Here is a 144,179-nt window from a genome sequence, read left to right as displayed (position 1 = left end):
TGGTGCCCGGGGGAGGCATCCAGGGTGGGCAGGATGAAGGAAAGCCAGAACGCTGGCAGGACTGGGCAGAACACATGAGGAGGAAAACCAGGGTCTAGACTTGGGACAAAATGCAGGAGAAGTATTTTGGGACAATGGGGGAAAAAAAATGGGTTAGAGAAGTTTTTGGCAACTGTTCTTCTGCCTCAGCTGTCTGAAAGATACAATAATCCCGCCACAACCATGATTCAGTCCAGCAGAAAGATTAGAGGGGAGGAGATTCTTGGCATGGGAGGTGATGGTGCAGGCAAACTTGGGGGAAACTTCAGTGATATTTATATGCTCCCCAGTTTGGGGACGGATGTGGGCGGAGGGCAAATGCTCTCCTCTGAGATTTCGCAGGCTGGAGCAATGAATTCACCAAGCAGAGTAGTGGGAGATAAGACTGGAAAAGTAATTTGGAGGCACGTTAAAGAGGCTTAAGGAATTGGTTCTTCATTCAGTGCTTTGAAATATGTTCAGTCTAAAGACATTTGAATACAGGAGATTTTAATGTGATCACTTCCTAATTTCTGGGTCCTGTAAACTTGGATATTTATTTCATATTTTCGTAAGCGAGTCACTCTGGTATTCACATATCGGTATATTATCTACAGACACTACCGTATGTGGTTTCTCTTCTGTTGATGGCAAGTGCTTCCCTGTCAGCTCAAAAGGAATTTTCTTCTAATAAATCTTGTTCATATGAGTAAGCATGCCAAGATAGATTAATCTGGCCATGAGTTATTAAGTCATGAATTATTAAGGAGGTTCTCTAAAGAGGTTCCAACCATTTCCACTAAGATTTTGGCCCGTCTGGCTCCGAAATGACTGAAGTGATTTCATGGAACATTTTTCCTGATATTCTAACCAGAGTTTTCTTTACTTCATACCTCCTTTTTTTGCCAGTAGGGTTCCCTTTTAACTTTGGTATTTTTTGATTTATCCATGTTAATGCCTTAGGTCTGTGATCTTTTTAAATGAAAATTTTTCTTTTGATTGCAAAGGAATTTCAGATGTTTGAAAACCTGAAATTTGTATCACAAAGTTAATATGTAGCTTTTGAAAAACCAGGCCTTTAGTGATGTCCATTATAATATAACTGTATCAGCACCGTTCTAACTTTTCATCATTGTTAACAACTCATCAATATATTATTTTTAAAAGAGTACAGAACCATTTTATTTCATGAAAAACTTCTGAGAAATTTTTAGATAAATTAAAATTTTAAGTCATCAACTAAAATATTAAATAGAAGAATTTGATATTTCAAAGAATCTATATGTGTATAAAGTTATATACATACATATACATGGATTACACATATAGTGGTGCATAATGCAGACATTGTAATGTGATTGTAACTATATTCAATATAATTGATCCATCATTTAAGATTAAAGTCTTTAAACTCTGATACACTGTTGGTAGGAATGTCAACTGACATAGCCACAATGGAAAATACACAATGGAAAGCCACAATGGAAACAGTATGGCTGTTTCTCAAAAAACTAAAAATAGAACTATCATATGACCCACCAGTTCCATTTCTGGAAAAGAAGTATCAAAAAAACACACTAAATACACTAATTCAAAAAGATACATGCACCCCAGTATTCACAACAGCATTACTTACAATTGCAAGATATGGGAGCAACTTGCATGTTCATCAACAGCTGAATGGATAAGGAAGATGTGGGGTGTGTGTGTGTATATATGGAATATTACTCCACCATAAAGAAGGTGTGAAATGATGCCATTTGCAGCAGCAGGGAGGGACTTGGAGGGTAGTAAGCTAAGTAAAGGCAGTCAGACAAAGAAAGTACTAAATGATACCACTTACATGTAGACGCTAAAAAAATATAACAAACTAATGAATATAGCAAAAAAAGAAGCAGACTCAGAGATATAGAAAACAAACTAGTGATTATCATTAGGGAGAAGGATGAGGGAAGGGGAGAGGGGAAGTAGGGGATTAAGAGGTACAAGCTATTATGTACAAAGTAAGCTACATAGTTTTATATGTAGGATATATTATATAATACAGGGGATGTAGTCTATATTTTATAATAACTATGAATGGAATATAATCTTTAATGATTATTAAACACTGTATTATACATGTATAATTCACATCATACATAAAAATATACTTCAATTTAAAATGAATAAAAATTTTTAGATAAAGTCCCTTGCTGCTAAGTCACTTCAGTCGTGTCCGACTCTGTGCGACCCCATAGATGGCAGCCCGCCAGGCTCCCCCGTCCCTGGGATTCTCCAGGCAAGAACACCAGAGTAGGTTGCCATTTCCTTCTCCAGTGCATGAAAGTGAAGTCGCTTAGTTGTGTCCGACCCTCAGCGACTCCATGGACTGAGCCTACCAGGTTCCTCCGTCCATGGGATTTTCCAGGCAAGAGTACTGGAGTGGGGTGCCATTGCCTTCTCCTAAAGTCCCTTAAACTTTCCTATTTTAAAATAGTATACAATATAAACTTCTGCTTTACTAACTATGCTAAAGCCTTTGACTGTGTGGATCACAACAAATTGTGGAAAAATTCTCAAAGAGATAGGAATACCAGATCAACTTACCTGCCTCCTGAGACACCTGTGTACAGGATCAAGAAGCTGCAGTTAGAACCAGACATGGAACAACTGACTGGTTCCAAATTGGGAAAGGAGTACAACAAGCCTGTGTATTGTCACCCTGCTTATTTAACTGCTATGCAGAGTACATCATGTGAAATGCTGGGCTGGATGAATCACAAGCTGGAGTCAAGATTGCCAGGAGAAATATCAACAACCTCAAATATGCTGATGATACCACTCTAACAGTAGAAAGTGAAGAGGAACTAAAGAGTCCTTTGTGAGGGTGAAAGAGGAGACTAGAAAAGCTGGCTTAAAACTCAACATTCAAAAAACAAAGATCATGGCATCCCATCCCATCATTTCATGGCAAATAGGTGGGGAAAAAGTAGAAGCAGTTAACAGATTTTATTTATTCTCTTGGGCTCCAAAATCACTGCTGATGGTGACTACAGCCATGAAATTGAAAGATACTTGCTCCCTGGAAGGAGAGCTGTGACAAATCTGCTGCTGCTAAGTCAGTTCAGTCGTGTCCGACTCTGTGCGACCCCATAGACGGCAGCCCACCAGGCTCCCCTGTCCCTGGGATTCTCCAGGCAAGAACACTGGAGTGGGTTGCCATTTCCTTCTCCAATGCATGAAAGTGAAAAGTGAAACTGAAGTCGCTCAGTTGTCTCTGACTCTTCACGACCCCATGGACTGCAGCCCTGGACCAGGCTCCTCCGTCCATGGGAGTTTCCAGGCAAGAGTACTGGAGTGGGGTGCCATTGTCTTCTGACAGCATATTAAAAAGCAAAGACATCACTTTGCTGACAAAGGTCCGTCTAGTCAAAGCTATGGTTTTTCCAGTGGTCATGTATGGATGTGAGAGCTGGACCATGAAGAAGGCTTGAGTGCTGAAGAATTGATGCTTTTGAACTGTTGTGTTGGAGAAGACTCTTGAGAGTCCTTTGGACTGCAGGGAGATCAAACCAATCCTAAAGGAAATCAACCCAAAGTATTCATTGGAAGGACTGATGCTGAAGCTGCAAGACTTTGGCCACCTGATGTGAAGAGCCAACTCACTGGAAAAGACCCTGGTGTTAGGAAAGATTGAAAGCAAAAGGAAAAGAGAGCAGCAGAGGATGAGGTGGATAGATAGTCATGACTCAGCCAGTGACTCAGTGGACATAAATTTGAGCAAACTCCAAGAGATAGTGAAGGACAGGGAAGCCTGTTGTATTGCAGTCCACAGGGTCACAAAGAGATGGACACGACTTAGTGACTACACTATGTATTATAAAGATGTCTTTAAAAATCATTAATGATTTCTTAAGCAGGATGTGACAGTTGTTCAGTCATGTTTGACTCTTTGTGACCCCATGGACTATACAGTCCCTGGAATTCTTCAGGCCAGAATACTGAAGTGGGTAGCTGTTCCCTTCTCCAGGGAGTGTTCCCAATTCATTGATCGACCTGGGGTCTCTTGCATTGCAGGAGCTACCAAGGAAGCCCCTTAAAAAAGATACAGGAGTACCAATCATAAAGGGAAAATATGATATGTTGTTCTACATTAAAATTATGAACATTTGTTTATCAAAAAATACCATCGAAAGAATGAAAGTCAGAAAAGACATTTGTAATACATAGATTCCACAGAGGACTCATATCCAAAATATATTACTAGTAAAAAATAAAAGTGCTGTAAATGAACAGAGAAAAACCCAATAAAAGAATGAGCAAAGAAAAAAAAACATTAAATTTTCTAGTAGTCCAGTTGAAAAAGGAAAAGGGGATAAAAGAGCAAAAGACTTGAACAGCCTGTTTACAACCTTAAAAAAGAAAAACTGTCAATGAATATTTGAAAAGAAGTTCAGTCTCATTAGTCCTTTGTTGTTCAATCACTCAGTCATGTCCAACTCTTTGTGATCCCAAAGACTGCAGCACACCAGGCTTCCCTGTCCATCACCATCTCCCAGAGCTTGCTCAAACTTACATCCATTGAGTCAGTGATGCCACCCAACCATCTAATCTTCTGTTGTCCCCTTCTCCTCCTGCCTTCAATCTTTCCCAGCATCAGGGTCTTTTCTAATGAGTTGGCTCTTCACATCAGGTGGCCAAAGTATTGGAGCTTCAGCTTCAACATCAGTCCTTCTGATGAATATTTAGGACTGATTTCTTTTAGGATTGACTGGTTTCATCTCCTTTAGTTTGATCTCCATTAGTCCTTGGTGAAACGTGAATTAAGAACCACAGTGAGATACCATTATTATCCACTCCAGCAGAGTGGCTAAAATTAGAAAGACTGACACTAATAAGTGTAACAAGTATGTGGAGGAACAAGCCGTAATGCACCCTGGTGATCCCACTTGTGAAAGGGAATGCATGCCTGTAACCCAGCCACACTCGTTCTAGATAGATCCAACAGATACAGCATGCACATAATGTCCAACAGTACATTCTAGATCAGGGTCACCAGACTACCACCCACCACTGTATTAGTATGGCCCACAGATAGAAATGCTTTCTGCGTTTTCAGTGCATCTAAAAAAAGTGAAAGAAAGTGTGCTGGGACCATCTGTGACTCATAAACCCTAAAACATTTACTGTCTGGCCTTTACAGAAAAATGTTTTCTGACCCTTATTCTAGGTCTGAAACTGGAAACAAATCAAATGTCCATTAGCAATAGAATGGATAGATAAATCATGGTTTGTTTATATGATGAAATAGTGTGCAAAAATGGGGTGAACAATCTATTGGCATGCAACAACACGATGGAATTTCACACATACTGAGAATAAGGAGCCAGATTCAAAACGAACATGTTGTATGTGTTCATTTGTATCAAGTAAGCAAAAATAATCTGTGATGTTGGACCTTCCCAGGTGGCTCAGTGATGAAGAATCCACCTGCCAAGCAGGAGCTCGAAGGTTTGTTCCCTAGGTCAGAAAGACCCCCTGGAGAAGGAAATGGCAACTCACTCCAGTATTCTTGCCTGGGAAATTAGATAGAGGAGCCTGGTGGGCTATAGTTCATGGGGTAGCCAAGAGTCGGACATTACTTAGCAGCTAAACAACAACAATCTATGATGTTTGAAGTGAGCAGTGTTTAGTGGCACAAAAGGAGATTTGGAGACCTGGTGATAGTCTATGTCTTAGTCTGGATGTTGGTTATTGACAGGTTTGTTTTGTGAAATTTCATGGAATGGTATATACACTTAATGATTTGTGCACTTTTCTGTAAGTTATACTTTAACTAAAAGTTTGTTTAAATGTCCATTGCTATACATGAAAAAAAGCGTCTACCCCAAGCGTCTACTACCAATCACAAAGTGATATTCCTCCATCACTAAAAGGCCATCCACTGATAGCATTCTCACCATTGTTTATTGCCTTATCAACCACAGCTACATCTTAGTTGGATTAAATATATACAAACTGACCATATATCCAAACTGGTCATTTCAAAAACTAGCACTTTCTTCAGGGTCTGGCATTATGGCCTCAACACTCACCAAGCTCATGCAGAACTTGACAAGAGAACATGATGAGCCAGATGCTTTGAAAGTATTGGCCACCAGGCCATCTGAGCCACCATGAACGTGGGTGTAAATGCAACAAGCTTATACCTATGCATGCTCATAAGATTCTCTTCATTCTATATCTCGTCATGTTTTCCCTGTTTTTTCAAGGTGGTGTACACCGTCTAGAGTCTGTTGAAGAATATAATGAACTGATGGTGCGACATGGTGACCCCCGGGCCAGGATGTTAGAGGTCTCCCGAGATGGCCGGAAGCATTCCCTTCCCCAGCTCCTGGACTCGACGGGCACATCACAGGTAGTACAGCACTGTGGAGCCCCTGACTTTCTTATCCAGTCACAGCTACTTGGCTAGGGGCAGAAGAGCATGTTTTAAACCCTGTGTCTCCAGGTTTTCTGTAATTCTCTCAGAGGCCAGCAGGAGCTTCATGGTCTAAAGACCTGTTTGTGTATGAGGGCCAGAAGTATTTAGGACAAGAGATATAGTATAGTCAGTAAGGTCTATCTAGGGAGGCTAGAGAGAAGTCAGCTTAATATTTGGAAATAGAAGAGAAGGGGGGGAAAAAATCCCTTGTTGGATCTCAAAATCTCAATTCTCTTCCACTGTGTGTTTTGGAGCCGAGAGCCACTTCTGTTGCCAGGAGACAATGGCGCCTCACGGTCTGTGGTGAGCCACCGTCTCTTGTTCAGTGGGTGTGTCGGCAGAGCCTGGTGGGTAGGTGGGTGTGGACACGTGGCGGGGGGTGGCTGTGGTGTGTGCCTGGATCCTACCTCTCATACAGTAACGGCTCCAACAGCCAAGGTCAGAAGAGACTGCAGAGGGGGCTGAGGGGGGTGGGGATGTTCATATTCCATCCCCACCAGAGTGTGGGACTCTGCAACCCTGCACAGGGGCCCCCCTCAACTTCGTCATCCTCAACCCAGCCAACACCTTGTAGACATCTCATAACCAAGTCAGTAGCAGGCTCAGTCTCTGGGAACTTGTGGAGTGTTCTTCCAGTCCTGGCACCATCAGCCAGAGCACAGAGGAGTCACTGGCATCCAGTCCCCGGGCCTCAGTGAAGCAGAGATGGGAGGAGGGAGTGACAGCTGTGATACCCTTAAGTGCATGGAGACTCAGGTATTAGAGTTCTAGAAGACCTAGCTCAGGTCATCTGGGTTGGGCTCTTGCTTTGAGTGTCTCACATTTTTACGGATAGGGTAGCTAAATCCCAGAGAGGTTGAGTAGTTCCAAGCGATACACCAGAATCACTGTGCAGGGAGTTTGGCCTGACCTGAATACAGTTAGAAAGTGCCCATGTTTCAGAGGCCACTGCTGATTAGGCTGTCTTGTGCTGAATCTACCAAGGGCAACTGGAGTTGGGGCAATGAGAAAAAGCAGAGCAGAAAACTTGCATGTGAAGTCGCTCAGTCGTGTCCGACTCTTTGCGACCCCGTGGACTGTAGCCCACCAGGCTCCTCCGTCCATGGGATTCTCCAGGCAAGAATACTGGAGTGGGTTGCCAGAGGCCTGGTTAAAACCCATGTCTGGAGACAGGTGTGTGTCCCGGGCAGCATGATCCAGTTGGATCAACGGGGAGATAAGAAGCCGTCGGAGAGCCACGCTGACAGACTGTTTTGGTTAGTGCGGAAAATGAGAGCAGGTCTACCATTGTCCTGGCCAAGGATGTCCAGCATTAAGGTGTAGATTTCTTAACTGACTCAGGAGGAAACCTGACTGTACTTATAGCCGGGAACTATCTATTTCCAAACTCCAGGAGATGGGGAGGGACAGGGAAGCCTGGTGTGCTGCAGCCCACTGGGTCGTGAAGAGTTGAACACGACCTGGCAACTGAACAACAACAAAGAACAGACTTCTAGGAACCAAGAAACACAATCTAATGCAAGATTTTAAAGAAGAAGCTCTTTTTCCCTCTTCAAGTTGTTCTTTCTCTTCTGTCCTCTTTTTTCTGCCTTTTTCTTTTTCTCCCAGGATTTGCCTTTCTTTCTTTCCTTCCTGCCTTCCACTTTTGTTGATTAGTTTTTAAGGTTTGTTGTTGTTGTTTAGTCTTTAAGTTACATCCTACTCTTTTATGATCTCACAGACTGTAGCCCACCTGGTTCCTCTGTCCATGGGATTTCCCAGGCAAGAATATTGAAGCATTCCCTGCTCCAGGGGATCTTCTGACCTAGGGATCAAACCCACATCTCCTGCATGGGCAGTGGATTCTTTACTGCTGAGCCATAGGGAAGCCCCTTCCTCTCTCCTCCTCTCTTTCTCTTTCTCTCTGCTACCATCCCTCCACTAAAAAGTATTGTCTAGATTAGAGCTATCCAATAAAGCTTTCTGCAGTGATGGAAGTGTTTTATGTCTATACTACCCAATATGGTAGCCACATGTGCCTTTTAAGCACATGAAAAGTGGCTGGAGAGACTGAGGAATACGTTTTTAATTTTCCTATATCTTAATTTAAATATAGATGGCCACAGGTGGCTCATGGCTGCCAAATGGGATGACAGAAGTCTAAAAGTGCAGTGAGACCCCTAAAACTCTTCAGGAGAAGAGTGAAGCCTGCTGGCCTCTGATCCCTGAAGGGCAGATGGAATAAGGCCCTGCTGGAGGTTGTTGATCAGAGAAAGAGTTCCCTTGTGAGTCTGCACATGAACCTCTATGCGAGGGCTACGCCTGGCTATTTCCATAATTGTTGTAGTTCAGTTGCTCGGTCGTGTCCAACTTTTTGTGACCCCACAGACTGCATCACTCCAGGCTTCCCTGTCCATCACCAACTCCCAGAGTTTGCTCAGACTCATGTCCATCAAGTCAGCAATGCTATCCACCCATGTCATCCTCTGTTGTCCCCTTCTCCTCCTGCCCTCAGTCTTTCCCAGCAACAGGGTCTTTACAATGAGTCGCCTCTTCACATCAGGTGCCCAGAGTATATCCATAATAGTTTCAGTAAAAGGGTGGTAACCTTGCCAAGCCAATATCATTTTTTTTAATGAATCAGAGGCTGGGAGGCCAACATAGCTGACAGATATTATGTAAAACTGCAAGATATAGTTGTTCTAAGCTGCCAGGAATACGAAAATATCATTAGCAGATCTCGTTTCTACCTTTGAATGTAGAATATGCTGATTAAGGATAAAAACTATTTTCTAGTGTCTTTTTTCTCATATTAAACATGAAATGATTTTGTTGTTTATGCTAGAATATCTATGTCATTTAAGAAATGTATTATTCTAAAAAGAATACCAAGGAGCTAGATTGTCACAGTGCTTTAGCAATAGATTCATTTACTCTCTTGTTTTTGTTATGAATGATCCACACTGCTTACACACGTGGACTTGGTGGGTGATGGAAAGGGAAACGAGATCAAGATTTTGAGCTGCTGCGTGCCAGAAAGGGAAAGTGTGGCTTGTGGAAAAGTATTTCATTTTCCAAATGTGAGGGATCAGAGCTGAAGCTGCTGCAGTCTCTCAGAGGGATTTTTTTATACGGAATAACAGTTGTCTGGGTTTGCGGTCTGGGTTTTATAAGAAACAAAAGCTTGCTGAGTTCTGAGTGAGTGAATTGAGCTTGAAATGATGAGCTACTTGCTAACCATGATTGTGAACTTGGAGTGGGGCAGGGGTGACTTCCAGCGGAGTACCTGACCGGAGGACGCTCATTCTCCATCTCCAAGGCCACTCGGTTTCCAGTCCCTAACTCCACTCCAGGGAGCAAACAGTAGGATGTGTGGAGTAGGCTTGAGGAAGGTGCAGCCTAGGCTGCTTATGTGGGGAAAAGAAGACGTGGCAGTCCATCACAGTTGGGGCTGTTGCTCCAATGCGCTTTATAATTAGCTTTATTTAACCCACTGGGCCAGGTATGGACCACAGGCCAATGGCCATCTAACGTAAAAGACAACTGAGGTTTCCCGAATCTGAGTATGTTTTTATACCAGGGACCACAGCAGGATAAGTGAGATGATCTCTGACCTCATGTGCTGACTTTTAGGAATACCACATTGTGAAGAAGTCCACCCGCTCACTAAGCACAACTCAGGTGGAATCTCCCTGGAGACTCATTCGGCCGTCAGTCATCTCCATCATTGGGCTGTACAAAGAAAAGGGCAAGGTGAGCTCCTTCGTGTGCATTGTTTTGCTCTCCAGGTAAATGCTAGTATATATTTTGTAAATGATTCCTTTTTAGTGTTGTTTTTACATAAAATAAGGGTAAAGGTATAAAGAAGAATCAAGTGAGTGGCCTTTGGGTAGATTTGAGTGGATACCCTGGCATCCTTTCCCATGGCCTGCAGGCAACATCATTAAACCCATTTGCCCTTTTGATTTCAGGAGTCATCACCCGGCAGCTAGGGCACCATCAAGGGGTGGGGTAAATGCCCCAGCTTGTACCACTACGGAAAGAAAATCAGACCCTGCCGCTTCAAGGAATACCCCCTTGTTATCCTTTTGAATGAATTTCATGGCATTTCCATTATCATAAGAGGAATAATGACAAGTAATTTGTTACACAAATATCAAAATAGCCATTTTGATATGCATTTGATATTATACAAAAGTAAAAGAATAAAACAGATATGGCACCTGCACAGCTATGAACTATTAATTGATCTATGTGAAATTGACATCTTTAGAGATCAAAAGATTGTCAAATGTCAGCAATTTCATATGTTTACCTGAAACTTTTCACCCTTTAATAAAATGCATGGCTGGCATAATGCAAGTGGGTCTGAGGAGGGTCATGGTGAGGGGAGCATATAAATTTGCAGCTACTAACTCAGCTCTATGGGCTTCCCTCATGGCTCAGATGGTAGAGAATCCAACTGCAATGCAGGAGACCCAGGTTTGATCCTTGAGTCAGAAAGACCCTCTGAAGGGCATGGCAACCCACTCCAGTATTCTTGCCTGGAGAATTCCATGGACAGAATTCCGGGCTACAGTCCATGGGGTTGCAAAGAGTCAGACACAACTGAGGGACTAACGCTTTCACTTTAGCTCAACTCTGAGTTAAATACTACATTGAGGGGTGCCCTCAGTGAAGAAGTGCGCTGACAACCTGGACCCCCATATTCTCTACATCCAGGGCCTTGGCTTTAGCATTGCTGGAGGTCGAGACTGCATTCGAGGACAGATGGGGATTTTTGTCAAGACCATTTTCCCAAATGGATCGGCTGCAGAGGATGGAAGACTTAAAGAAGGTAGGAGGGAACCTTCTGGTGGTCCTCGGTGAGCTCTGATCCTAGGAGAGTCTGCCCCCTGGCAAGATGTGAAGCAAATGCCTGAGTGGCTGTGGCTCTGGGCTTGGTAGTTGGATAGACTTGGGCTGAATCCAGTACTTACTCAGGACCTTGGACAATTCGAATAACCTGAGCTTCACTTTCTTCTGTTGTAAACTTGGGATATGAATACCTACCTTGAAGAACTCTTGTGAGGATTACATGAGACATTATGTGAGAAGTGGCTTGATATCTTTGTTTGGATTTTTAAATGTCTGTCTTATCCCCTTGATCTTTGAAATTGCCTTGAAAATTCCTGAGTGTTTACAGTGCATTCTTGCTTGGGGCTGGAGTACATAAACATCTTCCACCAACCCCATAGCACCTACCATTTTTGACACACCTAAATATGCTAGACAAACACTTTTTGCTCCTAGGTTTATTGAGATATAATTGATAACTGTGTGCGTTGAAGGTGTACAACATGATAATTTTATATACTTATGTATTGCAAAATGATTGCCAAACAATGTTAATGAATACCTCCATCACCTCACATATTGACCTAGTGTGTGAGCATGTGCTGAAAACATTTAACATCTTCTTAACTATTTTCAAGTATATAACACAGTCTCGTTAACTATAGGCACCATGCTGTTATACCATAGATCCCCAGAACTTGTTGGTGAATCCTGATATTTTATACCTCCATCACCTCACGTATTGACCTAGTATGTGTGTATGTGATGAGAACATTTAGCATCTTTCTTAGCAATTTTCAAGTATATAACCCAGTCTCATTAACTATATGCACCAATCTGTACCTTAGATCCCCAGAACTTGTTTGTGAATCCTGATTTTTACTCCTTCTTATTAATATACTTCCTGCATGGAATGATTGAATCATACTATTACTAGTTACCTTCAAAAATGCTGTGACCGTTCAGTTTAGTTGGTCCAATTATATTGTGTTTAACCAGCTTATTTCTTTTAAACTGATAAGAATAAATTGGAATCTCCTTTTTTGTAGGCAGAGCGATCCCAGAAGTCTGTGTCCTAATGATAAGCCATGACCAGGCTTCATATTTTAATGGCAGAATATTTCTTTCTTTCTCAGAGGAAGGGTTAACTCCCAGGTGGTGTTTGTGTCTCGTTTCCCAACAATGTACAATTCTAGCGGAGCATTTTTAGAATGGATATGCCATGTGCTCACTTGATTGAAATTCATCCTGCAGTGCTAGTAGAATGGGGCACAATGGCAGGAAAAAAATCGATAGGAGAGGTTAATAGCACTTGCTTCTCCTAAATACTGTATTTTTGTATGTATTCACTTACAATAAATAGAGGTCATCAGAATGGATTTTCAACCTGTTGAATTGATCTGTCTTTTAAGTAATCTTTAAAGATTTTCAAGAGTATGAGCGATCATCTTAATGTTTCTACCTTTTTCCCAGGCGAAAACAAACCAAAAGCCTCACCTAGTTGAGTCTTGGTTATGCCAGGTGATTTTTAAACAGCTTATCTCACTTGTTTTGTAACATCTATAATTGCATTTACAGAAAAGGCACATAACACATGGGTTCAGTACTGCTTGCCTTTTTAAACCTGTGTACGGGGTTCCTTTAATGGAATACCCCATGCGCTCCTGGGATCGGCTGTCTGTGAGAGGAGAAAAGTCGTGTTCATAGGCTGCTTTGCACTTTGTTATAAGGGAGGTCTGCTCCTGCACCATACTGCTGTGCAAGGTTCAGCTCGTGCACCTTTGTGGTGTTTCTGATGAACTGTTACTCCAAAAAATAGACCATGACACAGGAGTCCAAAGCCAGAAACCAGCTTTAAGTCAAGAGAATGTCCAAGCTCTATTAGGTTCCCAGCAGACACTATCAACAACTTGAAAAATGACCTGACTGTGCCTTCTTGGAGTTGAAGATGAGCTCAGGATAGTTTGAGAGAGAAAGAGAACGAGAGCAAGAGAGAGAGAAAGAAATTTGATATTAGTTTACAACAATCTCTTAGATAGAAGTGTATAATAACTTGCCAGCTTACTGACTGAGAACCTTGAACAGCATTAAAACCAAGCATCTCGACTGTGGGGCTGCATGTAGATGTGAGGCTGCCATTCCTGAAGAATATCTCATGTGTTTCCTTGTCTCAATCATTGAAGCCACTTTTCACACACCATGTCTTTCTGAAAATATAGGCTTGGCTTCGCACATGTTACGGGTGTTTGTGCTTCACCACCAGTGGGTTTAAGTTGTAAACCAAAGACTGTAAGAAAAGGGTAGGAATTCAGTCTTTGTAGTTTGATTTCTAAATGTAGAACATGTGTTATCAGACTTGGTAGTGGCAGGAGAGTAAGATCTTGATGCTTCCCACAGTTGTTTTAAATAAAGGTGAAAATAAAGAATTACTGCAGGACAACATGCAGTGCCATTTATTGACCCATTTTTTGTGACAGTCCTTGGAGCTAAGCTAATGAGAGTAGATTGGAACAATAAAATTCACCTTAAAGAGCTGTAAATCAGGGACTTTATGGTATTTTATTTAATACTGACCAAGCAGTTAGATCGGAGAAGGTGATGGCACCCTACTCCAGTACTCTTGCCTGGAAAATCCCATGGATGGAGGAGCCTGGTGGGCTGCAGTCCATGGGGTCGCGAAGAGTCAGACACGACTGAGCGACTTCACTTTCACTTTTCATTTTCATGCATTGGAGAAGGAAATGGCAACCCACTCCAGTGTTCTTGCCTGGAGAATCCCAGGGATGGGGGAGCCTGGTGGGCTGCCGTCTGTGGGGTCGCACAGAGTCAGACACGACTGAAGTGACTTAGCAGTAGCAGCAGCAGCAGCAAGCAGTTAGATTCCAGTAAACTAAAGCTTGATGTTAATGTAATTCTCAAATTTGGTCACTAGGGGATGAAATCCTAGATGTAAATGGAATACCAATCAAGGGCTTGACATTTCAAGAAGCCATTCATACCTTTAAGGTAAGGACATTCTTATGGACCTCCTTTATCATAATCTTTGTTTTTCTTTATTTCATTCTGGTTTGGGTTTGGTGATTTTTTTTTTCCCATCATTTGATAAAAGGACAACCTGAATGTTTTAGCCCTTCTTCCTGTTTTCTCAGCAAATCCGGAGTGGATTGTTTGTCTTAACGGTACGCACCAAGTTACTGAGCCCAAGTCTCACACCCTGCTCCACACCCACACACATGAGCAGATCAAGCTCCCCAAACTTCAGTGCCAGCGGGGGAACCTCAGCGGTGGGCAGTGATGAAGGCAGTTCGTCCCTGGGTCGGAAGGCCCCCGGACCCAAGGACAGAATCGTCATGGAAGTAACCCTCAACAAAGGTGATACCAGCTTGTCCTCATTTCGTTGCATTCTCTCAAATCATAATTTGTAATCTGTTCTTAGGTTCATTTTTTTTTTATATGTCTTTTTCCATGAATTGCTTCTTTGGAACATTCTGCTACCGACAACATATGGCATTCTCTAAATGGGCAGCAGGATCAAAAGGAGAGATCTTAGTCACTTTACTAAAGTGAAGGAAAGTTCCCCGTAGCACAGTTTTTTAAAGCTCTCTCTGGATGAATCACTGTGTGTCAGAGACTCATGTTAAAAACATCACTGACTAGCTGAAATCTAAGGCTAAGATAACATTTTTCAAGAAGAAACAATATAGCTAAGAATATAGCTAACACCAGTAACTAAAAATCCTGGGTAACACCAAATCCTACTTTTAATCTTTGCCTCCAGTGGTAGAAATATGATGAACAACTGAACAACCTAGAAATCAATGGAAGGCAAAAGAAAGCCTGAAGTTGTATATCCAGAATAGAAAATGTTATTGGGACTCTGCCTATTTCCAAAAACAGATTCAAGGAGATCCTTCAGACTAAGAAGAGAATGGAGCATCAAATAATTCACAGTCCATAGTTAGCCCCTGGTTCTGCTATAGACTCATTTCATTAAAAGAACGTGGCTCACATTGACAAAGAAAAGTAAAATTTATATCCTAAGTCTTGTCTAAAAATAAGTGGTTATTGGTCAAAGTATGCATTAATGCAGTTTCAAATTATTGATACTCCTTTTCTTTCTTTCTTTTGATTTTGTTTTCTTTCGATGGTGCCTCCCACAGAGCCCAGAGTTGGCTTAGGCATCGGTGCCTGCTGCTTGGCCTTAGAAAACAGCCCTCCAGGCATCTACATTCACAGCCTTGCCCCAGGATCAGTGGCCAAGATGGAGAGCAATCTGAGGTTGGTTGTAAACCTGAGAGTTTTAGAGTTCTGGTGGGTTTGTGAATATATGAATACATATATAAGATACCTGCCCTGTTACATTCCCTTGTGAAATTCTAAATGTTTATATTATTTTGCGGTCATGTAGCCAGAATTACAATCAAAAGCATCTCCAAAGATGAAAAGATAAATGAAATTTGGTTCAAGAATTCCAGATCTTGGCTTTCCCCACCAGTTCTGTTCTGTTTGGACTCAGAAGTTCAGTTTCAGAAGCTTGACACAATACAAGTCTATGTAGATACCTAGAATTATCCAAATATTTTCTTTCACTTTCATATACATTTATATAGAATTCGTATAAGCTGCTGGGAACTACTCACAATGGTTCAGAATCACTGGATACAAGAGAGTCCTAAGATCATGCCCTTGAACAGGAGGCCTTTATTATTAAGTACAATCTCCTAAACCTTTCCTGTTGTTCCATTCCTTTTTGAGACGTGATGTCTAGATGCTTACTGTCTGAAATCACTGCGTGTCTGATTTCTCAGTTCAGCTAGTTGAGTTGTAGCTTGGGTATTCTGTTTATACAAGAGAGGTTTTGGTGTCCTATTATATAGTAATTGCAGTGGGTCTGTGCCCACCTAAACTTCACAAGAATGTACACGTATTTTATGAAGCACTCTGTGCAAACAGTATCATCTTTCTCCCCTCTAAGTTTTTAAGTCCTTGAGCAGTTGAGGAATTATCAAAATGGCATTCCTTGAGGTTGCCATTTTGAGGCCCTGTTAATAGATTATATTATGTTTTTAGTTAATCATCAGAGTGAATTTCCATATCAAAAAAAATTGAGCAAATCATCCAAAGTACATTAAAGAAAATATACTTTTAGAACCCAAGGAAAAAAATCCTTTAATGACATCCCAAGATGATGTTTCTTTCTTGAATGGTTCCATATGTCTGGAGCCTGCCAAATGACCATTCTTCAAACCCCACATAAAGACTCTTTGTTTTCTCATACTGAGTTCTCTCTCTATAATTTCAAGTCAAAATGGGCATCTTGTCCCCAATTTCTCATTTGTTCAAATCTGAAACATTTTTACAAATTATTGGGTAACCTTTGAGCTTCAGATATTTCCTTCTTAAATTATATTACAATAATCATTTCAATATGGTAGGGAAAAAGAAACTGGTGGTGGTCGAGGGACTATCACTTGATGAGCAAAAGGTAGGCAAACCTGAGTTCAGCAGTGTGTGACATCTGGGTGACCTCTCTGAGCCCGTGGCCTTATCTACATAACAGGAATAATAATACCTAGTCAAAGCATTGTTGCATAAATTTCTTTTTATAGTCCTTGGCCTACAATACATGTTGGAGTAATAGTAACCTTCATTGTTGTCTTTATTATCAATTTACTTATTATCAACTTTACTACTTCTGAAAATGCAGGTAGATACCCATAATGGTCTTTGTCAGTTTAAAACCTAATGTGTTTATGAGGGTTTTGCTTTTTTATCCGTATGCAAAGATGCAAGGATATCATTTGCTTCTTAAAAGTATTCAGAAAAGATTTCGTATTATATAAACCACTCCCAGAAGGAAGTCTTGTGAAAAACTAACTGTTACCGCAGAGAGTTGATCATGTTGTCCTCCCTAGCCGCGGAGATCAAATCCTGGAAGTGAACTCTGTCAACGTCCGCCATGCTGCTTTAAGCAAAGTCCACTCCATCTTGAGCAAATGCCCCCCAGGACCCGTTCGCCTGGTCATCGGCCGGCACCCTAATCCAAAGGTGAAGTATCTCACACTGTCCTAAGTATGGGAAGACAGCTGTTTGTCCAGTAGCAATGGCACACGTGTTCCTATGACCATGCAGACGCTTTGATAAGACCATTCACCCAGCTGGGGACGGGAATCAGCCTGTGGCCACCCAGTGACCAAGGTAACTGATAACACTTGGGAAATGAATTATTGATCTGAACTTCATCTTCACACTCAGAACATTTTATTAGAAAATGTTGATGGTATTATTGGTGAATTTAAAGTTAGTGGAAGGTGGGAGTGCTAAGTATGGAAGGTAGAGTTCTGAGTAACCCCTGCTGGCTGTTCGATCTCTGGTGAGATACTTAGCCTTTTCAGGTTTCTGCATCCAGAAAATCAAAGTATTGAAGTTGATGCTCTGTCTAGGCCATCCTTGACCTGAGCCAAATACTTGTGTGATTAATGCTTAAGAGCCCACTAATTTTCTTCCAGCATCAGTATCACACTGTTCCGCCACACTAACTTGCAGATAATCATAGCCCGTGTATTGGGGACCTCTGCTGTTTACTTTGGAGAAGGTAATGGCAACCCACTCCAGTATCCTTGCCTGGGAAATCTCAAGGACAGAGGAGCCTGGTGGGCTTCAGTCTGTGGAGTTGCAGAGTTGGACATGACTAAAGTGATGTAGCATGCATGCATGCTGTTTACTTGGTTGTATCTCTTCTACTTAGACGACTGCTTTTAATTTTTTAAGCTAACCACAGGACACTTTAGCAAGTTCAACTCAACCCATTTTGAAAGCTGTTTTTAGTTGTTTTTGAGTACTCCAGGTAAAATTCTTAAAATCAGCTTGTCTCCAACATGGTAATCTTTTTTTCTCACCCCTATAAAGTCTGACCTTTCAACAACTCAGAATGCCCATTTAGACCATCAACTCTTCCCATGCCTGACATGTAGCTACTGTCCACTTTGTATTATTTGTAGAGTTATTTGCTTACGTCCTGAATGGTCCCAGGCTGCTATACTGGATGGACTCTTATGCTAGTTTACAAGTAAGAAGTTTGTACCAGGAGACCTGGCAGGTTCTCCCATGTGGCGCTTCTGAGATTTCTTCAGTGCGGTAACTTTAGGGGGTCATTTTCACTGTCTCAGCAGTGTTCACTGGTTATTCGTCCAGTTGCATGCTGCGCATACTGAGTCACTTGAGCCATGTCTGACCCTTTGCAACCCCATGGATTGTAGCCCACCAGGCTCCTCTGTCCATGAGATTCTCCAGGCAAGAACGTTAGAGTGGGTTGCTGTGCACTCCTTCAGGGGACCTTCCCAACCCAAGGATCAAACCCATGTCTCTTTGATCTCTTGCTTTGGCGGCAGGTCCTTTACCACTAGCGCCACCTGGGAAGCCCTGACTGTCCGGTTTCCCCTATACAAATAACCACTGCAAAGGTGTGACTCTCTGCCTTGATTTGGGACAGAGCTGTCAGTCAAGCTCCTTGGACCTTGATTGCTGATTCAAACTCAACCCCGCTACTTCCCCCATCCCCACTCCCCGGTTGTTTTCTCTTGTCTTCAAGCATTTTTTTTTTTTTAAGTCTTACTGAAGTAGTTACAATATTGCTTCTGTTTTTTCCACCCAGAGGCATGTGGAATCTTAGCACCCCGACCAGGGATCCAACCTACACACACACCCCTTCCCCAACACCAGAAGGTGAGGTCCCAACCACTGGACCACCCAGGAAACTCCTACAAGCATTCTTAAAATTATCTTACATAAAAGCTACTTGAATAAATATCATTTATAGAAAATCAAGTCCCGCTTCCACCTTTTCCTATTTTTTTCTCCGTTTCTCCCTTCTGTTCTGTAGTCCTGCCTTTGCCTGGGAATCTGCTCTACTGTGTCCCCCTGCCGTCCCCTGAGCTCTCTCTGGGACACTTTTAACCCTGCTTTGACTCACAGTCTCAACTCCTCCCTCCAGGGTTCTCCCTTGGATTCCACCACCCTCGTGGCCACACTGCTCTCACCTTAGGAAGCAGTCCAGCAAGCCGTGGCTGCTGACCCAGCCCATCCCTCAGCAACATTAGAGAAAATTAAGTTCTCCATGGTTTGCAGTCTGTTGGCTTCAAGGCATCTCTGACTTCAAAATCCATTCCAACCTCACACAAGTCATGATTTGTTGGTCAGCCTAATCTTACCCCAAAGCATCTGCCTAATTTGCCAATACAATCAAACATCGAAATGGCATTCCAGCGCAAAGCAAAACAGTCCTGGTCTACTGGTGGTCTATGATTCCGTGGAATATATGGGTTGACTCATGTTTCTAGCCGTGGTAAAATGGTCGTCAGGATGGTGCTGGAGATAGAGAAGAAACCAAATTTCAGTATTTGTTTGACTGGATTTCATGTTTCCTCCTAGGTAAACATCGTGTTCTTAGTTGTAACATCATACTATATTTTCCTTTTGGTCAAGATTCCATTTTACATTTAATGTATTTTTGCACCACTTATCCCAACATCTCATGCCAATGGTACATTTTGATACTAAATGTATGTGCTTCTTAGTTTTCATGCTGTTCCAAGAGAAATACCACGAGGATTTTCTTCTCTTCTGTTTCTCATAATGACTGAAGCAGTGGCCGCCCAATTGGAATATTCAAACCCTCCAGGTTTAGACAAGCTAAGATTTGGACCTGCCCGTGTGGCAGATTCTAGCTGACGTTAAGTAGGAGAAAGTAATAGAGGTCCATTATTAATTGATACTGGGGCTTTCAGCATGATTTAGAGTTATCCAGGAAATCTTTCACTTGTTTTAAACCCCAACCATTTTTCTCCCACTCAAAAATAATTGCAAATATTCAAAGTCTAAGGTCAAGAAAAGTCTGCAGCCATTTTTAATGGCTCATTTATACAGAATTACTTTTTGGTTTATGAAGATATGTGTGGGAGCATGCATGTTTGTCTACATGCGAGTGTGTACAAGTTTTATTTCCTGTGAAGACGATTAGAAATTATTACACAAAGTCCCTGACGTGATGATGGTTTATGTGTTAGGTTAAAGTACAATGCTGAATCCTGTATAGAAATGTTCATTTACTTAAGGCAGATTGCTGTGCTTATCCAAATATTATTTATTATAAATGTTATTTTAATACACAGAATTACTGTCCTACATTTAAAATATTCTTACCTTTTAAAAAAAACTATATAAGTCCTGTAGTTGCTTTTTAAATATCTCATAGTTTATCACGTATCAGGCTTTTTAAAAACCTTCCCATGAAGGACTTCCCTGGCGGTCCATTGGTTAAGACTCCGTGCTTGCACTGCAGAAGGTATAGGTTCAGTCCCTGGTTGGGGAACTAAGATCCCGCATGCCATGTGGCACAGTCAAAAAAAAAAAAATTAAGAAAAAAAATAAAAATCTTCCATGAATAATGACAGTTATGGATAACAACTGTTGGTGGAGTGGGAGGGGGGCATGGAGGAATCCATGAGTTTACCATGCCACCAAAAAATATGGAAGGAAAAGAGAATTATAAATTCACTATTTTTGAAAACTTCATTATAATAACTGATTCAGCAAGACTATGAATGATGCTAAAACCATTGAGTGGAAATATATTGGGAAGCAGGATAAAACAGTCTCAAACTGTCTCCTGCCAGATTACTCATTAATGGCAACAACACAACAAATCCTGTGGAGAAATCTGGCGAAACCCTAAACAAGTGGTCAGTTATCATCAGTTACGAAATACCCTGATCCTGTGATATACCGCAAAAGAAACAGTTTTTATAATTCTGTAGTTTTTCTGCCCCCAAAGGTATCACCTAAATCTAAGCATGAAGGAACTATTGGACAGCTTGTAACTGATGGTTTGGATTGGCTTAGTGTCTTTCAGATTATCAATATCATGAAAGACAAAGGCTCAGAATTATTTTGGATTATAAATAGACATATAAAGGAGAATAAATAGACATGAGTACAGGATTTTGAATTCTAGGTTGCCTGATACACACCCCTCCCCCAAAAAAACCTTTTCTCTAAAGCGTGACTGGGCAGAGAAGTTGGTGACGGGCCGCTAAGGCCCATCGCAGATAAGGAGCTTGCTCCGGAATATAAATCGGTCACATCACTGTGCACACTATTTACTTCATTTGACATTTAAACCTCTCGAGATGTTGATGAAAGCAGCTGAGTACTGATTTGCATTCTCAGGGAAAACCCTTATCTCATCCCAGGCTGGCATCAAACTTTCTGTGAGTTATTTCCAGCCTCAAGACATACTTTGAGAAGCATTTCTGAAGAATAGTCCTAGGGATGTGAAATTCGACCATCATTTTTATCAATGTTAAATTTGCTGAACTTGATAATAGTACCAAGATTATTTAAGAGAATGTCCTTGTTTTCAGGAGATACTTACTAAATTATTTACAGGTGAAGGGTCATGATGTCTGGAACTAACTCCCAAATGGTTTAGTAAAAAGTTGTGTGTGTGTGAGAAGATAAAGTACAAGTGTGAATGTGGAATGTTGAAAAAAAAAAAAAAGTGAGTATAGTTGAAGAGTATACTATCCTGGTGCTATTCTTGCAAATTTTATGTAAGTTTGAAATTGTTTAAGCTTAGGAAAAAAAAGAATGAGAAGTGAGTGTTCTAGAGAGAGGCACAAGTCAGCCATGTTGTTGGTAACTAGCAATGAATGCTTTGCTTCATGAGCTCGGGTATCAGCTGAAGGTCTGGTTTTGAATCCAGTGTTTGGAGCAGTCCATTAACCCAGCTGTTAATGAATATAATAACTACGCATATGCCCTGGTTTATTGCTTCAGAGGGTGGTCATAGTCTTTGGTCTTGCAATTTTCCTCTTTATCTGAGCTCCAGCCTCTGACTCTGGTCCTAGCTACTTTTATTGGGGAAAAATAAATAAATAAAACCGTCTAATTTGTGCTTTCTGCTGACAATCAGGTTTCCGAGCAGGAAATGGATGAAGTGATAGCACGCAGCACTTATCAGGAGAGCAAAGAGGCCAGTTCCTCTCCTGGCTTAGGTACTGTAACTGCACATCTTCATTCAACATTCAGAAGAGTCTCTCATTACGTTCCCCCCGGGGGCACTCCCCTGCGCAGTATGATTGGAGTCTTGGTAATTACCGGGTTTGGCAGAAGTAGCTGTCAAAGAGATTCCATGCTTTCCCATAGCGGCTGCTTTTGATTTCTACAGTTATTTAACGTGCTGTATTAAAGTTCCAGCCATGCACGCTTTTTCTACTGCTTTAAGATAATTTGCAAAAATGAGTTAGCATTTCAGGTGTTTATGTACAATTCATGTTAAGTAGAACATGAATTCTACTTCATTCCAAGTAGAAATGAAACGCTACTAAATTACCAGTTGTTTTGGTAGGCACCAGGTACAATCCAGCCAAAAACCTGGAGTTTCTTTATATGAATTAAAAGTTTCAACTGAAAGGTAACAGGCTGCAAAAATCATGATTTTCCTCCTTCTTAAGTGGAAAGTTCAGTCATAGGAGGATTGCCCTAGTAAGAATTTCGCATGAATTTAAAACATGAAACTTTGCACCAAGTTGGAAAAGTAATGTTTCCTGTAGAGTGGGAACCTCAAGGGACTCTGCTGATGTATCTGAACTCGAGATATTACTGATATTAAGATTGATGTCAGGAGGAAACTGAGACATGAGTTATTGGTTGTCAAAGGAAAAGGAAGGCATACGGTTTTTTGGCAACCAAGAAGCACCCTAATTATTTGCATCCATAATTAATATATTGAAAGTGGGCACAGCCATAATGGACTCTTTATTCAACTCACTCATTCTCCTGAACTGCCTGAAGGCTGTCCTCTCATAATCCCAATATATTCACTTAGTCATTTATAAAAGATTTTACTAAGCTATGATCCTTAAACTCAAAATCTTTTTGCTCATGGAATATAATTTAAAATCTCCATGCTGAGTCTTTTTGTCCTTCAACTAAAAACTAAGATAGATATTCAGCCCTCTCCCTCTTTCTTTCATGAGTTTTTTGAGTGCTGTTCTTTTCTTCATTCATCCTTCAATCCATTTATCAAATGTCACTGAACACTTCCTAGATCCTAGTTGCTAAGCCCTGCAGGGCCCGATCAGTGATAGGTAAATAGTCGAAGAAGAAGAGAACAGGCATCCACTTGTAATTAAATTATATTATGCATATGGAAATTGGTATGTGGGCAGTATAAAATACTTCTGAAATGCAGAGGAAGTTACTTCCAACTATTAATAGGATCACCATGGAGTCAGTAGCATATGAGGGCTTGAAGCTTGAGAAGAATCTTGGGAGGTGGGACGGGTACCCAATAGACTGCATGCACGTCCACTCCCACACATGTGGTCCCTCCGTGCCTATTGAGCAGAGAGAGTTTTGTTTAATATGTCTGGCTCCTCCTTTTCCTGTTAAGAAGGTGAGCCTATTTGTAAGGATTTGAGCTTCATTGTTTTACAGTATGGTAAACTTTTCCCCAACAGGTACCCCCTTGAAGAGTCCTTCTTTTGCAAAAAAGGTGAGTCAAGAAAAGGCACTTTGTTGACTTGCTGTACTGGTTCAGTTCAGTTCAGTCACTCAGTTGTGTCCAACTCTTTGCAGCCCCATAGACTGCAGCATGCCAGGCTTCCCTGTCTATCACCAACTCCTGGAGCCTACTCAAACTCATGTCCATTGAGTCAGTGATGCCATCCAACCATCTCATCCTCTGTCATCCCCTTCTCCTTCAATCTTTCCCAGCATCAGGGTCTTTTCAAATGAGTCAGTTCTTCGCATCAGGTGGCCAGAGTATTGGAGTTTAAGCTTCAGCATCAGTCCTTCCAATGAACACCCAGGACTGATCTCCTTTAGGATGGACTGGTTGGATCTCCTTGCTGTCCAAAGGACTCTCAAGAGTCTTCTCCAACACTACAATTCAAAAGCCAATTCTTTGGCACTCAGTTTTCTTTATAGTCCAGCTCTCACATCTGTACATGACTACTGGAAAAACCAGAGCTTTGACTAGACAGACCTTTGTTCTGGAGCCCATAAATCAAACCATAGCATCCAACCTGTACTTCTGCCCATGAGTCATCTTGGCCATTTTACACAGCAAACAGCAAAAATGTCCATTTGAGAACAAATGTATAAATGGCAGTTTCTTTTATTAAATATTCATCCAGGAAAAGAACAAAACAACAAAATAAAAGAACTGAGCTACAGTTTGAAAAATAACTGCCCCCCCCTTTTTTAAAATAAAGGGGTCTGGGCCAGGTTGGGGAGGGCATCTGCAACTTTAAGGAATCTTTCTTAGCTGGCTGTTTCGAAAACCCAGTGGATTAGAGAACAAGAGTCAAACTCGCCTGTTTTGTTGTTTCATCAGTAGGCTGAACCAGTGGCTTGGAATTCCATTCCTCCTCCTATCTCCTCCCCCAGTCTTCTTCCTGGGATAGCTGATGCATTGCTGCTGTGGTTTTTCTGATCGCAGCCAAAAACGTATTTCTTAAAAACATTGTCTGGCAGCAGTTGCCTTTTAATTCATTCATTGTTTAATTTAGTGATCCTAAAGTAAATGGAGGTGGGCGTTTACTATCACAGCTGTTTTGAGTGACCGCAGATGAGAACAAAGTGCTTTCGGGAAGATGGGACACAATTACTATTTAAAATAATCCACGCTGGCGCATCTTCCTCATCTAGCACTGCCTTCTTCAACAGGACTCCCTGATTTCTGAATCTGAACTCTCCCAGTACTTTGCTCACGATGCCCCAGGCCCACTGTCTGACTTCATGGTGGCCGGCTCTGAAGACGAGGACCCTCCAGGGAGCGGTGGCAGCAGCAGCTCCGCGGAGCCCCCCGGCACATCCCGTAAGCCCTGACTCTTCTGACTCCATGATGCGTTGGTTTACACATCACGGTGCTGGGGTACGGAAAGAGAACTGGAGCCCACACCCATGGTTGAGTAGGAGCCACCTTTCTACCCTGACTAAAGGCAGAGTTTGATCTTGGGAAGTGCAGTGCACTCGTGGTGACCGGCCTCCCCACTCCTGCAGTCAACAGGCTGGGTGCACGGTCTGTACCCCAAGTGTGGAAAGCTAAACTGCCCCCACCTTGGGATGCTATTTACACGGTGTAGTCTTGGAATTTGTGGCATCGAGTTGTGGCTGATAACCTGATGGCCTTATATTTCAGGGGAATCCTAACCAAATTCTTCACTAGACCCTAAACCTAATTCTTTTTAGAAGGCAGTGAGTGAATGATTTAGAATGTATGAGACAGATGTTATCATATGGGTTTTACTTTTTTTTAAAAAAAGACCTCATTGATTATTTTCTCAGTATAATCTGAAATAATGACCTGATGTGAACTGCATTGACTCCTCACTCCTACCAGTGTGGTTTCCTTTTGCTCATTTCTAATGTCTGAATAAGAAAATCCCCTGTCTCAGACGAGGCAGACAAGAACCTGTCTAGCTCGTTTGGAGCAGCCCACGTGCTTCCTCCAGGCTCTGATAGAAACGCTCTAAGGCGGAAGCACGTGTAATTTTTCACTATGTTTAACGAGATGCGAAGAGTTTGCAGAGCTCCCACGCCTTCCTTCCCTTCCCAGGTTGCAGTTTATAAATGATATGTAGTCTCAGGCTTCAGCTCACCACGCTCTCGGAGCTCACGCGCCCATTAATCAAGCCCACCTCTCTCCTGCCTGTGAAGGAAGGACCTCAGGTGATAAGAAGGCCCAGGTGTGCGGGACTCGTTGATCCCAGGGCATCTTTCCCTGGGGAGTATTTGAACCCAATAACGTGTTAGATATCATGGATGTTGACAAGTTACACACTTCTGTCTCTAGGCAACACACATGTGTAAGTTGAACAATGCAGAGGTTAAGTTTAAAAAAAAAAATGAAAAAACAGTAGGCAGAGGAGAGAAGAAAGTTGGCTCTCACTGTAACCAGATCCCAAGAAACTGTTGTTTATGCCTAGTGACCAGTGGCCGGAAGGTGTACCTGACATCTGTGAACGTGGAAATGCTCGGGGGGGTTAGATTAAAAGACCACACCAGATCGAAAGCTGTTTCACTTGACTTTTCTTCTTCCAACTCCAACAGCTCACAAGGAGCCAGGAAAAGCCAGGGCCAACAGCCTTGTGTCTCTCGGAAGCCAACGGGCCTCTGGGCTCTTCCACAAGCAGGTGACAATTGCCAGGCAAGCCAGTCTTCCTGGGAGCCCAGAGGTCCTCCGGAACCCCCTCCTCCGCCAGAGGAGGGTGGGCTGCTCTGATGACGACGCCAGCGATGAGGAAGAGTTTGATGGCGAAGGCGACTGTATTTCCCTCCCAGGGACCCTCTCAGGTCCCAGCAGGCCGCTGACAGAGGACGACTCTACACGTGTTTCAACAGCCTCTTCCAAGGTCACAGGTATCAACCGAGAGGAACACCCCAAGAAAACACTGGTCAGCAAGGCCTCCTCGGTGCCTCTCCTCGGCAGCTCGCTGGACTTCCAGGAGAGCCTCCCAGGAGGTGTGCGGGACCCCCTTTCCCATGCACCCAGCCTGCTGGTCCCATCAGAGGCCCCCAAGGGTAGCCCTGGCTGCTCAGGGAGGAAGGAACTGTCAGGATCGAGGAGCTCGCCCAAACTGGAGTGCAGAGCTGGGACAGGCACCCAGGGTCCAGCAAGCACAGACAGCTCCAGTTCCCTCCAGCAGAATGACAGCCTGGGGTCCAGGCACAAGCCCGTGACCAGGGTCAGCCCACACCGCAAGAGGCCTGAGGCTGAGGCCAGGCCTAGCAGCACAGAGGCAGCACAGCTGACCGATGGAGCCAGTGACCCATGCGGTGCTGACTTGAAAGTCCAGGATAGTTCCAACCAAGTGACTGTGACTGGTTATCGGCCAGGAGGAGCTGTGGAGAAGGTAACTGATTTCTTAGTTACTTGGGATCCAGTGAGTCTTGTATGAATGAGTGTGGAGCATGCTATAAAGCAGGGGTCCCCAACCTCCAGGATCCAATGCCTGATGTGCCTGATGATCTGATGTAATAATAACAGCAATAAAGTACACAATAAATGTCATCCTTTTGAATCATCCTGAAACCACACCCACCCCCCATACCAGTCTGTAGAAAACTTATCTTCCACAAAACTGGTCCCCGGTGCCAAAAAAGTTGGGGACCACTGCTCTAAAGCATAAGGAAATCTGCCTGAAATAAAGGATAATGATTGGAGAATCATCTTTCAATAGAGTCATTCATTTCAACACACTAACTGCTTGGGAGCCTAGTAATATATCACCAGATTGGTGGGGGAAGGTGCCTCAGTGTTGAGTCATGAGATCATGCGACCGAAAGATATAATCCCTCTCTTCCCATACACGGGGCCTCTGGTTGATGATGGAAAGGCAGTGCCAGGCAGATGCAGGAAACCCCTGGGTCTGGGACCAGCTTCTCCACTGACTAGTTGGTGGTCACTTGGGCAGTAACTCGCCAAGTTACTGATCTTTCTGAACAACAGTTGTCTGGACTGTAAAATAGGGATGTTGCCATCTTCCCTGATCATCTCACAGTCAGGGTGACCATCAAATACAGGTTAACAGTGCTTATGTCTGGCGGTCAAGGTTCTGCTTGATCCTTATTTTTTCAGACTTCCCACAGTGATGATGTATAGCTACTCCTACCCTTGTTGTATCACATGAAGTAATGGGCATGCATTCACTGAGAAATGTATAACGTACCACAGTAAATGCAAGTTAATATTGTTGATGTTTCTACTTATTTACCAGTATGTTAGAATGGACCAGAATATCAAATTGCACATTTTTAAAAAAAATTTAATATACCTCCACTTAAGCAAGGAGAGGGTAAGAGAAACAAACATTATTTAGTCTCTTCAGCATAAATACTTTCACTCAGAGCGGAGAATCTGAGATGCCTTATAAGGCTGTCCAGGCATGCCTCTGAGATAATGCAGGTTCGGTTCCAGAGCACTGCAATCAAGCGGATGTCGCAATAACGTCAGTCAAGTGTTTGGCTTCCCAGTGCATATAAAAGTTACGTTTACACGATACTGGAGTCTATTAATTGTGCAATAGCATTATGTCTCTAAAAACAATGTACATACCTTAATTAAAAAATGTTTTATTAGTAAAAATTGTTAACTATCTGAGCCTTCAGTTGAAATATAAATCTTTTTGCAACAGTAACATCAAAGATCACAGATCACCATAACAAATGTAACAGTGAAAAAATGTAAGATATTGTGAGAAATACCAAAATATGAGAGGCACAAAATATGACGGAAGTGAACAAATGCTGTTGGAAAAATGGCACCAACATACCCGTTCAGTGCAGGGTTGTCACAGACCGTCAACCTGTAAAACATGCAGTATCTGTGAAGCGCAATTTTTATGCCTGTATTTATTAAGATGTGTTTTCAAGTGATTTGTAAAACATATAATACATGTGAAGAGAAGCAGAACATACAAAGTCATAAAAACTAATCTCAGCAGAAGGGTTTGTTTCTAACCTTATAGAAAAAGTAGAAACATACACCTTTTTTTTTCCTTCTAAAAATTATTATTACCTCCAACTAGTAAATGTATTTTAAAATGTCATGTTCAGCTAATGGGTAAACCTCTTCCTTTTAAGGGTATTACAAATTTTGAATAACTCAGTTCAGTTCAGTCACTCAGTAGTGTCCGACTCTTCGTGACCCCATGAATTGCAGCACGCCAGGCCTCCCTGTCCATCACCAACTCCTGGAGTTCACTCAGACTCGCATCCATCGAGTCGGTGATACCATCCAGCCATCTCATCCTCTGTCGTCCCCTTCTCCTCCTGCCCTCAGTCCCTCCCAGCATCAGAGTCTTTTCCAATGAGTCAGCTCTTCACATCAGGTGGCGAAAGTATTGGAGTTTCAGCCTTAGCATCAGTCCTTCCAATGAACACCCAGGACTGGTCTCCTTTAGGATGGACTGGTTGGACCTCCTTGCAGTCCAAGGGACTCTCAAGAGTCTTCTCCAACACCACAGTTCAAAAGCATCAATTCTTCAACACTCTCTCACATCCATACATGACCACTGGAAAAACCATAGCCTTGACTAGACGGACCTTTGTTGGCAAGGTAATGTCTCTGCTTTTGAATATGCTATCTTGGTTGGTCATAACTTTTCTTCCAAGGAGTAAGCGTCTTTTAATTTCATGGCTGCAATCACCATCTGCAGTCATTTTGGAGCCCAAAAAAATAAAGTCTGACACTGTGACACTGTTTCCACTGTTTCCCCATCTATTTCCCATGGAGTGATGGGACCGGATGCCATGATCTTCGTTTTCTGAATGTTGAGCTTTAAGCCAACTTTTTCACTCTCCTCTTTCACTTTCATCAAGAGGCTTTTGAGTTCCTCTTCACTTTCTGCCATAAGGGTGGTGTCATCTGCATATCTGAGGTTATTGATATTTCTCCCAGCAATCTTGATTCCAGCTTGTGCTTCTTCCAACCCAGCATTTCTCATGATGTACTCTGCATATAAGTTAAATAAGTATATAAAGCCAAATATGGATTTTACTCAAATATCTTTTTTATAATAATTTATATCTATTAAAATAAAATGTCTTATAATTGTGAATTAGTATTCTCAGTAAGAACTTTGAGCACCTTTTAAAATTTTTGTAAGGAAGTTCAGTTTTCCTTGTAAAATTTCTGGTTCCCAAATTTTATTTATACTATGTGGGAAAGAAAATTGAATGCATTGCCCATAATTTATATACCCTTTAAATTGGAAACTTTAAAAAATGAGACTTTTTATTTAGGAAAATAGATTGTCTTTTAATTTTTTATTAGTACTTTTTAAAATTGAGATGAAATTCACTTCACATAAAGTTAGTATAGCTTTCCTATACTAACGTGTCCAGTGACGGACATCGACAGGCTCCTGGTGGAAGTCTGGCATGCTGCAGTCCATGGGGTCGCAAAAAGTTGGACATGACTTAGCGACTGAACAACAAAGCGTTTTAAAGTGTACAGTCGAGTGGCACTTGCTGTATTCGCAGTGCTGGACAGTCACTACCTCTATTGAGTTTCAGATTCTTCTACTGTTTTCATATCACACTTATGCCTTATTAGTAAATTCACTGAGTTGAACACTGTTGAGTTCGCTCAGCAGATAACTGACATTTTACTAAATGATTTTTTTGTTGTTGATAATCTGTTTCACCTCTTTCCTCTGCTGCCACCTTTCGGCCACTTTATGACTCCTTCACTCAGGGTAAATAAATCTGATTTAACGTTTTAGCAAGGCTATTTTAGAGAAAACTTTCATAGTAGGTATTAGAAGAAAGGAAGTAATTGACGCTTGGCTAAAGTACACTTTTAAAATGTTAAATGCTAACTTTATTTATGCAGAGTCATCCTCTCCATGACTGCCAAAATGAGCTGGTTTTGTTCTGGAACATCACAATGCATAGTGTAACAATAATGCCTTACCTCTATATAGCCTTTTGTATGCTGCATGCTGTTTTTTTTGTTGTTTTTTTTTTAAGATTTGTTCATTTATTTCATTTTTTGGCTATGGTGGGTCTTTTGCTGCACCTGGCTTTCTCTGGTTGCAGTGTGCAGGCTTCTCATTGTGGTGTCTCCTCCTCTTGAGGAGCGTGGGCTCCAGGGCAGGCAGGCTCAATAGCTGCAGCGTGTGGGCTCAGTAGTTAGTGCTCATGGGCTCTGGAGCGCAGGCTCAGTAGTCGTGGCGCGTGGGCTCAGTTGCTGTGTGGCCTGTGGGATCTTCCCGGACCAGGGGTCATACCCATGTCTTCTGTGTTGGCAAGTGGATTCTTAACCACTGAGCCACCAGGCAAGCCCCGCAACACTCGTTATTTCTGTTATTTCAGTCTTCTTGATTGAAGCCATCCTGAGGGGGTTGAGATGCTCTCTCATTGTGGTTTTCATTTGCCTTTTCCTAATCACCCCTGGAGAGAAGGCAATGGCACCCCACTCGAGTACTCTTGCCTGGAAAATCCCATGGATGGAGGAGCCTGGAAGGCTGTAGTCCATGGGGTTGCGAAGAGTCAGACAGGACTGAGCGACTTCACTTTCACTTTTCACTTTCATGCATTGGAGAAGGAAATGGCACCCCACTCCAGTGTTCTTGCCTGGAGAATCCCATGGACGGAGGAGCCTGGTGGGCTGCAGTCCATGGGGTCACGAAGAGTCAGACACAGCTGAGCGACTAACAGCACCACTACTACTAATCACCCACATCTTAAATTTAAAGCTTAGGAAGAGTGACAAGGCCATGAAATTTCTAGTTGGACCTTAAACCCAGAATCTGGGTCTTGTGGCTTCTGGTCCAGGGCTCCTTGAATTTTCCCAAACCAGCTCTCCTCTGTATGTGATGTATTAGGATGCAGAAAACCCTGAAAGCCTTTAACAGTGACTCACAGTTGTCCTTGTGCCAGGAATCTCTGGACAAGCTGTCCGTCGGGGATGGACGAGTCCCCACTGACTGTGGACCAGGTAGTGCCCTGCCCCACCCGGCTGCCAGCCACCCTACAGAGAACCCACCTGAAGCAACATCCAAGCAGGGGCAGCAACCCGGGACAGGTAAGATTATTCTATCACTTACTAAGCTTTAGGATGGGAGAGTAGAAGTTAACTAATAAAAATGTTATATGGGAAAATTTTGAGGGAGAGAGATCTTCATAGGCTAGTGATAAAAGCTACCTGCATTTAACAACTTCACTAGATCACTGGGGCTGAGTTCATGAGTTTCTGTCTTCAGCTAGTCTCCAGCCTTTGCTCATTTTGTGACATGTACCTTAGTGAATGAGGAACAATATGAAACAAGAATATCCTGCCCTTCAGAAACTCAACACTCTGTTTATGTGAAGCCAAATGTACTGAAAAATGGCAGGAAAAACCTCCACTGAGAAGTAAAGAATTAATAATTCTTATGTATTGCATCTATAGAATAGCTGAGGAGCCTGGAGAGGTCAGCAAAATGCTCCCAGGCCTGTTTGACTGGTGCTGGCCCCAGTAGGCCATCCTCAGCACTAACCCTAACCCTAAGTCAGGTTATCAGCACACCTGTAACCTACCCTGGTTAGGAAGCTGCACCAGGCCCTCCACATTCTTCTACACCCATGACATCTGTTGTAAAGGCTGCTGGGCCTTCTCCCCCATAAGGCACCATAATTGAGCTAGTATGCTCTCCATCGTTGGGCGTTTGGGGGCTTTCCAAGTGAAGGAATATTTTGAAAGGTGACATCACAGACTGCTTCCATGTAATTTAATCTCCATCAGTAAAACCTTTTTGCATTACACACTTTGCACAAAAGCCAAATCGCTAACAAAATTTTAGGGTTTGCTCAGCGAATGAATCAATCTGAAAAACAGGCACACATCCCTTCCTTTTGTCGTTGTTGCTTTTCCCTGTAGCTGGCACCAGCATCTGTGTGTGCTTAGTCACTCAGTTGTGTCCAGCTCTGCGAACCCATGGACCGTAGCCCGCCAGGCTCTTCTCCATGGGATTTCCCAAGCGAAAATACTGGAGTGGGTTGCCATTCCCTTCTCCAGGGGATCTTCCTGACCTAGGAATCAAACTTGGGTCTCCTGTATTGCAGACAGATTCTTTATCATCTGAGCCACTGGAGAAGCCTCCTAGTTGGCACCAGCAGAAATGGGAAAGTCATACTGAAGGGAGTTCAAAAGATTCAGCAGATTACGGTTGCTGGAGGGAAGGACAGGGAGAAGAGATAGTTAAGGAGTATGGGATGGACAGGTACACACTGACCACTATATTTAAAATGGATAAGCAACACAGTCCTACTGTATAGCACAGGGAACTCTGCCCAATGTTATGTGGCAACCTGGATGGGAGGGGAATTTGGGGGAGAATGGATCCATGTATGTGTATGGCTGAGTCCCTTTGCTGTCCACCTGAAACCATTACAACATTGTTAATTGGCTGTACTCCAATTCAAAATAAAAAGTTTAAAAAAAGAAAATTGAGCAGAGGAAAGGAGGCTGTGGATGTGAATCTGTGGTGCCCCTGGCCTTCCACGGGACCTGGGGAGGTTGTATCGGGTCTCCGTGGGTATCCTGATGAACCGGTCTTGTTGTCGAGTGGTCTCTGCAGAGGCCATGTTGTCAGAGTTTAGGTAACTGCGTGAGCTGTGGAGTCCACATCCTGGGGGGGACCCCTGGCCATGAACTCTCTGACCCTGCATATGCTGCTTACCACTCTGGGCCTCACTTCCCCACCATTCCAGTGCAGACGGTCACAGTGTTAAGAAGGAAATGAAGTGCACAAGAAGCTCTTAGCACAGCGCCAAGTGCTGCTGCTAAGTCACTTCAGTCATGTCCGACTCTGTGCGACCCCAGAGTCGGCAGCCCACCAGGCTCCCCTGTCCCTGGGATTCTCCAGGCAAGAACACTGGAGTGGGTTGCCATTTCCTTTTCCAATGCATGAAAGTGAAAAGTCAAAGTGAAGTCGCTCAGTCGTGTCTGACTCTTCGAGACCCCAGGGACTGAAGCCTACCAGGCTCCTCCGTCCATGGGATTCTCCAGGCAAGAGTACTGGAGTGTGGTGCCATTGCCTTCTCCGGCGCCAAGTGCTACTAGTTCTTAATTACTGATCTAGGAACTTCAGGGGGAAAGGCGTATGCAGTTAAGGTGACTTGCGTGGGCAATGCAGAGTGCCTATAACCTCTCTCAAGGCAAAAACTTTCATTGTGACTGAGGTTTTTGCTCCACCCTCACTCAGACCCAGGGTTCATAAGGAAATGCAAATTTAATGTTCTTTTTTCTGCCTATTCCCCCACCTATTGTAAGATGCCATGTGCCAGAAGTGGACAGACTAACCCACGCGTGTGCAGGCTTTTTGAGGAGCCGCCTCCAGGACAGAGTGGCTCTCCAGACCCAGCACATGGAGGGACTTCACTTCCAGGCAGGCAGCATCTGTCCCTGTGCCTCAGAGAGTTCACACTCTCTCTGGCTTCTCTGCTTTGATTCCCTTTTCTTCCTTGCCTTTCTCCTCTTCCTTTGCTTCTGTTCCAGATGTGCCCCCAGAATCCCACTCAAGTCCAACAGCCCTCTGTCTCCGATTCCTGGAATAATCTAACCTCCTCAATCTCCCACACCCCTGACCCTGGTCAGGACATGCCGGAGGACAGGGCAGGCTTCCATATGTCTGGAGCATTCCATGTGTCTGCCTGAATCAGCCTCCTCTCCTGCACTGAGCAGTCAGTCCCTCAAGTTCCCTGCTGGGACTCTTTCACTTTACTCTGTGACTCCTAATCCAAGGCACAAGGCTAAACCCCCATGTAATCTGCGGGGGACTGAGTTGACTGCAGAATCAACCCAAGCTAAGGAATCAAATAGAACAGCCCGCTGACTCCTGTGGCTTTTGCCATCAGAGGGTGGATGGTGTACAGAAACCCAAGTGCACGATTTCTGGTGTCCCCTTGTCCTTATAAATAACTAGAAAGGGCAGAGGCAGAGGTCCTCCTGCCGTCCATGCTGAGTTATTTTAGAGCCTCTAAAGCACGGTGGTATTTATTCGATGTGAGCACTCTATAATTTTAGAGACAAAAACAGGCCTACATTTAAGCTGTGGGATGTCTTTCTAAAACAGACCAAAAAATTGAGACTGTTTACAGTTTTCTCTTGTTTTCATTGAAGTTTTCTGTTTTCTTACCTTTCACCCTGTGTCTCCCCCACCACTCCAACTTTTTTTTTTTATTCTCCACCCAGGACCAGATGGCTCCCCAGACCCTCTCCCTTCCCCAGGGCAGAAGGGGGCAGCTCACCCTGACCCCAGCCAGACCTCAGTGGACACAGGGCCAGCGAGGCAACCTGAGGACCCTGGAGGGCCAGAGTCTCCCAGGATCCCCAAGTCTGAGGACAGCACATCCCCAGGGACAATGGCAACGGCTCGTCCTGACCTCCATGAGATTAGAGCAGCTCCCAACGCCAGCTTGCCCTGCGCCGCCTGGAAGGCAACGACCCCCAGGGGAGCAGGACCCACGGCTGAGGGGGCACCTCTGACTGGTGCTGGGCTGCCACGAGACCTCACGTCCGGGGAGGAGAGCCAAGAGGGGGTTCCGGGTCACCATGCCAAGGCTCTGCAAACCTCAGTGGTCCTTGTCCCTGGAAACTTCCGGGGGTCGGCTCTGCCCCAGGGAACAGACTCGGGGTCTGCCAGTCCCCTGCAGGCTGGCCCGGCCCTGCCATTGCCGAGTGACAAGGCCCAGGAGGCATGTGGGGGTCCCTTGGGGCCTGGCTGCCTCGGAGGGAACGGGCGCTGCCCAGTGACGGACATCGACAGGCTCCTGGTGGAACCAGGTGCCTCTGGAGCAAGACTTCCCTCCCTCGGGAAAGGGGACCAGCTGAGCAGAGAGCAGGCTGCCCAGGGGCCACAGCCAGCCTCAGGGAGTCCGAGCCCTGCCCCAAGGAGGCCCGGGGCGGCTGGTCCAGCCCCTCCCCCTCAGTGGGCCGGCCAGCCTTCGGTTTTGGATTCCATCAATCCTGACAGACATTTTACTGTGAACAAAAGCTTTCTGAGCAACTACTCTAGGAATCTCAGCAGTCTCCACGAAGACAGCACCTCACTGTCGGGCCTGGGCGACAGCACCGAACCATCCGTGTCCCTCTCATCCATGTACGGGGATGTGGAGGACTCGTCCTCAGACCCCGAGTCGCTCACTGAAGCCCCGCGAGCTCCCACCCGGGACAGCTGGTCCCCTCCTCGTCCTCGTCCTCCTGAGCCTTCTCACAAGGGAGACACGACGGAGTCCGAGGAGGAGCAAGTGGAAATCTGTTCCACGGATGGCTCCCCCGATCGACCCTTAGCCACTGCCCTTGCTCCTGCCCGGGTGGCTGCCTGCCCTGCCCTCTCCACAGCCTTGCCACCAAAGGACGGAGCCCTGAGCCAGGTGGGGGCAGAAGCGAGCCACACAGCCCGCTTCGTGCCAGGCACCTCCACCCCTCCGCAGCCACCTCCTCCTCTGTCAGGCGTGAGTTCTCAGGAGGCAGAGCCACCTGAGGATGCAAGGGTCTCCCAAGACCACAGGTCCCCGAGTGAAGAGGACTCTGGGGAGGCCACCCAGCCTCCTCCAGGTACCAGGCCTGTCCCCAGCTCCCCACGCATCCTCGGTTCTCCTAGCATGGTGAATGGTTTGGAGTGTGACCGTTTGGATGACAAGACGCCAGCTGAGAAACAAGAAACAGATGTTCATACTGCTGAAAACCAAGCCTCCTTCAGGGCGTGTGTCCCCAAGAACGGAGACTCAGCTCTGGGAAACCTGCATATCTCCAGAGGTCAAGGCCCAGAGGACTTGCTGCCAAAGCCAAAAGCCATCTCCCGGCGGCCCCTCATGGCCTGGTTTAAAGAGATAAATAAGAACAACCATGGGACACATCCACAGAGCAAAACTGAAACGGAACAGTCCACGCTGCTGGCCGGAAGCCCCGACCCCAAGGCCCAGGTGCCGAGCTTCAGCCACAAGAAGGGGGTGCCTGTGCCAGATAGCCCCCCTCCTCGGCTGGACCTTGAGAATAAAGACTTGCCTGGGAAGAATTCTGTGGAAACCCTTTTGAGTAACTGTCAGAAACCCAAAGCTGGTCCTAAGCTGAAGAGACTGAGCATCAGAAGCAAAGGCAAAGTCAGCTCCGAGGCCCCGGCTGTTCACGCGGGGAAGTCAGGCAGCTCAGAGCACAAGAAAGCCCTCGTCTCGCCCCAGGCCTCCCACAAAATGCTTTCCAAGGTGGCGTCGCACCGGTGCCACACAGCCGGCCACGAGGAACCAGACACGACTGCCACAGCTGCCCCCCCGCCTCCCCAGAGTGTGGAGGGCAAGGTGCCCCCTGGGACCCCGGGCTCCCTGAAGCCCTCGGCATCTGACTCGAGCATCAGGATGTTTGTTTCGCCCGTGACCACCCCCAAGACCCTTCCTGAGCAAGGTGGGTGCGGTAGGCTCCACCCGGCGGTGCCTGCAGAACCCAACCGAGGCTGCCTGGCTGCCCCCAGCCCTCCCAAGTGTGGTCCAGAGAGCAGGGCTCCCCTGGCATCCCCGGGGCCAGCAAGTCCCACGGCACCGAGGGGTGGCACGTCCATGGTGGCCAGCAAGCGGGAGGTCCCGACTCCCGGGCAGGGTGAGCAGTTCCCGTCCAGCCAAACAGACTCCACAGCAGAAGCAGCCCTGCCCGGGGTGACTGGTGACAAAAGAAGCAAAATAATTGCTGGTGGGCCTCCCGAAAGAACCAAGCAGCTGAAAATCATTGAGATCCCTTCTGAAAGGATGCCAAAGAGCACATGTGGTGACATGCCGGCTGAAGGGGACACGCAGGGTGGGCTCTTGTCCCAGAGCAGCCATCAGGAGGAGAGTGAGGTTGGGCTCTGTCACCAGCCAGCGGAGTCCTCCCCAAACCACCCGTCCTCACTCCCAACCCGGGTCTCCCAGGTGGAGCTAGAAGTGCAGCAGCGATCCATCAGCCTGGCAAGACTCTCCTCCTCTTCCTCCCCGCAGCTGCTGGCTAGAAAGGCCGATCCCAGCCACATGGCCGATGCCCTGGGGGTGCCCAGGAACAGCCCACCAGTGGGCCCAGTGCTGGACGATCATCCCTACTTCACGCCAAGGCCAGCGACCAGGACCTACTCCATGCCGGCCCAGTTCTCCAGTCTTTTTGGCCGGGAGGGCCATGCCCCACAGAGCCCAGGGCGCGCCCCTCGGGATGCCCAGATCCCTGGCACCAGCGGGGGCCTCCTCGAGGCCAAGGCGTCCAGAGGCGCCATTCTCAGCCTGGCTAACGGGCAGGGTATATACAGCGTAAAGCCCCTGCTGGAGACTTCGGGGAACCTTCCAACAACAGACGAAGCAGATGTCCTGTCCACCCAGGAAACCAGCTGCCAGCTCACAGACAGAGTCACAGTCACCAGGAGACATCACTACTCCCCACAGAACTGGCCCCATGAATCCACCTCCTTTTTCTCTGTGAAGCAGAGGATCAAGTCTTTCGAGAACCTAGCCCACTCTGACCGGCCCGCAGCCAAGGCCGGGGCCTCCTCCTCCTTGTCAGTGAGCTCCAAGCCTCCCATTGGGAGACGGTCGTCCGGCAGCGTGGTTTCTGGGACCCTTGGCCACTTCAGTGACCCAACGGCGAGGTCACTGAGACGCAGCCTGAGTTCCTGCAGCGAAAGCCAAGGTGAAGCCGCCACCATCGTCCCCCCGATGACCAAGTCCCCGTCCAGCATGACACTGACTGTCTCCCGGCAGACCCCAGCAGATGCCCGTAGCAAGGGCACTGACTCAGACCCCAGGAGACCACCTGGTCCTTCGGGCATCCCTGCCCCAACCGCAACCCCCGCCTCTCCCGCCAAGAGGAACAAGTCCTCGGTGCGTCACACGCAGGCCTCACCTCTGTCCCGCTCGAAGCTCCAGGAGCTGAGAGCCCTGAGCATGCCTGACTTGGACAAGCTCTGCAGCGAGGACTTCTCAGCGGGGCCACCCGCTGTGCTCTTCAAAACCGAGCTGGAAATCGTCCCCCGGAGGTCACTTGGCTCCCCTGCTGGGGGCCTCACTGGGTCCACTGCCCTTTCATGCCCCAGGGATGGGGCAGAAAGGGCCTATCCCAAAGCCACTGACCCCAGAGCATCCAGTTTAACCCATGATGTGGGTGAGACCACCCAGGATCTGCCTTCCGGAAGAAGTTGGTCAGTTAAGTAAGTGTCCACTCTTCCCCTTGTATGTAATTTTTTTTTTAATGGATTAGTTCTACACTTTTGGAAAAGTTGCAAAAATAGTGCAAACTTCCCATCTACCTCTCACCTAGCTGCTCAAGTTAACATTTTACATAACCACGGTCCGTTTGTCAGAAGTTAACATTGAAACAACACACAATTAGCTCAATGACAGCCTTTATTCAGATTACACTGAATAAATCCCACTAACATCCTTTTTCTATTCCAGCCAATTTTTTTTTAATACTGGAAAAATAAAGTGCCTGCAGGAAAAAGTGTTTCCCAAAATGTTGCTCTAAAGAGAGGCTTTTGTAGGACAGGGCACTTTGCAAAAACACAGAGTGAGAGAGAGAGAGAGAGATGGTAGGATAAGGAAACGGGACCATCGGGGGAGGATTAGAACCTTTGAAAGTGACTGAAGTCAAATAGGAAACTTCTAGTATGTTTAAATATATTTCACTGGAGCCTACAGAATATTTAATATGTCTGAAAGTTTCTGTTCAAGGTCAGCATTGGTCCCCTAACATCTTGGAGGGATCCTAGAATCCATAGGAATTCCCACTGCTCTTGGCAGTGAATGAAATTCCTGTTGAGCATTTGAGCTTCTTCAGTTTCAAATGGAGTTCTGACCAAAAGAGAGCATGAAAATCAGAAAATACCTGCGATGCGGGAGAAAGGAGATCATTCTTAATGCATCCCAGCACAGTGGCGAGGTTTTTTCCTTGAACATTCTTCCAATATGTTTGTGTTCTTTAGTCTGCAGCAGCTCCTGGTCTCAGCAGGGGATCAGCAAAGACTGCAGTCCGTTCTGTTGTCAGTGGGGTCCAGGTCTACGGTCCTCTCTCTCATTCAGGAAGCGAAAGCACAATCAGAGGTGAGTGAAAGAGAGAAAATGGGGAGGTGCATCCCTGTGTGCGCAGGACTGAGTCCCTTTGCTGTTCACCTGAAACCACAACATTACTAATCGACGATCCCTCAGTACAAAATAAAAAGTTTATAGAGTCTGGGGGTAAAAAAAAAAAACACTACAGAAAACACAGGAAGATGGGACTGCTGCCACCTCGGTGCTCAGGCGTGTGCCACAGGCTTTAGAGGACCCGGGAGAGCCCTTCTCCCAAGTCCCGTGTGGCAAGTTCAGCAGCTCAGTCTGATCTGTCTCGATAGCTTGCAGCTTGTTTCAGAAGCTCACTTGTGTTGAATTTTTCAGTGCCAGATTGGTGTTTTAATCCCCCAGGAGGGACTGGTTACCATCTTCCCCACCCACCCCCACACCTGGAGTTTGTCTGCAGCAAGCACTTCCAACAGGACTAGGCACGTTAGAACGGGGGCGGGGTGGGGCGGGGATGGCCATGAGTACCTCTGTCCACCTAAGTGGACATAACTGCCTGTCAAGGGAGCCACCTGCTGGGGAAATGAGAGTTAACAGCTGTGTAGCCCTACCCTGGGGCTTCCCTGGTGGCTCAGATGGTAAAGAATTTGTCTGCAGTGTGGGAAACCTGGGTTTGATCCCTGGGTCTGGAAGATCCTCTGGAGAAGGGAATGGCAACCTACTCCAGTACTCTTGCCCAGGGAATTCCATGGACACAGAAGCCTGGTGGGCTACAGTCCATAGCGTCACAAAGAGTTGGACCCAACTTAGTGACTAACACAGTCCCACCCTGGCCCCAAACAAGACCTTCAAAGAAAAGGATTAGTCGTTACAAGTCAAGTCCGTCAATAAATTGGATGTGACAGTAAACAATAACAAAAGAAACCATGGGTTCATATTTAGAATACTTCTCTGAAGCATGTTAGTTTCTCAGAAGAATTCAGTAAGATTTGAACCCAAATAAATGAATATTTTTTATCCAGAGGAAAAGCAAATATGAACAATTTTTCTTGAGTGGTAATATACCTGGTCACTGATACCACCTGAGAGCACCATTCCAGAAATTCTAACATTACCCAAAAGGGTACCCAGATGTGACATTGGCATCTAACATGGAATGAACCAGAATGGAGAGGAGATGGGGAGGAATAGAGATCAGTCCCTTTCAGCTTCTACTCCCTTTGGCTTCTCTGTCCCTGGTTTGGTCTGTGCGGTTAGGAAACATCTTGACACACAGGGCATTTTTTACTTTCAGGAAGAGGGACTGTTCCATCTGCTCCCTTCTTTCGTCGACTTGTTACAAATGATGAAAGCCTTACTCTTGGATTTTGCATCAAGGTGGCTTAGTGGGTTCATACTTTGCCAGGCTTTTTGCTCCAGACATGTTAGATACGAGGGGAAAACCAAAAAGCCTCAACCAAGCTCACACACTTGAGAGGCACATTGTCAGGGACCACAAACACAGCAGAGACTCTGGTGTGGACAGCGTGCTGAACGCCACCCTGGGGTCATCTCCCGGCCTCCCTCACCTCCTCACCCTGGTTCCATATTCACCACCAGCAGCTGTTGAAGATTATTCCAACTTTGATCAGAATGCAGCTTTCTTTTGCCTTTTTTCTTATTGTCTTCAGTTAACTTTGGAGAGGAGGTTTGAGTAGAAACGTGCTTTCTCTGCCATCTTCAGAAGTTTACTACCTTGCTTTTTTCCCAGTATGATCCGCAGGTGTTGTGCGCTGTGAGAGAATTGAGTCAGGAAACAGCTCTGGTCTTGACACTTCAACACGTGCAGATCTTGGAGAGCTCTTGAGGACCATCTAGCTTTGCTGATGCTGTGCTAACCTTTTTGGAGAGGCAACACTTAGCCTAGCAGTCAGTCTCTAGCACACTTGTACCCACAAACACAACTAGAGCAAGAAAAAATTAGAATAAATTAAAATTTTGGTGATATATCCCAGAATGCAGAAGAGTCTCATTCTTAAATCTTTGCTCCAATAAGGTATTTAAATATCTGAGCAGTATTTCTAGTTCACCATCCCATTTCCCAGAAGCAGCACAGAGATCATTTCCCAGACCACATGTTCCTGTTTTTGTGAGAAACCCTGATCATCACTCCTCTCCACTGACCAGCATCTGAGTGTATATACGCTTGAAACTTGCCCATGAAGTAGACACCCCAGCCCCCTAAAGTTCTGCTGGATATTCTAGTGTCAGCTTAGGTTTGAATGAACCTCTTTAGAGTGGTGTAAAAATGCTTGGGATTACTCTTTAGAACTCATACTAAACCCTGTTTTTTTAAACATTTGTTTCTTTGCCCAGCAAAACAAAGAGGTGGTCTTCTCTTTCAACATTTTCACTTTCTCTGTTGCAGCCAGCCTGGTTAGATTCTTTTTCTGTTGCTGAGCTTGAGAACACCTTGAATTGATGGATTATAAATCAATTACTTCAAGGGAAACCTAGCAACGCAGCTCTTTAAAATGCTGCTGAATCATATCTAGCATGTGGGCAAAGGAAGTCGAAGGAAGTCAAAATTCAGAATAATTAGCCCAGATAATTTTAAAATCTTTATTGCAAGGTACCTTTCAATTGATGCTTAAAACACAGGAATGTCTTCTGCTATTTAACCCGAGGACTCAGTTACTAAGAATGTTCTAGTCCCAGTGAGTTGACAGTTTTATATGTACTTCCCATTTTTTTCAAAATACTTTGTGTTTTTTAACTGCCAGTTCATTCATTCTACCTAAAATCCAATGAGCTGAATATGGTGGGGTTGAGGGGGTGTAAAACTTATGGCTTCAATGTGCTCTTATCCTGTCTTGGCACCTATATTCTGCTACTGACAACATGGGCTTTGCTCAATTGTAGACTGAGAAAACTGGAAAGAAATCCTTGCATGATTGAATTATGTGCTATGATCAGATTTGGGAACACACCATCTGGTGTTGAGAATGGCTTCTAAGTGTCCTGTGTCCCTGCGCCCATCCTGGTTCATATGACCTTCCCAGTGGTCCTAGAGCTATAAGATGGCCCCTTGAAACTCTGCATAAGCACCACCCAGGAGGAATGCAGGGTATTTGAGACGGGCCCTCCACTCCCAATACCGTGTGGAAACATCTAACCACCAGGGTTAGCAGCGACAAGCTCCGCAGTACTGTGGGGAGGATGTGTTCAAAACTTCCTTACTCCAGCACAGGAAATATATTGGTTTCTGTTTCTTTTCACCAGAACAAAGAAGATATTTGCTTCATAGTCTTGAATAAAAAGGAAGGCTCAGGTCTGGGATTCAGTGTGGCAGGAGGGACAGATGTGCAGCCAAAAGCAATTGTGGTAAGTGACAGTGTCGAGATGCTGTCGGGTCAGCCCTGCAGCAGCCTGAGAACTTAATCAGCACAGAATTCATGGCAGTCGGTTCAAAGAATGGTGACGGGACACTGCCCCCCCCCACCCCCCTTCAAAACAAAGTGGGGAAAGTGGTACGTAATGTTCTCGTTGACAAACACAGGCACTTTTAACAGCGAGTGACCTAAGATGCTGCTGCATATAAACAGTTGTCTACATCCTCATATTCACCTAAACCTTTTATTGGTTTAAGATGGACCTTAGAACTAATGGACCAAAACTAGCATTTGCTTTTAAATCTGTTTTCTCAAGACTAAAATTTTACATCACTCAAGAAGCCTCTGAAACCATTAGGGAGGTCAGCTTCCTTGGGTGAGACCCAGTCCTGTTCATCTTTTTTCTTATTGCCCCATGGAGCACCAGTATTCTTGCCTTGAGAATCCCATGGACAGAGGAGCCAGTCCATGGGGTTGCAAAGAGTTGGACATGACTAAAGTGATTGGGCACGCACATGGAGCACCAAGGCCCATTTTAGATGCTACTGCTAAGTCGCTTCAGTCGTGTCCGACTCTGTGCGATCCCATAGACGGCAGCCCACCAGGCTCCGCCGTCCATGGGATTCTCCAGGCAAGAACACTGGAGTGGGTCGCCATTTCCTTCTCCAGTGCATGAAAGTGAAAAGTGAAAGTGAAGTCGCTCAGTTGTGCCCGACTCTTAGTGACCCCATGGACATGGACTGCAGCCTACCAGGCTCCTTCATCCATGGGATTTTCCAGGCAAGAGTACTGGAGTGGGTTGCCATTGCCTTCTCCGATTTTAGACACTAGCAAGAATGAAACTGTACTGAGGTGCTGCTGCTGCTCTTATTAATCCTGTTTCTCACATGGAGTGTTTTTGGTAAACCGAGTGTTGGTATCGCATGGAAAACTTGCCATCAGAAACTTATTTTACTACAGCTTGGTGCTTTTGCTTTTTCTGGACATCATAAGTGAATTTGGCTCTGTCCTCCCCTTGTCGCAGGTCCACAGGGTGTTTTCTCAGGGGGCGGCTTCTCAGGTAGGGACTGTGAGCCGAGGGGATTTCCTGCTGTCCCTCAACGGTGCCTCACTGGCTGGCTTAGCCCACGGGGATGTGCTGAAGGCTCTGCACCAGGCACAGCTGCACAAAGAGGTCCTCCTGGTCATCAAGAAAGGGAGTGATCAGCCCAGGCCCTCCAGCCGGCAGGAGCCTCCCACAGCCAACGGGAAGGGCTTGGTGTCCAGAAAGACCAGCCCCCTGGAGCCTGGAACAGGTAAGAAACAAGTTCAGCAACTGCGGTGACCTGAGCTATTTGTGATGGTTTTGGCGAGAATGGCATTGATTCCTCTGAACAAGTAAGAAACTCTTCCTGTCCAGATGCCTCCACAGTGTCTGGCGCGTTCGTAGTGTTCCCTCTGCTCCACTGTCTTGCTCTTATTCTAGAAAACTGAAGCCCTTCCCAGTACAAGCAAATACCTTACTTAGCAGATCTTGTCATGCTTAACCTTTGCCCTTGCACTGTCTCAGCTGTTTGGTGTACTTTTTCTCTTTCTGGCCACATGGCTTGTGAGATCTTAGTTCTCTGACCAGGGATTGAACCCTGGCTCTGGCAGTGAAAGCGCTCACTTAACTACTGGACCACCAGGGAATTCCTTATTTGGTGTATTTTCAGTGGAATCCTGGAAACTTAAGCTGTCAAAGGGAAACCACCGGGCACTCAGTCCTAACAGCTTTCAGAGTTTGTAAGACTCAGGAACTCAGATATAGAAGGCTGTCCTGAAATTTGTAATCATTAAGTATTCCTATAGCAGCTTCAGGGCATCTGGCCTTGAACCAGCTTTAACAGAGTTACCCAACTACACGCACATTCAGGGCATAAATTTATTTCTTTGTATTCCTATTCTTCAAGATCCCCCTACCCAGGGCTCTACCAGATCTGATATGCTTTACCCATGATAAGGTGATTATGCCTTATCAAGCACTGACTGCAGCCCACTTGGACTTAATGTTAGAGGTGCCAAGGAAGCTTTTAAAAATCCTGATGCCCAGGAAATCCCCAGGTCAATTAAGTCAAACTCTGACAGTAAGGGTGGGGTGAGGGATGGGGGCTCAGTATCTTTTCAAGGTTCCCAGGTGATTCCAGTATGGGCTCGTTTTCCTGTTTAACTGAAAGCAAAATGACCTATTGAAAAATGGTGCCCCTCCAACTGTGAGGAATTTTCTTTCAGACCATGTGAAGTGGCCTTTAAACCACAGGAATGGCCGTTATATTCAAAGGTGGTGATGCTACTGGTCTCAACCCCAAGTGGACAGTTTAATCTGTCTGTGGTCCTTCCCCTGCCTCCCAAGCTATTAAGTGCCCTTTCCACTCAACTCAAGACATCCTTCACTGATACAGTACAGAAGGGAAATAAAAGGCAAATTTACAATCTGTATTCAGACCCCCAAGATAGAGTTCAGCCAGGCCTCTCCAAACTAGCACACAAAGTAGGCACAGGCTTGTTGCTATGGAGCAGGCATCACCACGGAAACCCTCTCCCCATAGCGGAGCCAGGAGATGGCAATGAAGACAGCTAATGTGTGACAAAGACAACCAGAAGCAGGGGTACCCCTCACAGAAGGAGGACGGAAGCGCCATGTCTCACTTGAGGCCTGGCATTTGGGTATCACAGGTTGTCAGAACCAGACTGTGATGTTCAGCCGCCAAGGCTGGCAGGAAGTCAAATCTGATTCCCGAAGCGTGACTTCAGTCTACCCTGAGATGTGCACTGACTGTAGGGATTTCTGCCTGGGCAGCAGTGCCTTGTCTGTGCTTACAAAAGGTGCTTAGGCGAGCAGAGGGGTGGGGTCGGCAGGAACACAGCTCCAGGTGTGGGGAGACCAACCTTAACATTGGTGGACAGGACTTGAGAGTGCTCGGGGAACACGCTGGGGGGCCCTGGGCAGGCAGGGCCTCAGATCACTGTCATCAGCTTTGCAGACACATGCTTTCGCTGCAGGGAGAAGCACGGCTGTGCACGAGGTTCTGTGTGTTGAAGTGCTGAAGACCTCGGCCGGGCTGGGCCTGAGTCTGGATGGAGGGAAGTCATCCATGTCTGGAGATGGGCCCCTGCTCGTTAAAAGAGTGTACAAAGGTAATCTCCCAGAAACCCCAGTCCTCGGCCCAGTGCCTATTTTCTCTATGTGCATGTCAGTGCTTTCCATCTGGAAATCAAATTTGTTTTAAAAATTTTACCATGTTTTTAATGCTGACATCCAGGGTTTACTGCATCAGCTCTGTCGCGAGCATTTCACACGTGTTGCTCATCCACATGATAGTTATATAGCATGGGTACTGTTCTCATCCCTGTTTTACAAAAGAAGAAACTGAGCCACCAGGGAGTTACACAGACGCCTAAGGTCACACCGATATAAGTCGCCAAACCCAGCTTGAACCCAGGCTGTCTGCTCCAGTGTCTGTGCCTCCAGCCTCAAGGCTGTATCCCTGACTCCATGTTCCTGTCTCCGTGTTCTTACTTACCATTAGCTGTATGGACGTGAATACAGCAAGCTAAGTGATGCCATCAGGATTGCCGGTCAGGGGTACTTAACATTCGTCAAGGTCATATTCATTTAAAATTGCAAATGCTGGATTTCAAGAAGGTAATATGTGAGCCAGTAGATATCACTGAAATAGCTGGGAGACAGGAGGTCTCTTCATGAACTCAGTGTATTTTATGATCTTGGACAGTTCTCAAAATTCTCTCTCTAGGTCCCAGAGCTGAGCAGTTATATTAATAATATAATTATACTAATGATTTGTTTATATATACCCACATATGCTATTTATATGAAATATTTTATATTACAATACTGATTTCATATATATAATATATATTTATATTGATATTGTTAATATACTTATTCAGCTCAGTAATCTGAAGAGATTCTTGGGACTGCCCATGATCACAAAATGAATTATTCAAGTCATGAAGAAATTTCATCTTTACCAGTGATTCTAACAATATCTACTGCTCCCATCTTACTTTCTTGAAGTCTGAAGTGAAGTTGCTCAGTCTTGTTCTACTCTTTGCTACCCCATGGACTGTAACCTATCAATCAGGCTCCTCTGTCCATGGGGATTTTCCAGGCAGTAGCACTGGAGTGGATTGCCATTTCCTTCTCCAGCAGATCTTCCCGACCCAGGGATCGAACCCAGGTCACCCGCACTGTAGACAGACGCTTTTACCATCTGAGCCACCAGGGAAGTCCAACTGTAAACAGTGGTGGCTGGAAACAGGCTGTTTGCTCACGGTCCCTGGGGCAAGCAGAGGACAGGCACAGACCAGGAGCCGAGCCTCTGCCGTGTGGTGTCTAGATGCTCGGCACCAGGAAAAGGGGCAACACTGCACCTGTTAACTTGGCAGCAGTGGGTCGCAGAGAGCCAAGTTCAGGAAAACGTGAGTTTGACTCTCAAGAGCGCTCCTAAGCAAGAGCTGTAGACAAAAGGATACAGAGTACATGAGGAAATCATCAACAGACACGATGAACAGCAAAGTCCATCAAAAAACTGAAGCAGAAAAATATTATCCATGAAGACAGGAGGGTATTCAAAAGAAGCAGGCAGATACATTAAAACACCCACAAAAACCCATTAGCAGAAACAAAGTCTGAAAGTATTTAAGTATTCAAAGAAAGTATTTAAATTAATGAACAGAATTAAAAATATACTAAATCCTTAAGGAGAGAATTTATAAAAATCAAGGAAGAAACCTTAAAAACTGCAGCACAATGGAATAAAGAGATAAAAATTATAAAAGGGTACTGAGCGATAAGGGAGAATGAGGAATGCCAGATAAAGCAAAAGAAATATTCAGAGAAGTCATGACTGTTGAAAAACAATAGGAGTATTCAGGCATAAGAAAACCTAAAAAAGCACACAGCAAATTTGCAGCAACCAGACAGGCAGCACCAATGAAGAGGAAGACGATGAAATAATGAACGGACTGAGCCTAAAACAGCAAGATGGGGATGTTTAGGACACGCACAGTGAAGGGTAACTGTGATCAGTCACAGGACATGAAGCTTCTGCCGGCCAAGGAGCTCACCCCTCAATAAGGTGTTTTTGGCCTGTGAGCCGAAAGACCAGGGGCCAGATAAAGCAGCACCTAGGTGGAGACCGGGAGGCCAAGCCCAGGAATTTCACAGCATCTGCAGCACCAGAGTGGAAAAGCAGCCCCGGGAAAGAAGAGTGCCCCTGAGATCTCCTCGCAGAGCAAAGACCATGTCCCGGTATCTTCTTGGCCTCTGTCTAGCATCAGGCTAGAAATCCATGAACACTGTGTAAGTGGACAGAGAGAAAGGGAAAGATGCACCTGTTCCACAGACAAGTCTTGCCAGTGCTCTTGTGTACAAGCCTGCAGATTTATTCCTGGGAAAAGGCAGTCAAGGATTTCTGAATATTATATTGCTCCCTCCTCTTGAATCTTTCTGGAGACCGGTAAAGCTAGTTTCTTTATTCAGGCTTAGCACTCTACCCAAAGATTTTTTCTTACCTTTATTTTACTTAAAAATTGAATGGATACAGATTTTCTGTTTATCTTGGTTTCCTGTGCCTTTCAGTCCAGACACTAAAAGCAATACAGCAATATTCAATTTCTTACATCAATCTAATACAAAAAAATTCTTTGAGTAATAAATGAATTAATTATATTTCCCAAAAGCTCTCTTGAAGGTCAGGATTTTATTGATGAAAAAAATCAGTAAATAATTACTTGTAACCTCTTGTGTGAAGCAGCAGCCATCAAGGTAGAACATCATCACTATTACTGTCTGGGCTGCTTTACAAAAAAATTTTTTTGCTATATTTGGGCTGCTTTGAAAATGTTTCTCTTTTCATCATTTTACCAAGAATATCAGTAACACAATAAGACAGGATTAGAGGCATGAAGACTGGAAATACAGGAATGTAGTTTGTCATTATTGGCAAATTATATGTTCTTCCTTCCTCACTGGAAAAAAGCTAAGAGAATCAAATGTCAAACCAATATAAACAGTTCACCAAGATTGCAGAATTCACAATCAACATACAAAAAAGGCAACAGAATTTCCTGTATATCAACAATAACCACTGTTTTAAAATCCTAATAGAGAGGATTACATAAATATCATACAAAAACACACCATAAAAGTGTATAATTTATATTATACATATATATATTATACATATATATAAAATGTTTAACTTCTAAATGGCAAAAAGTTTCATAAAAATCTAAGCACCTAGAAGATATTTGCAATGTATTTACATCAACAAAAGGCTAATTCCAGAATATATAACTATAATTCAATGAGAAATACAAAAGGAAAATCTGGGTAAATGAAATGAACAGAAAATAGACAAAAGTTAAAATCTAAATGGTCAACAAATAAGAGGGAAGGATACTCAAACTAATATTAGTTATTGGGTGAAAATTATAACTACTAGGAATCATCTTTTTAAAATCAGGTTGGCCATAAATAAGAAATCTCATAATACGATGTGTTGGCAAGATGTAGGGAAAGGAGAACACTCATACTTTCTTGCAAAAGTATATATAATGGTACCTCTCTCTGGGGAAGAATTTGGCAGTGCTTGCTAAATTGGAAGCTATGAAACAGTTTAAATTTCTATCTGTAGCAAAATGATGAGTAAAATACATTACATCCATTAAAAAGGAAAACTATGCAGCGATTCAAGAAGCAAGTAGGATCTACATCCGTTAACGGGGACCAGCTCAAAAGCCGCGCTGAACGAGAGAAACAGCTAGATGTGCGTTCAGTACTGTAAGCCACCGACGCGCAGGAACAACTGAAAGGAACCTCGAAGTGTGCTCCACAAAAACTACCCGAGACGTTTTTGGGAAAAAAAGCATAAAACCCAAGACAACAGTGGTTTAAACAAGAAGGTTTACTTCTCTCTCGTGTGTAAGAAGTCCAGAAGCTGGCAAAACCTCTGGTGTGCACAGCACTGAGTGGTTCAAGGACTTCATCTGCATGGTCTCATGAGATCCGTGTAAAAACCTAGTGAGGGAACAAGATAGGTTAACACCATTTTGCAGATGAGAAAAATGAAATTTTAAGAAACCTTAACCTGCTTGAAGTCACAGACTTGAGACCAAACCAGTGTGACTGCCTACAGCCCCTAACTCACAGACTCCTGTTTTGATTGGTTGGAATCCCCATATCCTTAGACTCAGATGAACACCCAGAACCTGCCTGGGGCCTTTAGTTAATATTCCTAGAACAGGAAATATGCTGACACTGTGTTAATTGGGTCTGTTAGACATCAGTGCTTTAAGACTTCCAAAAATGTGTATCTTGAGAAAGCAATGATTAGGACTAACCCAGTCTCCTTGTTCTTTGTAAGCCTGGCATTGGTGAGGACTCATCTCTTTTCTGATAACAGTATCTGTCTGTCATTAACAACATAAAGTGTTTTGTTCTCGAGTGGGTTGCATTTGAACTTCCTTTCTTCCAGCTATATTTTTATTATTTTGTCAGTCTTTATAATAATCAACTATCTCAGATAATAACGATGATTGACAAAAAGATCTGCTCAGTATTTTGAGATCCAATTAAACATTTGAGAAAATTCTTTTCAAACTTAGGTATTTTTGTCTTTCAATGTCCTTTCTTCTGTGCATTTCTTCTTTAATATGATTGTTTCAAATGTTAATGTGCAAGAGTATATAGAAGGGGATGCAAGCCCTATCTTTTCCAAAGTTCATCAACTTGCCATAACATACACAGAGCTTCACGGAGAAATATGTTAAGCTTTGTTAAGTAAAATGTATCTCTGTGGGTCACTGATGAGTATATAATTCTCATTAATCCTCAGCATGTTGGATATATCAGCCAATATCTACTAACAAGTAAAAGCTGAACTTGTTTTTTATTGGTCTTTTGGATTTTTGATGGGTTGATTATTGATCTGGAGATCTTTAGCCCAGCTGAAGAGTAACCCCCATTCTATTTGTTGACTAAATACAATGAAAATATCTTCCCCTAGTCAGTTGATTATGTTTAGGGGAAGAGGGGTTACAGATTTGAATTTATGTGGTCACATTTCTTTTTCTGAGTATATGCTTTGTGTGTCTTAAGAAAAATTTCCTTCTCCTAAGATTAAAGGCAGCACATGGTTTAGAGATTTTTCTCGCTTAAGTTTTTAGTTTACTTGGAGATTATTCTAGATATTATGAAAGTTCCCAGCTATCATTCTGTATTTATTCTCACAGGTGGTGCAGCTGAGCAAGCAGGAACAATAGAAGCTGGAGATGAAATTCTTGCCATTAACGGGAAATCTCTAGTGGGGCTGATGCATTTCGATGCCTGGAATATCATGAAGGCTGTCCCAGAGGGACCTGTGCAGTTAGTAATTAGAAAGCACAGGAATTCTTCATGCAGCAAGCACTGGTAGTGACACTAACAGTGCTTGTTACTTTTTTTTTTAAACCTGGAATCTCCTTCTCTCAATTTCTTTCTTCGGCAAATCAGAATGACTTCTCTAAACAGTGAGTTCCTGAAACAACAGAGAAGCACTGGTGCGGGCAAGACTACCAAACTCCCCAGCGCTTTTGCTCACGCATGAAGCAGCAGCCATGGAGCTGAGCTCCTAAGCCTTCTGCCTGGATCACTTAGGCTGGGAGGGCCCACTTCGTCCCAGTGCCTGTCCCCTCCTGTCTGCCATGTTTCCTGATGGGGACACAAGATGTGGCATGCCCTTCTTTACTTGAAACATTTAGTGAGACCTCCAAATCCTTCCTCCCACCTCTCCCAACATAATCAGTCCTGGCAATTAGTGACCCAACTAACAAAGTCTGAGGGCAACACAACTGTCACAACTAAAAAGACTAGTTTTATATAATTTTGTAAGTAAATGACAGAATGCTTTTAGGCACATTCAGTGGAAGGAGCTAAGGGTCTGTTATCCTGAAAAGAAAAACATGACCCTTGAACAAACAAAATCAGTTATGACCTAATGGTTAGGTTGGCTCAGGAATTATCCAAAAATGAAAAAGCAAAATACAGAAAGTGGTATTTTTAGTGAGTATAATGTGCAACGTATGGCTGCATAGTTTAATCGGTGGTTACTGATCACCATGAAGTATTGATCATGATCTAAAGTGTACGTCGTAAGGCAATTTTACAGGAATGCAGTTTGGATAAACTGTACTAAATAGCCATGAACTTCGCTGCTTAGAATGAGCAGAAAGTTCCAGCTCTGAAAGCACCTTACATCCAGTTTGCAACTTGTCTTGAATAAATGCTGAAATTCAAGACTGGTCAATGAAAGAGCAGGCAAAAATACCATTGTCACTGAGTTTCCATTTTTATATTTTATGTACTCTCCAACCACTAATTTAAGCTAAATTTTTAGAAATCAATTATCTTTTTAGTATCCTTGGATTGTAATCCAAGTAGAGGAGCTTAAAATAATCCTTTAAGAGGACTTTTTTTTTTTTTTTTTTACTTTTTTCCCCCTTTCTCAATAAGCTTAAGAAATGTAACATTTCTAACCATTGGATCAATTTTCCTGACCTTGACCTGAGTATAATGACATAGCTCTGCAGTGACTGAAGTTTTTGCTCTTTTTGTTTTCCTGTTTTGCAAATTCTCTTTTGCCAAAAATGTTTCTCAGCAGAACACAGCTGTGACTCACACTTGCTTGTGACACTCATTCCAGCTCTCTTCCTTCTGAAGCACCAGCTTCTTTGTAGTAACTGTTTCCATTCGATGTTGCTGTTCCTGGTCACCAAAAGGGCCGGCCTCTCCTCGTACTGTACGTTTTCTTAACGATCCGGACCCTCATCAGCTTCATTTACTAAAATGTAATCAGAAGATGGAGAACGAGGGTGAGTCAGTCTTTCAAGGTAAAGGAGCAGAATTGAGTGGTCACAGGCCACATGCTCAGGTGGCACAAACCAGCTGAGTGCTGAGAATACGGGTGAAGCTGCATACCTGCATCCATGGTGACGCAAAGGTTTTCTGTGGGCGAGTTCTTTAATTAACCTATTTCTGAGTGACTGATCCCAGTAAACCTCTGTGGCGCTGGCCCAGGGAGGTTCTCAGATGGGATTGAGTTATGTGGCTGGTGTGAGCCCGGATTCCTCATTTTTAAACAGGTTATACAAAAGGGAATGTAGTTCACGAGTTTGCTAGAAAGACCTGATTAATTTAGCTTCTACTTTTCACTACTGCAGTTCCAGGTAGGATACTATAGGAAGTCAGTGCAAGGTGCATGCTAGATTGTTTTTAAGTCTCTGGGGTCAGTTTTGTGGCTTCTGCTTTCTTGCCTAAATGAGAGATGATTTGAAGTACACGCTGAAAATTTTTTGTCTCTACTCTTCTAGCTGTGCCTACATAGAAATGCACAGTCCATGTGACAGGAGCTTCTGAAGCAACAAAACAGTCTCTCCTTCTAAGAGTTCCTAACCCTTATAACTAAAAAGTGTGAGGGTAGCCCTCTGGTTCACTGAACCATATTCAAGTCATCAGCTATTTCTAGTGGACTTCGCCAGAAGGCTTCCCTTGGAATTCGACAGTTAGAATTTGAGGAAGCAAAAGCTAAACTCTGACCCTAAGATAGAAAGATATTTACTTGTTGTCAGTGTCCAAGGCATGACTTGTATTTCTAATTAGTCTAATAAATTCCCACACTTCCTGACGTGAACACTAATGGTATTGTCCTACTAAAACTTCCATTGTTTTGGTTTTTTTAGCTGGTCAGTCAGTCATCCAATAAGCTATGATGGTAACTTTGTTATAATGTGTATATCGTAGTTGCAAGGATATACCGTGAAGGTTGAAGTAAGTTGGGTTTCATTTCTATCCTCCCACACACAGTTCATTTAATTTTAGGGTTGACTTAATTGGCACCACACCTGTTGTATGATATTATACATTATCCTTTATTTATGTAAAATAAAATGCCTTATATATTATGAAAGAGTAAGTGCAATAATACAAAATAGCCTGTACATTTTTAAAATGTTGTCGCCAAGTTATGTAAATCCACATCTCTATAAACAACCTTTTTAAAGTAATTTTAAGAAAATAAACACTGTTTACTACTTGTTTGTGTTTTTAGTTCTGCATCTATAGAATAACATTTTACCACATGAAGATAAATACTGATGACCTGAATGGGTAAGAGGAACAGGCAAAAGAAGTCAAATCCCTCTTCTTCCATGGTCACACCTAGGATATGACACAAACTCAAATCCATTCCACCTCTGAAATCTATAAATCACACAGCTCACACCTTTACAACCTCCTGGAGCTTACTGCCCCCTTTCTCGTGGTACTGCTGCTTCAATTTCAACAGGTCTCTATTCCCTAGCGTGCATGCTCAGTCACTTCAGTTGTGACCAACTCTTTGTGACCCTATGGACTGTAGCCCGCCAGGCTCCTCTGTCCATGGGATTCTCCAGGTAAGAATACTGGAGTGCATTGCCACGCCCTCCTCCAGGGGATCTTCCTAACCCAGGGATCAAACCCAGGTCTCCTGCATTGCAGATAGATTCTTTACCAGTGAGCCACCAGGCAGGGAAGCGCCACCTGAGAGGCCCCTAATCCCTGAACAACTGTCAGTTTTTTCACCTTCAGAAAGCACTCCATCCTGCATTCCTTCTTCTCTGTTTGGACTAGACCCTATGGTAGAACACAACAGTCTCCATCCAGCTCATTAGGCACACAGCGCCTTCACTCAGGTTGATCCAGGATCCTTTCAACCAGCCAGCTTCTTGGTGCCTACATGTCAATTCCTAGAGAAAAATCTCACAACTGAACAGTATGATGCTGCTGCAAATTCAGGGTTTCCAGCCTCAACTGGATGCTATTTGCAGTTGTTTTTCCTTGTCGGTGTTTTCTCTCCTTCATAATGACTACATTATTCATTTTTCCTAAAAACCCTACCCATTTTCTACCTGCTCCCCGGAAATACTTGGGTGATCTAGGATCTTACTTCAGAGTGAAATTAAAAGCATCTACTTTATTTTAGGCTCTTTTGGTTTTCAGATGCAGACACCAAATTAGAGTAGCCCAAGGAAGCAGGCAAGATGGCATCTCACGGAAATCCCAGAATAGGCCTCAGCATATGACCTGGCCTCAGTGACGGGAGGAACTCGGGGGTCATGGGTCCTCACGCAGTGCCCCCACTGGTAGGGCTCCACTGCTGGGTGCAGACCCGCCTCTCCTTCCCCCACCAGCTGGCAGCTGTATCCTCAAGTCTTCACACCATTCATTTAGAAACTGATCAGTGCTATTTTGTAATCATTTTGGCCCCACTCTGTTTCACAGAACTGTGGAGGTACAGGCTCCCTGCTGCCTGTCCAATTTTCCATAGATCCTTGGAAGGAAAGGTTCTGATTGGCTCAGTCCACTGCTACACTTGGTTAGAGCTTTTTGCTGGGGGAGAGTTTTAATAAAATATAGAAATAGCCACAAACCCATTCTATGAAAGTCGAAGGCTACATACCATGCACAATAAAGGGAGACCAAAATGACAATGAAACGGGGTACAACTCTCTGAAGAAGAGAGGGTATGAAAGTTCTGAAGAAAGTAAAGAATGTCAACAAAGCCTTTAAGAAAGGGGCTAGATGGTGAGCCCCAGAAAGGTCAGAAAGCACCCAGAATTGAAGCCATTTCCACTCTGCACAATGGCAGGGAAGGAGAGGTTGAAGACGTTGAGTCTCATTTTGATTTTCCCAGGAACCCTGTGAGCCTCAGCGGGTCACAGGAGTAACGGGGGAGGAATGGTCTGCTCTCAGGGGAGCCCCTACCACACAGGTTCCTGCAAGGAAAGGGCTCAACTGATCCACTCAGCCTCTGCTCACCCAAGCCCATAAAAGCCACACCCTTCCTCTTGATCCCCTCAAAGCAGCTGAGGTAGATCTGAATAAAGATTAAAATCAGCCGGTGTCCAACTTTCTCATCCTAAGGGAGGAACTGAATGATGCTTAAACACAGAGCGCTGAAATACCCAACTACTGACCAAATGTCAGGCTTCAATAGAACCCTGCCTCCTCCATTAAACAGCCTCTTATGAAAGAACCAGGAAAGTTGGAGGGAGGGTGTTAAAACAGTATGCAATAGGCAGATTAAAGAATGTAATTTGGAGGATTACCTTGGGAGTCAGAAGAAAATTATAAACACAAACTGTTTTATATTCTCAATTCACTCAAAGAGAATGAGGCTACTAAGAAGCACAAGACCAAAAAAGAGAAGAAGATCAAATGGGATCCGGCAGAACTAAGTACATAAACTCAGAGCACCTTCACAAACCCAGAGTCATACAAGAAGCATCAAATCAACTTATAGAAATATAAGTCAGTGACACTAAAGGTGAATTTAACTTGAAAAATGCTTAGAATACAATGAAAATGGACCAAAAAATTTATAAATGTTAGCCAATAGAATCTAGTTATATAATAATATAATAAATAGATTTTAGTGATGTTAATTCAGGAATGCATGAATGATTTAAAATTAAGAAATTAATACACATAAACAGTTCTTATATCAGTAGGACACACACAAATCTTTTGAAAGACTTTTTTTAAAAAGTCTGCTTCAAACTCTTAATGGAAAACTCCAGAATCATCCCCATCAGAGTCAGGAATACACACAAAAAGATGTTCACTGTTGTTATTGAATAACAACATTCTAGGGCTCCCCAAGTAGCTCAAATGGTAGAGAATTTGCCTGCAATGTGGGAGACCTGGGTTCAATCCCTGGGTTGGGAAGATCCCCTGGAGAAGGGCATGCCAACGCACTTCAGTATTCTTGCCTGGAAAATTCCAGGGTCAGAGGAACCTGGTGGGCTACTGTCCATGGAGTCACAAAGAGTTGAACACAACTGAGCAACTAATACTATACTACTAACTACATTCTAGAGATACAAGCCAATACAGTTAGACAGTTTTTTAAGAGGTATAAATAGTAGGAACAAAAATACACAGTTTGCATAGATATATCTCAGTACATGTAAGCACAAACACATCAATTTAAAAACTATTAGAATTCAGCAAAATTGGCTACAAAAATCATCCAACAAAACATGACAAATAGCAAATGAAACAACTGACAAAGGATTAATTTCCAAAATATACAAGCAGCTCATACAACTCAATACCAGAAAAACAAACCAAATCAAAAAGTGGGGAAAAAACCTAAACAGACATTTCTCCAAAGAAAACATACAGATGGCTAACAAACATGAAAAGATGCTCAGTATCGCTCATTATTAGAAAAATGCAAATCAAAACTAACAATGAGATATCACCTCACACCAGTCAGAATGGCCATCAAAAAGTCTACAAACAATAAATGCTGGGGAGGGTGTGGATAAAAGGGAACCCTCTTGCACTTTTGGTGGAAATTTAAACTGATACAGCCACTATGGAAGATGGTATGGAGATTCCTTCAAAAACTAGGAATAAAACCACCATATGACCTAGCAACCCCACCCCAAGGCATATACCCTGAGGAAACCAAAATTGAAAATGACACATGTATCCCAATGTTCACTGCAGCACTATTTACAATCGCTAGAACATGGAAGCAACCTAGATGTCCATCAACAGATGAATGGATAAAGAAGCAGTGGTATATACACACAATGGAATATCAGTCATAAAAAGGAACACATGTGAGTCAGCTCTAATGAGGTGGATGAGCCTAGAGCCTATTATACAGAGTGAAGTCAGTCAGAAAGAGAAAGATAAATATTGGTAACACATATATATGAAATCTAGAAAGGTGTTACCAAAGAACTTATTTGCAGGGCAGCAATGGAGAAACAGACATAGAGAACAGACTTATGGACATGGGGGTGGGAGGGAGGAGGAGAGGGTGGGATGTATGGAGAGAGCAACATGGAAACTTAAATTACCATATGTAAAATAGATAGCCAATGGGAATTTGCTGTGTGTCTCAGGGAACTCAAACAGGGGCTCTGTACCAACCTAGGGAGTGGGACAGGGAGAGAGATGAGAGGGAGGTTCAAGAGGGAGGAGACAAACGTATACCTGTGGCTGATTCATGCTGGGGTTTGACAGAAAACAAAATTATGTAAAGCAGTTATCTTTTAATTTAAAAATAAAAAAGCATAATAACTTGGGCACTAGCCCTATTACATCACCATCAGAAAGCTACTATAATTAAAATAGTCTCCTCTTCCAAAGACAGCCAAACCACTGGGATAAAGACCATGTGCAAGGAAAGAACAGGACATGTGATAGTCCCAAGATACACACCCCAGCCCCGCACCCTTACCCTCAGAGGACCAGTTGGATAATGGCCCCTGAAACTTGACTAGTTTTTTCACTTTCAAAACTGATCAGCCTGGGATGTCCCTGGTGGTCCAGTGGCTAAGACTCCACACTCCCAATGCAGGGAGCCTTGTTTCGAACCCTGGCAAGGAAACTAGACCCCACATATGGCAACTAACAGTTTGTATGATGCAACTGAAGATCCCATGTGCTGTGCAAATAAATAAATTAAACTACAATTAAAAAAAAAATGATTAGCCAATGCCCCACACTGAGGAGAAACTACTGGGAACAGAATCAAAATTGAATAGAAAAAGAATATAGAGGAAAAAGAAGGTCCAGACAAAGGAGGGTAGAGTAGCAGAACCAGATCTCAGAAAGCAAGCTGCTGTGTTTCTTTAAGTTGAAAACAGAAGGAAGTCTAGACAAAACACAGAAAAGCTGTGCTGTCCTGCATCTCCCCTTTAAAATAGGGACAGTAAAATCATATAAAAATGGGTAATAGAAAATAATCTAGGTCAAATCCCATACAAAGTTATCATAAGAAAAGAAAAAGCATTAGGAGCAAATATAATCCCTACAGCTAAACAAAGTCACACGAGAAAGACATACCTAGGGAACCAATGAAAAATATCTCAAAATGAGTTAATACATCACGGAAATGACACAAAACATGAATGAAAGATATCAACAGAAATTAGAAAAATTCAGAAACTGGTTATTAAAACGGGAAAAAATTAATTTCAGAAAAGATCAGAACAATCATTCACAGTGAATAAATAAGATGTCTTAAGAGAAACAGAAGATTAAAAGGGTGAAACATTTAAAGGTTAAGTAATGAAGAACCCAAGCAGGGATTTCCCTGGTGGTCTGGTGGTTAAGACTCTGTGCTTCCAACGCAGGGGGCGCAGGTTTGATCCCTCATCAGGGAACTAAGATCCCATGTGTTACTCAGCCAAAAAATAAAAATAGAAATTAGAAAAAAAAAAAAAAAAAAAAAACCCCAAGCAAAAGGACCCAGAAAAAAGTAGCAATCTCCAAAGAAGAAAGCTAAACAAGAGAATAAAACAATTAATAAAACTTTAAGTTTCCTGAAATTGAGAATAAAACAAGATTTGACACTATGTATTGAAAGAACACGCCATGTACTTGCAAATACTGATCCAGAATAACCAACACTAAAACATACTGTAGTAATATTACCAGCAAAATATCAAGGGGAAAAAATCCTGTGGGCTCTAGGCAAAAAGAACAAGACATTCATGAGAGAAAAAGAAAATCATGTTATAACCAGACACTGACAATGATGCTTTGTGCCAAAAAGAACATACTTAGGATACAAAAAAAAAAAAAGTGACTCAACCATTTTATCCAAACAAAGTGACTTTCAAATAAAAGGCTACAGAAAAACTGTCATTAGCATACAAAAACCCAGAGTATACTATTCTCACAAGCCCTTCCAGAAGAAACTACCAACAAATGGGCAACACAAGCAAGATGACTGGATAGACGACATAAGGAATGGTGGTGAGCATTAAGCGTGTATTTACTTGAAGACTTAAGAGTTAAAAGGGAGGGATTAGTGTATATAATGACAATGTTCTTACAGAACAGATACAGCATAACTACAAAACGTGGAGGCACTGAACTGTACACTTAAGTATGACTGAAATGGTACATTTTATGCTACGGGTATTTTACCACAATAAAAAAGGAAAACATAAAGTTGCCCGCAAGTTCACACTGATATTTGTGATTGAAAATTCAGTTCAGTTCAGTTACTCAGTCTGTCTGACTCTTTGCGACCCCATGAACTGCAGTACACCAGGCCTCCCTATCCATCACCAAATCCCAGAGTCCACCCAAACCCATGTCCATTGAGTCGGTGATGCCATCCAACCATCTCCTCTGTCATCCCCTTCTCCTCTTGCCCTCAAATCTTTCCCAGGATCAGGGTCTTTTCGAGTGAGTCAGCTCTTTGCATCAGCTGGCAAAAGTATTGGAGTATCAGCTTCAACATCAGTCGTTCCAGTGAACACCCAGGACTGATCTTCTTTAGAATGGACTGGTTGGATCTCCCTGCAGTCTAAGGGACTCTCAAGAGTCTTCTCCAATACCACAGTTCAAAAGCATCATTTGATGAATTTAGAGCTACAAGGGTTTTCTATCTTCCATCCTAAAGCTACAGCTCTACTTTTCCATATCAAGAATCCTACAATACTTTTCATCAAGGAAAATGATGATGATAAAAACTTGTTTATCTCCATATTTGGGATACTTAAAACTAATTCTTCAAGAAAACCTTTTGGAGATTGCTTTGGAACAAATTATTCTGAAAATTGGTAAATAAAATGTAGAAATTCTCTTACTTCTCCTTTATGAACTGTACTAAAAACTACTCTAGGAAAGATGAAGTTTCTCTTTATAGAAATATTATTCTAGCTAATAAACAAATGATAACAATTAAAGTACTTCCATATGTAACCCCATGGTTGCATAAATCCCAGGGTCTAAGAACTGAACAGCAAGGTTGCTTTCCACAAAGAGAGATATCATGTGCTTCCTGTTGAAAAGGACACACCACCACCATTGAAACAGATGCCTACACAAAACAGCCGGAATCTGATAGAGCCTCAGACGTTAAGGCTTAATCCTTGGGAAGTACACAAGTCAATATAACACATCAAATTATACACTGTGGATACAATCAGCAAAATCCAAACACAAGAACAAGGGATCCAATTTCATCAACAAATATTCCACAAAGAAAAAAATAAGAGAGGAAAGAACCTATAGATTGAGAAAAACTAAAAAGGACACATAAAATGAAAACTGAAACAGGACAAAATTATTAGATGATGCATGCTGGGCTGGGGTAGAGAATACTCTTGGGAGTTAGTTTAGTTGCTCAGTCATGTCCAACTCTTTGCGACCCCATGGACTGCAGCAAGCCAGGCCTCCCTGTCCATCACCAACTCCCAGAGCTCCCTGAAACTCATATCCATTGAGTTGGTCATGCCATCCAACCATCTCATCCTGTCATCCCCTTCTCCTCCTGCCTTCAGTCTTTCCCAGCATCAGGGTCTTTTCCAATTAGTCAGTTTTTCCCATCAGGTGGCCAATTGGACTTTCAGCTTCAGCACCAGTCCTTCCAATGAATGTTCAGGACTAACTTCCTTTACGATTGACTAGTTTGATCTCCTTGAAGTCCAAGGGACTCTCAAGAGTCTTTTCCAAGACCACAGCTCAAAAGCATCAATTCTTCGGCACTCAGTTTTCTTTATAGTCCAACTCTCACATCCATACATGACTACTGGAAAAACCGTATCTTTGACTAGATGGACCTTTGTCAGCAAAGTAATGTCTCTGCTTTTTAATATGCTCCCTAGGTTGGTTGTAACTTTCCTTCCAAGGAGTTCAGTTCAGTTGCTCAGTCATGTCCGACTCTTTGCGACCCCATGAACCACAGCACGCTAGGCCTCCCTGTCCATCACCAACTCCCAGAGTCCACCCAAACCCATGTCCATTGTGTCGGTGATGCCATCACAAGAGTCTTCTCCAACACCACAGTTCAAAAGCATCAATTCTTCGGCACTCAGCTTGCTTTAAATAGTCCAATTCTCACATCCATACATGACCATTGAAAAAACCATAGCCTTGACTAGATGGATCTTTGTTGGCAAAGTAATGTCTCTGCTTTTTAATATGCTGTCTAGGTTGGTCATAACTTTCCTTCCAAGGAGTAAGCATCTTTTAATTTCATGGCTGCAGTCACCCTCTGCAGTGATTTTGGAGCCCAAGTAAATAAAGTCTCACTGTTTCCATTGTTTCCCCATCTATTTGCCATGAAGTGATGGGACCAGATGCCATGCTCTTTGTTTTTTGAATGTTGAGTTTTAAGCCAGCTTTTTCACTGTCCTCTTTCATCAAGAGGCTCTTTAGTTACTCTTCACTTTCTGCCGTAAGTGTGGTGTCATCTGTTATTGATATTTCTCCCACAATCTTGAATCCAGCCTGTACTTCATCCAGCCCGGCATTCCTCATGTTGTACTCTGCATTTAAGTTAAATAAACAGGGTGACAATACACATCCTTGACGTACTCCTTTCCCGATTAGAAATCAGTCTATTGTTCCATGTCTAGATCTGTTGCTTCTTGACCTGCATACAGATTTCTAAGGTGGTCTGGTATTCCCATCTCTTGAAGACACAGTTTGTTGTTATCTACACAGTCAAAGGTTTTGGCATAATTAATAAAGCAGAAGTAGATGTTTTTTTTTGGAACTCTCTTGCGTTTTCAATGATCCAACGGATGTTGGCAATTTGATCTCTGGTTCCTCTGTGTTTTCTAAAACCAGCTTGAACATACAGAAGTTCACGGGTCACATACTGTGAAGCCTCACTTGGAGAATTTTGAGCATTACTTTGCTAGTGTGTGAGATGAGTGCAATTGTGTGGTAGTCTGAATATTCTTTGGCACTGCCCTTCTTTGGGATTGGAATGAAAACTGACTGTTTCCAAATTTGCTATCAAAACGTGGTCCACTGGAAAAGGGAATGGCCAACCCCTTCAGTATTCTTGCCTTGAGAACCCCATCAATAGTATGAAAAGGCAAAAAGAAAGGACACTGAAAGGTGAACTCCCCAGGTCGGGAGGTGCTCAACATGCTACTGGAGAAGCCTGGAAAAATAACTCCAGAAAGAATGCAGAGGCGGAGCCAAAACGAAAATGCCCAGTTGTGGATGTGCCTGGTGATGGGAGTAAAGTCCAATGTATAAAGAACAACACTGGATAGGAACCTGGAATGTTAGGTCCATGAATCAAGGTAAATTCAGTTCAGTTCAGTTCAGTCGCTCAGTCATGTCCAACTCTTTGCGAGAGTAAAAGAGTAAATTACAAGTGGTCAAACAGGAGATGGCAAGAGTGAACACTGACATTTTAGGAATCAGTGAACTAAAATGGACTGGAATGCGTGAATTTAATTCAGATGACCATTGTATCTAGTGGCTCAGACGGTAAAGCGTCTGTCTATAATGTGGGAGACCCGGGTTTGATCCCTGGGTTGGGAAGATCCCCTGGAGAAGGAAATGGCAATCCACTCCAGGACTATTGCCTGGAAAATCCCATGGACAGAGGAGCCTAGCAGGCTACAGTCCATGAGGTCGCAAAGAGTCGGACACAGCTGAGCAACTTCACTATATCACTACTGTGGGCAAGAATTCCTTAGAAGAAATGGAGTAGCCCTCATAGTCAACAAGAGTCCAAAATGTAGTACCTGGGTGCAATCTCAAAAATGACAGAATGATCTATGTTCATTTCCAAGGCAAACCATTCAGTATCACAGTAATCTAAGTCTATGTCCCAACCAGTAACGCTGAAGAAGCTCAAGGTGAATGGTTCTATGAAGTGCTAGGGGTCAGGGAGGCTGTAATTGAGAGGAAGCCTTGAACAGCGTCTGGAGAGCTGGCAAGGTTCTATCTCCTGGCTACAGGGATGGTTGCAAACACACTGCCTTAAAATAATCCATTAGCCTATACATTTGTTTATGACATTTTTCATATATAATTTAATCATGAAATTAAATGTTTACCTATACATATACTCATACATTACGTATTTCTGTAATTTTTATATTGGTTTCATTTAATACCTCCCAGGTGGCACTAGTGCTAAGGAAGCCACCTGCCAATGCAGGAGACACAAGAGACACAGGTTCAACCCCTGATCAGGAAGGTCCCCTGGAGGAGGGCATGGCAGCCCACTCCAGTATTCTCGCCTGGAGGATCCCATGCACAGAGGAGCCTAACGGGCTGCAGTCTATAGGGTCACAAAAAGCTGGACACAACTGAAGCAACTTAGCACACAGTCCAAATTTTCCTGAAATATATATACATGAAGTGAAATGAAGTGAAGTCACTCAGTCACGTCTGACTCTTTGTGACCCCATGGACTGTAGCCTACCAGTCTTCTCAGTCCATGGAATCTTCCAGGCAAGAATACTGGAGTGGGTTGCCATATCCTTCTCCAGGGGATCTCTTGACCCAGAATTGAACCCGGGTCTCCTGCACTGCAGGCAGATGCTTTACTATCTGAGCCACAAGGGAAGTCATATATGTATATATATCCCCAAACCTAATACCATGCTAATCTCTTTAGAATGATAATTAAAGTCTCCACAGATTCCATACTTGAGCACTGCACCTTACACTTTACTAAATGGTTAAGAGAAAAAAAAAAAACTTACCATATATAGCAACTCCAAACACTGGGGAAAATAATACATCACAGAACAGGGGGTTAATATCCATAATACATGGAAAATCCTGTGAATCTGCTGAACCAATATGTAAAAAGATCAATATCCTAAATTATAAAAACAAACAACATGAACAGGTAACTCACAGGAAAAGAACACAAACTACCAATAAAGGTTGTAAATAATAATCAACCCTTCAACAATTAAAATAATTTGATCATTCTCCTCTACTATTACCTTGGCAAAGACCAAGATTGATGATACCCTCTATAGCATTAGCTAGATTCACATTACTTCAAGTAGGAATTAACACAGATCTTAGAAAATTTAACTTTATCTTTTACATTTTCGAGCAAACTCACATCTGTTAATTCCTCCCATGGAAATAAAATATAAAAATATGTACAAAAATATATGTTTACAATACTGCTCATAACAGTAAATATGAGAATAATCCAAATATCCATTAATGGGAGAAGTTATACATGAAGCCAAAAATGACTAAAAAGATGTGTGCTTATTCTTAAAGTTCTCTATAACGTTAAGTGCAAAAAGTAAATTGCACACCAGTATATGATGCTAGTGGGAATCATAGCATACAACTGCTCTATAGGAGTGAATGCCTACCTAATTCTAACACTGGGCTGAGGAAGCGTGGATATCAATTTAACTTTACAAGAGTAGCCTGCAAGGTGATAAACATTAATAACCCTACTTGATGCTATTAAAGACTATGCGACATTTGCACAGAACTTACAAGAGCCAGGGATATCACTCTGGGACCCAGTGGGCTGCGATGAATTGGAAATTACCTGCAGCTTTCAGTCATCTTGTTCTAGATGAAAGCAAAATGGAACAATGTTATCTGACAGCCTACATGTTCATATTTAAGATGGAGGCTATTGAGTTGGGATTAAACTTCGTAAAAGTAAGTATCTCACATAGACTTATGAATGGTAGCTTCCACGTTCCTGGGCCAAGAGTAGCCGTGCATGGCAGTCATGGGTCCTTGTCATCAGGCTGGACGTCATCACTCACTGGTCCTATGTTGCCACTGAACTGCACACCAGCCGCTCTCGCTTTCCTTCAGGTGGTGGCCAAATTCAAAGGTTTGTCCTACTGTTCACAGATAATGCGAAGAACTGAGTAGCAGAATGCATCAGAGGTCACAAGCCAATCCTGGTTCATTCAGCAGGCCAGGGCTTTCTTGGCCAACTGACATTTGATGATGCTTTCTTCTGAGAACATACAGTCAACTTTTTCATCCCCAAAAGATTAACCTATGTAAGTTATACCAGAATATCAGAATAAAGTAGGGATATCCATTTATCACTGTCTTTTGTGCCACCATGAGATCTTCCTACATGCCCACTATTCTCGTTTTGTTTCTGTTAGAGAAAGAAGCCCCCTCCCAGTCCCAAAACAAGAAAGGAAAAATTATAGTTGAATGCAATTATGTTTTCAATTATTTCAGGATTAAAAAGCTCAAACACTTACCAGATAATGTGAGACTGGGCAACCCCTTCTCTCCAAGCCTGCTCTTCATTAAATGAAGACAGTTACTCAGTTTGGGGAGGTCAAAACAAGATATAAAATCCCTCAGTAGGCATAGAGCATGCATTAAGTTTCCTTTCTCCTTTTTGTTACAGCACTGTTCTAGACCAGGTTATTATAAGGAACACTCAGTAAATAAATAACGTGAAGAAGTCAAAACGCAGCATTCTTTGCACAATAGGTCTGTATTTAAATTTTATTATATTAAAACTCTCTGCCTGATTCTTGGATCTGAAGGCTTTCTAACAAGTGGCGTAAACCTGTGGACACACTGCACCTTCCACACAGAACGTCATCCCTGGAGTCGCGCCGATCCTGCTTACAGAGAGCTGGAAGCAGCAGCCTTCTGTAGAAGAACTGAGTTCTAGACGACACCCTCTCCTTTGGAGACACAAATACTGAAGCTGTGGCCACACACCGGCAGAGCTGAGGGGCACTCTGCTCTGAAACAAACACTGATGGAAGTGCGGGCGAGGCCCTTTCCTCCTCGCTTGAGAAGACAGATGCTGCTGTGGAGTCAAGGATACCTCAGAAACACCCAGCACCTCACTTCTAAAATCTTTTCAGGAGAAAAGCAGTAAATGTTTACCTAAAAAGAAATTCTAGGACATGGGGTAAGTTTCATTTTATGGGAAGAAACAATAAATACTTTCTATACTTAATCACCACCAATATCATTTGGAGGTAAAAGAGGTTATTTTAATGGACAGAAAAATCTGACTTTTTTCGTGAATTAAAATAGGGATTGGTAAACCACTGCTCATGGCCAGCTGCCTGTTTTTGTAAATGAAGTTTTACTGGACTACACCCTCACCCATTTATCTGTACTGTCAACAGCAACTTTCACTCAAACAGAGTTGAGTAGCTGCAACACAGTGTATAGCTCACAAAGCCTCAAATATCAATATTTACTATCTGAACCAATGAGAAAAAGTTTTCCAACCCCTCTGTAGAAATACTGCCACGCTACACTAAGGCTAAGTAAAACTTCATCAGAAAAAACACTAAGACCACTAAAATCAGAATACAAAAATACAAATAACATGCTTACTCTGATTCAGGCACTTTCAAGATCATAGTTTATTTATTACTTCAGATAAAAAGATAGTATACATATTAGGGAATCCCTTAAAACTCAACTCTAGAGTTATACACCATCTAGTACTTTTGCATTGAAGGTTAACCAAAAAAACCTCTAAACACCTGAAAGCCCCACTAGTAACATGAACTATGGTAATAAAAAATTTGACATTTAATTTGTTCAATATATACTATTTACATTATGAAACCAATGGTGATCCAATAAACAGTGATAAAGAAATAGTAAAAATAAACTTTAAAAAGCAAAGGTTTATAATCTTAGAATGTGCTAATTATCATAATTGTATATAAAAATTAAAACAGCAGAGCTTTCTGTTACAAAATTCTTAATCATCTGAGTTGTAGTCATTACTTGCTAACGATTTACATGCAACATCTGCTAGTACTGACATTTGATTGTTTTCCCCTAAGAAAGTGTGAGTAGATATTGAAGAGCAGACATTAATTTACCTGTGGACAGAAAAAAATAAACTGTACTCGAGATTAGTACTGGTCACAAGCCTCTTCTCTATAGAAATGATAAAAATAAGACCAAAAAAAAAAAAAATCCAAAAAGGAGATACATAGGCAAAGAGTACCATGAATGGCACAGCTCAAAAAATGTTGGGACCAACTGAGCCATACATCTTTTCTCTCCTTAATGATGAGAGGTCTATTTTGCCACCAAATTATAATGACTGTAGCAAGTAAGGGGCACCAGGTGTACAACCAATTAAATCCTGCAAAATACTAAGATGGGCAGGGGTGGCCAGAAGAAGGAACAATTTATATATACTTCAAACTATATACAGCATAACTGGAATGCAGCTCATCCCAAACTGGCTGTGTGAGACAACTGGACCTTTATGACTTAATAGTTAAAATTATAACAAGTGTAATAATACAATAGATTTACATGGGAGGCAAAATCAAGGGGCACTTTATATTACTTACTGTGTATTTCAATTTAAAAATAATTTGCTAAGTATACATCTCAACTGAGGTCTATGTATAAAATGTCCCAATAGATACAGATATTTACCTTTGGTGAGTTAAAGGCCATTTTGTGACTTCTGTCTGAATTGCAGGCAGAACATTAGATGGACACGCACATACGGGAAAAACTCAGCCTGAGGTAATCCAAAAGATGTGCAGGCGAGGAGACCGGTGGTACTTTGAGAGTCAAAGCACACCAGAAACCCGCAACAGGGAACAGTGAGGATGGCAACAAGGAATGGAATGCCAATATGGCAGTCAAACTTTTTTCAAAACAGAAAGAGGAAGGCCTCTCGTACCAGCAGAATCCTGCATACATACACAAAAGAATAAGCCACCCACCATTTCAGGAAACAAAAGCCAGTTACAGTGTGGAAGTACAAACTGCAGAAACCCAGAAGTCCATAGAAGAAAAAGGACTGGTTCCCGCGAGAGCAGGGGGACGCGTGGTTCTGGGCAGGGTCACTTGGTGAAGGCGGCCACCACTGCCCACAGCACCTCATTGGTCCCGGCCTTCAGACACTCCACCTCAGGGTCCAAGTCCAGGAGCTGCCGCACCCGCTTGGTGGCTACGTCGTACTGCTCGTCCAGCAGGGGTGCAAACGCGTTCTCCAGGACGTCCGAGGCGTGGGCCAGGTAGAGGAGGGCCAGCAGGCGCTTGTCCATGCGGTGAGGGTCGTTCACCCATTTGTCGAGAACGGCTTCCTGCACCTTCTTGATGAGGCGCTGCTTAATGCTGTTGTTGGTGAGGGGGTGCGTCGTCATGTCAAAGAGGAGGAAGTTCTGTTTCTCTGTTGTCAGTACGCCCTTTTCTACCAGGTTTTTAGCTAATCGTTCCCGCACGTTTCTTAACTGATAATGCAATTTTAATGGATTCCATGTCTCACCTAAACAAAAAATTCCAGAAGTTAGAAAGGATAGGTATTAGCTGCTAATTTTATTAAATTCTGTATTATTAAAATGCACAGCAACATCTGACATTTTTTTCCTCCGGAGAAACAGTAGAAAATCCAGTTGTTTTCTTGCTAACTAAACCATGAACCCTTGAGGGCCAAGGCCTTTGGTTTCTAAGCACCTGGCAAATGATTTTCAGGTAAAACAGTTACTCAAAAGACCGAACTGAAAGCAGTCTCCTAACCAGTTCCCCTAATGTGGAAATAAGCCAAATATTAAATTATGTTTGCCTTCTCTCTAGCTATTGTCAAAAAGCAGCCAATAGCAAACTATGAACTTTCTTTCCTATTAAATATCAATCTGCAACAAACAGAAAAGAGTTAAAAAGTTTCCTGATGAATATGTCATTCCTGAAGCTGCTACATATACCTGGCCTATAAAGCTATGAAAGCTTGTTGCTGCTGCTGCTAAGTCGCTTCAGTCGTGTCTGACTCTGCGACCCCATAGACGGCAGCCCATCAGGCTGCCCCGTCCCTGGGATTCTCCAGGCAAGAACACTGGAGTGGGTTGCCATTTCCTTCTCCAATGCATGAAACTGAAAAGTGAAAGTGAAGTCTCTCAGTCGTGTCTGACTCTCAGCGACCCCCTGGACTGCAGCCTACCAGGCTCCTCCATCCATGGGATTTTCCAGGCAAGAGTACTGAAGTGGGGTGGGGGAAGGGGGGGCGGGGGGGGGGGCTGGGGGGGGTGTGTGTGCGCGCCATTGCCTTCTTCGATGAAAGCTTGTTAGGCTAATGTTATTCTTTGATGACAAATAATATACAACTAATTACAGATGGACAAATCATTTTTATCATTTCAATCTTGCTATCTATGCACATTCCCTTTCAAGATAGAAACACTAAAAATCAAATATTTTTCACTAAAACAATTTTTTTCTGTATAGAAGACCAGAAGGAAAATACAATAAAATAATCTTGATTATCTTTGGGATTATATGTGACAAATTTTCTTTCTTGTATTTTCTGTAGTTTTCAAATGAATCTCCAATGAACATTTAACTATTTGGGTAATTTGAAAAAAATACTATAGTAAGCTTCTAAATTGGGACACGGTAGAGATCAACCATAGGCACTTACTATTATATACAAAAGCTGCAAGACTGAAATTTCGTAATATTGAGAAAAAACACTGTATTACTGTCTACTACAGCAGTCATTAACTACCGGGTTGCCCAAAAAGTTCCTTTGGTTTAAGTGAAAATAAAGGACATGTTTTTCACATTTTCATTTTTACTAAGAACTTTACTGAACAACATATTCACCACTTTGTTCCACTACCGTTTGCCATTTTTCAGGCAACGTCATAATTGCATCTTTCCAAATTTATCTTTTAGAGCAAAGAACTGTTCCAGGTCCCTCTTACAGTCTTCCAGGGAAATGAAATTTTTTCCGTTAAAAAAAATTCTGTAAAGACCGAAATAAATGGAAATCTGAAGGTGCACTGTCTGGGGAATATGGCGGACAAGTCAGAACTTGCCGGCCAAGCTGTGACAGTTTCTAGCTGGTCATCAAAGAAACATGCTGTTATCCTGATGGAAGATTACACGTTTTCTGTTGACTAATTCCAGGTGCTTTTCGTCGAGTGCTGCTTTCAGTTACTGGTCTAACTGGGAACAGTACTTGTTGGAATGAATCCTTTGGTTTTCCAGAAGGAGCTCATAACAGAGACCTCCCTTCCAATTCCACCATACACACAACATCACTTTCTTTGGAGAAGACCAGCCTTGGTGTGGTTAGTGGTAGTTCATGTCACTTGCCCTTGATCTTCTGCTTCACATTACTGTACCACATGTACTTCTCATGACCCACGACAATTTATTTTAAAAGCAGAATGTTTTCCTTACATTTCAGTAGAGAATTGCATGCAAGGAAACGGTCAAGAAGTTTTTTTCACTTAACTTATGTGGAACCCAAACATCAAAACAATTAACATAACCAAGCAGGTACAAACTGATTTGGATACTCTGGGTATGTTGGCTATGTGCCATGTGGAATAACACTGACTGTTCTCAATTGATGTCTTGATTTGATCTCTATCGACTTCAACTGGCCACCTGACCGTGGAGCATCACCCAGCAAAAATTTCTAGGACGGAACTTTGCAAACCACTTCTGACACATTCAGTCTCAGCATCTTCTCCAAACACCGCACAAACCTTTTTCTTTGCATTTCAGTTTTTACCCTTTCTTGAAATAATAAAACATAACATGCCAAAAATGTTGCTTTTTTCTTTCATCTTCACTATTAAATGGCTAGACAAAAATTCAATTTTGATAAGTTTTTAAGTGTTCACTGATATGACAGCTGTCATAATACAATCTAACAAAACTGTTTCAAATGAAGTTAAAGGCAACTAAGAGCTACTAGAGCCAGCTTATAGAGGAAAAAAAGAATGAATCTTTTGGCCACCCCAGTATACACAGCTATTATATTTAAATTAATTTAAAAATTCAGAATTCCCTTGTGGTCCATGCTTCCACTGCAGGGGGCCCAGGTTTGATCCCTGATTGGAGAGCTAATATCCTGCAAGCCATACAGCCAAATAAATAAGGAGGGAAAACAACTGTTCCTCATCTGCCCTAGCCACTTTCAAGTGCTATTAGCCAGCTTCAAGTACTCATTAGCCAAGTGGGGCAAGAGGCTACTGAATGGACAGCACAGAAAGAGAACATTTCCATCATCACAGAAAGCTCCATACTAGTGTTCAAAGTCATTTTGCCATACTTAACACTAAAGAAAATGGAGCTATGACTAAGTAATCAGTCTTGGACTTACCTTTTTACCTTTTGAGAGAAACCTAACTGAGCCTACTACTGCCCAAGCCTACCACCTAAAGGCACATCTCAAGCAGTAGAGCAGAAGATTTCAAGCAGAGCAAAGGAGTAACACTGTTAAAAAGGCAGAGATCCGAGTTGGAGGAAGCTAAGGCAACTGCAATATGCAAGGCAGTCCTAGGAAAGAGAGGACTATGCAAAGTAAGAGCTCTGGAAATCCACATGGTATTTTCACTTAGGTATGATGAAAAAAGGCGGCACGTGGGTTAAGATGACAAAGTCCACAGAGGGTAAAAATAAGGTGCGGGGGGGGAGGGGGGGGGCCAGGGGCACTACCATAAAGCTGTAGGGTGAACAATACCAAGAGTTCACAGAGGGCTAGGAAAAATCTGAGTCCCAACTGGCTTAAGCGGGAAGGTCTCACTGAACACCAGAACATTTAGAAAGAATTACAAAAGGATCACATCTTCGTATTACGGCTAAACTAGGCCTTCAGTAAAGGCTATTCCAGACCCAGCCTAACAAAGCTTACAATAAACTGATCCACAGGTCACTGCCTAGCAAAACAAATTTCAACGGTCTTTAAAGACAAACAAAATTCAGCACACAACAACATGGCAGTCACAGTGTCCAGCATCTAATAAAAATTACTAGTCTTGTAAAGAAGCAGTTTTGTGATCCAAAACTAAGGGGTGGGGGGAATCAATAGAAACAGTAAACCACTGGTGGACCAGTGGTTAAGACTCCATACTTCCACTGCAAGGGATGCAGATTCAGTCTCTGATTGGGAAACTAGGATCACAAAGCTTGGCCACACAGAAATATATACAGAGAGAAAACAAACTTTTCAAATAAAAAACCATGGCAAATCAGCTTCCACAAAAAATAAAATAATCACTGCATTCAATTTTCTTGATAACTTCAAAAAATGAAAGGAGCTGAAATATATCTGAGGCCTTATTAGATTTTAAAACTTAACAGTACAAAAGAAAAATATAACTCAGTAATAAATGAAATTCTACTTGTTTTCAATTTTTGGTATTAAATTAGCCCACACCTACATTTAATGTTAAAAAATCATTAACAAAAATAAAAAAGAGAAACCATGAACAGCAACTTGAGGAAGCACTATAGCACAGTAAAAAGGGTGTAAGAGCAAGTTCTGGAGCCAGACTACTTGGATCTAAATTCCAATTTGGTCATTTCCTCACTGTGCAACCCTGGGCAAAACTTCTCTATTCCTCTGTATCCACTATGTAAAGCAACAAAAACAACTCTTTCCAGCTCATAAGGGTTATTATGAAGATTAAGTTAGAGATATATCAAGTTCTTAGAATAGAGACTGGAACAAGGTGTGTTCTCAATAAATGTTAGCTATTATTTACCCGTGTGCAAGAATCAGCACTTTGGCAGCAAGAATTTATCCTTTTAATAATGATCTAAAAAATCATATGAGGTACTGAGAATGCAGTATTAGTAAGACATACTTCTAACTCTAGAAATTTTAAATCAAGTGAAGGGAAAAATATTCATAATATAACAGTACTGGCTAGAATAAGATGTAAATAAGGCCATAAAAACAATACGAACCAAGCGCCCAAAGGAATAAGAAATATCCTGAGTTTGATGTTAAAGGGCACGCTACTTTTCAAGGCTAGTCATGGTGTTCATTTTTTTCCCACTGTTGTACCAACCCACTATCTCCCCAATAAATGCTTGCCTGCTCTACCTTTCATCAGAGTTTGTGTTTCATTTTTTTTCCTAATGTCACTGGCAGGTGGCAGGCAGCCTAAGACACTAGACAAGACTTGGCTAGGCTGTGTCTTCTGACACTCTTACATGACTTTTGGAAATTTAATAAACATAAAATAATCAACAGCGAAATTTACAAAAGCCCATAAAAAATTATAGTTCAAATCTAAGGTTAATTAACTATACTTATAATAATAATCTGTCAGTTATCAAAGAAGTACTATTCCCTGGCAACTCACTAGTCAATCAGAAGGGTAATCGAGGTCTCAAATAACATCTTGGCCATCTATTCTCAAATAATGGGGGATGGGGGAGATTTTTAAGATTATTCTGAGACTCACAGATTTTTTCTTTGCAGACCTAAAAAAAAGAATCCCTCCAATGCTAGTATACAGTGACTTTTTCCCTCTCTTTGGAAATAAATGGGTATTAGCTGTTTATAACATACTGTCTATGGTACAGAAGTCATGCTAAAAAAGTTTATCCACATCATATCCACAATTAACTCTCATATTGCAACCAACAGAACAAGTAGTGCTTACAAAGTTCATGTGACAGGTTTCTCAAATCTAAAATATGTTAGCTTAGTTTAGTGTTGCTACTAAAAAAGAGAAGAGCCCAAAATAATGTGTTCCATTTATGACTGGACCTTCTCACTGGCAATCATTTCTGCCTCAGAGGAAGTGACCAAAAAAAAAAAAAGACTCAGACATCATCTTTTGAAGCAATTCCCTAGAAAAGGGCAAATCTTGTGTGTTCACTCCAACAAAAATGTTGTTCAGATCTCCTCAGATATATTTTTTAAATGAAATTTCATAAGCAGAAAGCTGAACGAGTATAGGTAACATGTAAATGTTGTTTAACACTACTTTGAGTACTCCAAAAAAGGTACAATAAAATAACTGAGTGGTCAAAGTGTCTTGGCACCCTGACATTGCTATCTTTTATTCTATTGGGCCTTTTGTTCAACTTTATTTTTCAATTTTTGTTTTAGTTGATTTACAATTCTGCCTTTTATTTTCAAATAATTAAATTAAGCTAAATACAAAGAATGAAGTTACCTCTGACATTAGCATATTTAAGACAACAGTATAAACTGGCATGAGAGGCGGCGAGCTGGACAGTGAAGAGAAGATACAGCAGAGGTTTAGTACGCTGTGTGTGCTCAGTCGTGTGACCCCACGGGCTGTGGCCCACCAGGCTCCTCTGTCCGTGGGAATTATCCAAGCAAGAATACTGGAGTGGGCTGCCATGCCCTCCTCCTAGGGGCTCTTCCCAACTCTGGGATTGAACCCAGGTCTCCCGCATTGCAAGTGGATTCTTTACAGTCTGAGCCACCAGGGAAGCCCAAAGGTTTAACCTACACTATCTACTAAAGATTTAGCTGCTTCATTTTAGGCAGATGTTCAATGTCTTTTAAATACACTGCAACAAACCCCCAATGAATGAATACTATTCAACATTCTAGATTAAAAGATGTTTCTATGATTTGTATTGTCATTCACCCTAAATTATTTACTATGTGAAAAGACTTTAAGTTATATAACCATATTTTAAACATTCATAGCTCATTTTTGTTAAAGAAGGAAACTGAGAAGTTTACACAGTTCTTAACGTTACTTATATCCCACTGCCCAACAATTACTTCAGTGAAAAAGACACACTGGCAGGCACCTAAATAATCTCACTATAAAAAACTTCCATCTTTCTTGACATCATATTATCAAAAAAAGCAGCTGTGTTCATAACTTTGGCACTCCAGTGACATCTTGTGACCAAAATGATCAATTACATGTTTAAGACTTCAGAAAGCAAACAAACTATTCTCAAAATGGTAGTCTTTAAATAAACTTCTTAGTCTTTGCCTCCAAGATATACATTAATTTTTTTATTAACAAGTAGTAAGTAATATATGAAAATTGGTAGTTTTAACAGGCATACATATATACACCGCTGAGCACCAAAGAATTGATGATTTTGAACTGTGGTGCTGGGGAAGACTCTTGAAGAGTCCCTTGGACTGCCAGGAGATCAAACCAGTCAATTCTAAAGGAAATGAGTCCTGAATATTCATTGGAAGGACTGATGCTGAAGCTCCAATACTTTGGCCACCTGATGCAAAAAGCCATTTCATTTGAAAAGACCCTGATGCTAGGAAAGATTGAGGGCAGGAGGAGAAGGGGACAACAGAGGATGAGATGGTTGGATGGCATCACTGAATCAATGCACATGAGTTTGAGCAAACTCCAGGATATAGTAAAGGACAGGAAAGCCTGGTGTGCTACAGTTCATGGGGCTTCAAAGACTCAGACACAACTGAATGAATGAACGACAACAGTACACACACCACAAATAATAGTAAGATGAATTACTAGATATTCAGCCTCCCACCCCAGGTAAAGAAGAAAGCTTTACTCCAGACTCCTTTCTTTATGCTGAAATTACACGTCATTCCTATCATATATCAGGACTTTACATGCTTTTCTTTTATCTTCTCCATCTCAGAGGTAAACCATCAGACCAACATAGGTTAATCATTCTTTTTTCTTTACACACAATCTGACTCCCTAGGCATACGTATCACTCAACAATACAGTACAATACATGGTTCTGAAAACCCAGAAACAAGAACAGACTTAGCTGTGCAAGGACAGGCCCACCAATTTTTACCAGGCCCTCTTCTTATCCTTCTGAACAAGAACACTTTCTTCTGTCTCATTTTTGACCTTCAAAGGCCCAAATCAAGTCCCACTTTCTCCAGCTACTAAAGCTCCCAGTGATTTGTTTTCTCTGGGGTAATGCACTTATGGAAAAAGTGAAGAAGAACTAAACAGTCTCTTGATGAAAGTGAAAGAGGAGAGTGAAAAGGTTGGCTTAAAGCTCAACATTAAAAAAAACTAAGATCATGGCATGTGGTCCCGTCACTTCATGGCAAATAGACGGGGAAACAATGGAAACAGTGTCAGACTTTATTTTGGGGGGGCTCCAAAATCACTGCAGATGGTGACTGCAGCCATGAAATTAAAAGACGCTTACTCTTTGGAAGTAAAGTTATGACCAACCTAGACAGAATATTCAAAAGCAGAGACATTATTTGCCAACAAAGGTCTGTCTAGTCAAGGCTATGGTTTTTCCAGTGGTCATGTACGGATGTGACAGCTGGACTATAAAGCAAGCTGAGCGCCGAAGAATTGATGCTTTTGAACTGTGGTGTTGGAGAAGACTCCTGAGAGTCCCTTGGACTGCAAGGAGATCCAACCAGTCCATCCTAAAGGAGATCAGTCCTGAGTGTTCATTGGAAGGACTAATGTTGAAGCTGAAACTCCAATACTTTGGCCACCTGATGCGAAGAGCTGACTCACCTGAAAAGACCCTGATGCTGGGAAAGATTGAAGGCAGGAGGACAAGGGGACAACAGAGGATAAGATGGTTGGATGGCATCAATGACCTAATGGACATGAGTCTGAGTAAACTTCAGGAGTTGGTGATGGACAGGGAGGCCTGGTGTGCTGCAGTTCCTTGGGTCATAAAGAGTTGGACATGACTGAGTGACTGAACTGAACTGAATGCATTTAAAGAACATCATACCATTAAACTCTAATCTGTTATCAGAAATATACAATTGTTGCCCAAATGGATTTTAAGACTTAGTATAGTAGCACTTCATTTTATGTTTTATAGTACTTACATCAGTACTGCTGCAATAACTGGTATTTGATACCACTTATTATCTTGAAGCTACTAAAAAGTTTTACATCAACAAGCTAACCCACAGAACTGAACACTTAAAAATGGTTAAAATGTTGTTAGGTTGGATACAATTTTTTATTTTAAAAAATTAGCAATCACTATCAGTACTTTAACTAGGTGGGAAGAAGGTATTTTCTTAATTTAAAAGAAATGTGCTTTTTCCCTTTCTCCCACTGCAGATTTCTTTCTTTTACGCTAAAATTACTAATCATTCTTATTTACATCAGGAATATGCAACCAAAGTACTACAGGTAATAGTATTTTGGCAGTAACAGCCATACTAAACTTCACAGGATGCTGTTTAAAAAAAAATTTTAAAGGCACTTTCTAAGTATCAGCCAGTTCCTGACTTAAATGGGCACTGTTTCATAAAGTCATAATTATATCTACTACTTTTGAGAAAAAGTTATAGACTTCTGCCCTCCTTTCACTCCTTAATCAGATAAGAACAATGTATACCAGCTCAAGTTGAAAACCATGTTCAATTATCATATAACTGAGTACTGGATAAGCTACATGCATAAAACATTACATTCACATATAAAGTTTAAGAAGTATATAGTCACCTTAAATGGTAAGATTCAACTCTTTGCAAGTCATACTCCCTACATAGCATGTGCACATAACAAGCATATGAACTATCAAAGGAAATCTGGTGATCTAAGATATACTATTAAACCACATCCCCATGTGATGTTAGCACATACAGTGTAAGATAAAGAGCTCGTTGATGGAGGGAGCGTCTGGAAACACCTTCACAGGGTTAAGTTGCACCAAAGTGAATATCAAAAACACTGATTTAAGGCAAGACCCACTACATACCATAAAAAGAACTTTAGCACTCTCACTTCCCAAAAAAGCTAATGACAACTTTAAGAAACGCTCTTTTTGGTCAGTTGAGAATCTAATTACAAATTCTAATTTGCACACTATACGTAGTAATGGTCCAGCAATGGCAGTACAATATAAGCAGGACACAAAGACTGCTTAGGCCAGTGATCTCCAGAGAACGCAGAAATAATCTGTCAGGGCACAGTTAGAAGTTATTAACACTTCTATTTCCATCTAAAAAATCACATTTGCTGATTTTTAACAGTTAAAGTTAATATTCATACCCTCACTGAGCCTCTGTCAATGGCTACGGTTTGCCAAACAGGTGGAAGGCTCACGCAAAGAGGGCTGACAGTGTTCTGAGCACTGTGACACAGTCCTGGTACGCGCTGAGTAAGCACGTAGTTTTAACAAACTTTCATCAAATGGGTAAAGTAATTTTAATTTAAGATTTCCTACAATAAAAAAAATTGGAATTGAACACAACACCAACATCACAAGCACAAAGAAGGAAAAAGGGTCACATTAAAGTTTCTCTTACTCAATGAGGTAAAAAGAAAATTTATCAACAGATCTACCAGAGTGTGGGCCAAAATAACCTCTCAAAATTACCAAGACAACCTTGTGAAAATTTATGTTCTTTACCAAAAAGGAAGAATGAACTCTGCCATAAGTGTAAAGTACTCATTTATTGCTCTATTAGCTAGGTTTGGAATATGTGTATTTATGTTTCAAAAAACACGCAAAACTCAATCTTTTACTGATACAAGAACATCTTCATAATACAACTATTACTGTAGAAATTCCATTGATAAGTGAGAAAAATAACATTATGTTAATTACTAATCTCTGATAACATCCAAATGTTTTTGAAAGGTACTCTAAATAGTAATATATTTGGACATGAAATGAGCAGTACATGAGGTTTTAGGGTTGTTTGTTTCCACAGCTTAACCTAGCCTATCCAGAATAAGGTAGCATGAAATAATTTTGACAAAGAATGACAGGAGCTCTAAGGAAGTATACATAATCTCAGTCACACCTGCTATCTCATTAAAGGTGATGAAATTTTAAAAACCACAGTCTTCCTCATTTAGTAACTAATTCGCTTTCAAGTTTGTCTGCTGCTGCTGCTGCTAAGTCACTTCAGTCGTGTCCAACTCTGTGTGAGCCCATAGATGGCAGCCCACCAGGCTCCTCTGTCCCTAGGATTCTCCAGGCAAGAACACTGGAGTGGGTTGCCATTTCCTTCTCCAATGCATCAAAGTGAAAAGTGAAAGTGAAGTTGCTCAGTCATGTTCAACTCTTAGCGACCCTATGGACTGTAGCCTACCAGGCTCCTCCGTCCATGGGATTTGCCTACCACTAAACAAATTTGTGGCTATTTTGTCCAAGTTCCTTTCAAAAGTATTTAAATTTTTACAAAAGTCTTTCCAAGAATTCAGTTTTCAGCTTATACACAGAAGCTTACCGCTAAGTAATTCAATCCAGTTCTGGACCGTTTCTGGAGGCTGAGTCTCCTTAACGTGCTTCAGAGCTTCATCAAGAAGAACATCCCCTGTTGGAGCATCTGACTTACAAATCACCTACAATGTAATGAGTAAGAATCACATGATCTATTTGATCTCTTCAGATTAAAAAAAAATTATGTAAACATTTCACCATGCTTAAAGCTCCAAGTGTTCATGCAGTTATCAAAGTTCAGATTTTCAATTAATTCCATATTAAGGAAATCCTATATTTAACCTAACCAGATTAGCCACAATCATAAATGAAAATATAACATAAACAAAAATGTGCCTTAATGAGTAAAGCAAAATGGTAGAAGAGTTTATACTCATTGCAATTCCCTTCACTGCTAAACCTTGGGCTATCTGATACAGAAATTCATTTTTCAAACATTTATTAATTACAGAAACAGACTCAATTACATATCAGAATTCGGTATATAATAAAGGTGACATTTCACATTACTGGAGCAATTAATTTTCCAACAAGACATTACTAAAACAAGTGGCTAACAAATTAGAGGTAAAAAGGAAGACTTGGCTCCTCAGAGTTTACACTGCAATAAAAGATAGATTTAAATATGAAATATAATTGAGAGAATGAGCAAGTTTTCTCAAAACTGTGACAACCAGCAGAAACCCTGAAAATACCAATAGGTTTGATTACATAAAAATTTTAAATACTACAAAACATTAAGTTAAGATGGATATAGAATCCACTTGAAGAACAGAACAATCCAAGGGACTTCCCTAGTGGTCCAGCAGTTAAGACTCTGTGCTTCCAATGCAGGGGATGTGGGTTCCACCCCTGGTCAGGAAACTAAGACCCCACATGCCGTGTGGTGCAAAAGAGTAGAAAAATCCAGAAGTAGGGGATGACAGAAGAAAACACTACACTGCTTTAGAGTTTTTAAAGCCTTCCATAACACTCTTGGCTAAACAAATCTCTAGCTGAAATTCTGTAATATCAAAGCTTAACTTTTATATTATTGATACTTTGTTAGCTATTAAAATATTACGAAATTTAACAATACTATTTTTAAAATGGGGGTCTTTCTGAATACTTGTCATTGGCAGCATGTCCCTTCCTCTTTGATCAATCTTAGCACATTATTGACGGGGATTTCGGCAGAAACTGATCCCTGTGGCAAGCAATTTGTTGTGTAAGTGAATACTGAAACATTTCTCATCAATAACGTTCATGTACAAAAGACTAATGTATTAATATGTCTCTGGTCAATAATGAACTATAAAAGGTTAAAGAAAATACAGTATCTATTTCGGAGACAACATGACCCAATGGAAATATCATTAGAACCAGAAATACAAGCCACAAATCTATTTTTAAATTTTTTAGTTGTTATATTTAAAAAGAAAAATAAGCACAATTAATTTTAATATATTTGAATTAACCCACCATAGGCAAAATATTGACATGTAATTGAGATATTTCACATTCTTATTTCTCCCATAGTAAGTCTTCAAAGAGCCATTGTGTTTTTATTTACAGCATGTCTATTTGCATGATCCACATTCCAACTGTCTAGTTCACAGACATGTGGCTGGTGGCCACCATACTGGACAAAGCAGATACAGAACACTTTCATTATCATAGAGAGTTTGACTGGAAAGTGCTATTCTGGGCCATGCTTGTAGTAGGGTGTCAGAAAAAGAAAAACTAAAAAGCCCTGGGATAAAAAGTTGTATGTCTATATGCTGTGGTCATGCCACCACTTCTTACTTTCCATTAACTCCCGAAATCGACTGCCATCTGGCCTCAACACACCGCATGCCCATCATTTTGAGACAAGTGTCAGGATTATAATAAACCGGGTATAGTTGGATATTTTTTCTTAGGTCAGGGATCCATAATATTAATGTAACATTACTTGTACTTTCTATTACTACTAGTAATTAATGTATATATTTCACTGATAATTAAAAATTCCTAAGGTTTTTGTCCCCCATAAATATATGGTTGCACAGTAAAACGGAAATAAAAATTATATTCTGCTTTATGACAAATATCTAAGACAGTAATTTCAAAACTAATCTCATGCCAGTTCATTTGACTCTACTTTAAATGACTAAATTTAATATTCCATGAGGAATATTTTCTGCTATACCATGTCTACTGTGTATATAATTTTCAAAAATATATTCTTTCCCATAGGATTATTATTCTATCTAGTATATCAATCAAAAAATGTTCAGTTTTCACCCTAAAGCATTTTGGATTCACATCATACAATGCATTATGAAAAAAACAGTTTTGAAACACCCTACATCCCCCAAGAATCAATGACAGACGAAGAGAAATGGCCTTAAATATTTTAGACTGAAATGAAAGTTAAAAATTCTAGAAACTAGTCAACACCTGTATTAACACAGACTTTAACAATGGAGAGGAGATCTGAAAAGTATTTGTATTCTGACAAAAAGATCAATAGCCTATGGATGGTTAATTTGCACAGTATCACTTTTGAGTACTTCTGTCAAGTCTTCCAAATCATGGTTTTCAGGAATAGCAAATAGAGTTTGGGAGTCTTATTGAATATGCAGGATGCAACGGCTGATGATCCTAACAATGAATCACATTAGTCACTATGTACAAAGAACCAAAAAATCAAAGATGCAAAAAACAAGATATGGAATCATGATTCAATAAAGATTTAACTTTAAAATCGACTTCAACTTCTGAAAGCTCTTAGTAAAACAACATGGTTCTACTGTATAATACAGCAAACTTATTCAATATCCTGTGATAAGCCACAATGGAAAAGAATATAAAAAAGAATGTACAGGACCAGTTCCTCAGACCTATCCAAGAGGCTGTCTCCTGAGCTACAGTAAGGTCCTCAATGAAACTTGACTTGAAACTTATAAAAAAAGAATGTATACATATAACTAATTCCTTCATTATATAGCAAGAATCAGCATAGTGTAAATCAACTATACTTCAATAAAATAGAAAACTGTTAGTAGAAACATTCTTCATCTTTAGGCAGCACAAACTCTTCAAAAAGGCTATGTTATATAGGTCCCCTCTTACCTTTCTTGTTAATAGACTTTTACGTCTCATTCCGCAAGCCTCTAGCTGTAACCTTCCTCTCAACGCTAATTCAATCAACATACAGCCACGTAATCCAGATGATATACAGTCATTCCAAAACGATGTGTAACCCTATTTAAAAAAGAGAAAACAAAGGAGTTAATTTACTTATTTCAAGAAAATAAGTATTTTTTAGCCAAAGCTATTTCTCGTGCCTTTTACCTTTCATATCTTTCTCTAATTAAAATCAAAATACTGAAAAAATACAAGTGCTATACATTATTAAACTAGGATTTTCAAGAACTTACTATCTTTTCACCACTTTCTTACAAGTAACTTTGGAAGTCACTAAGTTATGTGCTAATTAGGCCCTTTCAGACTTCAGGGTTCACCCATTCAGTTAACCTGAGATCACAGTGGTTTATAACATGGGCAAATGAAGAAGCTCAGGAAAAATAATCCAGTCCAATGTGGCCTCACGCAGAATTAGAACATCGTTCAATGCTGTTTAGGATAAAAACACAAGGTTAAATTTGGATGAATATATCAGAAAACTTAGGCATGGGGCCATGCCTAGTACTCTGAATAACAAACTGCAAAGCAATCAGATTCCAGCACCTCCCAACACACAACCCCAGGAGGAATTTAAGGGCAATAACCAAGGTGGATAAAAAGGCTGGACAAAATGAGACTGATAGATATCTAGGGATTTGGGAACACTCAAGTGAAAACAGGCACTCTGAGAGCTAACAACTGGGTCTGTCCAAATTACAAAGCCATGAAGAGTTGCCAACTACTACAGTACTCGACTTCCCACGTGGCGCTAGTGATAAAGAATCGCCTGCCAATGTAGGAGACCCAAGAGATGTGGGTTCGATCTGTGTTGGGAAGATTCCCTGGAGGAGGAAATGGTAACCCACTCCAGTATTCTTGCCTGGAGAATTCCAAGGACAGAGAGGAGCCTGGCAGGCCTCAGTGAGTACTCAACCCTGAAGAGAAATCAGCAGCTGTCACTAGTCCTGTTTAAGACTCAGGATAAGGTAACATACGATTCTGGTGGGCGGGAAAACAGGTCAAAGCATCCTCTGAAGAAAGGAGGGCCTAGACTCAGGGTTCTGGTGCTCTCTTGGGGCCAGTCTTGGTGCTCTGCCAGGCCACAGTGGGCAGCTTATATTTAAGACGATGACTGACTACCATGGTCCACGGGACTTCACTTTTGACACAGGAACTTAAATGATGAAGCTACCCTTCTGAGAATGAAGGCTTTGAGAAAATTAGAGTTTAGACTAAGGGAGCCACAAGGAGATCAACATTAAGAAGCAGGTTTATAGCACTTTGCTGGTGGTCCAGTGGATAACACGCCACACTCCCAAGGCAGAAGCCCAGATTCAATCCTTGGTCAGGGAACTAAAGCACATATGCCAAAACTAAGACCCACTGCAGCCAAATAAGTGTGTGTGTGGTTTTTTTTTTTTCAATTTGTTTAAAAATAAAGAAGCCGGACTTCCCTGGTGGTATAGTGGGTAAGAATCTGCCTTCCAATGCAGGGGACACAGGTTTGATCCCTGGTCCAGGAAGATTTCACATGCCACAGGCAACTAAAGCCCACATGCCAAGAGCCTTTGGGCCACAAGAAAAGCCACAGTGAGAGGCCCGCACACCACAAAGATGAGTAGCCCCAGCTCATCACAACTAGAGAAAGCCCATGCAGCAATGAAGACCCAAAACTACCAAGTACTTTATAAATAAAATAATATTTTTTAAATTTATATTAAAAAATAAACAAGCAGATTTAAATGTGAGGCAGGGAAAGCAGATACTGTTTAGATTTGAGGAGATTCTTTTAAACTTAGTTTTAGGGATCTGGTTAAATTAAGATCACTAGAGATTAGCTTTCACTTTTCACTTTCATGCATTGGAGAAGGAAATGGCAACCCACTCCAGTCTTCTTGCCCAGAGAATCCCGGGGATGGGGGAGCCTGGTGGGCTTCCGTCTATGGGGTCGCACAGAGTCGGACACGACTGAAGCGACTTAGCAGCAGCAGCAGCAGAGGTTAGCTAAGTAGTTAATAAGACCAGTAACTTACAGATGTCAGGTAAAATCCATGGCTTATGTATCCATCCAATACAATTAAATCTCTAGGAAGCCCAGAAATGGATTCACATGAAATCAAAGTTATAGCTATCTGGCTTCAACTGGCCTGGACATACAGATGGGAGTTCCCAGGTGAGCCTCTACAAACTATAAACAATAGAGTACACCTCATAAGACAGTGATGGATGAAATACAGGACCATGCCCTGTCTCTGCAGCCTGGAAATTTCTGATGAACAGTACTTATTAGAAACTTGGGGACTTCCCTGGCAGTCCAGTGTTTAAGAGTCTGCCTTCCAATGCGGAGGGTGTGCATTCAATGGCTGGTCGGGAACTAAGATCCCACGCCTCCAGGGCAACTAAGCCTGCAGGAAGCCAACGAAGACCCAATGCAGCTAAAAACAATAAACAATAAAAATTAAAAGAATGATCAATTTCACCTCAGAAAAGAGGGAGAGGGGAGAATTTTACATTTCCTGCTGCTGCTGCTGCTAAGTCGCTTCAGTCATGCCCGACTCCGTGAGACCTCATAGACGGCAGCCCACCAGGTTCCACCTTCCCTAGGATTCTCCACTGGAGTGGGTTGCCATTTCCTTCTCCAATGCATGGAAGTGAAAAGTGAAAGTGAAGTCACTCTGCCCGACTCTTAGCGACCCCATGGACTGCAGCCTAGCAGGCTCTTCTGTCCATGGGATTTTCCAGGCAAGAGTACTGGAGTGGGTTGCCATTGCCTTCTCTAGCAGACAACAAAATACACCTCAACCTCAACTGCCCTGAGAATAAAGGTATACCCAGAGAAGTTAGCAAAATGGCGTATTTAACAGGACTTTGAAGATTTACATGTAGTGAATGGCTTTGGGGCATTAACATTAAAGACACATACTTAAACAGAATTGACTTCACGTGGGAAAACAGACAAATGGACATGGACAGTTCTGCAGCGAAGCTTCCAGGACTCACATACAATATTCCAAAGATCAGTGAAGCCACCAAACCATACCAAGCAGGCTAATGACGCCTGGCAAAATCCACATCATAAAAGTACGATCAGGAATCAAGCAAGTTGCTGGAAGCAGGAGAGAAGAGGGGAGACGTCGTTTAGTCACCAAGTCACGTCTAACTCTTCTGCAACCCCACGGACTCTAGCCCCGCCAGGCTCTGTTCATGGGATTCTCCAGGCAAGAATACCGAAGTGGGCAGCCATTCCCTCCTTCAGGGGATCTTCTTGACCCAGGGATCAAACCCGCGTCTCCTGCATTGGCAGGCAGATTCTTTACTGCTGAGCCATGAGGGAAGCCCAGAGCTGAACAAAAATATTTTATGATACTACTGGATAAGATGGTGGCAATGCCATCCTTGAGAATTAAGTATTTTAGAAGGAAAGCAGTACACTGGAAAGAGCCAAGTGAATTTGGTCATGACCTAGGCCAGCAAGATTCTGGAGTGAATCCATGTCTCTTTTACACATACAAGCAAAACTACTGAAGCTGGGGCACCAGCTTAGACCCTGCCAAGTGCTAAAGAGCACTTCCATCTTTTAATCTCTAGTGCTAACCATACAACTACATTTTACTGATCTCCAAACATAAGTTTAGTATCTCTATATGATGATGGAAGCTAACTAAACTTACTGTGGTAATCATTTCACCATACAGGCCTACCTCGGTTTGGTAAATATCAGAGATATCACAGAATTGTTTCCAGACCACAGGAACAAAGCCAGTTATCCCAAGAAGTGAGTCACACAAATGCTACGGTTTCCCAGTGCATATAAAAGTTAATATATACACTACACTATAGTTATAACCAAAAAAAAAAAGAAAAGAAAATGTATATACCTTAGTTTTAAAATTCCTTATTGCTAATTTTAAAACACCTTTAATTTGTAAAACATATGGTATCTGTGAAGCACAGTAAAGCAAAGCACAATAAAATAAGGTATGCCTGCATATGTAAATTAAACCACGACGCTGTACACCTTAAAATTTATACAGTGATGTATGTCAATTATTTCTCAATAAAACTGAGGGGGGAGAAGTTGTATCTCTGGTATTGGGATGCATTTAAAAATAGATGGTATCTTGAAAGAAATATAGTATGACAGCTACTGAGTTAACCTAAACCCATGGAAGAGAGGACAGACATGGGGCACAGGCCTCACAGGTGCACAGCAGTGGGATGAAGAACCAGCGTCCAACTTATCAGTTACTGGGAGCCTTAAAACTTGGTACAAGACTGGCTGACTGAACATCCAAATCTAGGCAGACCACCAATCTACCTGATTTCTCAGTGCGAAAGACTTCATCAGAGCAGGTAACACCACACCACCCCGGGGATTTGTCCTCAGATAAAACACTACTCCTGAAACAATTACAAGGACCTGTGGTCTAAACAGGACGGTTATATATTCAGGGCATGAATGCGTTTTTGCCCTAGTAAAAAATCTTATACCATATCTGTCAAAAGGGCAGTTCAGTTCAGTTGCTCAGTCATGTCCAACTCTTTGCGACCCCATGAACCAGGCCTCCCTGTCCATCATCAACTGCCAGAGTCCACCCAAACCCATGTCCACTGAGTCAGTGATGCCATCCAACCATGTCATCCTCTGTCATCCCCTTCTCCTCCTGCCTTCAATCTTTCCCAGCATAGGATCTTTTCAAATGAGTCAGTTCTTCACATCAGGTGGCCAAAGGATTGGAGTTTCAGCTTCAGCATCAGTCCTTCCAGTGAATATTCAGGACTGATTTTCTTTAGGATGGACTGGTTGGATCTCCTTGCAGTCCAAAGGACTCTCAAGAGTCTTCTCCAACACCACAATTCAAAAGCATCAATTTTTCAGCACTCAGCTTTCTTTATAGTCCAACTCTCACATCCATACATGACTCCTGAAAAAACCACAGCTTTGACTACCCTAGCTTAATCCAAAAATAGGGTACTAGCACTCAAAGTTCAGGGCCACGTGAAGGGAGAACCACTGGCCAAGCAATCAGCTTAGTGACAAAGCAGCAGCACTCCATTAGGAATACCAGCAGCCACAGGATCTTGAGGATGTCCCCTACTCACTGCAGAAGAACTTCTGGGTCCTAGTGGAGGTTAGAGAACCACAAAAAAAAAAAAAAAAAAAAAAAACACTATTTGGGGCCCTACAAGTTTAAGATTAGGATCAGAATCAGCTATTTCTAAAATATAAGAATGGAAGAGGCAGAGATGTGCCAAGTAGCAGTGGATCATATACTACCCCAAGAATCCAGAGAAACAGGATTTCATTAGGCATAGGGCTAAAACAAGGTGAAACATTCAAGAACAGATGGTCCCAGGACGACCCTAATATGGCTGTCCTGGGGAGCTAAAATGCTAGAAAATCAAATCAGGCACATTTGAAAGTCATACCATGTGCAGCTCACAAGTGTGTTAGTCGCTCAGTCATGTCCAACTCTTTGCAACCCCATGGACTGTAGCCTGCCAGGCTCCTCTGTCCATGGAATTCTCCAGGCAAGAATACTGGTGTGGGTTGCCATTTTCTCCTCCAGGGGATCTTTCCAACTCAAGGATCGAACCTGGGTCTCCTGCACTGAAGGCAGCCAGGGAAGCCTAAGTCTTCAACAAAATCAAGACTAGAATACAAGACGCAGACAATCAGAAGACCCTGGAAGCTAATTCAAAGCACCTCTACTTGCCTTTTACCAAAATTTAATAATAACAACTAATGATAACCAGGTAGGTGGAGACGTTCCCAACAGAATGCCAGCTAAATTGACTACAGAGTGCTCCCGTCAATCTTACGTTTTTGGTATCACTCAGTATCCAGGACTCAGACAAATGGCCAATCTTTAGGCAGACCTCACGAGAACCTTGTAACTTTAAGTGGGATATATGACCTTTATCATATGGTATGCCACTCAGAAGCAAGGAGCAGAACAGAAAGAACGAAGGCGCAGGAACGAATGAGGCAATGACACCAGGGAAAAGCTCTGCAGACACAATCCTTCTGTCAGTGGGCAGTTCCAAGATCTAAACGTAGGGGACAGAGAATACATACAGAGAATACATGCAGTAATCTGACATTACTGCAGAGCTAAGTAACAACCTCCAACACAACTTTTTCTCAGCGATGAGATAAAATTTACTTGGATCTTTATTTGCCTGATTCCCTTTTTCTTCTCAAGTGGCTCCACTTGGGAGGATTTCAAAAGGAAATGTTCACTGGGCCCCTAAATATTAACACTGAATTCTCATCATTCAACTTTTGAGTTCCAGAATATTTAACCAGGAGCCTTTTATTGTTTAAGACTGGCCATTGTTAATATATGGACAAGGTACACACAACAGTTTTCATATTTTATGAGCATGTTTCTGTTTTTATGCACAAAGTTATTTCCAAATGAAATGACTAAAAACAACATATCTGTATATAATGTTTAATTCTGTTGCGATCACTGTTTCAGAAATGGCTTTCTACACAGACTTTCCTCGGCAAAAGACAATATCAGGTTTCCAAAAACATTTGGCATTTACTATAGGTGGCACTAGCAGTAAAGAATCTGCCTGCCAATGCAGGAGACAAGAGACGACGGTTCAATCCCTGCATCGGAAGGATCCCTTGGAGAGCACGGCAACCCACTCCAGTATTCTTGCCTGAAGAAACGCATGGACGTAGGAGGCTGGTGGGCTAGAGGCCACAGCGTCACAAAGTCAGACATGACTGAAGCAACTGAGCACGCACACACCAAACTCACTCCAAAAGTTGTACTATTGAGACCACTCTTGGCTCGCATCCACCTTTTAGAAAATGTGCCCTCTACAGATTTTACAGAAAAGGATGACTATTCTGCCAAATCTAACTGGACCAGGATGGGTACGTTAAAGTTCTCCTCCCAGGAATCTGAACTTGGCACACAGAGGCTGCACCATTTAGGTGAGCATGGACAACAGAGATGTAACTGGTTATGTGGATTCAGAAGTCACTGGCCCTTCTTCACAAATGCAACCAGAGAATGACGATAAACAGGAACAGAAGAGAGAGATGCAGAAATGAGAGAACATGCAATGTGAGGCAGACCCAGACATACACACAGACACACAGAGAAAAGCATCCTAACAACAGAAGTGTGCCTGTATCTTTGGGTTGTACCTCTAAACCTTATTTCCATGAGACTGACCTGTATCTCCTTTCCTTAGGTTACTTGCAGAGATTTCTGTTCTTGCAAGCAGCTAACTTTCAGTAATGCCAAAAGGAATTTAATGAAATATTAAATCGGTGGTATCTGAAAAAGTTTGTGTATAGAAACTATAACTAAAAGATTCATCACAGGCTAAAAAAATATTATGCATGGCCAAGGAATTCAAATTTACATAAATGTAACCTTTAGTTGTCAACCTTTAGTTGAACACCAGTAATTGTGATTGTGGCAAGGGTAGTGGCTTACTGAAAACAAAGAGCAGTCCCATCAACAAAACGAACCTATTTGTCAGACGGCAAATTAGGGCTTGTGATTATCAAGTGCCACATTCCAACTAGAAGCAAATGAAATCCTAACATCATTAACCTTAAAAGATAGAAAATACACAAACACACAGAGACACATTAATAATTTACTTATACATCAAATCCAAACTGAAGGACACTCTATCAAATAATGAGTAAAGAACTAAAGGAAACCATATTTAAAGAATTAGTGAGAAAAATGACAATGACTCATTAATAAAAATAATGATTCATCAAATACTGACCTCAGTTAAGAGAATGAAATTCTTTAGTTAAAAAGTATCACTGAATGAACCATAAAATATAATTACTCTTATTTTTTCCACTGTTTTCTTTTTCAACCTTTTATTTCCAGGAATTCTTTAAATTAAAAAAAAAAAGAGCTAATGCCTATTTTATATACTTCACTGAAAAAAGTTTATTTTAGGTTTCTTTTGTATTCTTGAAGTAAAACATGTTCAGCTAGTTCTAAAATGAAGTATCTCCTAAGGAAATGATCTAACCGCAGTCCAAGAATAAAAGAGATCACTGTCATCCTTCTCTATTACTAAATAAATTCCTATATGGACGGTAGATCCAAAAATAACTGGAGAGGTGAAAAGAGGAAGAAAAATTAATCAACATGTGTAGAAATTGCTGGAAAGAAAGAAGTATGGATGGATTCATTGATGTACTTGGGAAAAGGTTAAAACGTCTTGTTTTCCTGGTTAACGCATAATACAAGTTGTGTTGCTATCTGAAAGTAATTGGGAAACTATGATATATCTGCCAAAACTCATAAACGTTATACTAGCAACCAACTGTTTGAAAACAGGGGAATAAAGGTCTTTTTTTTTTCCTGTCCAAAGAAAAAAAGTATGACTGGGACTTCTCTGGTGGCATGGCGGATAAGAATCCACCTGCCAGTGCAGGGGACACAGGTTTGATCCTTTGGTCCAGGAAGATTCCACAGCCTGCGAGCCACAGCTAATGAGCTCCTGTGGCACAACTACTGAAGCCTACGCGCCCTAGGGCCAGCGACGCGCAACTAAGCCCAAGTGCTGCAGTTAAAGAAGCTGTGTGCCTAGAGCCCAAGCTCCACAGCAAGGAAAGCCACCACATGCACAGTGAGAAACCTACACACCACAACTAGAGAGCAGCCCTCACTCTGCAACTAGACAAAGCCGGCAGGCAGCAATGAAGACCCAGCATAGCCAAAAACAAGTAAATGTAGCAGTGTGTATATGTCTCTCTCTCTCACACACACACACACACACACACACATACACTATGACTATAGTGAAAAGTTTACTGGAGGAGCTCAACAGTAGAGACGAGATGAGAAAGAGTCAATGAACTTGAATTTGAATTTAAAGAACAAGACGGAAAGTAATGTAGAAAACAGGAAAAGCCTCAGTGGGCTTCCTTTGTGGCTCAGCTGGTAAAGAATTTGCCTGTAATGCAGGAGACCTGGGTTGGGAGGATCTCTTTAAGAAGGGAAAGGCTACCCACTCCAGTATTCTGGCCTGGAGAATTCCATGGACTGTATAGTCCATGGGGTCGCAAAGAGTCAGACATGACTGAGTGAACTGCACTTCACTTTCACTTCAGAGAGTAGTGTTCAAGCAAGCCTCCCAGTAGTGACAAGAATCTCAAAAACAGGAGAAAGTAGAAAAAACTGAAAAACGTCCCCAAGTATGGTGAAAAATATTCATCAAAGATCCAGAGCATCATACCCAGATATATCACAGTCAAACTGCTGACATTAAACAAAGAGTAGATATTATATACTGGGAAAGCAACAAGAAAAAAACAACTTATCCCATTTAAGGGAACAATTACCAGATAACCTCTCACTAGAAATACTGGAAACCAAAAGGCATTAGGATAACATATTCAAAGTGCTGAAAGAAACACACTATCAACCAAGAATCTATACCCAGCAAAACACCCTTCAAAGCTGAAGATGAAAGAGACATTTACAGGTAAACAAAGGCTGGATTTGTTGCTAGCAGATATACCTTATAAGCAATACTAAAAGAACTCCTGCTAATTTTAAGTAAATTAATATCAGGCAGTTTCAAATCCATATAAAGAAAAGATAGATACAAAGGTAAATGAACATGAAAGACTATATATTTTCTATTTTTGCCTTTAAAAACTCACTTAAAAGCAAAAGATTGCATAAAATAGTAAGTATAAAACAGTACTGAGTTATGTGAACTTGTAATATTTCTGACAATAATGAAAAGGAAAGGGGTAAATGAAGATATACTGGAGCAAAGTTTTTGTATTTTGCTGGAACTAAATGAGTATTACTTTAAAGAAGACTAAGAAAAAATGAAGAAATGGAGTAGCCATCATGGTCATTTGTATTTTGCTGGAACTAAATGAGTATTACTTTAAAGAAGACTAAGGAAAAAATGAAGAAATGGAGTAGCCATCATGGTCAACAAAAGAGTCCGAAATGCACTACTTGGATGCAATCTCAAAAACGACAGAAAGATCTCTGTTGTTTCCAAGGCAAACCACTCAATATCACAGTAATCCAAGTCTATGCCCCAACCAGTAACGCTGAAGAAGCTGAATGGTTCTATCAAGACCTATAAGACCTTTTAGAACTAACACCCAAAAAAGATGTTCTTTTCATTATAGTGGACTGGAATGCAAAAGCAGTTCACTCAGACTCATGTTCATCGAGTCCGTGATGCCATCCAGCCATCTCATCTTCTGTTGGCCCTTCTCGTCCTGCCCCCAATCCCTCCCAGCATCAGAGTCTTTTCCAATGAGTCAACTCTTCACATCAGGTGGCCAAAGTATTGGAGTTTCAGCTTTATCATCAGTCCTTCCAATGAACACCCAGGATTGATCTCCTTTAGAATGGACTGGTTGGATCTCCCTAAAGTCCAAGGGACTCACAAGAGTCTTCTCCAACACCACAGTTCAAAAGCATCAATTCTTTGGTGCTCAGCTTTCTTCACAGTCCAACTCTCACATCCATACATGACCACTGGAAAAACCATAGCCTTGACCAAACGGACCTTTGTTGGCAAAGTAATGTCTCTGCTTTTTAATACGCTATCTAGGTTGGTCATAACTCTCCTTCCAAGGAGTAAGCGTCTTTTAATTTCATGGCTGCAATCACCATCTGCAGTGATTTTGAAGCCCCCCAAAATAAAGTCTGACACAGTTTCCACTGTTTCCCCGTCTATTTGCCATGAAGTGATGGGACCGGTTGCCATGATCTCAGTTTTCTGAATGTTGAGCTTTAAGCCAACTTTTTCACTCTAGTAGGCTATCTTTTGTATATGGGGGAGAGGGGCAAGAACTAGTATGTTTAATTTTGCTATAAAAACACTGGAAAAACAAACTCCAAACTAAGTTTTCAAAATGACCAACAGGCGGAAGAAGGAATGAAGTACAAAGGATGATGGAAGTAAAGACTCCTAACTTGTGACAGTTACACATTTTCAAAACAGAAAAAACATTTTTAAAGAAGGAAAACAAATGAGCTAATCTAACTGCACAAAAATTAGTGATGCAGCCACAAAGAAATATTAACTATTTCAACTGCCTTTAGAATACCGTATTTTAACTGTACATCCTAGTAAAGTATTGCAAACAAATTTGAGGCTGAATTCAACAGTCAATTTGTAGTAATACTGACATTATTATTATTTATCCAATAAATTATTATTTTATTTATCCAATAAAAATAATATTTTGGGGAACCAAGAACTTTAATTAAGAGAAAAAAGATATAGGTATAAAATTCAATAAGTGAAATAAAAATCCATGTTAAGTTTGAATAAAAAACCATGTGAAGTGACTCTTCCCTCCCCCCAAATGCTAGCTCTATCCCTTAAAGAAAACACAATCTATGTCTGTGTACTGAAAAGTCTTAGAGGCAAGGCCATCCCAATAACACTGAGGACACCCAGTACCCAGACTGTGGTTCATTCCCCACTTAAAAAAAACAAGGATTCCTTGAAGACTATCTCAAGTCTGAAACAGGATATGTACTTAGAAGACGAGTCTCAGGCATTTTGACGTTGACCAGAAAGCAAGAAGTTATCAAAGGTTAATAAGTGATACCAAAAGAACACCGCAGCCAAAGGAAATGAATTCCCATTAGCCAAAGGTGCGACAACTTTAAACATAAAACTAACATAAAAAGAGTACAGTTCAGTTCAGTCGCTCAGTAGTCTCCAACTGTTTGTGATCCCAGGGACTGTAGCACGCCAGGCCTCTCTGTCCATCACCAACTCCTGGAGTTCACTCAAACTCATGTCCATCGAGTCGGTGATGCCATCCAACCATCTCATGCTCTGTTGTCCCCTTCTCCTCCTGCCTTCAATCTTTCCCCAGCATCAGGGTCTTTTCAAATGAGTCAGCTCTTAGCATCAGGAGGCCAAAGTATTGGAGTTTCAGCTTCAACATCAGTCCTTCCAATGAATATTCAGGACCAATTTGTACAGGTAACTCGGATTTCCTCCAGTCCAATGGCGAGAACCCCACACTCCCAATGCAGGGGCTCAGGATTTGACCCCTAGTCAGGGAACTAGATCCCACATAACTCAACCAAGAGCTTGAAGACTAAAAGAGCCATGTGTGCAGCAGCTAACAGATTCAGTGCAGAGAAACAAATACAAATTTCTAAATGCTCCCTTTAAAAAAAATACAAGTGATTGAAACTCAATGATTAAAAAAAAACCCCACAAGTCACAGTTTAAAAAAACAGAAAGCCCACACCTCACTGAAAGTCACTAAAATACTAACTCCTTATTCTAAAACTTAGCCCTCAAAAGAGAAAATTTAGTCAGCCCTCTGTGTCCAAGGATCCAAAACACCACAGATAGAAAATAAAGCTCCAAAAAGCAAAACTTGAATTTGCCCCTATTTACATTGTATTTACAACTATTTATATAGCATTTACATTGCACCAAGTATTGTAAGTAACAGAGATGACTCAGATGATACAGGAGGATGTGTGTAGGTTAAATGTAAAAACTATAGCATTTTGAACAAGGGACTAGATCATCCGAGCATTTTGGTAACCCCTGCGATGTAGGGTCCTGGAACCAATGTCCCTTGGACACTGAGAGACTACTGTTATTTATCCTGGCATTAAAAAACAACAACAACGATGTATGTACTTACTTGGGGCTGTGCTGGGTCTTCGCTGCTGTGCACAGCCTTTTTCTGGTTGGGCAAATGGGGCTACTCTTCCTTGTAGCGCACGGGGTTTTCCCTGTGGCGGGTTCTCTTTTGTGGAGCACAGGCCCTGAGATGCAGGGGCTTGGTCGCCCTGTGCGTGAGGGATCTTCCCAGAGTCCCAGTCCAGAGACTGAACCTGTGTCCTCTACACAGGCCGGCAGCTTCTTAACTACTGGACCACCAGGGAAGTCCCTATCCTGCCTTTTAAGTGCATAAAATAAAATGCACAGGATTACAAAGGAGATAAAACAAAGTATTAAAAATAAACAAATCTGTGATAATATATGTGCGTCTTTATTAGTACATCAAACAACAAACCCTAGTCGCAAGTGTAATTTCAACATAGCGATGAGCAGACAATAATGCAATGTGTCTAAATGAAAGTAGTAAGATATGAAAATATCTCTGGTTTCTACTGGTGACAAACTCACAGATATCACTAGTACTACTTCAGCTTGCCTCATGTTTGTTAACTGTAGTGGGTAAGTTTCATTTAAAGGTCATTAAAAATACTTTTCCCACCCAAGCGTTTTACTCTGAATTCTACCACTACCTCCAGGCTACAGACCAATCGATTCCCTAGGAATGGGGACACCAGTCTCAACCCAAGAACCACTCTGTTAGAACCCAATCCAGGAACTACCCTGGTGGTCCAGTGGCTAAGACTCTGTGTTCCTAATGCAGGGGACCTGAGTTCAATCCCTGGTCAGGGAACTAGATCCCACATGCCATAGCTAAAGATCCCATGTGCCACGATTAAGACCCAGTGCAGCCAAATAAATAAATAAATATTAAAAAAAAAAAAGAACCCAATCCAAGCAATGAATTCTATCTATGTATGATTCATCTTCAGTTTTGTGCAGATCCCAATCCTGGGCTTTCCTCCGTTCTTCACATCAGTCCTCTCCATTCTTAGGCTCATCTCTAGCCATTCCAACAGTCATTTATTGGGCACTATTCTGTACCAAGTACTGTTCTATGTATAAGGAAATTAAGTCCCAAGCATACCACTTCAAATACACTCCTGGTAATTTCTAAACTGATAGTTCCATTCGCAACTATTTTTCTTCCATTGCATTCACCTACCAAAACTCCAATGGAATGATCCAACTGTCCACTTTCTTTTTCTGTGCCTGTGCTTCTGAACTGCAAGAAAGAAAATTTGCCATCTCGATTTAAATTAAACCCATCCTGGCAAATCTTTCTATGTTTCTCTGGTCACAGCTCTTACACAGAGCAGCTGCTTCAAAACTACATTCCCCTCAAATCTCAAAATGTGAAAGAATGTGAAGTGGCTCAGTCGTGTCCGACCCTTTACAACGCCATGGACTGTGGCCTGCCAGGCTTCTCCATCCATGGGATTTTCGAGACCAGAGCACTGGACTGGGTTGCCATTTCCCTCAAATCTCAACCCAGCTCATTTTCAGCAGATAACACCATAGGAAGTAAATACCATCAGACAGGAACAACCTCAACTTCCAGCAATGAACCATAATCAACAAACTCAACTTCACAGTCCACACTCCTTTTTCCTGGTTATGATAGGAAAACTGCCTAAGGCTAACCCTTCTACCCATTCTCTCCCACCTCAAGAAGTATATTTGCTCACAACTCCTGCCCTCCTAAACAGCTTAAAGCTCTCCCTTACGTGGCAGCACCTTCCTAAGTGACATTCAAATGTCCTCAGGTTTGTCCATCAAGAGAGACAGTCAAGCACCAAAATGGCCCTATCTTTTTCCCATTCACCCCAAACTCCTTGATAGTGGAAAGGAAAAAAAAAAAAAATCCCTACCACTTCCCAACCCATGTAATGAGATACAGTTCTCTTGAGAAACAGCCCACAAAAGCTAATACTGCTGACACTCCCTCCTCCTACCCTGATTTCCACTCTCCTGTTTTCCTCTGCAGCTCCTGTTTAGGCTTTCAAAGGTTACTCTTCTACCTATCTCTTCAGTGTACTGTCTTGCTAAGTGGTCTTTTCATTTGTGATTTACACACTCTTCTTGAGACATCTCAGCCCTTCTCACTTGCTTGAAAAAAATTTTCAAACAGCAGTACATGAGGGGAAAGTCGCTACCTCTTCCCTTCCCTTCCATCCATCACCCACACCCTCACAGGTAATTTCTGTTAACATTTGGAACATAGCCTCCCCAAATTCTTTATTCTTCCAACGTGCAGACAGTTGTAGTTTAAAATTGGGCTATTTGCAATGCACCATGGTGCTGCTTGGAGAAGGCAATGGCACCCCACTCCAGTACTCTTACCTGGAAAATCCCATGAACGGAGGAGCCTGGTAGGCTGCAGTCCATGGAGTTGCAAAGAGTCAGACATGACTGAGCGACTTCTTTTACTTTTCACTTTCCAGCACTGGAGAAGGAAATGGCAACCCACTCCAGTGTTCTTGCCTGGAGAATCCCAGGGATAGCGGAGCCTGGTGGGCTGCCGTCTCTGGGGTCTCACAGGGTCGGACAAGACTGAAGCGACTTAGCAGCAGTAGCAGCATGCTCCTGCTGCTATTTAGTTACTCAGTCATGTTCAACTCTTTGTGACACCATAGACTTTGGTCCACCAGGCTCCTCTGTCCATGGGACTCTCCAGGCAAGAACACTGGAGTGGGTTGCCATTTCCTACTCCAGGGGACCTTCTCCACCCAGGGATCGAACGCAGGTCTCCTGCATTGCAGACAGATTCTTTACAGTTTGAGCGCATCAGGAAAGCCCAATGTGCACTATGTCTAGTCCTTACAAGACCAAATTATGTAGGATTTATTCCTCCATTTTCATAAGACAATGAAACTGAGGCTCAAGAGAATTAAGAGACTTGCCAGTTACTGAGTGGCAAAGTTGGAACTGAAACTGTTCTCCTAGCTCCATCATTCTGTCTTGTCTTCCAAGTCCTGTCTGTCTAATGTGTAATCTTCAAGTGTTTGCTTTCAGCTTCCACGAAAATGAGATGTTGAAGTACTCACTTTTCTTTCCATGGGTGCCATCATTTATTTCACTTCAGAGAACACAAAGTGTAAGCAGAAACTGACCTTCTCTCAAGAAAATGAATTCTGTAAAGGATTTCTGGCAAAAATGTACATACTTTTGACTAGCAAAGGTGTTTTTCTTTTTTGGCCATGCTATGCAGCTTGTGAGATTTTAGTTCTCTGACTAGACTGAACCTGGGCCCTCAGCCGTGAGAGTGTGGACTGCTAACCGATGGACTGCCAGGAAATTCCCTAGCAACGTTTTAAAAAGTATATTTAACAGCATCTTATTAATAAGATTTAACCATAATTCCATAATCTTTCCTAGGAAGCATGAAGGTTTTGGATAGTAAACAGTTTTGCAAAGCTGTTTTCATATATGTAAATTATCACTTTGTCTTACAATGACTGAATAAAGCATTATTTTACATTGAAAAATCTGAAGTTTAGATAAATTGAGATGTATAATCTGGTTATCAGCAGTTAAACCTCCAGCTACAGTGCTCTGGCTAGATACTGTTCTTTGACCACCATGTTACATTGTCAGTATTTTAAGTTGAGGACATTTTGGAAAGCATATAGAATAATAAAAGCATTTAAGTTTTCTATCAAGTCATCATAACACTACTTATTATATGCTGGCCTCTGCACAATTCTATTTTCTTAAAATAAGAAAAATACAATTTAATTAAATAAACACCTATTGAGTACCAAGACACTGCTAAGCAGAGGTAATAGAGATGACCAAGATATTTATAAGGCACAAAATGAAAAAAAATCATAATTCAATATGATAAATATTGTAATACTGATATGAATAAAATGAAAGCCTAACTCATGTGACAGTATTTGGAAACAAAGCCTCTGGGAGATAATTAGGTTGAGAAGAGGTCATGGGGGTGGGGCCCTGTGATGAGATTAGTGCTCTTAGGAGAAGACAGTAGAGATTTTGCTGTCTCTCTGTCCTGAAACACAGCAAGAGGAACCTCACCAGAACCCAATCACACAAGCATCCAACCTTTTGGATGGTGAGAAAAGGAATTTTTATTGTTTAAACTAATTCTGTGGTATTTTGTTATGGCAGCCCCAGCAGACTATCACACGTGCATATATACCTACAACATCCTAGACACTCTGCTAGGCGTACACGATAGGAAAAAGGGATATGAGCGCAACGAATGTGCCCTGGAAATCAGGTAAAGAGCTTTGGCTGGGCGTCAAGAGATGGGTGAGAAACGGCTGCCAGGTAAAGAAAAGGAGGAGATTCTATACAGAAGAATCTGCTACAAACACAAAGGCCTAAAAAAGTAATAATGTGATTTCCAGGCTACTAGAGAGAAAAATAATTTAACAATGAAGGTCCACAGCATGACCATACTTATAATACACCCCTATTAAATATGGTATATCAAATAATATGTTCTATCATGCAGTCACAGCAAATAATAGGGCATTTTATTTCTCATTGGAAAAATCCTTATTTACTAACATGGGAAGGTGGTCACTGTGCATTATTAAGAAAACAGGGGTTAAAAAAGAGAAAGAAAAGAGGTTACAATCCAGTACTGGAAGGTTTGTTTTTTTTTTTTCTTTTTAGGTTTTAAATAAACATAGGCAAACTCATTGCAAATAGGACTGGAAAAATAATGTAACACCAAAATATTACTGCCCAACTTCCACTACTTGTCTCTGTGCGATCCTTTGTCCACACAGAACTTTTTTTTTATTGATAACATAAAGAGTGGGTATGAAAGTATTAGTTGCTCAGTCATCTCTGTTCATGGGATTTCCCAGGCAAGAATAGTGGAGTGGGTTGCCGTTTCCTTCTCCAGGGAATCTTCCCGAACCCAGGGATCAAACCTGAGTGCCCCACACTGCAGGCAGACTCTTCACTATCTGAACCACCAAGGAAGCCCCAAAAGTTCTGTGTCTGTCCTTTCCCCATACAGAATTTTTTTTATTGATAACACAAACACTGGGTATACCACTCCCCAACACCTTCAGTGGCTTCCCAACCACACGCAGTGTAATACACCAAGTCCTTAACCTGATTTGATTTGTAAGGCCTCTGTGTTGCAGCACTCGATCAGCATCTCAGGTCTTTCCCCCCATCACTCCACTCCTGCCTTCAACCACCTTTCAGTTCCTCAAACCAAACCAAGCTCTTCAACACCTCACGACCTTGAAACATACTAGTCTGTCTTCACTGGATTGGGCAGCTATTCATTGAGTCTCATGTCATGTCCTTATAAAGTTCTTCCGTATGCTGTCCCCTCAACATCCATTCCCATACAGTGTTTTTTCACAGGAACTATCAGTGTTTAATTTACACACGTTTATTTACACACATATGTATATATCTATCTATATATGTATCTATCTTCTTTAGCACAATACCTTCTGTACAGTCGACATTCCACAAATGTTAAAGGAATGAAAGTTGAATTCTGGATTTTATTTTTCTTTTTTGTAATCTATATTTTCTCAATCTTTTTCAACAATGAGCACAGACTTGTAAAAGAACCAATCACCTTTTCTCAAAGCTTTAATGGTAATTAAATTCAAATAATTCTTCCTTAATAATTATCTTTCTGATCTGTCTCATTCCCTCTTCATCCAAGACCCAAGCAACAAATTTCACAAATTCTAGTAACTTCAAGCCTATTACAAATCTTCCTGCCTCCAACTTTTCCATCTACCAATTCTTTCCTCACTTAAATGTCTTTCTAGAAATCCAGTTTACATCATTACTGCTATCTTTACAAGCAACAACTGTCTCCACTATCATCTCCACCATCTGTTTAAAGGCTTCAAGGTAGAGTTTTTTCATTTTCCCTATTCCACACATAATCTCCCTCATATCTTATCTTTTATTATTAGACAACGCAGATTTTATTCTTCAGCTTTAAAATAACATTTCTAGAAGGATAACTTTCCCATTTATTTATTTTTAATTTATTTATTTATTTTAATTGGGGGCTAATTACATCCCACCCAGGAGATCAGTCCTGGGTGTTCACTGGAAGGACTGATGCTAAAGCTGAAACTCCAATACTTTGGCCACCTCATGCGAAGAGTTGACTCACTGGAAAAGACTCTGATGCTGGGAGGGATTGGGGGCAGGAGGAGAAGGGGATGACAGAGGATGAGACGGCTGGATGGCATCACCAACTGGATGGACATGAGTTTGAATAAACTCCGGGAGTTGGTGATGGACAAGGAAGCCTGGCGTGCTGCGATTCATGGGGTCGCAAAGAGTCGGACACGACTGAGCCACTGCACTGAACTGAATTACTTTACAATATTGTAGTGGTTTTGCCATACACTGACATGAAACAGCCATGGGTGTACATGTCCCCCATCCTGAACCTCCTTCCCCACCTCCCTCCCCATCCCTTCCTCAGGGTCATCCCAGTGCACCAGCCCTGAGCACCCTGTCTCATGCATTGAACCTGGATTGGCGATCCGTTTCACGTATGATAATATACATGTTTCAGTGCTATTCTCTCAAATCCTCACCTTCTCCCACAGAGTCCAAAAGTCTATTCTTTACACCTGTGTCTCTTTTGCTGTCTCACATATAGGGTCATCATTACCATCTTTCTAAATTCCATATATATGCATTAATATGCTGTATTGGTGTTTTTCTGACTTACTTCACTCTGTATAATAGGCTCCAGCTTAATTCACCTCATTAGAACTGACTCAAATGCATTCTTTTTAATAGCTGAGTAATATCCCATTTATTTCCTTTCACATATATATCCTGTCATAACATTCTGTCTAGACTGCTGGTTTCCTATGAAATCACATGCCACATCTCATTTAAAATTCTGCTCAAAACTTATCTTCCTAAAATGCTCCCTTCCATCTCCAACACTCCTCTTTGGTGACATACCCAATCCGGGTCTTCTTCACTTAACCCTAGTCCCAACAACACTGAGGACTGCTTCCCATTCCACCAGTGATAACAGAGTTCCTTTTCCTTTCCTCATTAAATCGAGACAAGAACCCAACATGACGAACTCCTCTCTTCAAAAGAATGCCCCTTTCTTACCAGCCATTGAGATGATTTTTAAAGAAATCATCATAGGAGGAATAGACAAAGGCTGCCACTGTTCCACGGACGAGGCAAAGGCATCCTCCAAAATGTGAGTGAAGCAATCTGGAGGTGAGAGAAAAGCCACTCCCCCACCAAACAATTAAAGAAACTATATTAAAAAACACAAACCCTGTGACAGCCTAAAGGAGGTGGGATGGAGGAGGAGCTACAACTTGCAGCACACCAGGCTTCCTTGTCCTTCACTATCTCCTGGAGCTTGCCCAAACTCATGTCCATTGAGTCGATGATGCCATCCAACCATCTCATCCTCTATCACCCCCTTCCTCTTCCGTGCTCAACCTTTCCCAGCATCAGGGTCTTTTCCAAAGAGTCGGCTCATGTGTATACCTACAGCTGATTCATGCTCATGTATGACAGAAACCAACACAGTATTGTAAAGCAATTATCTTCCAATGAAAAATAAATTTAAAAATAAAACCAAACCACCAATCCTAGGCTTCCAATACCAATTCTACTGAAGGCAGAGTTTCTAATAACAAAGTTTATAATCAGAAACCACCCACAAAGGCATGGGTAAAATAACTATGACAAAGCTTGAAATGCCAGTGTGTGGTTGTTACCGGAGGAGACGGATGGACACAGGAAAAAGAAACGAGTTAAAAGAGCAAGAGCCCCAAAGAAGCAGAGGGCATACAGGGGTGAGAGAAGGGATCAGCCACTTCACTTGTCACTAGAGTCATATTATCATTTTAGAGGTTTGGAGGTTTCTGATGCCTCTGAAGAGTCAGTCATTTCTTATGAGAATTGTTCAAGAAAGACTCTGGACTTGGCCTGAAAGTAAGAAATGGTAGTTCAGGTGTCCAGATTTTCCAGCACAGCATGCCAGCGATTATCAAAAAAATAAACCAGATTGTAGGTTCAGGACAAACACATAGATAAGCAAGCACAGATAAGTAATCGCACTTGATGGAAAGGCTCACTTAAGCCCAGCAAAGCACAAAAAGGTTAAGAAATAATAAAAACAGTGTATTAAGTACTTGTCAAGATTACTATAACTCTTAATTCACTTCTCAAGGCGAGACAATTACCCATTTGCATTTGTTCAACACCTTGCAGTTTTCAAAAGCACTTGCACTGGAGCCCTACAATTCACAAGTTATGGGACAGCCCACAAAGGTAGGCTCACTGTGCTCAGGGGGTAAAACTGAGGTCTAAGAATTCCAAGCAGTTACCTTAACCCTTCTAACTAGTCAAGAGCAGGGCTAGAAGTCAAGAAATATGGCAATCTTCTGATTCCTGATCCAAGGAATCCACTATTGCCCTTAACACATATTTCTATTTAAGTCAATAACTTATTTTATTGGAACCACTTACAAATCTGTCTTCTATATAGACTGGATGCTCCTTGAGGTAAGAGAATTTTCCTTGGAACTTCACCACCAGCAAAGACACTGGCACATAGATGTTCAATAGTTGGACTGAACTAAATCTGTTTCCATTATAACAGTGTACAGACAAAAAAATTAAATGAGCAGCTCAATTCGGTGACTGAACTGAAATTTAAGCTAGATTCTTAAAATGCTATTTCTGAGCTTATTTTGTTAACATGGTATAAAACTGTTTAACAGTTGCATTTAAAAAGCCAGAACTAGAAAATGAAACCAGAGTAAAAATAACCGTCGGCAATTTAAATGCAGTCCTTTAATTCGAGTTTCTCCAAAGGGCAGAGGGTAGAGAGTGGCGAACAAAGACTACCTACAAATTATCAACCAACAAGGATAATTTTGTTCTTAAAATTTAATTTACAACTCCCTGCAGTTCAACATACTAAAATTATTCCTCCTACTAGCAAACTACTAGTCAAATTCTATTACAATAAAAATTCGTATCAGAGGAAAAGATCTAAACCTCAGCTAAGCACGAACTCAGTAGTTTCAATATTAATTTATTTCAGTATTTCTCAACTTCTTTTTCCCATTTCTGCTCCCTAAAGGAGCTTTCTCCAAGGACTGTTTCCTCTAACCACATCCTCTCCCATAAAATTTGGGTAAGATGGCACACTGTATGTACTCAGTCACGTCCAATTCTTTCAGGCCCCACAGACCATAGACAGGCGGCTCTGTCCACGGAATTTTCCAGGCAAGATTACTAGAGTAGGTTACCATTTCCTTCTCCAGGGAATCTTCCAGACACAGGGATCAAACCCACATCTCTTGAGTCTCCTGCCCTGGCAGGCGGATTCTTTACCACTAGCACCACCTGATCGGTTTATATACTGTATGTGTATCTATGCTTTATACATAAAAGGAGTAAGAATTTTTCATCACCATCCCCAGAACCAATTTTCTCTCCCTTAGGGTGACATGACCCTCAATGAAAATACGTGCTTTACTAAGTATAGTAAATATTTACTGTGTGGGAGCTATATGCCAGGCTGAGATATTCACCATGGAAAAATTCTATGACAGAAACACAATTTTGTTTTTTAGTCTACTGTAAGAGTTTTGACTCAGAGAACTGAAATGAAAAGGGCTTGAAGACAGAGACCTTCTTCCTAATATTTGTACCTCATCAAAGGCTTAGCTCAATAAACATCTGACGAACACACGGAAGGTATTAGAACTCTGTATGTGCTAGTTACACAATTTGCAAATGTCATCTAGCAAGATGACCAAGCTACAGAAATGCTGGCTTCCTATTTCAAACTGAAAATCCAACTGACCACAACCCTGAAACCTGAAATATTCTGTAGTCAATTTTCAAGAGGAAAAAAAGAAGACAAAACACAGCCAAAACAAAAAACTTAAACTAAAACAAAGAAACAGTTTCTCTATTTGATAATTTTTAAGCTTCTGGTTCACTAAATGTTTTGAGTACCTCACAAAAGCTATGTTCCCTTTCTCTAGAAAAATATACACACACAATACATACAACTACAGAATGTTCACAGAATTTCTAAACTCCATCCTTTGACTCCAATTTAAGAATTTCTCTACGAAGACAGCAAAAAAGACACAGATGTGTAGAGCAGACTTTTGGACTCAGAGGGAGAGGGAGAGGGTGGGATGATTTGGGAGAATGGCATTCTAACATGTATACTATCATGTAAGAATCGAATTGCCAGTCTATGCCTGACGCAGGATACAGCATGCTTGGGGCTGGTGCATGGGGATGACCCAGAGAGATGTTATGGGGAGGGAGGTGGGAGGGGGGTTCATGTTTGGGAACGCATGTAAGAATTAAAGATTTTAAAATTAAAAAAAAATAAATTAAAAAAAGTAAATAAAAATTTTAAAAACGAAAAAAATGAAAAAAAAAAAAAAAGAAAATGTATTTCCCCAAAATTAACCTAGAGGGGAGGGGTAGGTAGGGAGATGGGAAAGAGGTTAAAAGGGAGGGGATATATGTATACCTATGGCTGATTCATGTTGAGGTTTGACAGGAAACAACAAAAGTCTGTAAAGAAATTATCCTTCAATTAAAAATAAATAAAAATTTAAAATAAAAAAGGAAAAAAAGTATGTAAACATAATACAATTTATTGTTTAAATAAAAATAAAGGTGGTTTTTTTTTTTTCATTTAAAATTTAACTTTTTTAGCTTAAGACTATATTTACCTTAAGTATTCTTTCTGGCAATAATGTACTTTAATATTAATCGTCTTCTTGCAGATCAGAGGTTTACCAAATAACTAGTAAGACAAGATAATAAAATAATGCCCTACTACCTATATATATATCTTCAATATCTAATTTAAAACCTCAAGATTCACTAGATTCTAATACTGTACAATACTACTGAAACAGGTTGCAGTCTTTCAAGCTTTGATCAGAGAAACCTAAAGCCATGGCATCAATTTCAAAATGAAGTCGGGTTCTCTCCTTTGTTACTTGTCACGACTCTTATTAAATGGAAGAAACGGGGAGGACAAGCCACCTCTTTGAGCGGCTTCAAAACCACATTCCCATGAAAATAAAACCCCCTAAACAAAGACTACAGCAACTCTGAGTGACACAATTTACTCTGATTAATAGAAAAATTATGCCGATACAAAGCAGAAAGTTTGCTTGGACATAAGGCAGTGTTGGGCCAAGTTTAACACAACATAACTGGACAAGTTCAATGCATTTTACAATCTTTTGAGATTTACATATAAGCGGACAATGACTGTAATAGGTTATCTCTTTAAATGTCAAAAAGTATGCCTAAATATTTGATCAAAATAACTTCAAGTTGTAATTCTAAAAGATAATTGCAAATGATCCATACAGGAATGCTCAGATGGTTTAAAATGAATAAATATCAAATGTCAGTATGACATATAAAATGAATCAGTGAATATTTTGGCCACACTGTGAGAGAACCCTGAAGAAAAGTAATTTCACTAATACAAAATCTTATGTAAAAGATACAATCAAGTGGTTCAATGAACTCCAAAAACTAATTTTATAACTAATATTTCATACGTGTATACTCTTAAATGCACCTGAAAAAAAAATGATCCCTCAAATCATTCAAAAATATGAACAGCACATTATTTTTATTAAAGGACTAACAAAATCCTAAAACCTAGAAGTCTTTATTATACTTTAAATTACTAAAATCTTAACACATCTTTTAATACTAAGTACTGAATGAATTTCTCATTAACAGATTTGATATGCAGATATGTGTATTACTGCATGTACAGGAAGGAGAATTTCTTTTTAAAGTTATCCATCATAGTAAGTACTGTACTTCAAAATAGAAACCTTGGGAAACTCCAAAAATGGAACACTTTTAGATCATTCTTTAGAGCTAATTTAAAAGTCACACAAAAGTCAGTTCTATCATTTTAGTTAAACTTAACTATTTTACCCTAAGTGTGTATTATCCAGTTCAAGCATCTACTTATTTTTCAAGATAGAGGTAAATTAGCACATTAAAGTTCTTACCTGCAAGCATTCAAAACATCAAAAACTGACTCTGGCAATCTTTAAAAAGGGACTTGACTGGAAAGTTCTTAAAGCTTACAAACTTGAAAGATGCCTGGGAAATCAGGATGGAAAAGACAAGCACCACAGGGCTAGGGAGAAGGAATCTAAAACCACCAAGTCAGAGAACAATATGACCCACACACTGACGCTCCACTGCTGCTGCTAAGTCGCTTCAGTGGTGTCCGATTCTGTGTGCCCCAGAGACAGCAGCCCTCCAGGCTCCCCCGTCCCTGGGATTCTCCGGGCAAGAACACTAGAGTGGGTTGCCATTCCTTCTTCAATGCATCAACTGACAGGTCCTCCAAAATCCCCATAGCCTCAGGTTCTGCTCTCAAGATCCAAAGTCCAAGGAGAAAACATCTGGCTGGACAAATCTAGGTCAGACTACACTACAAAAGGGAAGGGATGCATGCTTCAATAGGGCATCCTGAGGATGCATACAACGGGAAATACCCTGCAGGCAAAATAAAACCTTGAGAGACAACGTGAAGGGTAAAATAAGAAATGTTCACAACAGTCATTAAAACTACAGGAGAGGTCTGTGTCTCCATTTTAGAGAGCTCTGAGGCTCAGAGCATTTGAATAACATGGAAAGCTAAGGATACACCTCAGATCAAGACTACACCACATCTTTCCACTCTGCTATTCCACATTCCACTCTAAATTATACCTGGTCATTTAACATAATCAAATCCAACTTTAGGGCACTAAGATGTTCCATGAATGAAGATATTTAAAAAGTATATGACACCAGTCATTTCACTTAATTCTCAATGAGGCATTCAGAAAACAATGACTATAGGAGGCATCTACGGAAAAATCAAATAGTTGGGAGGGGGACACACCTAGCTTGTTTGCTGTCTCTTCCTCTTAAACACAGGAGAGATGGCAGAAATCCTGCTGATTATTTGGAAGTTGAATTCAAGTTTAAACATATCTGCCATCTTGTTGTGGGCTCCTCATTATTTACTTCAATACCTATGTCCTCTGCCTACTTTAAGCATCAAACCCCCAGAGGGGCCCAGGCATCTGGGGGCCCAGGCATCTGTGTTTTAATAAGACAGAAAGGAAAATTATTGGTGAAAAAAATCTGAAATGAAATTCACAATAACTTTAGAGTTATCCCTAATAGATAATCTGAAGCCAAACCATCTGCTCACTGGCAGGCAAGCTGAGCCTTCTGTTCAGTAAACAGGCGAGAATACTAGATTCAGGATATGAGTTAAACAATTTTTTTTTAATATTGTAGATTGTAAATGTGCTAAAAGTTAAATTGATAATAAAATGAGAATGAACAAATGACAACCTCAAACAAGCAAGTCACAAACTTGCTTTACAAAAGATACAGATGAAAGTACAAAAAAGGGGGAAACTCTATGCTGAGTTCTCAAGTCAAGCAAGTGGTGGCCCTTGAGGACCAGGCAGTGACTGGAAAGGAAATCAAGTGGGGCTTCTGGAGAGCTGCTCAGGTTGTTTCTTGATTAAGGTGTTGGTTCAACAGGTGTGTTCAGTTTGCGAAAATTCTTCACACTCACATGCACTTTTCTGTAGATTTATTATTCAACAAAAAGTATTTTTCACAAGCCATTAGTCTCAGCATTATTTAAAAAAACTAAAATCAAGCTAATTTTACCTCTCACAATTTCTTTAAAATTCTCCTTGTTTTGATTTCAAGTAAGGTTAGCTCTAGGGCTTCCCTGGTGCCTCAGATGGTAAAGAATCTGCCTGCAATGCGGAAGACCCAAGTTTGATTACTGGGCTGGGAAGATCCCCTGGAGAAGGGAATGGCTACTCACTCCAGTATTTTTGCCCAGAGAATCCTGGACAGAGGTTACAGTCCATGGGGTCACAATGAGTCAGAAAGGACTGAACAACTATTATCTATCTAAGGTTAGTTCACAAATATATAAAGTGTATCCATTATTAATGACAAACATAACCTCTGAATTTAGCTTTTGAGTATCTTAAAAGTACCCAGCTAAGTCAAGGCTATGGTTTTTCCTGTGGTCAGGTATGGATGTGAGAGTTGGACTGTGAAGAAGCCTGAGCGCCGAAGAATTGATGCTTCTGAACTGTGGTGTTGGAAAAGACTCTTGAGAGTCCCTTGGACTGCAAGGAGATCCAACCAATCCATTCTGAAGGAGATCAGTCCTGGGATTTCTTTGGAAGGAATGATGCTAAAGCTGAAACTGCAGTACTTTGGCCACCTCATGTGAAGAGTTGACTCATTGGAAAAGACTCTGATGCTGGGAGGGAATGGGGGCAGGAGGAGAAGGGGCTGACAGAGGAAGAGATGGCTGGATGGCATCACCAACTAGATGGACGCGAGTCTGAGTGAACTCCAGGAGTTGGTGATGGACAGGGAGGCCTGGCGTTCTGCGATTCATGGGGTCGCAAAGAGTTGGACACAACTGAGTGACTGAACTGAAAGATGGACATTACGTTAAAATAATAAAGTTAAAACAGTGAGCTCTATATTACAGCTAAAATTTAGAACTTGTTAATATTAAATTTAATAAATTAAAACCTAGTATTAATAAGCATAAATGCCTAGAGCCTACGTAGGGACAGAGTAACTCCTGTCCCTAAAAAGAATGGTACAAGCAGAAGACAGGAGGGGGGAAGAGGAGGAAGGGAGGGGGGATCTCCTAAGGACAAAGATACAAATGCACAAGTTGCCAGGGCTAGCAAGAAACACAGGTTAATCCCCAAAACCTAACTCTAAAGCAATGTGAAGTCCCAACCTCACCCACCACCACAATTCCATGAACTTGCCTGCTAAAGAGAAGAAAGCTTCCTTGCCTCTGTGGTTGATCAGAATTAGCATCTGGACCTTGGCCATGACATGGCAGCATATAGTAACTCCTGACACAGACACAACATACGGCCTCAATTACCTGTCACCAAAGAACTTCAAATTTTCTAGATTTTGTAAGCACTATTAAGTTGCAACAAATAAATTCTTTAGATTATCTTCATGAAAACCAATCAAGGGAAAACAGCATGTTAACATGCTTCAGCTTAAACATCACTCAGTAGTATCGGACTCCTAGGCCCTCATGTACTGTAACCCGCCAGGCTTCTCTGTCCATGGAATTCCCCAGACAAGAATACTGGAGTGGGCTGCCACATTCAGAGTAACACATACTTAAAAAAACAAAAAGGTACTTTCTCACTCTAATTTCTCATTTACAGTGACTCAGAAGTCCAAAAGCAAGTTTTAGTTTAGCTGTTAAGTTTTAGTTTTACACAAAGAATATATCCACATAGAGAAGTCTCAAAACTTACAAACTAGATATTCACTGAGGAATATGGATGAGACTTGTTTTCTTCATTTTGCTTTTTAGTATTTTTTACAATGTTACTTTTGTCCCAGAGGAAAAAGATACAATGTTACTTTTGTCCCAGAGGAAAAAGATAAAACATTTATTACCAAGATTCTAAACTTTGAAGCTGAAAAAACCTTTTGTAAGAATACTTTCTAAAATCACAGATCTAGGACACTATATACCTCTAGTTTGTTTTTCCAAAGAGAAAAAGTAAATTTCCTATACAGCCTGGTTGCATCATAACTCAGGAACTAAACAGAGATATTGAGTCCCTTAAATGGCCAGAGGAACATCAAGTGATCATCAGAAAGACCTGAGCAAACTGGAAATCTAGATAACACAAATACTCCAGACATTTCCATCAAGATAAACTTTAACTCATTAGATTACTAAATATCAGGAGTCCACAAACAATCCATATAAAACTCACCTAAATCTGATAAGTTGTGGAGAAAGATGGCGAAGTTGTCTTAACATGAATTTTTTTTTTTTTTGGCCCATCTCTGAATTGGGAAAACTACTGAAAAACAAAAAAACTTAAAGATATTTTTGTATCTGACTCTCAAAATGTGCTGTCTGTAGTTTCCATATATAACAAGCTTCTGGGACCCTTCGCTATAAATGATTTATACAATATCCACTCGTCTGACCCTCGGCAGGTCTCTAAAAACAATCAGCTTTGCAGATACACACATGATAAAGCAAATACAGCAAAATGTTAATTACAGAACCTAGGTGAGTATGTAGGTGTCCACCGTAGCATTTTTCCCAACTCCTCTATGTGTGAATATTTTCACAAGGTATAAGCGTGAAAATAATTGTTTCAAAGTGAGAACACACATACCTATTTAAACGCTGAGGCCTCTCATCAAGTCACAAACCTAGCATTTCAAGGACCCCCACGAAGAAGTCCCTCCTTTGAGACTGCAAGACTTTTTTTTGCGAACAGTAAAACTGAGGAAATGGTAAAATTATAAAAACAATGTCTCACCCAAAGCATGTTTACCTAGAAAGTCAATTTGCAGGAGGTTTCATGAGAATTTTCTTGGCCTTTAACAGTAAAAATAAAACTTTTGCTTCCATTACCATTTCACGGAAATTTTTCAAAATTTCCAAACAATACACCTTAAGTTGCTGTTCTTTTCTGTTAGTCCCCAGAAAGCAGATCAGTGGACCCCTCCCAGGTCCTAAAACCTGCAGAACCTATGGGTTCAGGGCGCTGGTGGTTCCAGTTGTTTCACGCTAACGTGCACTCCGCGGGAATTATACCCTGAGGTTTACCCGAGTTAAACAGGCGGGGGGTAAAGCGAGAACGCAACAGACCCGCCGCGGAGTCAAAATGAAAGGAGTGATTGAGAAACCAGAAAGGGAAATCCAAACAATCAGTGCGAGAGGGTGAGCTAGGCGCTCCCGCGCGCGGAGCTCGGGAGCTCGGAGAGCAGACGCGCGGAGCCAGTAGCCGGGCTCCCGCGTGGCGCCCGGACCCTGCACCGGCCGCCCCCGCCCTGCCCGCCGCGCCCGCACCTCTCGGTCCTTGAGGCCCAGCAGGAGCACTTCCTCCATCAGGGTCAGCCGCGTTTCCTTGGAGTCGCCCTTGTCGTCGTCGTCCTGCTCGTCGCGACGGCTCTGCGCGTCGTCCTCGTCGTTGCCGCCGCCGCCGCCCGCCGCCCGCTCCTTGTCGGCGGCGTTGCGGGAGGCCTCGGTACGCCGCTGCACCAGCCCGGAGCTGCGCTGGGTCAGCGAGGTCATGGCTCCGCCGCGCCGGGCCGAGAGGGACGCAGGACCGGCCGGGTCTCCCTCTTCCTCCCTCCGCGGCCCCCGACCCGCGCTTCCGTGTTAGGACCGGGCACTGGGCAGACGTCCGTCGGCAGCGGGGCCGGATGCAGTCATGAGGAGACGGGCGGAGGGGGAGCAGGTGGGCCCGGCGTCAGTGGGGCGGAGGAGGGGCTCTATCCTTTCTGTGGCCGCGGCGTGAAGCAGCTGCAGCAAGACGGAGGCGGTAAAGGAGGAAGCCGCTGAGGAAGAAGCGGCGGCGGCGGCGCCTTTCCAATATGGCGGCGCCGGCTGACGTCACTGGAGGATGTGGCACGGACGGCGCGGGGCGGGCCCGGAGGGCGCCGGAAGCGGCGGGCAGGACCGGGGGGCCGGGGAGTGCGCGGGGGCGAGGGTCTGCGGTTTAGGAGCCCCCTTCCCCGGCCCCTGGGACTCCCCCGGCCCTCGCCGTTTCCTTGGAGTGCCTTCATTGCCCAGCCCGCGCCCCCCCTTCCCGTGACGTGTCCTTCCTCCGCCCGCCTTCCCTTGTGTCCCCTAAGGAGCCGGGGCTGAAAGTAGACATTGGAAAGGCCTCAACGAATCGGGGCAGCCTTGGCCTCGCGAGGGCGAACCCTGATCCGTCTGGAGCTGCGCCCACAGCACTGTTCTCGGAGTAGGCCTCGGGCGAGGCTGGGCTTGGAGTCCGGTGTCCCGGTGAAACACTGGAAGGACTTTGCTCACTACCGATGGAGCGTGGAGAGAACGCGCTCTCTGCCCACATTCCCAGACCCTTCAGAAGGAGCAGCTGCGTTTAAATAGCCTGAAAACGGACTTTTAGTTTTTCTGGGTGTATTGCGGTACGAAGAGAGAGGTTAGAACAAATTGAAGAGTTTGGTTTGTAAAACTTTGTCCCTCCTGCCGATCCGGGCGCAGTGAGTACAGTTAGCACTGCACAGGTCAGTACAGTCAACCTTAACGAGCTTTTTATAGAGACAATAAACCTGTTACGTTTCACGCCACGTCTTTGTACACATTAAATCTTTCAATTTAATTACTAGGTTAAATTCTCTTGGCGTGCTTGACTGTGCACGTTCTGTTAAAGAATAGATGTCAAACCTGAGGGGAGGGCGTTGGAAGGCCAGACGAGTGGAATTCACACATAAAACATTATCCAGAAATGGCATTGTATGCCATCCGATATTATTTAAAGTCAGGAGTGACCACAGGCTGTGGCTTCAGAATGATTTAGATAGGAGGAATGTAACTGGACTGAAGCTGTAATAAGACATAAACGCCCACGGTAAAACCGTAGCATGGAACATTTTGGCTACAGAGTTATTTTCCTTCCACAAACCCTTTATCCAGAACTCATGCTGGCCTTCACCACCACTACCACCCCCTGCCTCGGAAAATAGGAAGCTAAATCTGGGGTGGGGAGAAGAGGGCAGGATGAACACAATGTTCGCTTCCTTTTTCCTATCTTTTGGGGCAAAGGTCGATTTCATTTCAACCAATTTCTTTCATTGGCATCCTGTTCAACTGTTTTTTTTTCCCTCCCCCCGCCCCCCCCCCCAGTTCTTTCACAAATAGTTTAAAATGTTGCTTTTTAAAAGAAATATAATTAGTTGATTAATATAGTCAAATACATAGTTTAAAGAGTATAAAGATAGATACAGTAAAAATCTTCCTTCTAGCCCTGACCCTGTTCACCCAGTTGTTCCCCTCTTCCCTTGGTGATTTTCAAATACCTTAGCAGATTAGGGGAAACCTAATTCCCCACCCCTTGAGTGTGGGCCAGACTTAGTGACTCTCTTCAAAGGAATTGAATGTGGCAGGGAGGACTTTGTGTGACTTCTTAGATTAGGACAATAGTGTTTACAACTTCTCCCTTGTTCTTTCCTCTCTCTGAGATCTGAGGGAGGCCAGCTGCCCTGTCATGAAGACATTCAAGCAGCCTTATGAAGAGGCCTAGATGCGAAGGAACTGAGGCCTCCTGCCCAACAGCCGTGTGAGTGAGTCGTGTTGGAAGTGAATCCCCTGAATGTGTGCTAAATCGCTTCAGTAGTGGCTGACTCTGTGACACTATGGACTATAGCTGCCAAGGATTCTCCAGACAAGAATACTGGAGTGGGTTGCCATTCCCTTCTCCAGGGTATCTTTCCTACCCAGGAATTGAACCCAAGTCTCCTGTAGCTCCTGCATTACAGGCAGATTCTTTACCGCTGAGCCATCAGGGAAGACCAATGTGTTAATTGCAACCTCATTAAAGATTCTGAACCTCTACCACCAGGCTAAGCCATTCCTGCTAAGTCACTTCAGTTGTGTCGACTCTGTGCGACCCCAGAGATGGCAGCCCACCAGGCTCCCCCGCCCCTGGGATTCTCCAGGCAAGAACACTGGAGTGGGTTGCCATTTCCTTCTCCATTTGAAGCCATTCCTGATGGCTTCAAAGACAGTGAAATAATAAATATTTGTTATTTTCAGCTACTAAGTTTGGAATAATTTGTTATGCAGTATAGGTACTAAGAGCTTCCCTGGTGGCTCAGATGTTAAAGAATCTGCCTGCAATGCAGGAGATCAAGGTTTGAGTCCTCAGTCGGGAAGATCCCCTGGAGAAGGGAATGGCAGCCCACTCCAATATTCTTGCTGGAGAATTCCATGGACAGAGGAGCCTGGTGGACTAGTCTATGGGGTCTCAAAAAGTCAGAAACAACTGAGCAACTTACACACACACAGGTACTACAATTCTTGCGCATATACACACAAATATATCAGTACTTAAGAGATTGTTTGTGATTACTTTCAGTTGCTTCATATTCTATTGTATAAACATACCATAATTTTTTTGGTCACACCCCTATTGATGGACATTTAGGCTGTTTCCAGTCCTTTGCTATCAGAAACAATACTATACTAAATACAGTGAATAGCTACATGTATTTTTTCCACAAAAATATATGCTCATTGTCTATTCATGCAACAGTATCATACTTTTGAAATTATTCAGTCTTTATGTAATAACATCATTGCTCTTTTTTTTTAAAAGAGTTTTCCTAGCATTTTTCCCTTATTTATTTTCTACAAAGTAGACTTCAAAATCACCTTGTCTCTACACAAAGAAAAAGGGAGGAAAGGAAAGAAAGAAAAAATGAAGGAAGAGGAATAAATTATATTTGGGGACCAAAATATATATTCCTAATAACAAGGACCATGTATTTATTGACTGCTGGAAATGTGCCAGGCATGCTTTCCTGAAAGCCCGCACCAGAATGGTGAAGATTAGGTCCTGCTGCTGTTAGGCATGGACTTCAACTGCTTCCTGCAGTGCAGCTTGTTGGTCCCACACTTAATGTCCATGTGGGTCACCTCCAAATGTTCAGGAGTTAGCAGTTCAAGCTGGTGGATAAATGCTGTCCTTTCTCTTCCCTAATGGATTGTTTTTAGATCGTTTATACAACTTCTCAGTGATACTAAGCTACAGCAAGCTCAACAACACATTCTACATATGGCTCCCCAACTTTAAGCCTCAATGCCTCTGTGCTGTGCACCCCATTCCTGGAAGATGGACTCCGTAACAAAACAGCAGCACAAAAGCCTTTGTCTTGGGTCCTGTCTTCTGGGAATCCCAGAGTAACAAACCCATCTTTTTTGCAAAGAAACTGAAGCTTGGAGAAGTTAAGTAATCAGCCCAACCAAGCACATCTGGCAAATTGCAAGCCTGATGCTTGGTGAAATAAATGCTTGTTATTGTGACTAAGATTTTGTGTTATCAAGCAGCAGTATCTGAGTGATACTAATATGTTAACCCAGTTCTCACAACATCCTATGTGCTATAATTAGCCTTATTTTACAGAAAAGGCACAAAGAGATAAAGTATCTTACCCAAAATCCACAGCCTGCCTCCAGAGTCCATGTTCTTAACCAAAACCTCAGAATGATGCAATGATTTTACAGTACAAGAAGTGGTCTTTTCATAAGAGTCAAGCAGGTCCAAAGACACATATGCAAAGTTTCAAAGATACATAATTTTTTTTAAATATTTACTTATTTACATGGGATCTTCATTGTGTCACACAGAATGCTTTGTTGTGGCACATGAACTCTAGTTTAGGCGGGTGGGCTCAGTAGTTGAGGTGCTTGGGTGTAGTTGCTCCTCGGCACTGGGGTCTTAGTTCCCCAACAAGGGATTGAACCTGTGTCCCCTTCATTGCAGAGCAGATCCTTAACCACTGGACCACCAGAGAAGTCTCCTAGAATTTTATTTTTGAGTAAGTGATAATAAACTCACATAATTGATAATAAACTCACATATTTCAAAACTAAAAATGGATAAAAGGAACATACATAGAGAATTTGTGCTCCTTCCCATGCTCCCATCTATCAAAGACACAATTGTAACATGGCCCTTATAATTCTGGCAGCCGTACTATCTACATGTATGTGTGATCCCCTCTCCTTCAGTGGGAGCAGATTTTGTAAATTACTTCTAACCACTCTGTGTGTGTGTGTGTGTGTGAAAGTCACTCAGTTGTGTCTGACTCTTTGCAACCCTATAGACTGTAGCCCACCATGCTCCTCTGTCCATGGGATTCTCTGGACAGGAATACTGGAGTGGGTAGCCTTTCCCTTCTCCAGGGTCCCAACCCAGGAATCAAACCCAGGTCTACCCACATTGCAGGTGGATTCTTTACCATCTGAGCCACCAGGGAAGCCCCGTTCTAACCACTAAAATATGGCAAAAGGGAGGGGATGTTGCAGGTGTAATTAAGGTCCTTAATAAATTCACACTGAGTTAATCAAAAGAGAGATTATCCTGGGCGGGTCTGCATAATCAGGTGACATCATTACTTTCTCTTGAAAGTGAAGCCATCTCTTCTTTAATTAGAGAGACTTGAGTCAGCTGAGACACTCTCTTGAGGAAACAGCTGCGTTGTGAACTGCCGATGAAGAGGGGTAATCTCTAAGAGCTGATGGTCTCAATCTTAGAACTAAAGCAACTAAATTATGCCAACAGTATGAATGAGCTTGGAAGAGGTCTCCAAGTTCCAGGTGAGAATATAGCCCAGCCAACACTTTGATCACAACCTTGTGAGACTCTGAGCAAAGAATCCAGTTAAGCTATGCCAAATTACTGACTGATAGAAACTCTGAAATAATAAATGTGTGTTGTTTTAAGACACTGAACTTGTAATTTGTTATGCCACAGATGCAGGAAGGTTGGGAAAAATAGAGTGGTAAACTATATATCATGCAAACAGCAACCATCACACAAAATAGACTAAGACCACACATACACACAACATTGTAAATCAACTGTACTTCAATAAGAAAATAAGTATAAGACCACACATACACTAGAAATACAGTCTCACAAAAGTTAATAGAAATACACTCTCACATTTGTGGTCAATTTTTAATAAGGTTGCCAAGACAATTCAATGGGAAAGAATAGTCTTTTCAAAACAAATGGTACAGAAACAACTGTTTATCCACATACCAATAAATAAATAAAGTGGAAACCCTACCTTATACCATATACAAAAATTAACTTAAAATGGATCAATGACCTAAATGTATAGCTAAAAATATAAAGTGTTTAGATGAAAATTGGCATAAATCTTCCTGCTGTTGTATTGGGCAATGGTTTCTTAGATATAACCAAAAACCCAAATTAGAAAACAAAAAAAAGAGATAAATTGAACATTATTAAAAGAATACCATTAAGAAAATGTGCTTCAAAGGACACCATCAAAAAAAATCAAAGGTCAACTGGTGTAATGGGAAAAAATTTTATAAATCATATACTTGTAAAGAACTTATAACTAGAATATATAAAGAACTCTTACAACTCAATAATAAAATCACAAGTAATCCAATTTAAAATAGGCAGAGTAGACAGTCGCCCTGCTGCCTCCTTCGTCTGAGTGGTTAGAGCCAGAGTCCTCGAAGCCGTTCCAGAACCGGGACGAGTGCAGCCACAGGAAGGAGCACCTGTAGGCCAACAGCATGCCCCAGGATTTGCAGAGGCCCTGAAGGTGGCTGGGCTTCCCAGGTGGCTCTGGTGGTAAAGAACCCACCTGCCAGTGCAAGAGACTTAAGAGACATGGGGTTCATCGCTGGTTGGGGAAGATCCCCTGGAGGAGGGCACAAGCAACACACTCCAGTATTCTTGCCTGGAGAATCCCATGAGCAGAGGAGTCTGGCGGGCTACAGGTCACAGGGTGGCAAAGAGCTGGACACGGCTGAAGAGACTTAGCACGCACACACATGAAGGAGGCCACCCCGGAGGTGCACACCCAGGAGGAGAATGCAGAGCTCATGAAGAGCTGTCAGAAGGGCGAGGGTGACCCCAGAAGCCTATAAGCTGGTGATGGCGTCTCTGTGTCACGTCTCCTTGGCCCTGGAGGAGGAGATGGAACACAACCAGGAGAACCTAGTCTACGCCCCACCTCAGCTCCCCGAAAAGGTGCACCGCAGGGCTACCCTGGAACAGGACGTGGCCTTCCAGTACGGGTGCGCGGGCAGGAGGGCATCCCATATGCACAGGCCACCTAACACTCGGTGCCGAGACTCCAAGAGATCAAGCTGCTGGTGGCCCATGCCTATACCCGCTACCTGGGCGACCCGTCTGGAGTGCCACGTCCTCAAAAAGATCGCTCAGAAGGCCCTCGGCCTGCCCAGCTCCAGAGGGTCTGGCCTTCTTCACTTTCCCCAACATCACCAGCGCCACCGAATTCAAGCAGCTAGTTGTACAGCTCCGTCATGAACACTCAAGGGGACCCCCGAGGTGGAGCAGAGGGTCCTGCACGAGGCCAAGACCACCTTCCTATGCAACATGCAGCTGTTTAAGGGGTTGCAGGGGCTGCTGACCCCACAACGCCAAGGACTAGGACCATTTGTGGACACCAGACCTTCGCAGGCAAACAGGCAGCAAGGTGCAAGACTCCATTCCTACCAAGGTGGACCAGGAGGAAGCCCCAGCCCAGCCACTCCCAGGCGCCACTTGTGCGATGGGTCCTCGAAGTCAGCTTTCCGGTGACCACGGTCAACTTGAGGCTTTATGCCATGCGAATACAAGCGTGCTGGCTCCTGGAGGCCATGAACTCTTTCTGGGGAGGGGCTCAGCTAACTTTCTCACCGTGGGCATGGGGCGGGGGAGGGGCAGCCGCTGGGGCCCCTGATGTCTCCCTGCGTCCCTCTCTCTGGGAGGAGCCTGCGACATCTCCCCCAACCAAAAGCACTCCAGTCAGTGACCTGAACTTCAGAGTGGGAGGAGGGGTCCTGCCCAGCCCCTCAGCAGCCTCCCCTTCCTGTTCCTGCAGCAGAGCCCAGAAGATGTAGCCAGAAGGGACAGCTGTCCTGAACCTCTGAATGGCCTAGGTCTGAGGTCTCCTTTTGACCCCTTGCCCTGTGGGCCATGGCAGTTGTTGTTAACTGTTCAAAGATGTTGTGTCTTGTGTTTCTGTCTTGTTTTTGCTGGAGCCACTTTTTGTTCCCATCTCAGACTGAACTGTGGTATTTTGTTGTGTTCTATTATGTTTTTATAGCAGGGTTGGGATGGAATGTGAGGGCTGGGGAGGGAGATGTTTAACAGGACCATGGCCTTGGTTGCTAACGTTTATGCCAAATAATAAGCTACATGACCTGATTGAAAAAAATATACTTTCCAAAGAAGATAAAAGAATAGCCAATAAGCAAATGAAAAGATGTTCAATATCATCAGGAAAGAGCAAATCAAAACCGTAATGAGATACCACTTCACACCCCTGGAATGGCTATAATTAAAAAAAAAAAAACAACCTATATTAACAAGTGTTATAATGTGGAAAAACTGGAACCCGAGTAGTACTTGTTATAAGATAAAATCGTGCATCACTTTGGAAAACCATTTGACAAAGGTTTTAACATCAAGTTACCATATGACCCAGCAATTCCATGTCTACGTATATACCCAAAATAAATGAAAACATATTTTACACAAAAACCTGTAAGTGAATATACATAGCACCATTATTCATAATAATAGGGGGAAAAAAGTAGGAACAACCCAAATACATCAACTGATATTGATAAATAAAATGTAGTATAAGTACATCATGAAGTATTAGGCAACAAAAAGCAAGTGCTGATACATGCTACAGCATGGATAAACTTTGAAGACTTAATGCTATCTGAAGGAGCCAGTTACAAAAGATCACATACTGTGCGGTCCTCTTTATAGGAAATGTCTAGAATGAGCAAATCTATAGAAATGGAGAGTGGATTAGTGATTGCCCAGGGCTGGGGAGACTGGAAGGGCATGGGGAATGACTGTTAAATGGGTCCAAAGTTTCTTTGGGGGATGGTGAGAATGTTCTAAAACTAATAGTGATGGCTGCACAATTCTGTGAAAATACTGAGAACCACTGAATTATAGAATTTAAAAGGATGAATTGTGTGGTATATAGATTATATTCCAATAAATCTGTTATTAACAAAAGGTAGGGATCTTTGAATTAGGTCTGGCTACAAGCATGTTCCATACATTATTGAGAAAAATATTTTTGGATTTTTAAAAAATGTACTTTTTGTAATAGGGGCTTCTTAATTTTTCAGTTAAAATGTCTTGAACAAGGTTTGCTCTTTGGTGATGAATAATAAACATACTTTTGAAATAATAAAACATAAGCTCATATTTTAACCAATAAATTTGGATGAGGATTTAAAATTTTAAACAAATGTAGAACAAGTTATTTTTGTTTACTTCATTGAAGATTACAAGTAAGAAAACAAATAAACATCAAAGAAATACACAGACTAGATAAACTATAAAAATATTTTTAGTTCTTTGTGTAACAGTCTGTCACACAAATTCTAGGATTATGTGGTTTAAGAAACTCTCAAGGGATCAACGGAGAAGGCAATGGCACCCCACTCCAGTACTCTTGCCTGGAAAATCTCATGGATGGAGGAGCCTGGTAGGCTGCAGTCCATGGGGTCACTGAGGGTCGGACACAACTGAGCAACTTCAATTTCGCTTTTCACTTTAATGCACTGGAGAAGGAAATGGCAACCCACTCCAGTGTTCTTGCCTGGAGAATCCCAGGGATGGCGGAGACTGGTGGGCTGCCATCTATGAGGTCGCACAGAGTCGGACACAACTGAAGTGACTTAGTAGTAGCAGCAAGGAATCAAAGAATAGCAAGGAGAGATAAGAAAGCCTTAAGTGAACAATGCAAAGAAATAGAGGAAAATAATAGAATAGGAAAAACTAGAGGTCTCTTCAAGAAAATTAAAGATACCAAGGGAACATTTCATGCAAAGATGGACACAATAAAGGACAGAAACAGTAAGGACTTAACAGAAGCAGAAGATTAAGAAGAGGTGGCAAGAATACACAGAAGAATTGTACAAAAAAGATCTCAATGATCCGGATAACCATGATGGTGTGGTCACTCACATAGTGCCAGACATCCTGGAGTGTGAAGTCAAGTGGACCTTAGGAAACTACTACCAACAAAGTTAGCGAAGGTGATGGAATTCCAGCTGAGCTTTTTCAAATCCTAAAAGATAATGCTGTTAAAGTGCTTCATTCAATATGCCAGCAAATTTGGAAAACTCAGCAGTGGCCATAGACTGGAAAAGGTCAGTTTTCATTCCAATCCCAAAGAAAGAAAAAAATAAGTGAAAGTGTTAGTCACTTAGTTGTATCTGACTTTTCGTGACCTTGTGGGCTTCAGGCTGCCAGGTTCCTCTGTCCATGGAATTCCCTAGGCAAGACTACCTGAGTAGGTTGCCATTCCCTTCTCCAGGGGATCTTCCTGACCCAGGGATTGAACCTTGGTCTCCTGCACTGCGGTCAGGTTCTTTACCACCTGAGCCACCAGGGAAGCCCAATTCCAAAGAAGAGCAATGCCAAAGAATATTCTAACTACCACATAATTATGCTCATTTCACATGCAAGCAAGGTACTGCTCAAAATCCTTCCAACTTAGGCTTCAACAGTACATGAACTGAGAACTTCCAGATATACAAACTGGATTTAGAAAAGGCACAGGAACCAGAGATGAAATTGCCAACATCTGTTGGATCATAGAAAAAGCAAGAAAATTCAAGAAAATCATCTACTTCTGCTTCATTGAGTACGCTAAAGAGTTTGTGCAGATCAAAACAAATTGTGGAATATTCTTAAAGAGATGGAAATGTCAGACCACCTTACCTGTCTTCTGAGAAACCTGTATGCAGGCCAAGAAGCAACAGTTAGAACCAGACATGGAAAAATGGACTGATTCAAAATTGCAAAAGGAGTATGTCAAGGCTGTATATTGTCACCCTACTTATTTAAATTCCTTGTAGAGTACGTCGGAGAAGGCAATGGCAATCCACTCCAGTACTCTTGCCTGGCAAATCCCATGGACAGAGGAGCCCAGTAGGCTACAGTTCATGGGGTCGCCAAGAGTCAGATACAACTGAGCAACTTCACTTCCACTTTTCACTTTCATGCACTGGAGAAGGAAATGGCAACCCACTCCAGTATTCTTGCCTGGAGAATCCCAGGGACGGGTGAGCCTGGTGGGCTGCCACCTCTGGGGTCACACAGAGTTGGACACGACTGAAGCGACTTAGCAGCAGCAGCAGCAGTAGAGTACATCATGTGAAATGCTGGGCTGAATGAAGCACAAGCTGGAATCAAGATTGCCAGGAGAAATATCAATAACCTCAGATATGCAGATGACATCACCCTAATGGTCCCATCACTTCAAGCTATGTAAGATGATTTTACAGAATAAATGCAACAATAATAAATACATGTAAAAGCATCATTGTACTTACCAATCCTGCTGCATACATGGGCACTATAACAGGTTGCTTCTTATTGCCCATGAAGAGAATGTTTCAGGTGTCTACTCCAACTATAATCCTCAAACCTTCTGTTGCACTAAACATTTTCCCTTTTTCTCAGCTCAATGGAATCTGAATAGCTTACTTACTGATACCTAATAAAACACTTCCTTATACACATATACAAATTTAATGTGTTTTCTGTCCCACCTTTGCTGAATAAATTATCCTTAGTTCCCTGAGTCAACCAGGAAAATAAATGCCTTTCTTATCCAAGATTTTAAATAAATCACAGTGTGATAAGAAAGAACTGACCCTTAGGGAAAAAAAATTATTGGAGTATAGTTGATTTACAATGCTGTGAAGAACTGACCTTCTAAAGAAGGTCTCCCTCTTTCCACAAACCACAAATTTTCCTTCTAGGAACAAAGGTTGCTTTCCGGTCAAAGGATTGAATGCTGATGCTTCCTGAGTAGCTCTATTAGCTTTCTGTGCTGTAGAACAAATAGAAGACCTTTCAATATTATCTCACAGTTTCTGTGGGGCCGGCATCAGGCACAGCTTAGCTGGATTGTCTCCTCTGGGACTTAGAGGGAGGCCATCACGATGTCAGCTGAGCTGCATTCTCATCTGAAGACTCAATTGGGAAAGAACTGCCTTCCAAGTTTGCTTGGGTTACTGGCAGAACTCATTTCCCGATGACTGTAGAACTGAGGGCTTCTGTTTGTCGTTGGCTGTTGGCTGAAGGCCACCCTTGGCTCCCAGAGGCTGCACGTGACTTCCTGCTGAATAGCCTTCTTCAGTGTGGCTGCTTACTTCATCAAGCCGACAAGGAGAATGCCTAGTATGAATCTGTCAGCATCATGCAGTTTTATAGAATGTAACCTTGTCGTGGGAATGACATCCTGACACTCTTGCCATATTCCGTTGGTTAGAAACAGTCATTAGTTTCAGCCCAAACTCAGGAGGACCGGATTACATGAATACATGAATACCAGTAAACAGGGATCACTGGAGATCACCTTTGGGTCTGCCCAGCACAGCCGACTTGAATCCTTTCTTCATAGAGATGGAGTATGTGACTGAACAAATTAATACAGAAACGCTAACCTATCTTTCAGTATTTTATCTATTTTCTTTCTTCATTACTCCTCAGAATGGCATTTATATGAGTTATTTATTGCTGTTTAACAAACCATGTCCCCCAAATAGTGGCTTAAAACAGCAACTATTTGCTTATTATTCTGAGGGTCAGCAATTTGGGCTGGCCTCAGCTAGGCTGTTCTGCTGGTCTCCCATGGGGTTACTTGTATGGCTGGAGTCAAACTACAGCCTGATGTGGGTTGGTTGTTTTAACACAGACTCACTTGCATCCGTGGAAATTGGTGCTGGCTGTAAGTCTCCAGTAGGCTGGCCTAGTCTTCACGTGGAATCTGAGTTCCAGGAGGCAGAGAAGCTACAAAACTCATATGTTGTACAATATCATTTCTGTCACATTCTATTGATCAAAAGTGAGCCCAGATGCAGCAAGTGAGACAATAGACTCCACCTCTTTTCCTTTCTAGACTTGTGTGAATTTCAAAACTGAAATCCCTGCAAGATATTTACCTGAGAGCTACTACAAACTATCTATCCTCACATACAGAGCATTTCTTAGCTGGTTAAAGATTCAGTGGCATTTAATGTTTGTTATTGCCAAAGTAGTTAATTGATCTTTGCTTAAATAAGCTACTATCTCCATATATCTTCATGTTAGTCTGAAATGTTGCTAGGTTTATTCTTAAAAAATGTCCATTTTAATATTGCTAGTTGTTTTCCTTTTTCTTTCAACTTTTTATTTTGATAAATACTTCTAAGCATTTAGTAAATAAACCATAGTAGTTTTAGATGAACACTCTGTAGGTGAACTCTTTTGTAACACTGAAAAGGAGAATCTTTTCTTACTATCACATAAAATCCAGAATCATGAAAGAAAACATTAATAAATTCAATTCCATAAAAATCAAACATTTCTGAATGGAAAAAAAAAATCACAGTCAAGACACATGGCAAACAGGAGCACAACAGGTTAACAGATCATTCCCATAAAAACAAATAGAGTTGGCTCTTAAATATGACAAAAAGCTAACTTTATTAATAATGAAGGAACATTAAAAATACACCAATAAAACCATTTCACCAATTAATTTGGAAATATAACATGTAGGCAAAAGCATGGTGAAACCATGTATGAAATGACATATGTAGGTGGTTGTTCATTGTAACGTAGAAGTGAAAGACTGGAAAATAATAATCAAATGGTTCCTCAATGGGAGAGTGATTAACACACAATGGAAGACCATATCCTCTGAAAATGAGTGAGGAAGCTCTGTGTGCTAAAAAGAAAAGATCTCTGATATACATTGTATAGAGAAAAATACAAATAGCAAAAAGGTTTACATAGTATGCTGCCTTTCCTGTAAGAAAGGGAAGAACAAAAGAATACATATTCATATTTTGTTTATATGTGTATTGTTAAAGCCCTGGAAAGATACAGACAAAATTAACAAAAAGTAGTAGTACATGATGCAGGAGATAAAATAGGACACCGTGGTGACAAGTAGATGACGTATTAGGTTTTTCTATGCAGCGTAACACTTTTTAAAAAATCTACGCATACATGTATCTTTTATATATATTCAATTTTAGATTTACTTTTTCAAAATGTCAGCTCTATTGAGATATAATTCATGTATATACAATTTACCTATTTAAATTGTATATAAATTCATGTTTTTTAGTGTATTCACAGAGTTGTACAACCATCACCACAATCCATTTTAGAACTTTTTCATCACCTTCAACCAGAGAAGCACCTATTCGTAGCAGTCATGCCCCTCTGCCCCCAAACTCACTCCCTTAGCCCTGGACAACCATGAATCTACTTTTTAAATTTTACTTAGTTATTTTTGACTGTGCTGGGTCTTTGTTGCTTCACGCTGGCTTTCTTTAGTTGTGGCAAGTGGTGGCTCCTGTTCCTGGGGCAAGGGCTTCTACCGAGGTGGCCTCTCTTGCTGCCGAGCACGGGCTCTTAAGTGTGCAGGCTCGGTGGTTATGGCTTCCAGGTTCGAGAGCACAGGCTCAGTAGTGGTGGCTCACGGGCTTAGCTGCTCCAAGGCACATGGGATCTTCCTGAACTAAGGATTGAACCCATGTCTTCTGTCATTGCAAGAAAAACTCTTAACTACTGGAGCTCCAGAGAAGTCCTCCTACCCATGTTTTAAAAGTTAAAATTGTGGTATTATTTTGCATTTATGTAGCCCCTTTTCTAGAAGCTCATGATACCTCTTCAGTACCATGTGTCAGTTTTTACAATATCCTCCTGAGGTTTACCACAACATTTCTTTCATATTTGTTGCTACTCTCTTATCCTCTCCCCAACAAAGCCCCTCCCATCAATTCACAAACAAAATTCAGAAAGTATTCCACATAAATTGAACAGGGAAAGCTCTTCTGAATAAAGCATACTGACCATATGAAACAAGATTCAGATACAAAACACTAATTTTACCAAAAGTTAACCTACTCAAAATAGAAATGATGACTTCGACTAGATTACTTCTTCCCACCAAAATGAATTGAGAATGCAAGAAAGTTATCTTAATAGGTAATTTAGCAATGTTCATAATAATCTTAATATTGACTACATCTTCTTTAACTCAAAATCCCAGTAAAACTTTACTTTGTAGTGGGATGTAAGTAACTCTATTTCCTTCTTTTAAGGAAGGGATGTTCAGATAAATCAAAATTTAAAAAGTAATAAATAATCCTAAATTTGACATTGAAATTGGGGTCTTTGGTTTTTTTTTTTAACAGTTGCTTGATTAGATAGGTTTGGGTTTTAGTTTTTAATTATTATTATTATTGCATTTGTAGAAGAAATAGGCTTTGGAAATTTTATTATCAACCAATTACAGAAGATCTGGTTGAGGAAGACCTGGGAAGATCAGTTTCTCTGTCTCTGCATTGCTTAACTGCTATTATATTCTATTGATATTTCAGATCCAGTCATCAGCTCTTCTCTGCTACCTCTCAAAACCAAGCCGTGGCCAATAGCTGGCCTACATCTGCCCCCCCCAGTCAAGAGAGGGACTCTATAGCTCCTCTTCTTAAACCTGAGTAGAACTTGAGACTGCCTCAACTAATGTGTGTGTGCTAAGTCATTTCAGTCGTGTCTGACTCTTTGCAACCCTATGGACTGTAGCCCTCTAGGCTCCTTTGTCCACGGGATTTCCGAGCCAAGAACACTGGAGTGGGTGGCCATGCCCCTCAGCAAGGGATCTTCCCTAGCCAGGGATTGAAACTATCGCTTACACCTCCTGCATTGGCAGGTGGGGTTTTGTTTTTGTTTTTGTTTTTTTACCACTAGCAATACATACTTCTGCTTTGTTCTCTAAGGGTGATTGTTCTTGGAATCAACCGCCATACTGTGAGGAAATTGGTCTAAACTGTTCAGAGGTCCCCTAGAAAGAACAGGGGTCCCTGGTCCACGTGTCTGGCTGAGCTCCCAGTTAGCAGCACAGTTTGCAAGCCATGTGAGTGAGGCGTCCTGAAAGCGAACTCTGGCCTTCAGCTGAGCCGTCTCAGCTGATGCCACGTGGAGCAGAGACGAACCATCCACTCTTGAGAAACAGAGAACTGAAACACCAGGTAGGAAGGATTCTCCTGGCTGGAACTGCTCTAGAGTGGAGTCTGGTACAGATTCAGATTCACAGGACTTCCCCCTTTCTGAGGTAAATCAACCAAGCCAAGAATCAAGAGGAATTGCTAACTGCCAGTAGAACTCTGAACCTTCTGTCAGCCTTCCTCATCCCAACAAGTAATTTAGTGAAAGTTGACCCTCCGCTAATTTTACAGGCCGGATGTTTTAAACAGGAAGTGAAGTCATCAGTGGACACCAGGGCCAGGAGCAGTCTGCCTGAGAAACACAAGCAGGTTCATGAGGCAGTCTGGAAGAGAAGAAAGTGGATAAGCTCTCAAGAGACAGGGTGAGACCCCTCCAACTGTGAGGGCAGGACCGAAAAAGACAAGCTAGTTAAGTCACCTCAGCTGATTTTGAGTAGCTGCCTCAGAAACTGTCTCTTGTTTTTTAGCTCTCGAAAGCGGGTGTGGGTGGGATGAAGTCAGATGCCAAAGAAGTTCAATGAGTTTAGTACTTCTTGTTTTTAGGAGATTGCCTGCACCAATCTTTCGAAAATTACGCAAGTAACAAACACATTCTTATGATAAAAGATTCAAACTTCTTCATCCCCATTTTCATATCTCTGCTCCAAATCAGCCAGGACTGTGGTGTGGTCCCCATCCTTCCATCCCCATCTTATGCGTTTATGTGTGACACATACACGTATGTTATACAGATTCATGTAAAAGGGTTGTGTTGTATGGGTTGTGCTGCGTGTTGTTTTTTTCACATAACAGTGTGTCTTCGGAATCTCCCCATATCAGTGCGTTTAACTCTATCTCATTCTTTTTATTTTTTAAATTACTTTTTATTGGTGTATAGTTGCTTTAGAATGTTGAGTTGGTTTCTGCTGTACAGAAAAGTGAATCAGCAATACATACATCCGCTCTTTTTTTGGATTTCCTTCCCATTTAGGTCACCACAGAGCACTGAGTAGGTTTCTCTGAGCTATACAGTAGGTTTTCACTGGATATCTGTTTTATACATAGTATCAATAGGATATATATGTCAATCCCAATCTCCCAATTCATCCCACCCACCGACTTCCCCCTTGGTGTCCATAACATTTGTTCTCTGTGTGTGTCTCTATTTCAGTTTTGCAAATAAAATCACATATGCCATTTAGATTCCACATATATGCATTGATATACAATATTTGTTTTTCTATCACATTCTTTTTTGCTGTACTGTATTTCACAGTATGAGCAAACAATTTAATCTGTTCAGTAATGATGAGGACACCTACCTTATTTCTAAATGTTTACTATCCCAACAGTGCTGTGAGAAACCCCTCTGTGCAAACATCTGCCTGCCAAGTGTTTCTGTAAGATTGATTCCAAATCTCAGATTGAATGTGGGCTCATGAATAAAGCAGCTCATGTCCTGGCTTATTTCTCTCATTGACATAACATTCACATAGTCTCTGACATCCTTTTCTTCTCTGCCTTTAAGGACTGTTTCTTGAGTGACTGCTCCCGAGGAACTCTAGAAGGGCTACTCCCTAAAGAAACAGAAGACTCCAGTGACAGGAAAATTAAGCTCTGCAGAAGCTGAGGTTAAATAAGACAGAGAATTTGAGATGAGCCACGGGAAAGCAATTTTGGTCTCCCTAAGAGTTTCTTAAGAAAGATGGCCTTGACATATGTTTACCTTTCTTGGTTTCCCTACTATTTTTAGTTATTTGGGCAAAGTTAAGAATTGATTATAAATATATCCTTTTAAAATAAAAGAAACCTTATAACATGAATGTAGAAGGTTTCAGCTAAAAGTAGCCATCCTTTGCCCCTGTAGATGACCATCCAGGCTGAACGGCATATACCCTCGGAAGCATCATTAACTCCTTTACCCTGTTAACCTCCTCTCAGACAGATATATTTGCTTCATGGTACTAACTGATGCCTCATGACCTTAGAATCTTAATGTCTCTTCCAAAGATCATCTGGCCAAGTCTAAATCTAATCACCAGGCTTCCCAGGTAGCTTAGTGGTAAAGAATCTGCCTGCCAATGAAGGAGACACAGGTTTGATCTCTGGGTTGGGAAGATTCCCTGGAGAAGGAAATGGCAACCCACTCCAGTATTCTTGCCTGGAGAATTCCATGGCCAGAGAAGCCTGGTGCTCTACAGTCCATAGGATCACAAAGAGTCAGATATGACTTAGCAGCTAAATGTTAACAACAAGAAAATCATAGCTATAGCAGCCTTTGGATCTGGCTTACCAGCTTTATTTATTTAACAGTTTTTTGATTTTTTAATATGTATTTATTTGGGTGCACCAGGTCTTTGTTGCTGCAAGTGGCATCTAGTTCCCTGACCAAACCTGGGCCCCCTGTATTGGGAGCATGGAATCTTAGCCATTGGACCACCAGGGGAGTTCCATTTTCAGATCAGTTCAGTTCAGTTCCTCAGTCATGTCTGACACTTTTCGACCCCATGGACTGTAGCATGCCAGGCTTCCCTGTCCATCACCAACTCCCAAAGTGTGCTCAAACTCATGTCCATCGAGTTGGTGATGCCATCCAACCACCTCATCCTCTGTCGTCCCCTTCTCCTCCTGCCTTCAATCTTTCCCAGCACCAGGGTCTTTTCCAGTGAGTCAGATCTTCACATCAGGTGGCCAAAGTATTGGAGTTTCAGCTTCAGGGTCAGTCCTAATTTCATGCCTGCAGTCACCATCTGCAGTGATTCTGGACCCCAAGAAAATAAAGTCTGTCACTGTTTCCATCGTTTCCCCATCTATTTTCCATGAAGTGATGGGATCGGATCTCATGATCTTAGTTTTTTGAAAGTTGAGTTTTAAGCCAGCTTCTTTACTCTCCTCTTCTCACTTTTACCAGTTTTACTTTTATCTATTTGTCTCAATAAGGGTTGAGGAGGGGAGGTAGAAAACCAATAGGTTAGGTTTGCCTTTTACAAAGGTCAGACCAGTGGGAGGTTTCAAAGGCAAAGCTAATTATAAGTCAACCTTTGTTCTGGGGCCTGACATAACTGAATTGAATTCCACCTATCATGTCAGTAAAACCATAGCATTTCATCCAGCTATGTCAAAGATACAGCTACCATTCTAAGAAGGGTTTTTATCCTCAACCATAATTTCTCAGAGCTGTGATAGTCCCACTCCAGCTGCCACAGATGTCTTCTGTCCCTCATGAGAAAAGTCTCTTTGTAAAGGTGGTCCATTTGTTTGCTTGTTTATTGAGAAGCATCTTTCAAATTGTCTAACTCCAAAAATTGTTTGGTTGCTTATAGTAGAAAAATAAACCTAAAAAGGCCATTGCAATTTGAACTAAAATTCATATCTCAGGAATAGGAGCTTGGTTAGGAATCAACATTTCGAGAGATGAGATAGATTGAGGACATCAGTTTGCTGTCTAACGGGACTGATACTGAAAGAAAGGAGATGAAGTGGCCGACATGGACTGGCTGTTGTGCTCTCACCACTGTGCTTAGCGTTTCATCAGGGGAAGAAGAGACAGGAGAAACAGGTGATGTACTATAAACAAGACCCCACTGTCTTCCATTTCCTTTTTCTCTTTTTGACAATGAAGAAATAGTAGTTTTATGAGACAGTTAAGAAGCCACTAAGATACTTCGAAGGCATTACCTTCAATGATGCTCCCTATCTTCTTTTCAGGGAATATCCACCCCCTACAGCTACCACCAATGCAGCAAACCCTCATTTGAATTTTTTTCATAATGCACCAACAAAGAAAACATCATTTGCAAAGTTGCTCTGGTATCCCTCAAGCTTCACTGTGGCCCCACAGATCCCTTAGCCCTGGGGGCCAACTTCTCTTGGACAGTCTCAAGTGGGGTCCCTTCTATCTTCCATTATTTATAATCAGAAAGTTTCACTTTATTATAACCATGTTCATATCCACATTCATGGGCCATGTCTAACCCATGGCAAACTGACTTCTCAGAACACTCAATATTCAGTCCCCAGCCAGAGCCATCATATTCTGAGACCCGTTACCATGCTCTTTCATTAAGCAAGAGCTGTGAAGTGAAGTGAAAGTCACTCAGTTGTGTCTGACTCTTTGTAAACCCATGGACTATACAGTCCAATGGAATTCTCCAGGCTAGAATACTGGAGTGGGTAGCCTTTCTCTTCTCCAGGGGATCTTCCCAACCCAAGGATAGAACCCAGGTCTCCCACATTGCAGGAAGATTTTTTTTTTTTTTTTTACCAGCTGAGCCACAAGGGAAGCCCAAGCAAGAGCTGCAATGCTCCCAAATTATCTTTTTGCTTTTCCTCAGGCATCTCTTCCCACATGGCCCACCCAACCATCTACTCTTACACCCCTGGGTGGGCTTGAGGGGAGTTCTCTGAAACATACCTCTTTCCTAAGTTACAGACAGGCCTGAGACATAGGCCTCTTCTCCTTTCTTGTGTGCGTGCTCAGTCGTGTCTGACTCTTTGTGACCCCATGGACTGTAGCCTGCCAGGCTCCTTTTGTCCATGGGATGCTCAGATTCCCTAAATCAATGTTGTGGGTTCTGGGGGAGTGGAGTCCCCACCTTCCTCTGCTCACACTCAGGGAGTTCAATGGGTAGGAGTGGGGTGCTTCCCCCCATCCCTTGCTCTCTGCTGACTCTTCTTCCTAGCCAGGGGAGCTTCAGTCAAGAGAGGCTGGGGAGGGTATGTTTGTGTGTATGTGTGTGTGTGTGTGTGTATGTGCCATGAATTCTTCAGGGTCTGGCCACTTGGAGTGGCCAGCAGAATTGCACATGGGGAAAAAATATCCATTAACTGTATAAAGTAATCTTCTCTCTTTTTATTCTGTGCTCAGCTGTTTCCAACTCACTGCAACCCCATGGATTAGGCCCACCAGTCTCCTCTATCCATGGGAGTTTTCAGGCCAGAATACTAGAGTGGGTTGCCAATTCCTATTTCAGGGGAACTTCCCAACCCAGGGATCAAACCCACATCTCTTGCGTCTCCTGCATTTGCAGGCAGATCCTCTACCACTGAGCCACTCATTGGAAAAGACTAAAAGTAAAGTACTAGCCACCACATTTTCTCCAGTGGTTTGAATCAGACAAGGCATGACTTACCTCCTGTATGAGCTGTTGGGTCCTACTCTGCCCAGGATTTGGAGGGGAGGCATCTGCTGCCCTAAATTCCATATCATCATGCAGTGTTCTTCAGGCAGATTACTGCAAACTGCAGTAATCAACACCCTCTCCAGCCTCCTCCTAGCACACAAATACTTATAGAATCCTAAGTATATGTTACATGCTATTTTAATTGCTTTATATTTATTTATAATAATTATTATTATTCGCCATGCAACGAGGGATGTGGGATCTTAGTTCCCCAACCAGGGATTGAACCTGTGCTCCCTTCAGTGGAAATGCAGAGTCAACCACTGGATCGCCAGGTAAGTCCCACTTTATTAATTTGTGCTCTCCTCATAAAACCCCTATGAGGTGGATACCATATTATCTCCATTCTCCAGATGGGGAAAGTGAGGTCAAGAGAAGTTAAGTAACTTCCCAAAGTCGCAGAGCTAGTAATTCTAGTGACAAATAACTCTAGTCACCAGCTAGTGTCAGAGTTGGAACTGACACAGTTTCAGGATTCTGAATCTGTGCCATTGATCACCGCGCTGTGCTGCCATGGGCCAAAACCAACCGTTAGCTGAAAACAGGGAAAATCAATCTTCCTAAATATTTAGTCATTAGACTCAAAACTATTTTACTTAACAATTTTAGTGACCAAAAGAATCAGAGTTTATAATGCACACTCGTTTCCTTAAACAAGAGCCTTGTTCCCCAAAGCATCATGCAAAAGCAAAACAGAACATTTTAAACTAGGAACTCCTTGGGGATCTGCTGATAAGAATATGGCAAATCCCTTATCAGATTTGTAGTAACTGTTCTACTAAAAAAGATCTGTCAGCTCTTGAAAGATCATTCTCCTTTAAATTTCTCTTTCAGCTTATACATCCAGACTGTCTCCAGCTCAGCAGTAAGTAGCCTTTAAAAAATTTTTATATTTTATTCATTTATTTATTATTATTGGCCCTACTGTGTGGTATGTGGGATCCTAGTTCCCTGACTAGGGACTGAACCCATAACCCTGCATTGGAAGTGTGGAGTTTTAATCACTGGACCCCAGGGAAGTCTCTGCTACTGCTGCTGCTAAGTCACTTCAGTCATGTCCGACTCTAAATTTGTGACTTGTTCTCCATATAAGGAGCTTCTGACTGAGTGTATTAGCCAACTATTGCTGCATAACAAATGATCTCCAAATGGCAGCTTTAAATGAAAAAGCAGTTTTATTATCTAATAGCTCCTAAAGATCAGGAATCTGGTCATGGCTTAGCTGGGTGCTCTGCCTCAAGCTCTCTTGCAAGACTGCTGGTTTCCAGTAGGGCTGGACCTTAATATTCAGCTGGGGGACAGAGGGTCTGTTTCCAGGCTTACCCCTGGTTGTTATCTGACCTTAGGTCCTCAATACCATTAACCAGAGACATCAATTTCTTGCCATGTGGACCTCTCCACAGATAGCTCACAAAATGACAGCTTTCTTCCCTAGAAACCAAGTGCTCCAAACATGAGAGAGAGAGAAAAGTCACAGTCCTTTGTAACTAATCCCTTTTGCCATACCCTATTTGTCGGAGGGAGTCACTAGGTCCAGCCCACACTCAGGGAGAGAAGATTCACAAGGACATGACCATTGGGACCCATTCTAGAGTCTGTCTGCCACACTGAGTAATTTTCTTCTTCCGGATCCTTGTTGTCCTTACCATCTTGTCTTTTTAAATTCATTCATTCATTCATTCATTTGGCTGTGTTGGGTCTTAACTGCAGCAGGCAGGACCTTCACCGCATCATGCAGGATCTTTAGGTACAGTGCAGGAACTCTCCAGTTGTGGCCCACAGGCTTAGTTGGTCCCTGGCATGTGAGATCTTAGTTCCTTGACCAAGGATCAAACCCACATCCCCTGCATTGCCAGGCAGATTCTCAACCACTGAACCATCAGAGAAATCCCCCATCCTGTCTTTATAGAATAATCTAGGTCATGTAATTTGGCCAACCAGTTAACCCAGGCCTGAGAGTCCATACTTGAAGCACATCCTGCATCCTTCCACAAATACAACGGTGTGCTTTTTACAAATGAATGCATAAGGAAGCCTCGTGAGGATGGGGCGGGTAGGGTAGTGGTAGAGTCTTCCACAGCCATCTCCTTGTTTGGATGTGTTCAGGTATTAGACTCCTAGATCTACAACCTGTAGCATTTAGAGGCAAGAAGCTCCCCTGCCTCAGAATGTGTCTGTATCCTCTCTGGCATATCCTTGGAAGCCTTTGTCCTATGGGTGCTTTACTGAGCAACACGGAGTTAGAGTAATCGTGCAGGAAAAGACTCAAGTTTTCCCAGTGAGTGTCTAGGTCTAGCAAAGGCAGCTGAATAGAGAATAATGCAATGGGGCTGTCAGGCTTGCTGTACTCTTAATTAAGCCTTTGTTCTGAGTAGTCTTGGAGGCACAAGTTGAGATGTGGAGAGGGCTTATGAAGGCAGGTGGTTTGGGTAGAAGAGAGGAAACGCAGTGGACAAGAAAGGTGAAGATGACATTCTGTTATCCCCCTGGGGGAGCTCAGCGATTCCTGTCATCCCTCTGGGCTTGAGTTTGTCGTCTCAGAAATAACAGGGCTGAAGCAGATAATCTATACATTTTATGGGTAAATGACCAGCAGGAAGAATTCATGAGAAGGCTAGACAGGAATGTGTTTAGCTGTTGCAAAAAGGAAAGGGGGATAAGTCAGTGCTGAGTTACAAGGAAGCTACTGAAAATAGTTTATGAGATTAAAAAAATATCATACTGTATACTTTTTCTAACTTTAGTAAAATTTCATTTTGGTGTGAAGATTTTGTTTTGTAAATACAGAGCTCCTTTCCTTCTGGAAACAACCACCTACTGTTGCCAAAAGGTATGTGTGGGGGTTCCGGCTGCTTGCCTTTCAAAAGCCAGTAAACAGGCCGGCTTGGTGGTAAGGAAAGTTTGCCTTATTTCAGATGCCAGCAACTGGGGGGAAGGGTGGTAGACATCTGTCCAAAGGCCGACTCCCCACCCTCACAAGTAGGGGGTGAAAGCATTTACAGGCAGAGTGGGGGATGGGCAACATGTAGAAACAGCACAGTCATCTTCAAGTTGGTCATCAGTGTCTGACTAAACATCATCTTGGTTGTTTTAGGTACAGTTAATCTTTAGTTCTGGAGTGCACTTGTTCCCATTTCTTTGCAGTCAGTTCTTGGAATTGTGGTAGTTCAAGTCCTGGGTACAGTCCGGTCCTCACGTAGTTAACTTCTCCAACCTGGTGTTTTGGTATCTATAAGACAGCTCACAGGATATGGCTCAGAGTATCATCTACAGCCCTTGAGAAAGAACTAAAGGTCCTTGACTGCGTTTAATGATGGCATTAGTCTCCTGAGTGTTTTTCTTTGTTTCAGCAGTTCTCACTTCTCTGATTAAACTTATTTTTTAACTAAAGGTTTCCACCAGTAATAGGTAGGCAGAGGACATGTTGGAGGGGGCAAGGACCATATGGCCCTGCTCCATTTCACTACTGGTTTGTTTTTTTTTTTCATTTCATTTCATTCATGCTGCATGGCATGTGGGATCTTAGTTCTCTGACCACGGATTGAACCTGTACCCCTTGTATTTGATGCACAGAGTCTTAATCACTGGACTGCCAGGGAAGTCCCAACCACCTACTATTCTTATTTTCAATCCCTTCCCTACCACACACACATATACACACCACTCACATGATAACCAGGGAAGCCACCATGTTAGTGCACCGTGATCCTGCCTCTGTCTGCAGGGGACCGGTGCCCTTATCTGAGCTGGGACAGTCCTACTCCTTAGCTGATTTGGATCTAGAGACAGGTGGGCTAGTCTGTCTTAAGAATCCCAGGACCATGAACTGTGAAGTCAGGGCATTCAAGGTCTACATTTTCTCTTACTGGGACCAGAGAAAATTGGTCTGAAAATTAAGGATGAAACTAAGCAGACATACAGAGGAAACCCACTGAGATGGAGAAAGAACATAGGCAATGTTTGCATTTCTGGTTCCAGTCATGGCTGAGGCTGGCTGGTTTCCAGTCATTTAGTTTGGGAGATATAACAGGATTCTCATAACCTCCCCCTCTGGTTAAAGTATATTTGATTTGAGTTTCTGTCTCTAGCAACCAAAGTGGGGAAAAACTCCTGATTTATTCACGAGTTCATTATAGAAGCAACTGTCAAATTTTTAAAAATATAAAGTGAAAGTGTTAGTCGCTCAGTCATGTCCAACTCTTGGTGACCCCATGGACTGTGGCCGCCAGGCTCCTCTGTCCACGGAATTCTCTCATGCAAGGAAACTGGAGTGGGTTACCATTTCCTTCTCCAGGGGATCTTTCTGACCCAGGGATCAAACCCAGGTCTCCTGCATTGCAGGCAGATTTCTTACTGTCTGAGCCACCAGTGAAGCCTATAAGGAAGAATATAAAAAATGACCAATAATTCTATGAGTTTGAGTATTCCTAACATTTTGGAACCAGTCCATTCTAAAGGAGATCAGCCCTGGGTGTTCTTTGGAAGGACTGATGCTAAAGCTGAAACTCCAGTACTTTGGCCACCTCATGCAAAGAGTTGACTCATTGGAAAAGACTCTGATGCTGGGAGGGATTGGGGGCAGGAGGAGAAGGGGACGACAGAGGATGAGATGGCTGGATGGCATCACCGACTCGATGGACATAAGTTTGAGTGAACTCCAGGAGTTGGTGATGGACAGGGAGGCCTGGCGTGCTGCGATTCATGGGGTCGCCAGGAGTCGGACACGACTAAGCGACTGAACTGAACATTTTGGAATATTTTTCCTGCTACCTTTTCCATGCATTTTTGTAAAGGAAATTAGAAATGTGACAGAAGTTTTAAATTCAAGCTTTTTTCACTTAATGATGATGTTGTGAACATTTTCTTGTGTCAATTAATATACTCTTCATAAACATTTTTACGACTGTATGATAATTTATGTTCATGAGAAGTGACTGGATTTGGTTGACATTTTGGAAAGATTCTGGCTTCAGAGTGGAGACCAACTTGGAGATTAACATCCATAAAGACAAAATGAGAGACACTGAGAGAGCAGTCCAGGTGCTGCCCAAGCTGGTTAAGACGCGTGTGGTGGCAGTGAGGATGGAGAGAAGAGGAAAGCCATTCAGAAGTCACGTAGTAGGTAGACTCCATAGGCCTTGGGTTTAATTAGGGTCAGGGAACAGGGAAAGAAGACACCCAGAGCAGTGCAGTGAATGGCACAGCTATTCATGAAGACACGACTCTGGAGGAGAAGCAAGTTTGGAAGGAATAAAATGAGTTTAATTTTGGATATGTTGAGTTCTAAGTGCTTTGCAGACATTCAAGTCTTGCTACAGGGTAGCAAGCAGGATACAAAGATATGGAGTAGACGCAGGAGATAAGGACTCAGGAGTCATTCATATCCACACAGTGATTAAAGCCACAGGAATGAATGCCATCATCCAGGAAGAGGGTTAAGAGTGAGAAGGGACCTGAGGAGGACAGAAGAAAGAATCTCTGTCAAGGAGACCGGGAAGCAGCAGCCAGAGGGGCAGGAAGAAAACTAGGAGAGTGTATTATCGTGGCACCCAAGAGAAGAGATTTACTCAAGGAGGAAATGGCCGACAGTGCTGGCCACTGAGGGAGCCAGTCAAGGTCTGGCAGGTGTTGATGGCCACCTCCCCAGTGCCCACTTCCCCCTTCTCGGCTTGTCATTCTCAGTCCTAACTGCTGCACAAGATGAGAACTGAAAAGTGTCCTTTGGGCTTGGTGACATAGAATTCACTGGGTTCTTGAGATAACAGTCTTAGAAGTTTGGGGTTGGGAACTTCCCTGTGGCTAAGGGAAGTCCAGTGGCTAAGACCACATGCTCCCAATGCAGAGAGCCTGGTTCCATCCCTGGTCAGGGAACTAGATCCCACACGGCACAACCGAGAGTCTGCGTGTCACAATGAAGATCGAATATCTCGCGCGCGGCAGCTAAGACCCGGCACAGCCAAATAAATAATTTTTTTTTTTTAAAAAAAGGAAGTTTTGGGTGGACTGAGAAGTGAATGTGAGATGGGACAGTACTGGAGGGCAGGCATGGAGGTGGGGAGCATAGGTGGAGGAGGAAGATAGGATCAAGACATGGGTTTTGTTTGTTTTGAGATAAGCTAGAGTGGTGCTCATTGTAATACTGATGGACAGGATCAGTAGGGACTAAATGACCAGTGTAAGTCACTCTGTTGTGTCCAATTCTTTGTGACCTCATGGACTGTAGCCTGCCAAGCTCCTCTGTCCAGGGGATTGTCCAGGCAAGAATACTGGAGTGGGATACTCCAGGGGATCTTCCTGACCCAGAGATCAAACCCAGGTCTCCTGCATTGCAGGCAGATTCTTTACTGTCCAAGCCACCAAGGAAGCCCAAGACTGTCTCCCTAAACTAAAGGACCAGGGAGATAGAAAATAATAGAGAGCAAAGGTTCCTGAGAAGATAATAGGTAACGGTAGCCAGTGTTCAGGTCATGGAGTCCTGGGATTCCATGTGCGTAGAGGCAGTCAAATCTTCCAGAGCAACAGAGAGAAAAACAGTGGAAGAAAGGCAGTGGAAAGCCAGGAATGATGGGGAGTCTGGTCTGGGAGCCACAACCTCCCTGAACAATGCTGAGTTAGGCCCATAGAGCTAGAGGATTTCCTTCCTATCTTCTCTATAATAAATCCTATCTTCTTGATGCAGTACACATATACAGTGGAATATTACTCAGCCAGAAACAGGAACAAAATTGGGTTCTTTGTAGAGCTGTGGATGGATCTGGAGTCTATCATACAGAGTGATGTAAGTCAGAAAGAGAAAAACAAATATTATATATTAATGCACATATGTGGAATCTAGAAAAAATGATACAGATTAATCTGTTTGTAGGGATGCAGCCATACAGAATGGACATGTGGGCACAGGGGCGGAAGGGGTGGCAGGATGGATTGGGAGAGTAGCACTGACGTATATACACGGCCGCATGTACAGTGGAGAGCTAGTGGGAAGCTGCTGCATAGCACAGGGGGACTGGTTGGTGCTCTGTGACAATGTAGAGGGGTGGGGGGGGTGCTGGGAGGAAGGCTCAAGAAGGAGGAGATATGTGTGTACATGTAGCTGATTCACTCTGTGGTACAGCAGAAACTAACATAACATTGTAAAGCAATTATGTGTGTGAGACATTACTTTGCCAACTAAGGTCCGTCTAGTCAAGGCTATGGTTTTTCCTGTGGTCATGTATGGATGTGAGAGTTGGACTGTGAAGAAGGCTGAGTGCCGAAGAATTGATGCATTTGAACTGATGTGTTGGAGAAGACTCTTGAGAGTCCCTTGGACTGCAAGGAGATCCAATCAGTCCACTCTGAAGGAGATCAGCCCTGGGATTTCTTTGGAAGGAATGATGTTAAAGCTGAAATTCCAGTACTTTCTTTGGCCACCTCATGCGAAGAAGTTGACTCATTGGAAAAGACTCTGATGCTGGGAGGGATTGGGGGCAGGAGGAGAAGGGGCCGACAGAGGATGAGATGGCTGGATGGCATCACTGACTCGATGGACGTGAATCTGAGTGAACTCTGGGAATTGGTGATGGACAGGGAGGCCTGGCATGCTGCGATTCATGGAGTTGCAAAGAGTCGGACACGACCGAGCGACTGAACTGAACTGATGCTCAGCTGTGTCCGACTCTTTGCAACCCCCTGGACTGTAGCCTGCCAGGCTCCTATATCCATGGAATTTTCTGGGTAAGAATATTGGAGTGGTTTGCCATTTTCTCCTCCAGGGGATCTTTCTGAGCCATGGATCACACCAGCATCTCTTGTGTCTCCTACATTGGCAGGCGGATTCTTTACCACTATGTCATCTTAAAGCAATTATACTCCAATAAAAGAATTCCTATCTTCTCTGTTAATCTCCAATGATGGCTCTACTCATAAATAAAGCCAGTCTTTCATAGTACTAAACAAGTCTGAGACCAAATTTAGACTAAATTCATCTCCTCCTGAATTAACTTCTTCAACATGTATTTATTGGGTTAGAATTATACAGTGAGGTTACAATGTCCAGGCACATCACTTCTGTATCCTATTGAAAGTCTCTGGTTAAAAGGAACCTCAACTGCCAGAAGCCAGAATGGAAAGAGAGAAGCCTCAAAAAGAGATCTGTTGGGCTTCCTTGGTGGCTCAGTGGATAAGAATTCTCCTGCCGATGCAGGAGACACATCCACACACTGCATGGATATCCACATGGAAGGCAGTGAAGTCGGATCCTTACCCTATTTCTAGGCGTTCTGTTCTCTTCCATTGATCTGTGTGTCTGTTTTTGTGCCAGCATCAAGTCATATACCTTATAAGGGGCTGGTATCTAGAACAGACAAAAACTCTTGACTCAAAAAGACCACACAATTAAAAAATGAACAACCTTGTATGCAAGACAGCAAAAAAGACACAGATGTGTATAACGGACTTTTGGACTCTGAGGGAGAGGGAGAGGGTGGGATGATTTGGGAGAATGGCATTGTAACATGTATACTATCATATAAGAATCGAATCACCAGTCTATGTCCGACGCAGGATACAGCATGCTTGGGGCTGGTACATGGTGATGACCCAGAGAGATGTTATGGGGAGGGAGGTGGGAGGGGGGTTCATGTTTGGGAACGCATATACACCCGTGCTGGATTCATGTCAATGTATGGCAAAACCTATACAGTATTATAAAGTAAAATAAAGTAAAAATTAAAAAAAACACACAAAAAATAAAAATAAAAATAAATAAAACCAAGGAGGAAAACAGAATTCACATCAAACTCACAATGTATAGGTCATTCTTCTAAACTGGATTCTTATTCTGTTTCTTCTTTTGCTTGTTGAGCTAACTCACATGGCTAGACAGACATTATTCTTGGACAACCTTTCATACCTGCTCTCGTAAGACCATGTTTTGATTAAACCTATTTAAAGTTTCTCTGTTTAGTTATATCCATTAATAAAATAAATGTGTGTATCTCAAGTAAAAAAAAAAAAAGAACAAAGAATCTGAACAGACATTTCTCCAACTTCAAGGAAGATAGACCAATGGCCAACAAGCCCATGAAAAGATGCTCAACATTGTTAGTTAGTCATTAGGGAAATGTAACTAAAAATACCACTTAATATCCACTGCTGCTGCTGCTGCTGCTAAGTCGCTTCAGTCGTGTCCAACTCTGTGCGACCCCATGGACGGCAGCCCACCAGGCTCCTCTGTCCTTGGGATTCTCCAGGCAAGAACACTGGAGTCGGGTAACTCAAATAGGAAAGTCTGATAATAACCAATACTGGCAAGGTGTGGAGAAATAGTAATCCTCATATGTTGTTGAGGAGAGTATAAAATAGTGCAGCCACTCTGGACTACAGTCTGGCAGTTCCTCAAGAAGCTAAACAGACAGTGACTATGTGACCCAGACATTGCATTGCTAGATACCTATCCAAGAGAAATAAAAACATATGTCCACAAAAAAACTCACACAAATGTTTCTAGCATCATTAGTCATAATAATGTGGAAGATGCAAAAACAACCCAAACGAAGGAATGGGTAAACTTAGTGGTTTGGATGGATAGGGACCCATCCAACAGGTGAAATGCCCGAACTAGTGAACAGATAAACCAAATGTGGTATATCCATACAACAAGCTATTATTAGGCCATGCAAAGGAATGAAGTTCTGATACATCCTATATACACTGATGAACCTTGAAAACATTCTGCTAAGTGGAAGAAACTGATCACAGAAGACCACATACATGATTCTGTTTATATGAAATTGTCCAAAATGAGCAAATATACAGAGACAGACAGACTAGTGGTTGCCTAAGCCAGCAGATCATAAGGGGTTGAGAAGTGATAGCTAAGGGTGAGAGTTTCTTTTGGAGGTGATGGAAATGTTCTGTAATTGTGGTGATGGCTGCACAACTGTGAATATATTAACAACTATTGCTTGGTACACCTTAAATGGGTGAATTGTATGGTATGCGAATTATATCTCAATAAGGCTGTTACCTGTTACCACCTCCAAAAGAAGAAACTCTCAGCTAAAGACATTTGTTCCTTGAAAGAAAAGTTATGACCAACCTAGACAGCATATTAAAAAGCAGAGACATTGCTTTGCCAACAAAGGTCCGTCTAGTTAAAGCTATGGTTTTTCCAATAGTCATGTATGGATGTGAGAGTTGGACTATATGGACTATCCACATATGGATGTGAATGCCAAAGAATTGATGCTTTTGAACTGTGGTGTTGGAGAAGACTCTTGAGAGTCCCTTGGACTTCAAGGAGAGCCAACCCGTCCATCCAAAAGGAAATCAGTCCTGCATATTCATTGGAAGGACTGATGCTGAAGCTGAAACTCCAATACTTTGGCCACTGATGTGAAGAACTGACTCATTTGAAAAGACCTTGATGCTGGGAAAGACTGAAGGCAGGAGGAGAATGGGATGACAGAGGATGAGATGGTTGGATGGCATCTCATGTCCACCAAAGGACATGAGTTTCAGTCAATTCTGGAATTTGGTGATGGACAGGGAGCCCTGGCAGGCTGCAGTCCATGGGGTTGCAAAGAGTGGGACACAACTGAGTGACTGAACTGACTGCAAGGGCAGCTTCCTT

General features: G+C 42.2%; 2 protein-coding genes, 2 long non-coding RNA genes and 2 pseudogenes across 11 annotated transcripts in view; 3 read left to right on the top strand and 3 right to left on the bottom strand.

Moving 5' to 3' along the window:
- PDZD2 (PDZ domain containing 2) overlaps positions 1 to 54,342 on the top strand; it is a 411,535-nt gene extending 357,193 nt beyond the window's left edge. For 7 of the 8 annotated variants that reach the window (XM_069555958.1, XM_069555955.1, XM_069555957.1 and 4 more), the window contains 18 exons: positions 6,273 to 6,418; positions 10,097 to 10,216; positions 11,186 to 11,300; positions 14,232 to 14,305; positions 14,449 to 14,671; positions 15,460 to 15,577; positions 17,215 to 17,347; positions 22,272 to 22,353; positions 23,821 to 23,855; positions 25,031 to 25,181; positions 26,417 to 27,219; positions 31,751 to 31,895; positions 35,046 to 39,012; positions 39,787 to 39,904; positions 43,121 to 43,222; positions 44,255 to 44,525; positions 46,252 to 46,386; positions 51,508 to 54,342. In XM_069555958.1, the coding sequence (XP_069412059.1) occupies positions 6,273 to 6,418; positions 10,097 to 10,216; positions 11,186 to 11,300; positions 14,232 to 14,305; positions 14,449 to 14,671; positions 15,460 to 15,577; positions 17,215 to 17,347; positions 22,272 to 22,353; positions 23,821 to 23,855; positions 25,031 to 25,181; positions 26,417 to 27,219; positions 31,751 to 31,895; positions 35,046 to 39,012; positions 39,787 to 39,904; positions 43,121 to 43,222; positions 44,255 to 44,525; positions 46,252 to 46,386; positions 51,508 to 51,689 (6,920 nt within the window). In that variant the 3' untranslated portion in view covers positions 51,690 to 54,342. Of the gene's footprint in view, positions 1 to 6,272; positions 6,419 to 10,096; positions 10,217 to 11,185; positions 11,301 to 14,231; positions 14,306 to 14,448; positions 14,672 to 15,459; positions 15,578 to 17,214; positions 17,348 to 22,271; positions 22,354 to 23,820; positions 23,856 to 25,030; positions 25,182 to 26,416; positions 27,220 to 31,750; positions 31,896 to 35,045; positions 39,013 to 39,786; positions 39,905 to 43,120; positions 43,317 to 44,254; positions 44,526 to 46,251; positions 46,387 to 51,507 lie in introns of those variants that run through there. The other variant, XM_069555961.1, reaches the window with a different exon arrangement.
- LOC138421647 (uncharacterized) lies at positions 44,152 to 46,764 on the bottom strand. The gene is made up of 3 exons (XR_011249573.1): positions 46,488 to 46,764; positions 46,138 to 46,361; positions 44,152 to 44,516 (listed from the first exon to the last, which is right to left on the bottom strand). It is a non-coding gene; the product is annotated as an uncharacterized lncRNA (long non-coding RNA).
- A 13,065-nt stretch (positions 54,343 to 67,407) lies between the features above and the next one.
- Positions 67,408 to 113,974, bottom strand: GOLPH3 (golgi phosphoprotein 3). The gene is made up of 4 exons (XM_069555954.1): positions 112,689 to 113,974; positions 83,051 to 83,182; positions 79,962 to 80,076; positions 67,408 to 69,314 (listed from the first exon to the last, which is right to left on the bottom strand). The coding sequence occupies exons 1-4, from the start codon at positions 112,911 to 112,913 to the stop codon at positions 68,890 to 68,892; spliced, it is 897 nt and encodes a 298-aa protein (XP_069412055.1). The 5' UTR covers positions 112,914 to 113,974; the 3' UTR covers positions 67,408 to 68,889.
- Positions 113,975 to 114,826: 852 nt separating this feature from the next.
- Positions 114,827 to 118,095, top strand: LOC138421644 (uncharacterized). Its single transcript, XR_011249571.1, has 3 exons — positions 114,827 to 114,924; positions 117,130 to 117,184; positions 117,802 to 118,095. It is a non-coding gene; the product is annotated as an uncharacterized lncRNA (long non-coding RNA).
- A 999-nt stretch (positions 118,096 to 119,094) lies between these two features.
- Positions 119,095 to 121,572, top strand: LOC138421642 (heme oxygenase 1 pseudogene; annotated as a pseudogene).
- A 10,489-nt stretch (positions 121,573 to 132,061) lies between these two features.
- LOC138421570 (NADH dehydrogenase [ubiquinone] 1 beta subcomplex subunit 3 pseudogene) lies at positions 132,062 to 132,349 on the bottom strand (annotated as a pseudogene).
- Positions 132,350 to 144,179: the final 11,830 nt, after the last annotated feature.

This window comes from Ovis canadensis, chromosome 16, assembly GCF_042477335.2.
Source record: "Ovis canadensis isolate MfBH-ARS-UI-01 breed Bighorn chromosome 16, ARS-UI_OviCan_v2, whole genome shotgun sequence".
In the NCBI taxonomy this organism is placed as follows: domain Eukaryota; kingdom Metazoa; phylum Chordata; class Mammalia; order Artiodactyla; family Bovidae; genus Ovis; species Ovis canadensis.
This window is presented reverse-complemented; position numbering and strand designations above follow the sequence as displayed.

Coding starts and splice junctions, on each gene's coding strand:
- GOLPH3 (XM_069555954.1), bottom strand. CDS start 112,913: ATGACCTCGCTGACCCAGCGCAGCTCCGGGCTGGTGCAGCGGCGTACC. Junction 83,183..112,688: donor TGGGCCTCAAGGACCGAGAG/GTGCGGGCGCGG, acceptor TTTTTTAAATAG/GGTTACACATCGTTTTGGAA. Junction 80,077..83,050: donor AAAGTCTATTAACAAGAAAG/GTAAGAGGGGAC, acceptor ATTACATTGTAG/GTGATTTGTAAGTCAGATGC.